This window comes from Bufo bufo, chromosome 7, assembly GCF_905171765.1.
Source record: "Bufo bufo chromosome 7, aBufBuf1.1, whole genome shotgun sequence".
Classification (NCBI taxonomy): Eukaryota; Metazoa; Chordata; class Amphibia; order Anura; family Bufonidae; genus Bufo; species Bufo bufo.
In genome coordinates, this window is record NC_053395.1 from 9,557,138 (window position 1) to 9,701,316 (window position 144,179).

General features: G+C 45.3%; 2 protein-coding genes and 3 long non-coding RNA genes across 5 annotated transcripts in view; all 5 read right to left on the reverse strand.

The window, feature by feature from the left end:
- Positions 1-42,671: 42,671 nt before the first annotated feature.
- LOC121007980 lies at positions 42,672-65,162 on the reverse strand. The gene is made up of 8 exons (XM_040440254.1): positions 65,117-65,162; positions 63,181-63,288; positions 46,891-46,962; positions 46,209-46,487; positions 46,075-46,128; positions 45,157-45,447; positions 44,542-44,584; positions 42,672-43,735 (listed from the first exon to the last, which is right to left on the reverse strand). Exons 1-8 carry the CDS (start codon positions 65,160-65,162, stop codon positions 42,892-42,894), a joined length of 1,737 nt encoding a protein of 578 aa, XP_040296188.1. The 3' UTR covers positions 42,672-42,891.
- A 2,991-nt stretch (positions 65,163-68,153) lies between these two features.
- Positions 68,154-70,689, reverse strand: LOC121007901. Its single transcript, XR_005780483.1, has 3 exons — positions 70,629-70,689; positions 70,270-70,329; positions 68,154-68,377 (listed from the first exon to the last, which is right to left on the reverse strand). It is a non-coding gene; the product is annotated as an uncharacterized LOC121007901 (long non-coding RNA).
- Positions 70,690-74,524: 3,835 nt separating this feature from the next.
- On the reverse strand, positions 74,525-93,154 carry LOC121007903. Its single transcript, XR_005780485.1, has 3 exons — positions 92,707-93,154; positions 74,652-74,699; positions 74,525-74,566 (listed from the first exon to the last, which is right to left on the reverse strand). It is a non-coding gene; the product is annotated as an uncharacterized LOC121007903 (long non-coding RNA).
- Positions 78,358-79,057, reverse strand: LOC121007902. The gene is made up of 3 exons (XR_005780484.1): positions 79,015-79,057; positions 78,795-78,857; positions 78,358-78,408 (listed from the first exon to the last, which is right to left on the reverse strand). It is a non-coding gene; the product is annotated as an uncharacterized LOC121007902 (long non-coding RNA).
- A 42,758-nt stretch (positions 93,155-135,912) lies between the features above and the next one.
- The window catches only part of LOC121007899 (NACHT, LRR and PYD domains-containing protein 1b allele 3-like), a 32,151-nt gene continuing 23,884 nt past the window's right edge, over positions 135,913-144,179 (reverse strand). Inside the window, exons 5-9 of the mRNA XM_040440173.1 lie at positions 144,000-144,179; positions 143,396-143,521; positions 140,595-140,742; positions 138,699-138,737; positions 135,913-136,275 (exon numbers count right to left, since the gene is read on the reverse strand). The exon at positions 144,000-144,179 is cut by the window's right edge and continues 110 nt beyond it. Coding sequence (XP_040296107.1) covers positions 136,004-136,275; positions 138,699-138,737; positions 140,595-140,742; positions 143,396-143,521; positions 144,000-144,179 — 765 coding nt within the window. The 3' untranslated portion in view covers positions 135,913-136,003. The remainder of the gene's footprint in view (positions 136,276-138,698; positions 138,738-140,594; positions 140,743-143,395; positions 143,522-143,999) is intronic.

Genomic DNA, 144,179 nt, shown 5'->3' on the forward strand with positions numbered 1-144,179 from the left:
GGCTTGCCAAGGAAGTTCCAGTGTGTTTTTTTTGGGGTTCATCCCTTTAGAGCCTCAGTTTGTTAGAAGGTATTAGTTTTGTGAGACTGTTCCAATATGTTAGTACTTAAGGTTCAACCCTCACAGCGGGTAACATATCCAGACCAGCAAACTCGGAGGTTTCCGCACGCCAAGATGGAACCACACTGCGCGCTACAGGAGATCAGGTGCTGTAGGTGTTAATTTAGGGAAAATCCCACTGATTTATATGCCCTTCAGGTGTTACACAGACTAGGGAAAGATTAGTTCAGCGGGCAATAGTATTTGTCATTTCAATTCAATTTCCCCCCTCATCAGACTTCCATGGTGTTAGAGCTCAACACATTAATTTGCTCCTTATAGTTGAGGCAGACACCGCGGTCCAAACTTCATAAGCTCTATTAAATTCAGCAGTGCTCCCTCTAAACACACCAATATCTGTGAATATATATATATATATATATGAATAAAAGGGAAAGAAAACGCTCACTCCCAGAGGGCAATCGCTGTCCCTCTCCTGGGCGCGTACGGGACAAGGTGCAGGACGATGTACAAAAGTCCATATAACTGCACCACTCCTAGGTCCAGACACGGATGCCTATCCATCCATTTCGCCATCCCCATCCACACATTTCCCAAACATTACGACCTTCCGTCCAACCGCTCGAAAAAGGCAAGGCAGGGGCAGACCCCGGAATCTCTTCTCACCGATCCACCTCCACCGTCCGCTGACTAAAAAGATGAGACCAGGACCGGAGTCGAGAGAGCAGGAACTATCAGGAGGCCAAGGGAGAAAACCAGCACAGGACCAGGGATGGAACAACAGGCAGGGAGGGAACGCCGGCACAGGGTCGAAGGTGAGGCAGCGAGATCGAGTCAGCGTTCACATCGCCGAGATCCGGGAGCCGGGCAGGAGGAGGGTGGTGGGAGGGGCCGTGGCACGCCTACGCGATTACGTCATGCCGGATGCCGTTTTCTGTCCAGGTAGCTGTTGCCATCAACTTTTTTAAATAAGTTTTTGGTTTTGACAGATTTGTCTTTGAAAAAAAGAAATAAATCTAGGTGTTCGATGGCTGTGGTAAAATGATTGGCTGTAAACGTGAGGTTGAACGTGTTATTGTTTAGATATGAAGTGAATTCCATGGCTTCATTCACGTTTCCATTCCAGATAAATAGTAGGTCATCGATGTAACGTTTGCACAGTATTATCTTATTGGTCCAGGGGTGGTTGTTGTAGATATATTGTTCTTCAATAGTGGCCCATATATAAATTTGGCGTGAAACGCGTACCCATTGCGGTACCCTTAATTTGTTTGTATATTTTGTTTTCAAAGGTGAAAGTATAGTAGGTTAGAATGAAGTTTATTGCCTCTAGTACGAACTGGCTCTTTGAGATAGGTATTGTTGTATCTTGTTGAATGAAGTGTCTAATTGCTTCTCTGCCTGCTATGTGTGGAATATTGGAATAGAGGGTGGAGACGTCCAACGTCATCCAGGTGTATGATTCCTGCCACTCGACGTCTCTGAGTAGAGATATTAAACTTGGTGAGTCTTTCAAATATGATGGTAGTCCGATTACATACTTTTGTAATAGGATGTCTACATAATGTGACAAATTGCAGGTTAGAGAGGAGATGCCGGATATGATCGGTCTCCCCGGGGAGTTGAAGGTGGATTTGTGTACTTTCGAAAGGTGGTAGAACAGAGCTACATTCGGATGATTAAAAGTTATATAATCTCTTTCTTTTTTTTTGTCAAGATATCAAGGTATAGGTTCATCTGATGAGGGCATGTCCATCACAGGAATCTGTATCATGTACCTTATTGGAATTTATTTTGTGGATGTTATTATATGCGTTTTGACTCTATATTATTTAATTGATGTTAATTAAGCTTCACTTATATATACTTGATTGTTTTCCACGTTTGGATGCTTATAAATGGCTGCATTGAGCAGCTGAAACGTTGCTGATGTTGGGTGAATAAACTTTACCTTCTTCGAAATGCTGCCTTCCCCGCGTTTGTCTGGATATTGGTGAGGACTTGGGTTTTGTAGGCGCGCACCCTTTGTTTTCTCTTTTTTGCTTTTTTTGCTTTTTTCTTTTGCCTGCGGTGCTGCTCCAAGTGTGTGGTTTTGTTGTACAAAAAAGCAGCCGGTCGAAGCTATTTTCTCTATAGGGAATAAAATATCAGAAAACAAAACAAAAAAGGCCATAAAAATTGTATGCGGTACAAAACCCCCCGCATAAAACACACATTTGAAGGGGCAGTGTTATTCCTCATAAGGGGTTCAATCCAAACCCCAAATGGGCAATTACATATATAATTACTATGTAAAATATAATGTAAGCGGCAGCGCCAGACACCATTATATAACATCACAGAAAAGAAAATATTCTCGCTGACCAGAGCAACAGAGCAGAGATCATAGTTCAGTTTTCCTGCAGTCCTATGTAACACCACATATAACACAGTGATAACTCTCTGAGTACAGACTATGTAGTAGATATCACCTGCAGTCCTATGTAACACCACAGATAACACAGTGATAACTCTCTGAGTACAGATAATGTAGTAGATGTCACCTGCAGTCCTATGTAATGTAAGCCGTGTACTGGGGTGGGCTCCCCAGGATACAGTGAAGTTCCGAACGAGGAAAGCAACACTGACACCAGCTTTTGCCAAAACAGAATTTTACTTAAAGGGATTCTGTCACCAGGTTTCACCCCTGTCAGCTAAAAATATGCTGATGTTCAGGGCGTCTTCACGATTCCTAATGTGGGCTTATAAATGTCATCTGTAGCCTTATTTTGCTAAAAAACAGCTTTTACTAACCTGTCACTCAAATAAATAAGGTGCCCAAGGGGATGTTAATGAATGCAAGGTGCCGGCCGCACCCGCCGCTGTTCGTGCCCAGCGCCGCCTTTCCGGACTTCTGCGCCGCCTCCTAATCCTCTGTGCCGCCTCTCGCTCTACCTCCCTCCCCCCTCCTTCTGCTGTAAGATCTCGCGTGTGCGCACAGGGCTCTGCCTGATGCGCCCGTGCGGACTTCTCCATTTGGTTTCTTACAGCGAAGTGCGCATGCGCCGGCACTTCGCTCAACGCGAGATCTTACAGCAGGAGGAGGGGGAGGGAGAGCGAGAGGCGGCACAGAGGATTAGGAGGTGGCGCAGAAGTATGGAAAGGCGGCGCTGGGCACGAACGGCGGCGGGTGCGGCCGGCACCTGGCATCGCTTCACATCCCCTTGGGCACTTTATTTATTTTAAAGACAGGTTAGTAAAAGCAGTTTTTTTAGCAAAATAAGGCTACAGATCGCATTTATAAGCCCACATTAGAAATCGTGAAGACGCCCTGAACATCAGCATATGTTTAGCTGACAGGGGTGAAACCTGGTGACAGAATCCCTTTAAATGTCACAATAAACACAACCACAAATGCTGAGTGCAAAAGGAAATATTAATTATTAATATTTTGGGTTAATATCAATAATTAATAATCAGAAATAGGCGTAGATCACCTATTGCTGACTCCGCCTATTTATTCTTTATTCTAGTTGTTGCGCTATCTTTTCCTGAAATGTGTACACTGAATTACGGTGGCGACAAAAGACTATAAACTGTGCTAGAACAATAAAGTATTTATTAAACAATAACACGTTTATCGTCAATTCTTTCTGCTATATCTATATATATTTATATTAATGGTTATATAAATATATATAAATATAGACGCACACAGTACTACACTAACAGCACACTAATAAACCTAACTACACTAACACTATATAATCCCAACTACAATTCCACCCCAAAATCTAGCTAAATATACACTTACACACACACACGTAATAGCAACACCCACCCACCTGGCTATAAACTGTCCCTACGGGATAAAAGGGGTTAATTCAATACAGGCAATGCAGAGGTTAACCGGATGGCAGGGGTTAAAGGGATATGGTGTTGGTGGTAGTAAATATTGAATGCAGGGCAGGGGTACGGGCAAGGAAGCACTGAAGGGGTCGTCATCTAGGGTATGGTTCCCGCTTCAGTGGGGCTGCTGGGCTCCATTGAAGAGCGCTCTGCCGCCGGACTTTTTAAATCCAGCGGCGCTTGCTCCCAAGGAGCCCGTGCTGCAGGCATGCGTGCACGCCTGCAGGCAAGTACACATGGGCTGGCACGGTGATATGACATCACCGCACCAGCCCGCGCATCCTGGCGCTTCCAGGCAGAGGATCGCTTTGATCCTCCAGCCTTTGAAGTGACCACACACCTCTGGTGCTGTGATTACAGCGCTGGAGGTACGCGGCATACAGGGGCAGGGGAGCTCTTTGTTCCCCTGTCCTGGTTATACGAAACATCTCCGGCCCTGCCGGAGGTGTTTATCAAAAGGCAGAGGATCTTTTGATGATGCCCACAACCGGACATATTTATCCAGTTTTCCGGGCGGCATCTCCCCCCTGCAGGCGCGCCGGCATGCGCTTGTGTAAGGTATGTCAAAAATAGGCACCCCATAAAAATAAACTAATATATATTACCTTTCCAGCTTCAACAATCCCAGAAGTATGGCTGTAATAATAGGAAAGTTAAACTCATGGCAATTCTATTAAGTCACCAGTAGATGGCAGCAGAGTGTTTAAAGCCTGAATGACATAGTACTACCATTAGCAGGTAGGAACTTAACACACAGATCTTTGGTTCCTGGAGGACCGAATATCTTGTTACTATTCTGTCTCTCAGACTGAAGGTCATGTATTTGTCATTGCAGAAAAATGTTCAATAAAAGCACTTCTGGTTTCACCCAGCCCGCTCCCTTCGCACATTGGAATTATTGACCATACTTTCAGCATATGTGAGAATTAAGTAGCTGGGGGGGCACCCGCAATTTGAGGGGAATATTTAATATATATAGACATGCACATAATACAGGAGCATATATGTGTATATACAGTCCTGATCAAAAGTTTAAGACCACTTGAAAAATGGCAAAAAATCCTATTTAGAATGGCTGGATCTTAACAAGGTTCCAAGTAGAGCTTCAACATGCAACAAGAAGAAATGGGAGGGAGACAAAACATTGTTTGAGCATTCAATTTAATGAAAACAACGAATAAACTGAAACAGGCAGTTTTTCAGCTGATCAAAAGTTTAGGATCACACCTCCAAAAAAAAACTAAACTCCCCCAAAACAGAAATCCAACTTCCAAACATGAGCTCAGTAATGAGTAGCTCCGCCGTTATTGTTTCGGCATGTGCTTGATGCAAGCGTTTCCATGAGGTGAGGGGTGTTAGCGCAATTCATGCGCTTCTCCTTCTTCTTTGTGTGGTGCCAAATCAATTAGAAGTATAAGTATGTGCATGCCATACAGCTTTATAATGAGACCAGACATGCTAGGTGGTTTCATGAAAGCATCTTCTCATCTTCCCTGAGCCATCATGGAAGAGGCAGGCGAGCCTTTTATTCACAGTACATTCACTTAAATAGCAGACATGACATCACAAAAGGGGTGTTCCTTAAGAAGAGACTATTGGCTCCTTAACCTGATAGGAGTGGTTTCACTGAGTCTATAGGTGTATTTGAAGACTGTAATGTAATCCCCTCTTCCCCCTTCCTTATTGACCTTCTCATACATATGGTTTGCGGCCATCTAGTGGAGACAAATGTGTACTACATGGAGAAATCAAATCTTGTCTCTCACAAATCCCTCCTTTTTGCGGTAAATAGATACAAGATGAATAAGCAATGTGAGGTACTCTCCCAACGCCCTAAACGGCGAAGAGCTGGACTTTCCTTATTGCTTCACCAGGTCCCCCCAACTCCCTTTCGGGTTTGCCTTCATCTGGTTCTATTTATTCCGCAACTATCAACAAGATTTAATTTGTTTAAGGATGGAATAATCTGTGTCTTTGACAGGGGCACAGCACATATACATAGTGTGGGCATGGATGTATTATACATTTTCAAAAACAATTTTCCTAAAATGTAGAACTATATGACAGCCCATTAAAACCAAATTCTAATAACATTGTAGTCGCTGAACCAGTTCCCAAAACATTATTCTGGCCATGATATTAATTTCAGAATTTTTCCCATCAGTTCATTTGATAAAGTTCATCAGTTTCTTCAGATCCTTGGTGATCCTTCCATCAGGTTCTTCAGATCCTTGGTGATCCTTCCATCAGTTTCTTCAGATCCTTGGTGATCCTTCCATCAGGGGCAGTGTTGTCCGGGATGTAGATGCAGCAGTTCCTGTTGACCCCTCCTTTTTCTGCTGTCAAGGACCAGTCGGTTCTGTAGAGTCATCACTGGAAAAGAGCTCAGTTGTTCCACCATTCCTTCAACAGCATCACATATATAATTCACAAATCTCTGTTGATGACAATAGATATGTTAATCCAATCAAAAAAATAATAATTTTTTTTTATACTACTAATTATGGGAGTTAATGACTCAAATCCTGCAACTATCTGACTTTTTGCTTTAAATTCATCAGAAACTCTTCTACAGATTCTATGGCATCCATGTATAAACGTGAGTCAAAAGATGTAGGCAGTGACCTCCTTAGTCGTGACCGGACATTGTTTTCTGATTTGATCCCACTCAGGAGGTGAGAATAGAACAAATGGCATCAGTACCCGATCAGGACTTGATCAGGGTACATTGACCACTTCATTCCACCTGCATCCTGGGTTGGAGTTTCAAATCTCCACACAATCACCAGATATCTGTGTTTTGATAATTTTGGTTGATAAACCAACTTTCAGAGTAAACGTTAGAGTCACTACTTGTCTTCTTCAGCTGAATTATGTAAGAACAATATCCTGGAGGGAAAACACCAAAGGGCTTTCCTGTATAAATCCTGTCTCTAAGGTCAGTTTGTCATTATATTTTAAATTTGGCCAAATATTTAATGCCAACTATAGGTAAGGATGTAGGAGCCACAGATGCAACTGAACTTTGAGGTATCTCCCTTACCAACATTCTAGATTCACCTAGGGGATCTTTGACACTTACACATGCTCCTAAAACATATATCCCCGAATCCTGTTGTATAGGATTTCTAATGGAGAGGAACAGAGGATTACATTCATCATGTTTACAACTGTTTGGTGGGGTTCCCTTCAGGATAGTCATCCTTTGCGACAAACCTTCAGCTTTACTGACTCTAGAGGTAGTTTCCACTAGTTTATATTCACAACACTTCAGATTAGTACTCCATTCTGTTAATTTCCAATATCCACAGTTGGTATGGTCATATTTAAACACAATTACCATAGACTGGGTCAGTCCCCGTCACACAGATGTACTTATCAGACCAAAACCAAGTGTCCTATTTGTCATCTGTCTTACAGTCCACTATACTGCAAAAGTCAACTTAGTTGTTCCTGACTCATCTTGATAATATAACACTGTTGGAATTTGATTTGACTGTGATTTCCCCTTTGTACAATATGGAACAAACAATAAGGCATGAAACGACATTATGGCTCTTATAGTCCTGACACTTGATTGCAATACGATCAGTTTCTCCTTGCAATTCGACAGCAGTGGCGGCGGTTATCAGGACTTGATGTAGGTCTTCAAACCGTAGCTCTAGGACTTTCCGCCCATCTCTTGTTTCACCACTATCCAATCTCCTGATTGTGAAGAATGAATCGCTTCTATACAGTCTGGATTCTAGGAAACAACTAAAACTTGGAAATACACATTAGACAATAAATTGTGCAACAGACAACATCTGGAACTATTGGGGAAATAGACACCTAATCCAGGAGCATTCCCAAAGAGTACTTCATGAGGACTTAGGCCTATCTTCCGGTTAGATGTATATCGGAGGAAGAAAAACCCCAGGGATAGGTACTCTCACCTCAGTCAGTATCTTTTAGCTCAGTCAGTATCTTTTAACAGGCCAAATCTCCGAATATCCTGGAAAGAGATCAATACAGACACAGACATATTCACACTGTTCCACCTTTGTTCTGAATGTAGTCAATCCGCAGTCTCTGAAATGGGTAAGATGACCTTGGCATATGCCTTCCTGGAACTCCCATAGTTCTCCCATCATTATTACAGCATTCACCTAGTGGCAGCATTGTTGACCCCAGGAGCCATCCACCACAGAACCCAATCACACCTTCTCTCTCTCGATTTGCCCATGTTCTAAATCCATCCTCTTTAGGTAGAGTGCCCTCTGAAGGAAGAGTTTATTACCAACTCTCCAGAGTCCTATTATCACTTCTACCTTTATCCTTTGATGTTTCCTTTCAGCCTCTGTAACCTGTATCTGAAAAAGGCAAACTTTTTGGAAGTCCACTGGCCTTAAGCCATCCTATATCACACAGATTTCCACTTAGGGTAGACTTCAGGTAATAGGTTAGCCTCTACCTTCTCAGGCAGCATCAGGGCATCAAACATCTTTCATACACTCAGCATTCATTATTGATGGGCTTAGCCATGGATCCAACAAAATCTCTGCTTCACTAGATTAGACCATAATAATGAGTGATACCGAAGGCATACCTGGATGTTAGCAGTCTTACCCTCAGCCATCTTACCAACCTCAGCGAGTGTCTTCAGCTCTGTCTCCTGCACTACCATTGCTGGACGGAGTGGTTCTTTCTTGACAACATCAGATTAAGTAGGAACAGCATATCCTGTCCGAGGTGATCCATCTTCCAGGAACCTGAAATGATCTACCAGAAACTCAAAAATGTGGTTATTAATTGGACATTAAATTTGAATTTTTATATTTTTATTTACTACTCCCAGAAAGCACTTTTTATTTTTATTTACAGAGGTGGGAAAAAGTATTTGTATTTACTACTCCCAGCCTCCCCCCTTCCAGATGCAGCAGAGTGATCGGATCTAATTTTGCACACCCTTAAGACAGTGATTAATTGGTGAGAGGAGTAGGAATTGCATTACTAGATGCTCCTACACATGTGATACTACCCTCAGTCATGAGAGATCATGGCACATGTTTGCTATGAGGCAATGTAATTAGATCCCAAGGATTATATAAATAATAGGGATCCAGTATTTGATTCAGGGTTGTTAATTTCCTATGGGTGTTTCATTTGAAGGGGCTGAAAATTTGTCTTCCTCCCACAGGCGAGGAAGTGGGCAAGTACATACAAAGTCTTCCCCCCCCCCCCCTTGTGGGGAGGACTGATATGCAGCCACGCCCGCCTTAGGTCTTTGTTCGATTTAACTTTAACAATATGACGAAATAGGGACAAAATTAACTTCTCTCAAGCCTAGCCAACACTAGACCTTTCTAGATGATTCTCAAGATCATACACAAAGGCAGCACTTAGGATTTTCTCATGCATAGCTAAGGTAATCTCAAAAATCCAAATCCACCCAACTTTCCTGGAGTCTAGTGAAAACTTTCTCCACACACTCTGTCCTGAGGACAATGTGACTGACTGATGATCTAGACACTTCCTCACAGACTCAATGATCTTCACTATGCATTAAATCCCCAGCTCTACATTGGACTCAATTTTCCAAATCTCATAAATAATATGAGAAAACTCTCCATATTTTAACTAATTTTCTATAAAGCAGCATAAGTAAGTCCTCTGAATTGGGAATTCTATTCATCATGGCAAAATTGATGTTACTACTGGGTGTGGTAGATGTCATACATCATATAATGATGCAGATATCCCTACACTTTCACTCATACCTGAATAAGGACTTAGAATGGGTGCAATCTAGATTGAGTAGACTGGACACTTCCAACTAGCATCATGGGAATATTTCTAGTAGTCATCATAGGGGCAATTACTGCAGGTACATTTTTAACTGATGGGACATACAATTGGGAAGGGTTATTTTCAGACATCACTGGATATAATGCAGTGTTGGAACTATGATAGGATTGTATCCTGTCTCTGAGATCCACAAACAAACAACATGTTACTTGCACACACACTCATCCCCCATAAGGCCTAAGGAAAGAGTTTTTGGGGGGTGGGGAAGGGCTAGAGGGAGCAGAAGGCACAGTGCGTGGTGCTGATTAGCACATTCCAGTACATGGTGTAGAGGAGGGGCTGACAGAAAAAGCAATAGGTAGTCTTTGATGGACCACAAGACCCAGGATTACTTAGTTACAACACATGTGGTGGGGGGAAGGGAATGCCGCATGGCCAACTCTCTTTGTTCCCTTACCACACCCAAATCCTCCATTTTACTATAGCAATATTGTCCATTCTTCTCAATTACTTTCAACTTTCCATCTACAGTTTTCCACAAACTTTAATTTAATCTATCTCCTACTGCATTTGCAACATCTAGGGGGAACTTTTACACAAAACTGCATATTTACGGATAATACCGGAAATCGCTGCTACTTAGTATGACAGAATGCTTTCAACTTTTATTTCTAACTGAAACTTTTCCTTTCTTTTCTCGCATCAACTGAGCCACCGTTAATATCTTTTTACTCTGTCCTGCAACATTCGAATTTCCCATTATTGTAGTTGCACAAAGCTCTAACAATGGCTACTTATCAAACCCGCAAACTTAAGCGTAGTTGCACAAAGCTCAAACGGAATCCAATTACTATAAGTAATCGCCACCGAACCCACAAACTTAAGCGCGGTTGCACACAGCTCAAATGAAATAATAGTATTGAGCCCACAATCTCTCAAAGTGAAGACCCCTAGTCAATTCACCGGGATACAAAATCTTAATAACTTCCTATTGCCTATGGCAATTGGTATTAACCCTTTTCCCAAAGTTCTCGTCAGAACCTTGACTGGGAAACAATTCTACGTCACAGGATATCCGGCTCAGCTATCTAACAACTTCCTTTTAGTTTCAGCATGTTCTACCACACAAAGAAGGAATATTTCAACAGGTTCTTTCTAACGGACAGATCAGCTATAACTTGAACCCTTTTATCGCGATAACACCATTTCAACTCTTGAGAACCCACAAAAGTGAAGTTACAGAGGAGATTTGTAAGAAATAAAGCTTTCTTACCTTGCCGGCATGTGATCTCGCCTGATGGTTCAGTTTAAGTCGCTCTCGTGGCGTTTGAATCGGAAGTTACGCAAGCTATCTGTCCCACGTTGGGCGCCATTTTGTTAGCGCAATTCATGCGCTTCTCCTTCTTCTTTGTGTGGTGCCAAATCAATTAGAAGAATAAGTATGTGTACACCATACTGCTTTATAATGAGACCAGACATGCTAGGTGGTTTAATGAAAGCATCTTCTCATCTTCCCTGAGCCATCATGGAAGAGGCAGGCGAGCCTTTTATTCACAGTACATTCACTTAAATAGCAGACATGACATCACAAAAGGGGTGTTCCTTAAGAAGAGACTATTGGCTCCTTAACCTGATAGGAGTGGTTTCACTGAGTCTATAGGTGTATTTGAAGACTGTAATGTAATCCCCTCTTCCCCCTCCCTTATTGACCTTCTCATACATATGGTTTGCGGCCATCTAGTGGAGACAAATGTGTACTACATGGAGAAATCAAATCTTGTCTCTCACAGTGGGAACATTTCTCCAAGTGGTGAAGACGGCCGCACGAAGGCCATCTACTGTCTGGAACTGTTGGCCATTTTTGTAAACTTCCCTTGCCATCCTTCCCCAAAGGTTCTCAATTAGATTTAGATCAGGGGAACACGCAGGATGGGCCAAAAGAGTGATGTTATTCTCCTGGAAGAAGTCCCTTGTCCTGCGGGCATTGTGTACTGTAGCGTTGAAAAACCCAGTTGTTACCACACAGACGAGGGCCCTCAGTCATGAGGAATGCTCTCTGCAACATCTGGACATAGCCAGCGGCTGTTTGACGCCCCTGCACTTCCTGAAGCTCCATTGTTCCACTGAAAGAAAAAGCCCCCCAGACCATTATGGCGCCCCCTCCACTGTGGCGCGTAGAAAACATCTCAGGTGGGATCTGCTTGTCATGGCAGTAACGTTGGAAACCATCAGGACCATCAAGGTTACATTTTTTCTCATCAGAGAATAAAATTTTCTTCCACCTTTGAATGTCCCATGTTTGGTGCTCTCTTGCAAAGTCCAAACGAGCAGTTCTGTGGCGTTCAAGGAGACGAGGTCTTTGAAGACGTTTTTTGTCTTTGAAGCCCTTCAGTCTCAGATGCCGTCTGATGGTTATGGGGCTGCAGTCAGCACCAGTAAGGGCCTTAATTTGGGTCAAGGATCGTTCAGTGTCTTGACGGACAGCCAATTGGATCCTCCGGCTCAGTGCTGGTGACATTTTTTTGGGTCTTCCACTTGATTTTTTTGTTCCATAGCCCTCAGAATCATTTAAGAAATTCCAAATGACTGTCTTCCTGCGTCCCACCTCAGCAGCGATGTCGTGCTGTGAGAGACCCTGCTTATGCAGTTCAACAACCCGACCACGTTCAAAAAGGGAGAGTTTTTTTTCCTTTACCATCACAACGTGTGACTACCTGACAGAACATGACAATGAATCCACATCTTTGCACAGATTTGGCCTTTTAAAGGCATGTGGTCCTAAAATTTGGATCAGCTGAAAAACAGCCTGTTTCAGTTTATTCGTTATTTTCAATTAATTGAATGCTCAAAAAATGTTTTGTCTCACTCCCATTTCTTCTTGTTGCATGTTGAAGCTCTACCTGGAACCTTGTTAAGATCCAACAATGTAAAATAGGATTTTTTGCCATTTTTCAAGTGGTCTTAGACTTTTGATCAGGACTGTATATATCTCTTATATATAAAAATGAATTTCTGTCTGTCTGTCTAGACGTCTGTCTGAACGTTCTTTATGCGCGACCAAATGACTAGACCGATCTTCACCAAATTTGTCACACAGGTAAAACAGGTGTCCGGGAAGGTTTTAGACCGGGTCGCAGCTCTCTAGGACGTACCGTTCCTGAGATATTCCCAACAAATGACCCACATTCAAGCCTGCAAGTCTTTCTCTTCAAATCCAAACTGCGGTCACTGTGAAAGTCACAGTTAAAGGGGTGGTCACTGTGAAAGTCACAGTTAAAGGGGCGGTCACTGGGAAAGTCACTGTTAAAGGGGTGGTCACTGTGAAAGTCACTGTTAAAGGGGCGGTCACTGTGAAAGTCACTGTTAAAGGGGCGGTCACTGTTAAAGGGTGGTAATTGTAAAAGTCCCTGTTAAAGGGGCGGTCACTGTGAAAGTCACTTTTAAAGGGGTGGGCACTGTGGAGGTCTATGTTAAAGGGGCGGGCACTGTGGAAGTCACTGTTAAAGGGGCGGGCACTGTAAAGGGCACTGTAAAAGGGGTGGCCACTATGAAGGTCACTGTTAAAGGGGTGGTCACTGTTAAAGGGGCGGGCACTGTGGAGGTCACTGTTAAAGGGGCAGACACTGTTAAAGGGGCGGGCACTGTGAAGGTCATTGTTAAAGGGGTGGGCACTGGAGGTCATTGTTAAAAGGGCGGGTACTGTAGAGGTCACTGTTATGGGGGAAACTGTCAATATCTTTTTACGACACACGGAAACATAAAATGAAATAGATAAAATATACCTGTGTGAAGGCGGGTCCTTCTACTAGTATATATATATATATATATACACCCCTACTAGCTATTCAGGGCCAATATATATGTATATTAATGAAGACATATATACATATATATATTTAAATCTCCCCATTCCTTCTACACTGAAAACATACAATAAATTTACATACACCCAGCCCAAAGGCTGAGACCCTTGTGCTGCACAGCGCGGCGCCCTCCGATGGATGCAGGAGGAAAGTGCAGTAATTTATCTATTGGCGGGCACCAGGGGCGTAACTAGAAGTGACTGGGCCCCACAGCAAATATTTGTAAGGGCCCCTCCAGCGCGCTTCGCACCTCCCTCCTCCTGTGTAAACCCCACTCCTTTGGCACAGTGTAGCGGTATACTGTATATTGTGTGGCACGGTGTATGCTATATGTGTATAACATAAACATATTTCATTGGAAAACTTACAGTTACTTGGCCCTTGGGGATCTCGGACACCACTAACACTTGGCCGGGGGCTCGGCGAAGCTGATGTGCTTTATCCTAATGAGAAAGATTTCATAATAAGGATTTGGAGAAGGGGCAGAGGGATAGCAGAGCAGGGAGAGGCTGGTGCTGCTACTAGGGGGTCATACCATGGGGGAGTAATAAAGCCCACCATAATGCCCCACCAGTAGTAATAATTCTCCTTATAATGTGACAGTGCAAAAATACCCCCTTGTAATGCCCCCAGTTGAGCTAATGTCCCCATAGTGCCCCCATAATGTGCCAGTATAAAATACCCCTATATAATGCCCCCAGTAAATTCCCCCATAGTGCTCCTCTCCCCCCTTCCTGCTAGTGCCCCTCATAATGTACCAGTATAAAATGCCCCATATATAGTGCCCCAGTAGATGCCCCTCAGTGTCCGGCCTCTGATAGGCTGCCGGCCTAGTGTCCCCCATAATGCCCCCCAATAATGTGCCAGTAAGTGTCCCCATAGATGCCCCCCCATCATGTGCCAGTATCAAGTGCCTCTCTCCCCCCCCCCACATGTCCCAGTATCATAGTGCCATCTCCCCCCCCCCTCAATGTGCCAGTATCAAGTGCCTCTCTCCTTCCCACCCCCCATGTGCCAGTATCATAGTGCCAAACCCCCCCATATGCCAGTATCAAGTGCCTCTCTCTTCCCCCCCATGTCCCAGTATCATAGTGCCATCTCCCCCCCCAAAAAAGTGGCAGTATCAAGTGCCTCTCCCCCCCATGTGCCAGTATGATAGTGCCAAACCCACCCATGTGCCAGTATCAAGTGCCAACCCCCCCCCCACATGCTAGTATCAAGTGCATCTCTCTTCCCCCCCATGTCCCAGTATCATAGTGCCATCTCCCCCCCAAAAAGTGCCAGTATCAAGTGCCTCTCTCCCCCCATGTGCCAGTATCAAGTGCCAACCCCCCCACATGCCAGTATCAAGTGCCTCTCTCCTCCCCCCATGTCCCAGTATCATGTGCCAACCCCTCCCCCCCCATGTGCCAGTATCAGGTGCCTCTCTCCCCCCTCATGTGCCAGTATCAGGTGCCAACCCCCCGTCCCCCCCAGGTGCCAGTATCAGGTGCCTCTCTCCCCCCATGTGCCAGTATCAGGTGCCAACCCCCCCTCCCCCCCAGGTGCCAGTATCAAGTGGCTCTCTCCTTACCCCCCATGTCCCAGTATCATAGTGCCACCCCCCCCCACAAAAAAAGTGCCAGTATCAAGTGCTCTATCCCCCCCATGTGCCAGTATCAGGTGCCTCTCTCCTTCCATGTGCCAGTATCAGGTGCCAACCCCCCCTGCCCCCCCAGGTGCCAGTATCAGGTGCCAACCCCTCTCCCCCCCAGGTGCCAGTATCAGGTGCCAACCCCCCTCCCCCATGTGCCAGTATCAAGTGCCTCCCGCTCCCCCCATGGCAGTAACAGTCGGACAAGAATCGATATTTAACTAACTTGAAAATAAACTGTCACACACGGCGCTGGGCCACGAAGCAGCTGCTTCCCCGGTAGTTATGCCACTGGCGGGCACAACTAAACTGCCACACCTTACCTGTTATTACCTTAAAAAAACAAGAACCACTGTTTGGGTGTGTGGTATGGGCTAGCCTGCGCTGCAGCACAACAGCTTACAATCTTACAAAGCTCTACAGGATTCCCCCTCCCATAACTGGTCCTGTAGCACGTGCCTGAGTATTCCTTCTGAGCAAAAACGCCAGCCTGGCTTGAGTTTGTGGGAATTTTATCAGCTCTCAAATGTGAAATGTCCCTTTAAGTTATGGAGTCCTTGCAATGAACAGTGGTAACACTTGTGGACTGACACAAACAGAGAGCCTAACTAACTACAGGCCTGGCACTATTACGGACTATTAATACAAAATGGATACTTGCTTGTTGAGGACTATGTTTAGCTAAGATGGCGGTCAGGCATTCAGCCACTACCTATAAACTAGAATCTTATTTTGTGTTTTATCATGTGTTTCTTTGTGGTTTCCATTCAGCTCAAGCAAGCAGTTACAAAGAGGTTTCCGTTCAGCTCAAGCAAGCAGTTACAAAGAATAAGAAGTAACGGTATCTCCCACGAGCAAGGGGGGAGGGTGGAGGAATTTCTTCTTCTGGCCGTCAAGGTTACAGAGAAGCATAGAGTGTTCGTAGCCAATAGAAAAGATATACTTTATCTTTTCACCCCCCCCCCCTCCCTGTCGTAAAACCTATGTATTGTGTGTTGTTTTCAGAAAAATAAACCAGAGATCCTGTTTAACTCCTTGCTGTGAGTTGTCTCAGTCTGATCTCTCCGTGCATGTACATTAATCAATTTGGAGCAGTACATCAACCGAACTGGCAGCTTGGCCAGAACCAGAACAATTTTGGCGCCCAACGTGGGGCTCGAGGATTGGACCCTCTGTTCCCGTACCCCCGGAGACCAGACGAGGAGAGGCGCACTAACGGACACCGGGATCGCAACCCGTGATATGAGGTGAGAAAATTGAGTCATCTTGCCTATAAAGTGTCCCCTGGTGTAGCCTCTTGGAGTTCGTCTGAGGGAGGGGTGCGGAAGCAGTCTGGGACGTCCTCGAGGGCATGAAAGTAAGAACCCCATATGTTTTTTAAAGTCTTGATGTACTGTGTTGTGCCTATAAGTTGTGAAGACCCTGTTGACAAGTATCACTGACTGAGACACGGAGTTCTCCTGTGTGCCTGTATCGGAGTTCAGCTCGGCGTCTGACTCAAATCTCCATAAAGGGGGATGATCACAGATGGGTGGAGAGCGGTTCGGGGTAGCCCAGAGTGTGCTGCCGGGACTCAAAGGTCTTCACGTCCAGTGATTACTTTATACAGAGGTCTTTAGGCGGCTCCAGTAGGTGCGAGAGACGATTAGACAGTACGCAAGGGTTCTTCCTTGATGTATTGTGGTTTATTGTTTTTAATGTGCGACCCTTTGTAACGGAAACACAGACTGATAGAAACCCAAAGGTCTCCTAAAGTGCCTGTGTCAATCGGTCACCCTGGTGTTGTGACCGAGAGGCGACAGAAGGGAGGAGACCGGCCAGTGTCTACCCAGAGTGTGTGGGACATTAGGCTCAACGTGTTATATCGGGTTTCTGTGTTGTCCAGAACAAGGTGAAGGATCCAGAAGATGGGAAATGAGGAAAGTGTCCCGAAGGGTTACTGTTCTCCTGAACAGTACGTGGCGGACAGGAGAGGCAAACGTTTCATAAAAGGATTAACTAAGTTGGAGAAGAGTTATAGTGTTTGTAAAGGAGGCATCCTTTGTAGTGCCACCTGGCAAGTGTTGTTAAACGAGAAGAGGGGGAAGTTAGAAGATGATAAATTGACAGACATGGTCCGTGTGTGGTTGGACTGTAGTAAAGAATTTGAACAGACGGGGGGGAGAACAAAATTTTGATGAGAAAAGACAGAGATATTTCTGTAAACCTGGTGTTGCATTGATACATGACTTGCCAACACCCTATAATGGCGCCGGGAAGAAAGCAGGTGGGTGGACCTGCAAAACATGTGGTCAACAGAATCCCTCCTCCCGAAATACGTGCCTTGCCTGTGGGGCTCCCCACCCACAAAACCACACCTTGGTAACTACTCCCCGGCACGTCCCATCACTTCCCGTGTTAGCTACAGCGCCATCTTGTCCCCAGGCAACGCCCATGAACGGACCTTTAATATCATCCGGTCCGGACCCCCCCGTCACTCCTATGTCACCCTTGCCCCTTCCTACTACCTTGTACCCCATGGTTAACCCGGATGGTACATTCATGCTACCACACTCACCTGCCACCCTTACTCCTATAATGGTAGGAGGGCAACCTGATGAAGCAGAACAGGGGGATGCAGACGGGGCTGCAGAATCCACAATGGGCATACAAAATGACCGGGTAATATGCAGACTCCTCCGCGGGGTACCCCGACAGACTACGGTGATCCGCCAACTTTATCCCTGGCACCACAGTGGACTGTGCCCATGGTCGTGCGCCCATCACGACGTTCACAAGATCAAATACTGCAGGGTCAGATTACAGAGTTACAAAAGAACTTACAGAAAATTGAGCAGGGAAACCTTGAGACACTGAAAGAAGCCCTAGCACTTAACCGGCCACAGGGACCACCAAAATATGTGTCTTTCACCCCACAACAGTTATTCACCATAGTGAATTTACTGCCTGACCCTGAGACCCATCCCATGCCCTTTTTCAGGAAACTGTCCCAAGTGCATCAAACCTATGGGTGCACATGGTCGGACCTGCAAAGTATACTCCACACTGATAATGGATCAAATCCACATCCCTGAACTTAAAGGTGCTAACTTTGACCCCCGGGATCATGAGTCTGGAGAATTCTTTATAGAACAATTACAGACAAATGGACAAAAGCTAAATTAGCAGATCATTCCACCACATTGCAGAACAGCTACGGGGGATCAGTTGACCCCCACCTTTTTTCTTTTCACAGAAATGTTAGTTTCTTCTGTGTTAGTTTAAGATCCTCTTTCTAATAAGAAACTGTCTTGCTTCCTGGTCTTTGTGGTTTTCACTCAAATTATGTGACACCCACAGCTGCCGGATGTCTGACAATAAAATTCTGCACTGATTCATATGAGCAAGGGGATTCGCTGCAAACCATTTTGCACCTCATCCCCGATACTCTCTGGGCCAGAGGACCCCAGGATATCGGATGCCTCAATGTCCCACCGGTCACTGTGACCCTGAAGGATCCCAAGGTTCTGCCATACAAAGCGCAATATCCGCTTTCTATCTCACAACAGGATGCTATTACCCTCCAGGTGCAGGCCCTCCTGCAGAATGGGGCAATCAAGATCACTACTTCTCCCTGTAACTCACCCCTTTACCCAGTACGGAAGAAAAGGGAGAAAGGACAGCCTCCAACGTACCGCATGGTGCAGGACCTCCGAGCTGTCAATGAGGCTACTGTTCTTGAGACACCTATTGTCCCCAATCCGCACACACTCCTTGCTGGCATTCCACCCACTGCCACTACTTTCACTGTCATTGATCTGGCCAATGCATTCTTTTCTGTTCCCTTACATGAGAAATGTCAGTTTCTTTTTGCTTTCACACATGCAGGCAAACAGTACACCTGGACTGTTATGCCTCAAGGGGCTCAAAACAGCCCTTCCTGCTTCAGCAAGGCTATGTCCTCTGTTCTGCAACCCTGGCAAGCAGATCACCCGGATGTGGAACTCCTCCAGTATGTGGATGACCTTCTCCTCTGTGCGGTCTCTCCCCAAATCTGCATGACAAAATCTGTCTCACTTCTCCAGTTTTTAGCCTCTGCTGGATGTCGAGTCTCACAAGCCAAACTACAACTGTGTCTCCCCAAAGTTGTCTTCCTAGGTCATTGCATCTCTCAAGGTCACAAGCACCTAACTGAGGCGAGGAAGAAGGCTATCTCTGACATCCAACTCCCGGACACTCCTCATCAGCTGCAAACCTTTCTGGGACTCATCTCCTACTGCAGGCCTTGGATATCAGATGCTTCTGTCCTCATGCAGCCCTTATATGACTGTATACCTCGCAATGCTGCTACTCCTTTCCAGATGACAATGGAGGCCGGAGAAGCTTTTCAGTCATTGAAGGCCGCCATTGCATCTGCCCCTGCGCTTGGCATCCCCAACTACAACCTTCCTTTCCGGCTGTAAGTCATGGAACGCCAAGGTCACGCCACTGGAGTCCTCACTCAAACTCATGGTGGCCGCAATCGACCCTTGGGTTACTATTCTAAGCGTCTTGACCCGGTAGCCAGAGCTGCCCCTTCCTGTGTCAGAGCTATCCATGCTGCCAGCTCTCTTCTAAACATCACATTTGACGTTGTGCTGGGTCATCCCCTCACTATTCTGGCTCCCCATGACATTTCTGCCATCCTCCAGCAGACTCAACCTAAACACCTCACTGCACAGCGCCACCTCCGGCTTCAGTGTAGTTTGCTTCTGCCAGATAATGTCACCATTCAGAGGTGCCACATCCTCAATCCTGCTGCACTCCTTCCTCTTCCAAGGGGGGAGTGTAATGGAGATTCTGAAGATTTTATTGATCTACATGCTGAAGAGGATCTTCAGGAAGAAGAACTATGGGCCTCAACCGACTCTCTTTACAAGGAACAAGAACATGATTGCATCACAATGATGGAAGCTGAAGTAGGGACACCACCATCAGTCCAAGACACTCCTCTGACAAACCCTCATTGGATTCTCTTTGTGGACGGCTCAAGGTACGCCGATGACAAGGGGAAGTTCCATACAGGCATGGCAGTCACAAGTGAACATGAAGTGCTGTGTGCAAGACAATTGCGCCCAGACCAGTCAGCACAAGAAGCTGAACTCATTGCCCTCACTGAAGCCTGCCTCATGGCAAAAGACTCTACCGCCAATATCTACACAGATTCTAGATATGCCTTTGGAGTGGTTCATGACTTTGGACTAATATGGAAGGCCCGGGATTACATCACAGCTGCAGGAACCCCGATTAAGAATGCTGCAGCAGTAGCAGCCCTAATGGCAGCAGTACTCCTGCCCAACCAAGTGGCAGTGATCAAAGTAAAGGCCCATACTCGAGCTGACACCCCTGAGGCCAGAGGAAACGCCCTAGCTGACCAAGCGGCCAAGGAAGCAGCAGTGAAAGAGGAAAGAGTCCAGTCAGACCAGATTATGATAACACAGGAGGACCTGGAACAAGAAGAAATCACATGGGACCTCCTGAAACAAATGCAGAAACAGGCCACTCCCAGGGAAAAGGAAATCTGGCTGAAAGAATCAGCCCTCGAAGAAGAATCTGGACTCTGGACACAAGGAAAGAGAGTCTGCCTACCCAGAGCTCTTTATCCCCTAATAGCCTCAGTGGCCCATGGGCCCACCCACCAATCCAAAACCATCATGAAAGAACTAATTGACAAAATATGGGTGGCCCCAGGGATAACCTCTGTCCTGGTGAGACATACTCAAGCGTGTCTCATCTGTGCAGAGTGTAACCCCGGCAGAACCGAGCCCACTCCCAGAAAATGTCTCCCGAAAGCCTTATATCCCTTTCAGAGGATACAAATCGATCATATCCAGATGCCAATGTGCCAAGGGTTTCAATATGTGCTAGTAGTAATAGACTTGTTCTCTGGGTGGCCAGAAGCCTACCCCGTCCGAAACCAGACAGCAACCACTACTGCAAAAAAACTGATGCAGGAGCTTGTCTGTAGGTTCGGAGTACCTGAGGTCATTGAGAGTGATCAGGGCCCAGCATTCACTGCTAGTCTAACCCAAGAGGTCTGGAAGATGGTAGGGTCACACCTGGCGTATCATACCCCATACAGGCCCCAAAGCAGCGGCAAAGTCGAAAGATTGAACGGGGTGTTAAAATCTAAAATGCTGAAGATGACCAGGGAGACAGGGCTTAATTGGGTTCAGTGTTTGCCTATAACCCTCTTTTCAGTTAGGCATACACCAAGGCCCCCACACAAACTAACCCCATATGAGATCTTATTTGGAACAGGGCCAAGAATGGGACAGTATTTCCCACAACAGTTACAAATGCATTATGAATCTGTTGCAAAATATGTGATAGCCTTGAGCAAGCAATTGTCTAATATACATGCACAAGTTTTCTCTTCCATTCCAGATCCTAACTCCCTGGAGGGAAGCCACACTCTCAAACCTGGAGAGTGGGTGGTGGTCAAGAAACACGTCAGAAGCACCCTCGAACCACGATACGAGGGACCTTACCAGGTGTTGCTGACCACCCCAACCTCTGTGAAACTCGAAGGGAGACCCACCTGGATCCACGCTTCACATTGTAAAAGAGTGAAGGCTGTCCCACCGTCCCAGGAACCATAAGCCATGAGGATTCACATACTGATCATGACTTTGACAGTGGGCATATCTGCAGTATTCACGCCACTGGGTGATGAATGGGACAATTCACTGATACGGCACCATCAAATTTTAGTCCAGGGGTTGAAGGAGACTGAAACTCTGAGAGATTGTTGGATCTGTACCCACAGTCCCGTGAGTTCAACCAGTATGCCTTATTTTGCAATACCCCTGGACCTTTCTGAACTGATTGACCTGTCTAATTCTACCATCTTTCTCACTAGCATAAACCAAGTTAAATCCAGTACAAACAAGGACAAGGAAGTAGCCTTACCTGTCGCAGGGCGGGCAGATGCCCCATGGCTCATGATAAACAGATCAGGACCCTCGGTAGATCATAGCTCTACTCCTTGGCAAGAGGGACACTGGGCTAATGTCACATGTTTTCCTAGCTGGACACACTGTTATTGTCTCCAAGTACAAACCAAAGGTATGACATTTAGTCCACACATACACTCAGGTTGCAATGATTCAAAAACAGACAGCCACGTGCAGTGTATTGGTGTAGATGCTGTGAACGGAAAGGATCTGCCCTGTAACAACCGTACTGTACAGGATCTCCGGACAGGTATATTAGCTAACGACACCGAAAGTCAGTCAAAAGGTATTGGGGGTTGGTTCATGGGAATTGTCCAAGTAATATTGCAGGTAGCCCTAATAATATTGGTGATATATGTAGTGATTAAGCTCGTTCTTATTTGTGTGACCCGCTTTTCAAAAAGAATGAAGAAAACTGATGAACGACCTATTATGCTCCTCTACGATGAGGAAGGACAGAAGGAAACATCGTTCAACACAGCTCCCCCTCCTCACAATGATGCCTGGCTGAGATAGGGTGAGATGAATCCCAGGGTATTACCACAAGTCCGAGCAACCGGGAGCCTACCTATAAGGGGTAGGTTGTCGCCACTGCGGGTGAAGAGGATACGAATGGTATGCCCAGGGGATTCGCTAGGCGAAGGGAAAGTCTACAATCAAGTTTCCAAGGGGGGACTGTTATGGACTATTAATACAAAATAGATACTTGCTTGTTGAGGACTATGTTTAGCTAAGATGGCGGCCAGGCATTCAGCCAACACCTATAAACTAGAATCTTATTTTGTGTTTTATCATGTGTTTCTTTGTGGTTTCCGTTCAGCTCAAGCAAGCAGTTACAAAGAGGTTTCCGTTCAGCTCAAGCAAGCAGTTACAAAGAATAAGAAGTAACGGTATCTCCCACGAGCAAGGGGGGAGGGTGGAGGAATTTCTTCTTCTGGCCGTCAAGGTTACAGAGAAGCATAGAGTGTTCGTAGCCAATAGAAAAGATATACTTTATCTTTTCACCCCCCCCCCCTCCCTGTCGTAAAACCTATGTATTGTGTGTTGTTTTCAGAAAAATAAACCAGAGATCCTGTTTAACTCCTGGCTGTGAGTTGTCTCAGTCTGATCTCTCCGTGCATGTACACTAATCAATTTGGAGCAGTACATCAACCGAACTGGCAGCTTGGCCAGAACCAGAACAGCACCAACACTGTAATGAGGTGCGTGCACAATCTTACCAACCTGGGTCTGCTCTGCCTCCGCTGGTGACTCTGAACAGAACAAATGCCTCTCCAACAAGCATGCGGTACCGCAGTGTATGTTGCTTTGCTCCTTAGCTCTCATCAGTGTTCCTGGCAGCAATCCTCATTCCTCTGGACAGGATCAGGGTCTTGGACACGATCAGCTTTACTTAGTTGCAGTTCTGGTCACTGAGGGATGATCTCACACCTGGATGTCGGTCGGATTCTTTGCTCACACAGTTCCTCAGTCTCTGCTCCCTCTAAGATGGCTGCTTCCTTTTCTTCTCCAGGCTTTGAAACCCCACCTCTCATGAATATGAAAATATATGTAGTCTGTTAGATGTGTTTTGGAAACAGCGGCATCTTGTGGCCAAACAGCAGAATGTCAGTCCGAATCATTTAATTTAAAGGGTAACTGTCATGTTTTCATCAAAACAATACATTTTAGCATATGTTACTGCTGCAGCAGCATTATGCATAAAGCAATCTTTAGTTTCTTCACATACCACTGTTTTCCTTGAGTTTTCCCCTTAGTTACAGCTGTTTAAACATTTACAATATGAGGACCTTCTCAAGATGGCTCCTCTGCCAGTTCTCTGAGGCCAAAACTGCTTTCCCTCACTTCCCATGCACACTTGCTGTAGCCAGCAGCTCTCTGCCAGCCAATCAGAATGGATTACTGAGAGACACGCCTCCTCACTCTGAAGCCTGCAGTGTGAAGGACCCCCTCCATCTTCTTTTTACACTAAAGGGAAGACAGACAAGCCCTAGCAATGGTCCTTTAAGGGAGCAGTGGAAAGGGACAGAGAACATTAATGAAAGCTGTTATTATAAGGTAATTACAGATCTTTTGACAATCATTGACAGACTAACTCAGGTATACATGCCGAGCTCTAATAGACTAGCAAATAAAATAAAAATATGACAGTTTCCCTTTAATCTATACAAACAGTGTTTACACAAGGCGAGCTGTTTTCCCATCTCACAGTAACACCACAGATAACACATTGATGATTCTCTGAGTACAGATAATGTAGTAGATGTCACCTGCAGTCCTATGTAACACCACAGATATCACAGTGATATCTCTCTGAGTACAGATAATGCAGTAGATGTCACCTGCAGTCCTATGTAACACCACAGATAGCACAGTGATAACTCCCTGAGTACAGATAATGTAGTAGATGTCACCTGCAGTCCTATGTAACACCACAGATATCACAGTGATATCTCTCTGAGTACAGATAATGCAGTAGATGTCACCTGCAGTCCTATGTAACACCACAGATAACACAGTGATAACTCTCTGAGTACAGATAATGTAGTAGATGTCACCTACAGTCCTATGTAAAACCACCGATAACACAGTGATAACTCTCTGAGTACAGATAATGTAGTAGGTGTCACCTGCAGTCCTATGTAATGTCACAGTAACGCCACAGATAACACAGTGATAACTCTCTGAGTACAGATAATGTGGTAGATGTCCCCTGCAGTCCTATGTAACACCATAGATAACACAGTGATGACTCTCTGAGTATAAATAATGTACTAGATTTTACCTGCAGTCCTATGTAACACCACAGATAACACAGTGATAATTCTCTGAGTACAGATAATGTAGTAGATGTCACCCGCAGTCCTATGTAACACCATAGATAACACAGTGATGACTCTGAGTACAGATAATGCAATAGATGTCACCTGCAGTCCTATGTAACGCCACATATAACACAATGATAACTCTGAGTACAGATAATGTAGTAGATGTCACCTGCAGTCCTATGTAACACCACAGATAACACAGTGATAACTCTCTGAGTACAGATAATGTAGTAGATGTCACCTGCAGTCCTATGTAACACCACAGATAACACAGTGATCACTCTCTGAGTACAGATAATGTAGTAGATGTCACCTGCAGTCCTATGTAACACCACAGATAACACAGTGATAACTCTCTGAGTACAGATAATGTAGTAGATGTCACCTGCAGTCCTATGTAACACCAGAGATAACACAGTGATAACTCTCTGAGTACAGATAATGCAGTAGATGTCACCTGCAGTCCTATGTAACACCAGAGATAGCTGTTTCTGAGCTCTGCACGTGTCTCCTCTGATGGGCTCCTGTGGTGTATAAGTCCTTGTGCTTTCTTTTTCATTACTTGCTTTATATTTCCCGTTCTTGTTTCCGCACCGTTTTCCTGCCTCTGATGCCTCCACAAGAAGAAGAATTAGGAGTGTTTTTTTGTCTCTTTAATAGTAAAACTGATAGATGTTACCTTCCCTGCTTCACAGACACTATATCTCCCAGCAGGGCAAGACAGGGGGTGTTGCAGTCTCAGACTGGATCCTAAACCAGTAGTGTCCAGTGTGAGTTGGTATCCCTAACCAGTGGACATTGTCTGGACCGAATGGGAAAGACGGGTAAAGGTGGAGTCTAACGTCTGATCATCCATCCAAGGACACCAACTGACACCTCTGATAACGTGCACTTCATTCCCCCATGGTCCTGTGACAACACAACACTATGTAGATTTGAAGACCACTGCAATGGAAGATCTCCACCTGGCAGGGACACATCAGATTTTTTGTGTCCTGCTCTCAATAAAGAACTGGATTTTACCTGCTGTGCTGGACTTTACTGCCATCTCAAGCAGATTGTATTCTCCTGTGGTCAGCCCAGGAGCAGATTACGCTGGCTCAAAAGCCGTCAGAGCTAGGGCAAGCTCAGGCGGTGGTGATGGCAGAAATGTTATGAGCACTGCTGGTGGTGGCTATGTGTGGGCATCTCCTATATGGTAATTTTTCTCTACACTGACACCCAACAAACCCCTCACAGTGTTCAGGCACAAATGTACAGTAGGAAGTACAGATCTCCATCTGCAAGTGGCATTATATGTTCATGTGGGAAAATCGATCTGGCCAGGCTGGAAGCATGTGTTGTTTTGAGGTTGTAATCATGCTTTCAAAGAGGCCATTAGATTTGTCAGTAGGGACAACTGTGACATAAACAATGTCATCCCCCAGATATTTATCTCACAGCTCACGCTGATGTAAGAAGAGATTGTGGTGCAGGGAACGGATTTGAGGTAGCCCCAACAAAACACTGGGGCCACTGTTGAGGTGTCACCACGTGTTGCTGCTCTCCGGAAGCGATGGTAAGGCCTGGTGCACCCCAATAGGAAATAAGTCCAGAGAGTCGGGGTCTGCAGTAACCAGGGGGCTTCTTTACTGGATGGATTCAGGTGCCAAACAATACAGGCGAGGCACTGGGCTGGCGTCTCCAGTCTCGTCCATTAGATGAGGTATAGGGCTGGCGTCTCCAGTCTCGTCCATTAGATGAGGTATAGGGCTGGCTTCTCCAGTCTCCTCCCTGAGACGAGGCATAGGGCTGGCGTCTCCAGTCTCCTCCCTGAGACGAGGCATAGGGCTGGCTTCTCCAGTCTCCTCCCTGAGACGAGGCATAGGGCTGGCGTCTCCAGTCTCCTCCCTGAGACGAGGCATAGGGCTGGCGTCTCCAGTCTCCTCCCTGAGACGAAGCATAGGGCTGGCGTCTCCAGTCTCCTCCCTGAGACGAGGCATAGGGCTGGCGTCTCCAGTCTCCTCCCTGAGACGAGGCATAGGGCTGGCTTCTCCAGTCTCCTCCCTGAGACGAGGCATAGGGCTGGCGTCTCCAGTCTCCTCCCTGAGACGAGGCATAGGGCTGGCTTCTCCAGTCTCCTCCCTGAGACGAGGCATAGGGTTGGCGTCTCCAGTCTCCTCCCTGAGACGAGGCATAGGGCTGGCGTCTCCAGTCTCCTCCCTGAGACGAAGCATAGGGCTGGCGTCTCCAGTCTCCTCCCTGAGACGAGGCATAGGGCTGGCGTCTCCAGTCTCCTCCCTGAGACGAGGCATAGGGCTGGCTTCTCCAGTCTCCTCCCTGAGACGAGGCATAGGGATGGCGTCTCCAGTCTCCTCCCTGAGACGAGGCATAGGGCTGGCGTCTCCAGTCTCCTCCCTGAGACGAGGCATAGGGCTGGCGTCTCCAGTCTCCTCCCTGAGATGAGGCATAGGGCTGGCGTCTCCAGTCTCCTCCCTGAGACGAGGCATAGGGCTGGCTTCTCCAGTCTCCTCCCGGGCAGAAGAAGGGTTTTTTGCTGAGGAAAGGCATGAGCTAGCTGTCCCTCTCTCTCTTTCTCTCTCTCAGAAGGCTGGCTTTCTGGTCAAAGGGTTGGTGGTCCAGGTGTATGGCTCAATTGTACAGCTAGATCACTGATCATATCATCCCCAATTCCGTGTCTTCTTCAGTTCTCTTTTACTAAACACTGGTCCCTTTCTGCAGACAGGTATAGTCTCTCCTACTAAACACTTTTCCCTATTTGCAGACAACTAGGGGCTCTTCTCTCCTTTTTTTTTATTTTTTATATTTAATCTTTATTGTTTTTTACAATTATAATACGAATAGACAATCTAATTTGCACAATCTAATTTATCCACAATTATACATAAATATATATTCCCACCCCTCCCCACTGCTTGTTCCAAAAAAATTATTTAAAAAAATGGGAATCTCTCCCTCCTCCCCGCCTTCGCCCCCCCCCCCCCATCCCAAGTCATTTTAGCCATTTCTGCCAGAGCCCATCAAATCTAGCTTTTTTTTTCTGGATACCAGATGGAATTTCTCTCTGGCGAGCGAGACTCTAGCCTGGTTCTCCCACTCTATGACCTCAGGGACCACACTATCTCCCCAATGTGCTACGATGCACCTCCTGGCTTGGAATAAAATTTTGGATGCTATCTCTCGATACTTAGCAGACTCTATCTCATCCATCCTCCCCAAAATACATGTTTCAAACTCCCAAGGGACTCTAAACCCATGATATTCTTGTATTCTTTCATGCACCTTCCACCAAAATTCTCTGATCTTCGTGCACGTCCATAGTATATGCACATCATCCACCCCTAACTGCCCACATTTTTTACAGCTAAATTCCTTGGTTTTATAATATTTCATCAACCTTTTAGGGGAGTAATATAGCCGATATATTATGTTAAATTGAGTAATCCTATGGGAGAAATTATTTGAGACCCCATTTTTGGCCCTTATCACCTTCTCCCAGAATTCCTCCCGTTGAGGCTCCAAGACATCCTGCCATTTATACATTAGGCAGTTAACTGCACTTTTTTAGATTTTTTTATATAACAAACTTTCATTTATCCTGGACACCAGTTTCTTTCCTGTTGTTAGTTTAGAAATATTGGCGAGGAGGGTGGGAGGGTATCAATTTGTGTTCCCCTACCTAACGACGCTCCTAGAGCTTGTTTCAGTTGTAAGTAGAAGAGACTCAAGTCCTTATTCCCAAACCCGCCTTCATTTTTAAGATCTAAATATATGACTATATCTCCCTCCTTCCATACCTGTCCCAGTCTGAAAATTCCGTATTTCCACCAGATTTTCTGTTCGATTGACTTCAATTCTGTAAGATGTATGTTATCCCACAATAAGGTGTCTGTGTGTAGTCTAGTCTGGGGCCACAGTTCTCCTGCTTCTTTATAGACTTTAGTCCACAGCCCAAATAGGAGTATTTTACTAATTTGCTGCTGCGACAAAATGTCAGCTTCCACCACTTGAAAAATACTACATTTATCCAGTTTTTTATTAATACCTGCCACCATGTTCTTATATCTTTGTGAATTGCTCCATATTATCAACTTTCTAATGTGGCCAGAAAGGAAATATAGTTCCACATCCGGGGCCGATAATCCACCCTCCTTCTCCCGGGTCTGCAATATTTGTGCTCTTATTCGCGTTTTTTTGCCACTCCATATTAAATCCGCCAGTAAGGAAGTTATTTTTAAAAAAACCTTTTTAGGGATTATTACCGGCGCATTCCATAAGATATAATTCATGGAGGGTAGAATACACATTTTCAAATTTCAAATTCGACCTGCCATTGAAACGTATAGTTTTTTCCATACTTCTACTTTCTTCCTAATTTCTTGTATTTTAGGCAGTACATTTAGCTGGACATAGACTTTAGGATTAGGCGTTATTTGAATTCCTAGATATTTTACGGGTTCGTCTATTCTCTTGATTTCCAGTTGGCCCAGTATTAAACCATTCAGGGGATCAATCGGGATGCATGCCGACTTAGACCAGTTTATATTGAGTCCAGTATATTTGCTGTACTTTTCAAATATCTCAAAAATCCTAGTAAGTGATCCATAGGAGCCCACAAACAGCATAATGTCGTCTGCGTATAGAGCAGTTTTTTCTTCTTGAGGTCCATACCTAAAGCCTTCAATGTCTTTATCTTGCCTGATCAAGTCCGCCAAGGGTTCCATAGCTATAGCAAATAGCAGGGCGGAGAGGGGGCAACCCTGTCTAACCCCCCTGCCAATAGGTATGCCTTCAGAATGTTCTCCATTCAGGATCACCCTCGATGATATATCAGTATATAATAGCTTAACCCAAGAGACAAATATTTCACCAAATCCCATTTTCTTCAGGGTTGCCAATAAAAAGGGCCATTCTATAGTATAGGCTTTTGAGGCGTCTATAGTTAGGATCATTCTCTCACCACTATTTGTGGGCTCCATTTGGGTATTCACAAATCCCGCTTGGTCCTCATGCACAAGCCCTAGCATTACCCCCCCAATCCTAGCTGCCAGGATCTTTGCCAGTATTTTATTATCTGTATTGATCAGTGAGATAGGGCGATATGAATCTAATAACATTGGATCTTTCCCGGAGTTTAAGATGAGTGTGATTAAGGCTTCCCTCAGTGAGTCCGGCAATTTACCTGATTCTCTCGATGCTGTCCACATATTTAGTAGTTTCAGAATAATTATTTCTCTGTATTAGGCGTACACTTCAAACGGGATACCATCTATGCCTGGCGTCTTATTCTTAGTTATCATTGATAATATTTTATCCACTTCTTCGGGGTCTATTGGGGGATCCAAACTTTCCCTTTGTTCTGGAGTTATAGTAGTAATAGTAATTTTATCCAAAAAATATTGTATTTGCTAAATATTTTTCTTTATTTTACTGCTATATATATATCCTCAAAATATTCCTTAAATAGTTCTATTTTGGCCATTTGTTCAGTAATTTTATGTCCTAATTTGTCTACTAAACAGTGAATATAGTTATATTTTTTTGTCTGTGCTGCCACCAGGGCCGCTAACTTTTTACCCGGTATATGTGCGTAGATGTAATTATCCCTCACATAATTTTCCTTTTGTTGTTCAGCCTGCAGAAACATTTCATCTTCCATTTTAGTGTCTCTATCCATCCATTCTTTGTAGTTTGCTTCTACGGGATTTTCAACATATTTTTTTTTTCATGCCTTTCAGCCTCTTGTTCTAATGCTAATAGTTTCTTCCTCAGGCTTTTCTTATATAATAACGTGTATTTTGTGATAATCCCCCTAATAAAGGCCTTTGCAGCCTCCCAGACCGTGTTATTTGCTGCTGAACCCTCATTTATATCAAAATATTCCCTAATCTATTCCAAAACCTTATTGTGTATACCCATTATATTTATCCACCCTACATTTATATTCATACCCCTTTTTTTTTGCCTCCCTTTTTATATTTATATTTATGGGGTTGTGATCCAAAATCCCGCGTTGGCTGTACCTAACTCGTTCAATATCCAGTGTACCTTTATTGTTAGTGAAAACAAAATCAATCCGTGATAGGCTCCGATGTGTTTTTGAAAAATATGAATATTTCTTTAACTTCGGGTGCATTACGCTCCAAATATCAGTCCAACCCAACTCTTCTGTGATAGTTTTTAACTTAGTGTCCGTACCACTTCCCTGTGTATTACCTATTCTACATCTATCTATATTACCATCCATTACATTATTAAAATCTCCCATTACCAAAAGTGGTTTATCCCCCGCATTAATCGCAAGATCGTGAATTTTTAGCAGAATGTCTGTTTTAAAGGGCGGCGGTATATAGACATTTGCTATCAGCCATGCTTTTCCTTATAGTATGCAGTCCATAAAAACGTAACAACCTTCTCTATCTATCACAGTTTTAATCACCTTGATATTTATGTCACGATGTATTAGTATGCTCACCCCTCTCGCATATGATGAATAAACTGAATGGAAGGCACACTGGATCCATGGTCTATTTACTCCGCCTTTCGTCTCATCTGTCAGATGTGTTTCTTGTAGACAAATTATAGCTGGTAGTGCCCTTTGGATTGCATCAAACACAGCAACTGTCTTTACACCCCTGCTCAAGCCCCTAATATTCCATGAGATTATTCTCATAAAGGCTAGTTAATACTGACTATCTTTTACCCGAAGCTTAGCTGGAAACATCATTGAATACTTGACGTTATGTAAGCGCAACTTTTTTTTTTATATCAATAAACTGACTCCTTTCCCTTACCGTTTCCCTAGCATAATCAGGAAATAGCATCACTGCTGCACCCTCACACTCCAGACTCCCTTTCTTCCTGGACCTACGTGCTATCTCCTCCTTGTCCCTTACTGATAATAAATGTATAATTATTGATCTCGGTCTTGTTCCGGGAGGGGGTAGTTTCGCCGTCACTCTATTTTTGTGGTCTGAAATATCTTGGCCCAATTGTGCCCTCAGCCAAGTTTGTATATAATCGCGAAGATCTTGTCCTTCTACCCCCTCTTGGATCCCTAGGCATCTCAGATTGGCCCTTCTGGACCTATTTTCTAAATCTAGTAATTTATTTTTTAGTCCTCTATTCTCTTCCTTTAGGATATTTTTCTCCTTAGCCGTAATTTGTAAGAGATCCTCTGAATCCGATATTCTTTTCTCTGCCTATCTTTATATTTTTGTAAGTCAGTTCTTAAAAGCCCAACCACCTCCTTAATATTTCCAGTCTGAAGAGAGAGGTCTTCTATTGCCAGACTACAGTTCTTTATTTCTTGGAATATATCTTGCAGACTAGGCGCCTGCTCCCCTTTATTAGAGTTGCATTCATCCGCCTCCTTTGTCTGATTAGTACCTCTCTCTCCAGTCTGGGGACCCTCATCCCAGGTTTTCAGGTTAATGTTTTCCACCGACCCAAAGAATTCCCCCTCCCCCTCCAGGTCTTGGGATGTGTCCTCTTTTTTTTTTTCTTGGGGGGGGACGGACCTCTGAATTCTCATATTGGTCAAGAGTTGTTGCTTAGTCCTTTCTGTTTTTTTGAGCCCTGAAGAAATTGAGGTGTTTAGTTCCAGTTGCCCCCGCCCTTTTTTCCCAACCCCCTGTCTGGCCATCCTATCCCCACGTAACTGCCCAGATCAAGAGCTATCCAACAATGAGACGACCAAGCATTAAATTCCTCCTGGCGTCCCACCAATTAGTGTCCAAATAGCCTAACTTACAGTAAAAGTATTCAGCATTTTACATTGGCACCATTTTTTTGTGTGTTTGCGTCCTCCTACCCACATACAGGTGCCCCTCACTCTAGCCGGCTGTCCACAACCTTGATACAATTAAGTATTAGAAGATATATTGGTCGGTTAGAAGCAGGCCACTCTCTCTTCATCTATTGGGCTACCCATGTAAGCGGGAGGCTACATTTATATGTATATAACGTCCTGCTCACAGTCTGTTCAATACATACAACGCACTTCAACAAACAGACCAGTTATCAGTATTTCAAGTTAGTGTAGTAGGTCAATTGGCTGAACTCAAAATTCAAGCGTGTCTATTAGTAGCCTCTGTATCGCGGCTCTACAATATTGCGCCAATTAGTCCGTAAGTTAATTCATGCCGCGCTGTTAGTATAGTAAATATAGTTAGCTCAAGTAGATTCAGGTTCCAATTCATATAATGGTATTCTGATATCGCTAGCCCATTAATATGGTTAGCTTTATTAACCTGCAGCGAAAAATGTCATCAGAGGCTCCAGAGGCAATAGGACGCAGCAGCTTTTACACCTATATAATGAGCGGCCAGTTAACCCAAACAGTTCGTTCAATGCGGTGGTGTAATTAGTGCAATTCAATCGCACAGTTAATATAGCATGCACCACTGTGCTCCAGACCAGTTACTATGGTTAGTTGCGTTAAGCAGTTCGTAGTGTCTCCGCCGATCATATAACATGTCACATCAATGTATGCTGTTTTTTTTTTTTTTAAAACACGAAGTTAGGCCTCTTTCACATTTGCGTTGTCCGGATCCGTTGTGTACTCCATTTGCCGGAATTACACGCCGGATCCGGAAAAATGCAAGTGAACTGAAAGCATTTGAAGACGGAGCCGTCTTCAAAATGCGTTCAGTGTTACTATGGCACCCAGGATGCTATTAAAGTCCTGGTTGCCATAGTAGTAGTGGGGAGCGGGGGAGCAGTATACTTACAGTCCGTGCGGCTCCCGGGGCGCTTCAGAATGACGTCAGAGCGCCCCATGCGCATGGATGACGTGTCCATGCGATCACGTCATCCATGCGTGTGGGGCGCCCTGGCGTCATTCTGGAGCGCCCCAGGAGCCGCACGGACTGTAAGTATACTGCTCCCCCGCTCCCCACTACTACTATGGCAGCCAGGACTTTAATAGCGTCCTGGGTGCCATAGTAACCATTCAGAAAAAGCTAAATGTCGGATCCGGTAATGCACCGAAACGACGTTTAGCTTAAGGCCGGATCCGGATTAATGCCTTTCAATGGGCATTAATTCCGGATCCGGCCTTGCGGCAAGTCTTCAGGATTTTTGGCGGGAGCAAAAAGCGCAGCATGCTGCGGTATTTTCTCCGGCCCAAAAACTTTCCGTTCCGGAACTGAAGACATCCTGATGCATCCTGAACGGATTTCTCTCCATTCAGAATGCATGGGGATAATCCTGATCAGCATTCTTCCGGCATAGAGCCCCGACGACGGAACTCTATGCCGGAAGAAAAGAACGCAAGTGTGAAAGTGCCCTAAGTTGGGTTAATACATTCCCCGCATTTCATTCTTCAGCCCATCCCATCTCAATCTTTTTATAGGCCAATACCACCATGTCAGTTCTCCTCTTATCAATGTGACTCACTCGCTCCGCCAGGCCTCCCTTCAATTAGCACAGTCCGCTCTGTTGAATGTGTTTAAACCTTGGTTTTATACGCCATAAAAAGCTGATTCTTTCGTTTATGCACCGGCGGCCATCCCCTGCAGCTTCAAGGCCTTAGTCCAACTATTCAGGGCAGGAGAGGGGGGGGGCAACTCGGAGGGCTATACACAATCCGGAAGCTGGCTTTTCCTCTTAACCCCTGTTATTTCCCCCTCTTCCCGTCAACCACAGCATCAGGATCAATTCCTCCCTCTCACAGGCTTTGAAGAGTTTGTATTGCCGTGCGCTCTTTCCATCAGCAAACAGTGGCCCTCCCCCTCTACTACCATAGTCCGAGTCTTGTCTTCTAGGTGTAGGCTATCAGGGGGGGGCACCACCCGGTTCCCATACATATACTTTAGGACCGGTTTTATGGCAACCTCAATTGCCCTCAGCTGCCAGCCACACTTAAACCATCTTGCCTCACCTCGATGCTGTATCGGCCTATTTAACAGCCAGGGCTTAAGTCAGGCACCAGAATCTGTACATCTCACCTCAGCTCCGGTTTTCGTCGAGAGGGGGGGGGGGGAGTGGGGGAAGAACAGGCGCTCGCACAGCCACAGCGGTCCTCCTCCTATCGCTTCCGATCTTCTGTCTGTGCTCGGCGCCCACTCTCTCTCCGGAGTCAGAGGTCAGCTAGGCAGCGTCTCACGCGTAAGGAGGCAGGGCGGCCAGGTGGCAGAGCAGTGGGTGAAGCGGCGTCTACTTCATCTCACATCGGGCTGGGAGCTCGGCGGCCGGAAGGGAGGTGCGCACATCACCTCCTTACATAGTTTCTAGCTAAACTAGAACCTTCTACTAGGAGGGGTGGAGTGGAGACGCATAGCCTAAACAGAATCATTGTTACAATTTCTGTCTTTCATAGCCTTGTATACAGCATTAATGCAAGTCTATGGGAATGGCTAAGCAGTTTTTTTGACGACTGACACTCAGTGTGCCAGAAAGATGACAACACACGCTGGCCATGACAAACCATCACAGTGAGGATGGAGTACAGAATACCTGGGTCCAGCACCAGCCAATAGAGTTTGCTGAACATGATGAAACAACTCTTTCATCTGCACTGCCAACCGCATGCACGTCATCAGATATGCCCCTCATGAACAACCAGGTTCAGTCGTACCTGGATTGTGCCCTTTCTGTGGCAGATGCACCAAGCCCTGACTTCATGAACTTCTGAGAAAGTCAGCAAACTGGACCAGTGGCAGGAACTGGCCCAATTTCCAATGGGTGGAGTGTCTTGACCACCCTTCTCCATAAGTATGGAAAATATTACATTTGTGAAAATGAATCAGGCATGGATCCATGAGGAATTTTACACATCTCTGCCTAATGCCGATGACTATACAGTGGCGCACCTACAGGGGGGGTCCAGCGGGTCTGGACCCCCCCTAGAACAACCAGCCAAATTTTTTATTTTTTTATCCTTCAGGGCCGCACCGCCGATCACCACAGGCGGCGCGGCCCTGGATGTAATTGCGGCGGCCGCGGCGGTGGTGGTGGGGGGGGTCGGGGGGGCAGTGGGAGTACTAGGAGATAAGCGCTTCCATTGTGGAAGCGCTCATCTCCATATCTAATCCATCTGTATCGCTGTCCTCAGGACAGCGATACAGATGCCTGTGCTGTGCTGCGGCAGGGGAGGGAGAGGTGTGTCCCTCCCCTGTTCTTCTGATAGGCCGCAGGCACTAATGCCTGCAGCCTATCAGAGGCCGGCTCAGACGGCGCGATGACGTCATCATCACGCGCCTGAGCCGGGCAGCACACAGCAGGGACACAGGCCGGAAGAGCCTGCATCGCATCGCTGCTGATAGAGGTAAGTATCAGTGTATTTTTTTTTTTTGTTTTGTTTTTTTGGAGGGGGGGAGCTGGCACTATGGGGCACTAAAGGGGAGAACGGCACTATGGGGCATCTGGTGGTACTTCTTTTTTAGGTGGCACTTCTTACTGGCACATTATGGGGGGGGGGGCACCATGGGGGAGAGGAGCACTATGGGGGCTCTAAAGGGGCTTTTTTTTACACATTATGGGGGGCACTATACGGGAGAACGGCACTAGGGGGCATCTGGTGGCACTATAGGGGCATTATTTGGGGGGCACCATGGGGGAGAGGAGCACTATGGGGGCTTTAAAGGGGCTTTTTTTTTTACACATTATGGGGGGCACTATAGGGGAGAACGGCACTAGGGGGCATCTGGTGGCACTATAGGGGCATTATTTGGGGGGCACCATGGGGGAGAGGAGCACTATGGGGGCTCTAAAGGGGCTTTTTTTTTTTTTTTACACATTATGGGGGGCACTATAGGGGAGAACGGCACTATGGGGCATCTGGTGGCACTATAGGGGCATTATTTGGGGGCACTATGGGGAAGTGGGTGTTCTCCTTTTTTTCTTATTGGCACATGGGGGCATTATGGCACCTGGTGGCACTAAGGGGGCATTTTTTACTGGCACATTATGGGAGGCACTATAGGGGAGGGCGGCACTATGGAGGAGTGGAGCACTATTGGGGCATATGGTGGCACTTTGAAGGGGCATTTTTTACTGGCACATTATGGGGCGACACCATGGGGGAGAGGAGCACTATGCGGGCATCTGGGGGGTCTAAAGGGGCTTTTTTTTTATTGACATATTATGGGGGCACTATAGGGGAGAATGGCACTATGGGGCATCTGGTGGCACTATAGGGGCATTATTTGGGGGCACTTAGGGGAAGTGGGGGCTCTAAAGGGGCCTTTATTCTTATTGGCACATTATGGGGGCATTATGGCATTTGGTGGCACTAAGGGGGCATTTTTTTACTGGCACATTATGGTAGGCACTATAGGGGAGAGCGGCACTATGGGGGAGTGGAGCACTATTGGGGCATATGGTGGCACTTAGAAGGGGCATTTTTTACTGGCATATTATGGGGGACACTATGGGGAAGGGGGAGAGGAGCACTATGAGGGCATTTACTGGGGCACTATATAGGGGTATTTTATACTGGCATACATTATGGGGACACTAGCTCAACAGCGGGCACTAAGCGGGGGTATTTCATGTACTGTCATATTGTAGGGAGAATTATTAGTACTAGGATGTATTATGCGGAGCTTTGCTAATACTGGGGGGCTATGAGGAACATGATTACTAGTATGGGCACTATAGGGGCATTATTACTACTAAGTGTGCTCTGGCAGAGAATTATTTCTATTTTGGGGAGCACTGTTACTTTGGGGGGCACCCTGCCACAGTATCAGCTTCGGACAATAATTTTTGGGGGACATTATCTTTATACTATTAGTGTCTGGGCGCAGTTATTTTTTTAGAGCACTGTGTGCAAATAATTGTTGAAGGGGGCACTATCTGTGTGGTAGCAGTATTTCCAGGGGGGCTGTTTCTGCAGTATAGTATTGGGGGCACAGCGGGCGCAGTATTGGGGGCACTATCTGTGTGGTAGTATTTCCAGGGGGACTGTATCTGCAGTATAGTATTGGGGGCACAGCGGGCACAGTATTGGGGGCACAGCGGGCACAGTATTGGGGACACTATCTGTGTGGTAGTAGTATTTCCAGGGGGACTGTTTCTGCAGTATAGTATTGGGGGCACAGCGGGCACAGTATTGGGGGTGGCAGGAAAGGGTGTTCAGAAGATGTGAAGATGATGGAAATGTGGGAAACTAATGTCTGTTTCTCAATCTCTGCAGAGACGGGAGATGGCTGAAGAATCATCATGGCGGTCTGGTCTGAATGGAGAAGATGAGGAAAGAGAGAGTCTACAACAAAGGTGACATCACTGGATGTAAGAGGTAGGGGGCGCTATGTAGGAGAGGAGATGCTCCGGCTCCCCCCCCCCCCCCTGCCATTTGCAGAAGGAGGATTCAGAGCTGGGTGAGGACGGTCAAGGGGGGCAGCAGGCCACGGGCGGGTGGCAGATGGTGGGGGGGAACCACAGGCCTCGAGCAGGATCTGAGGAGGGAGGAGAGCGGAGGAGCTTCCTGGCTGTAGCTTGTTGTATAAGCAGGCAGTGCAGCCAGGACGGGCCTCCCCCCCTCTCCGTATGATGTGTAGACAGGCCTCAACTATAGAATGTCAGCTGTACAGTGTTTGTTGGGCGTGGCCTATTATATGTAGGTGGGGCTTTTAATAATGGGCGGGGCCAAAAAATTGCGGCCCGCCCATTATTTTCCTGCAGGGCTTTTAGAATCGCCAAGTAAAAGAATCAGCGCAACACACTACACCCCTTCCCTGCATTTTTAAATATAAAGGGGGCTTTGAAAAATTTAATTAGCACAGCGCACTACACATGCCACATTTTTTTGCCTTTTGGACCCCCCCTAGACAAAATTCCTGGGTGCTCCCCTGTGACTATACATGACCTTAGTATGTGTGAAGGAGAGACCGGCACTCACACTCTTGATATATTGTCGGCTTCAAAAGAACAGACAATATACGCGACAAAATAGTCAGAGCGGACATAGGTAGTAATAAAACTGGCCATGTTTGAATTGTGTCAATTGCTCAAGTGTTATTAAAGGTAGCCATTTTTCTCATCCGCATTCTGATGAACAAATTCCAATAAAGGGGGGTCTTCACCTGCGATGTAGATTTGTAATATACATTCTTAAATGTCCCTGCGGTCTGCTGTATGTGGGGGAGACCTCCAGGAGAATTAAAGATCGATTAAGCAAACACAAATCGACTATTAGAAAGGAGAATCTATTACTCTCAATACCGTATCACTTTCACCAAAAGGGACATACAATATCACAATTACGCTATCAGGTCACTGTTCCATTACCTCGACGCGGTGATGATAGAAATAAATTGTTGCTGAAAAGAGAAGCATATTGGATCCATCGATTGCAAACGATGGATCCAAAAGGTCTAAATCGAGATTATAATGTATGTGGTTTTATATGACACGTTATCTGAAATTTTGTTCCCCTCTTTTTCTTCATAGCGGAATTAGTCTTCCAGAACATGTATAACATCCCAGAGTTATGTTACTACACTCTGTTTCCCTGCTACAACATGCTAGGTGTATATTTATTGTCATCTTGTATAGTCTAACATTGCATTTCCCTGTATATGCATTTTCTAGGCCTGTTTTATGTATATTTTGCTGTCATTTCCATGTACACCAGCAGGTGGCAGCAATGTGTTCAGCAGACCTTAGCCAGTTTAGTATATCTAGACTGGAATAGTTCATTCCAGTCTAGTCTCCCCTCTGTGAGCAGAAGTGGGCTGGTCCCATGTCCTGTCTCATGAAAAGGAGAGGAAGTTCTAGTTAGTGTACCAGCCCCCCCTGCTTGGGGAAGGCTGCGTTGGTAGGAGCTCCCAGAAACGGGGATCCCAACCTAGGATCCAGCCTCGGCTGAGGCCAAGGATCACTCTTCCCAGTCTGAGTCCTTCAACCTCGACTGTGGACAAGCAAGCAGCACCTCCAGAACTACAGAACTCCAGGAAGAACCATACCCTGCGAGCAGTCCTGTGAGTACTTATCCAGAGACCAGGAGAAGCCAAATTCCTCCTCAGCTAGTCAGGCCCAAACTAAGCAGACTACAGACAGAGCAGAAGATAGATACCTGCCAGATTCTCCAGGCATATAGTATAGGAGCAGAAGAGATATTAATCCCTGCCATACATTGCCAATACCTGCTGGGACCTAAAGACTAATGCTGTAACTCGTATGGATTTAAGCTGCCATTCAGTAAAGACAAGTTGGATTATATCACCAGTCTGGATCTCATTTACTGCTACCCAAATTCCTCAGTTACTCCTACTAACAGCACTCATTTTATTGCAAGTGAGCCAGGATCCAGGAGTCCAGCCGTACCCAGGTAGGAGACACCGTTGACATTACACACTATCCCCACTCTGGCATTTCTCACCTGGTACATGAGCTATAACATCTTAAAGGGCCCTGCTACAGTACCTGCGCAAGCTGCAATTGGTGTCACAAACAAACCATAGACTTATATATACATATCCTGACCCACTGCATCGTTGGCCACCGTACCACAGTCCGGCTCACTGCACATGTATATTACATTTGGGACACAGGTAGGATGTATGTATATAGTCTGATGAAAGCACTTATGTGCTGAAACGCGTCACTATGTTGTAATATGTGACAGAATAACTTTGCATCCAATATATCAACAGTGCGAGTGCCGATCTCTCCTTCACACATTGTCTATTGGGATTCCTGCCCGCTGACGCGTGCAGCGCCAAACCGCCAGGCGCAGTGCCTACCTTTTGGATATACATTGCTGAAAGTGGGGACTGGCTATTTATCACTGTCGACAATGATGCCACTGCTACTGTCTTCCTGTCCATCCATCATGTTCCATACTGTACTCCTACCCCTGATGGCACTACTACCACCCCTACACATCTCCTGCCTTCTCCGTTATATTCCATACTGCACAGCATAACAAACCTGAAACTCCTCCAAAAAAGGGAGACTTTTTGACAGCTTTTGTAAAAAGTCATTGCTTCTTCCCTTTCCAGGACAAACAGGAACATGTATTCATGGCGGTAAAATTGGTGGAGCTAGAATATGGATTTTTTTTTTAACATAAAACCCAACTTGTTGCTACTCTCCAAAAAGGGATAATTTTTAGACTCTTCTTCTGATACTACTGTGTGAGTATAAATACCGGAAACCATCTGCCCCCAATAAGGGACAACTTATGGAACATTTTAATTTAAAATAAGCCTAACAAATGTGATGGGGCAGTGTGCTATTAACCACGCTGTTTATACCAACGTCAACCGTGCGTTTACCCATAGCTATGTATGTCAGTGTCACTCTGACATTACTAATGTGGTCCTCCTGTTAAAGAGCTTGGGTACTGTCCTAGGAGACCTCAGAGTCCATATGAGCAGCTTCAACTCAGACCAAATTTATTCGGACAAATTCAAAGCTGACGGCCAATTCAATCGAACTGGACACAAAGAAAACTTCGGCAAATGTGCTCATTGTTTGGTACAGCATGAACAATAGCATGAACATGGCCAAATTATAACATCAGCTCTGCTACATTTGTAGATGACAATGTCTTACACTAAACTTTCCATATTCCTTCTGCAAAACAACACATAGGGCTGAGGTAATTGTGCCTGTGTTGTCCACTGAGGGTTGTCAGCAGCAGGTGAGGTGGAGCAGGAAGGAAGGTTCACAAATAAACCTCAGCGCTTCTTCTGTTTAGAGGAAATGAAAGCTACTTATGATAAATCTCTTTCGTTTCTTCTGCTCACCACATACAGTACAGACCAAAAGTTTGGACACACCTTTTCATTCAAAGAGTTTTCTTTATTTTCATGACTATGAAGGCATCAAAACTATGAATTAACACATGTGGAATTATATACATAACAAACAAGTGTGAAACAACTGAAAATATGTCATATTCTAGGTTCTTCAAAGTAGCCACCTTTTGCTTTGATTACTGCTTTGCACACTCTTGGCATTCTCTTGATGAGCTTCAAGAGGTAGTCCCCTGAAATGGTCTTCACTTCACAGGTGTGCCCTGTCAGGTTTAATAAGTGGGATTTCTTGCCTTATAAATGGGGTTGGGACCATCAGTGGCGTTGAGGAGAAGTCAGGAGGATACACAGCTGATAGTCCTACTGAATAGACTGTTAGAATTTGTATTATGGCAAGAAAAAAGCAGCTAAGTAAAGAAAAACGAGTGGCCATCATTACTTTAAGAAATGAAGGTCAGTCAGTCAGCTGAAAAATTGGGAAAACGTTGAAAGTAAGGGCTATTTGACCATGAAGGAGAGTGATGGGGTGCTGCGCCAGATGACCTGGCCTCCACAGTCACCGGACCTCAACCCAATCGAGATGGTTTGGGGTAAGCTGGACCGCAGAGTGAAGGCAAAAGGGCCAACAAGTGCTAAGCATCTCTGGGAACTCCTTCAAGACTGTTGGAAGACCATTTCAGGGGACTACCTCTTGAAGCTCATCAAGAGAATGCCAAGAGTGTGCAAAGCAGTAATCAAAGCAAAAGGTGGCTACTTTGAAGAACCTAGAATTTGACATATTTTCAGTTGTTTCACACTTGTTTGTTATGTATATAATTCCACATGTGTTAATTCATAGTTTTGATGCCTTCATAGTCATGAAAATAAAGAAAACTCTTTGAATGAGAAGGTGTGTCCTAAAAAAAATATATCACATCTGACATGTGATCCTGGGGCGCTGGTTTGCTGCTACGGTGAAGAAGATCCCACAGGCAGCACCTTGCACCCCGACATCTACACACAACAAGTTACCAGCAGATTGCTTTATTATACATTATATCAGCTCCTACACCCGACATCTACACATCTAAAATTATGATTAGAACTTTAAAACCAATATCGACAATATAGACCACCTTAAAATCATTGTACGTCAGGCTTCAGCTGGTCTCATAAGAGCAGTATTGGGTCGGTCACATAGCACAGCTCTTCCATGGACTCTATATCAAGGAGCAATTCATCGCGTCTTGCTTCCAGATGTTTAATGAGCTCAGAGGCTGAAGCTTGTCCTTCCTGCATGTCCCCCAGGACTTCTGCACCCAGACTGTCCCTTATCTCTTGGACCACGACATCACCGGCTCCTCTGGCTGCAGATACGTTCCTTTGTTCTGCTTTCCTGCAAACCTTTATACTTTTCACTATTTTTTCTTTTTTCAGGGTCAGATTCTCTAGGATATCCCTCAGCTGGATTTTTTTCCTTTCCATGGCGTCTTTCGCCAGTTCCACCGGGTGTTCTTTGTGCTCCCCCATTATACAGCAGAAGGCACAGATACAGAGTGAGTCCTGGACGCAGTAAAACTCGAGGACCCTGTTATGGATGAAGCATCTTCTAATCTCTAGAGATGGGGAGGGCTCTAAGAGGACGTGTTCTCCATTCTTACTATGGACAGTCAGATGGTCTCCACACAGCAGAGCTTGACACAGCAGACAGCTCTTAGCCACAGGCACATTATCGTGAAGACAATACGTACAGAAGCCATCAGACTTCTTGCTGGACTTCGATGATTGACAGAGCTCTTCGATTTGGGATAGGATGATGTTCCTCTTCAGTTCAGGTCTCTTCTTGAATCTTTGCTTGCAGAGAGGACATGAGATATCATCTTTATCCTGGTTGTCCCAAGTATTCTCAATACAATCCAAGCAGAAGTTGTGGCCGCATGACAGTGTTACTGGGTTGTGACACATCTCCATACAGATGACGCAAGTGATTATAAATCTAATAAATCCAGGAAACCTGCAAATAGAAACAGTGAAAAGGAGGAAGATTATGGTATATGATATAAGTGTCCATAGGGGCATATGAGAAGAGGGAGAAACCCATACAACTACTAGCATCATTGAGGGTGGACTAGGAACTTAAGGTGGCTCTGGAAAAAAATCTAAAAGTGGCCCCATATTGTAGGCGGGTCCAAGTTGACGGAAGGTGGGACAACAGAAGTGGACGGGCCAGCAATACCGTAGAACAGAAGACCACCCCAGCATAAGCAAACACCACAGTGCAGCACAAAATACTGCCTACATTAATTAATGCTGAGAGCATCAGATATTTATGTATCTCGGTGAGTGGCAGCTGAAAGGAGAGCTGAGGCATCCCGCTGGGAATCGTTCCCCCGGGAAATTTCCCTGTAGGGTCTATGGCCAGTCCGCCCATGAGCATCATCCATACAATGTGCACCTAAAGCAAACTATAGTCACTCAGATCAGCAGGCTGTTGAAGGAGACGTCCAGTTTGGACATCCCTTGTTTCTTTGGTGGGCCCCTCTGACAGCTGCAAATTGTAATGAGACTACTCAGACAATAATTACATGGTGCCCATTGAAATCAACCTGCCAACCATACAATGGCCGGACCTCTATGGCTATCCAGAGAGGTAGCTTCACTTTGTATTGGCAAAAACAGCAGCGTCCCAGTGCAGGAGGCCAACTCTAATACATCAATGTACTCTTAACCAAATGTACTGAGGTCTGTAGATAACCCCTCTACCAAGAGCAGTAGTGCAACCTATGAATAATCCTAGCATTAGAGTATTGTGCCCCTTACCAGGCATCTTCTTGCCTTCCGGATTCTGTTGCTTGCACAGTATCTGTAATGAGAAAGAGCACAAAGAGCAATGTTGTCATTAAATTACCATCTTCTAGACCAACGTACAGCTGACGTTAACCTACAACTCCCTGCAACTTCAGGAGTCAATGGAGCATGCTGTAAGTTGTAGTTTCACAACAGCTGCCATGCCACCGGTTTCTGACCCATGTTATCTAATAGAGATACCGGTAGGCCAAACACTCAAAATTCCTCTGTCATCTTCTGACACCCCTAGAGGTAGTTTATGTTCCTTAAGAACAATGGATCATGGTGGACCCTAACACATCTGCCATCAGGGGAAAAATTGTACCGCCCCAGACATATTAGATGGTCAGATGATCCCACCAAAATCATCTCCATCACATATCTGTCTAATGTGTATGGGCATATCTGGTGATGGTCTAAATGAAACTAGAGCTGACTGGGTTCATAGAATCTTGTCGAATGAGCCGTTGGCCTTGGTCAACTGTACTGATGATAAACAAGAAGCATCTATGTACTCTCTCCAAGGTCGCCTCTAACCAATCTACCTCCTGTCCAGGTCATTAGGGCTTTATAGCTAAAATAACCTACCAGATACACGCTCAGAACGTGTCTGTCTGTCAACTCTCTCCAGGTTTCTGATGAAAGAGTAGTTGTGTCTTCTTAGAGACAAGTAGAACTTATCCTTCATTGTGTTATCGTAGTGGTTGGTGATACCAGAGATCTCCGTCATCTTCTCCACGGGAGTTTCTTTATGGAGAACCTGATCATACTGTTCTGGTGTCAGCAGTCCTTCTTCCCTGAGCTCCTCCAGAACTGGGATGACTGTGCTCACATTGTCTATCAGTTCACATCTGTGTTTATCCAAAAAATGTTTTCCAACTGTGAAGAGAATCACAAAGGAACATCTTGTGAACCTGTGACCATATACTAGAGATTCTGGTCAACCAAAATGTTTTATTTAGGCCATTTTGTGCCAACCGTTAATGCACATTCAGAACACAACTGAACAGACGTTGACAGGAGGCAGATATCCGTGGAAAAGTTGATCTGCCAGGTGGGATTATTTCAGTGGTACTCGGTCGCAGTCCTTGGAAAGTCGTTAATGCCAAACAACTGATCTAAATACCATCAATAGAAGCCCAGATCAGGCCACACAACAAGGCAGAGACCATGTATCAATTTGTCATTTTACCTTATGGTGTCGTCATTCAAAACGACCTTCACAGACCAACCATGACCAACAAGTAATGCATGATCAGCTTAAAGTGTGGCCAAACTGGCATGTCATTGGCTTTGATCAATGGGAGTACACGTACTGGGACCCCCACCAATTGCAAAATGAAGGGGCAGAATTACCCATACACCAGTCACAGCAGAAGGGGCACAGTGCTCAGCTTGAACACTTTTTGTGGAGGTCTCGGCACCAAGAATAGCCATCAAGATTTTTTTTTAAATTTCTCTACACTTTAACTCATACAAACCAAAATTGGAGAATGTAAGACTCACCAGAACTCCCTGCCTCCAAATCCAAGGTGATTTTCTGAAACTGTGATCCCCACTCTGTGGAGACAATCAGATGTTATACATCTCCATATATACACATACACAAGAAAGAACTGAAGCAGATGTAGTAAACCTACTTTGTCTCATTATTAGATCAGTTTTCTCTAAGACTCTAATATATGGCAAATTGTGCTGTCTCAGGGCAAGATAAACTTGGTCCTTCATCGAGGAGTCCCAGGCCCTGACAATGTCACATAGCTCTATCATCTTCTTTTGGGAGGTTGGAATTCCCTGTAAGTAATCGTACTCTTCCTCCTTTAGTAGATTCTCTTCAAAGAGATCATCTAGAACTGGATCCACCAAGATTATCCTCCTTATCAGGTCCCAGCAGTGCTCGTCCACAAAGTGCTTCCTGGCTGCAGAACGTAAGGTTTTCATATTAATGATATGACATCACAGGTTGCCAAATTTCAAAACATCAAATTGAACAGAAGTAAAATCCCAAAACTGATGGACTGAGATGGTAAATTCATGGTCAGTTGTCCCCAGCTCCAGATGGTTTTCTTGGGACATTCTCAGAAAAGGTGTATGTGTCAGAACATGAAGCTGGTACATAAGGTTGTAGGACATCCCTGTAATAAGTAGGGGTCCAGGTTGGGTGACATTCATACATAAAGCTGAAGCACCAGGATATCAGTCATTCCTAGAGGTAAACTGTGTCATGGCTATAGGACACAGATAAACCTGGTGAACCAGGGAACATAACAAGAAGAAGAAGATGAAACACGTGAAGCTTATATTTGGAGTCTCTTGGCTTACCTTCATCAGATTCTCTAGTTTTACGAAATGTGAGTTGGCTGGAAAATGAAGACACTGAACTTCTATCACAATCTGCAGATGAAGGAGATAAGAAATGTCTTCATTGTATAAAGAATAATGCATCTTGTAGAATCATGAGAACAATAATTTCCAAAATATCAGCATCTTATATCCTGTTCTGTTCTGATAGTGTACATCCACCTTTACACCTCCACTGATTACATATAGAGCACATCCTGTATTATACTCCAGAGCTGCACTCACTATTCTGCTGGTGCAGTCACTGTGTACATACATTACTTATCCTGTACTGATCCTGAGTTACATCCTGTATTATACTCCAGAGCTGCACTCACTATTCTGCTGGTGCAGTCACTGTGTACATACATTACTTATCCTGTACTGATCCTGAGTTACATCCTGTATTATACACCAGAGCTGCACTCACTATTCTGCTGGTGCAGTCACTGTGTATATATATTACTTATCCTGTACTGACCCTGAGTTACATCCTGTATTATACTCCAGAGCTGCACTCACTATTCTGCTGGTGCAGTCACTGTGTACATACATTACTTATCCTGTACTGATCCTGAGTTACATCCTGTATTATACTCCAGAGCTGCACTCACTATTCTGCTGGTGCAGTCACTGTGTACATACATTACTTATCCTGTACTGATCCTGAGTTACATCCTGTATTATACTCCAGAGCTGCACTCACTATTCTGCTGGTGCAGTCACTGTGTACATACATTACTTATCCTGTACTGATCCTGAGTTATATCCTGTATTATACTCCAGAGCTACACTCACTATTCTGCTGGTGCAGTCACTGTGTACATACATTACTTATCCTGTACTGATCCTGAGTTACATCCTGTATTGTACTCCAGAGCTGCACTCACTATTCTGCTGGTGCAGTCACTGTGTACATACATTACTTATCCTGTACTGATCCTGAGTTACATCCTGTATTATACTCCAGAGCTGCACTCACTATTCTGCTGGTGCAGTCACTGTGTACATACATTACTTATCCTGTACTGATCCTGAGTTACATCCTGTATTGTACTCCAGAGCTGCACTCACTATTCTGCTGGTGCAGTCACTGTGTACATACATTACTTATCCTGTACTGATCCTGAGTTACATCCTGTATTATACTCCAGAGCTGCACTCACTATTCTGCTGGTGGAGACACTGTGTACATACATTACTTATCCTGTACTGATCCTGAGTTACATCCTGTATTATACTCCAGAGCTGCACTCACTATTCTGCTGGTGCAGTCACTGTGTACATACATTACTTATCCTGTACTGATCCTGAGTTACATCCTGTATTGTACTCCAGAGCTGCACTCACTATTCTGCTGGTACAGTCACTGTGTACAGACATTACTTATCCTGTACTGATCCTGAGTTACATCCTGTATTATACTCCAGAGCTGCACTCACTATTCTGCTGGCGCAGTCACTGTGTACATACATTACTTATCCTGTACTGATTCTGAGTTACATCCTGTATTATTCTCCAGAGCTGCACTCACTATTCTGCTGGTACAGTCACTGTGTACATACATTACTTATCCTGTACTGATCCTGAGTTATATCCTGTATTATACTCCAGAGCTGCACTCACTATTCTGCTGGTGCAGTCACTGTGTACATTACATTACTTATCCTGTACTGATCCTGAGTTACATCCTGTATTATACTCCAGAGCTGCACTCACTATTCTGCTGGTGCAGTCACTGTGTACATACATTACTTATCCTGTACTGATCCTGAGTTACATCCTGTATTATACTCCAGAGCTGCACTCACTATTCTGCTGGTGGAGTCACTGTGTACATACATTACATTACTTATCCTGTACTGATCCTGAGTTACATCCTGTATTATACTCCAGAGCTGCACTCACTATTCTGCTGGTACAGTCACTGTGTACATACATTACTTATCCTGTACTGATCCTGAGTTATATCCTGTATTATACTCCAGAGCTGCACTCACTATTCTGCTGGTGCAGTCACTGTGTACATTACATTACTTATCCTGTACTGATCCTGAGTTACATCCTGTATTATACTCCAGAGCTGCACTCACTATTCTGCTGGTGCAGTCACTGTGTACATACATTACTTATCCTGTACTGATCCTGAGTTATATCCTGTATTATACTCCAGAGCTGCACTCACTATTCTGCTGGTGCAGTCACTGTGTACATACATTACTTATCCTGTACTGATCCTGAGTTACATCCTGTATTATACTCCAGAGCTGCACTCACTATTCTGCTGGTGGAGTCACTGTGTACATACATTACTTATCCTGTACTGATCCTGAGTTACATCCTGTATTATACTCCAGAGCTGCACTCACTATTCTGCTGGTGCAGTAACTGTGTACATATATTACTTATCCTGTACTGATCCTGAGTTACATCCTGTATTATACTCCAGAGCTGCACTCACTATTCTGCTGGTGCAGTCACTGTGTACATACATTACTTATCCTGTACTGATCCTGAGTTACATCCTGTATTATACTCCAGAGCTGCACTCACTATTCTGCTGGTGCAGTCACTGTGTACAGACATTACTTATCCTGTACTGATCCTGAGTTACATCCTGTATTATACTCCAGAGCTGCACTCACTATTCTGCTGGTGGAGTCACTGTGTACATACATTACATTACTTATCCTGTACTGATCCTGAGTTACATCCTGTATTATACTCCAGAGCTGCACTCACTATTCTGCTGGTACAGTCACTGTGTACATACATTACTTATCCTGTACTGATCCTGAGTTATATCCTGTATTATACTCCAGAGCTGCACTCACTATTCTGCTGGTGCAGTCACTGTGTACATTACATTACTTATCCTGTACTGATCCTGAGTTACATCCTGTATTATACTCCAGAGCTGCACTCACTATTCTGCTGGTGAAGTCACTGTGTACATACATTACTTATCCTGTACTGATCCTGAGTTACATTCTGTATTATACTCCAGAGCTGCACTCACTATTCTGCTGGTGCAGTCACTGTGTACATACATTACTTATCCTGTACTGATCCTGAGTTACATCCTGTATTATACTCCAGAGCTGCACTCACTATTCTGCTGGTGGAGTCACTGTGTACATACATTACTTATCCTGTACTGATCCTGAGTTACATCCTGTATTATACTTCAGAGCTGCACTCACTATTCTGCTGGTGCAGTCACTGTGTACATACATTACTTATCCTGTACTGATCCTGAGTTACATCCTGTATTATACTCCAGAGCTGCACTCACTATTCTGCTGGTGCAGTAACTGTGTACATATATTACTTATCCTGTACTGATCCTGAGTTACATCCTGTATTATACTCCAGAGCTGCACTCACTATTCTGCTGGTGCAGTCACTGTGTACATTACATTACTTATCCTGTACTGATCCTGAGTTACATCCTGTATTATACTCCAGAGCTGCACTCACTATTCTGCTGGTGCAGTCACTGTGTACAGACATTACTTATCCTGTACTGATCCTGAGTTACATCCTGTATTATACTGCAGAGCTGCACTCACTATTCTGCTGGTGCAGTCACTGTGTACATTACATTACTTATCCTGTACTGATCCTGAGTTACATCCTGTATTATACTCCAGAGCTGCACTCACTATTCTGCTGGTGCAGTCACTGTGTACATACATTACTTATCCTGTACTGATCCTGAGTTACATCCTGTATTATACTGCAGAGCTGCACTCACTATTCTGCTGGTGCAGTCACTGTGTACATTACATTACTTATCCTGTACTGATCCTGAGTTACAGCCTGTATTATACTCCAGAGCTGCACTCACTATTCTGCTGGTGCAGTCACTGTGTACATACATTACTTATCCTGTACTGATCCTAAATTACATCCTGTATTATACTCCAGAGCTGCACTCACTATTCTGCTGGTGCAGTAACTGTGTACATATATTACTTATCCTGTACTGATCCTGAGTTACATCCTGTATTATACTCCAGAGCTGCACTCACTATTCTGCTGGTGCAGTCACTGTGTACATTACATTACTTATCCTGTACTGATCCTGAGTTACATCCTGTATTATACTCCAGAGCTGCACTCACTATTCTGCTGGTGCAGTCACTGTGTACAGACATTACTTATCCTGTACTGATCCTGAGTTACATCCTGTATTATACTGCAGAGCTGCACTCACTATTCTGCTGGTGCAGTCACTGTGTACATTACATTACTTATCCTGTACTGATCCTGAGTTACATCCTGTATTATACTCCAGAGCTGCACTCACTATTCTGCTGGTGCAGTCACTGTGTACATACATTACTTATCCTGTACTGATCCTGAGTTACATCCTGTATTATACTGCAGAGCTGCACTCACTATTCTGCTGGTGCAGTCACTGTGTACATACATTACTTATCCTGTACTGATCCTGAGTTACATCCTGTATTATACTCCAGAGCTGCACTCACTATTCTGCTGGTGCAGTCACTGTGTACATACATTACTTATACTGTACTGATCCTGAGTTACATCCTGTATTATACTCCAGAGCTGCACTCACTATTCTGCTGGTGCAGTCACTGTGTACATTACATTACTTATCCTGTACTGATCCTGAGTTACAGCCTGTATTATACTCCAGAGCTGCACTCACTATTCTGCTGGTGCAGTCACTGTGTACATACATTACTTATCATGTACTGATCCTGAGTTACATCCTGTATTATACTTCAGAGCTGCACTCACTATTCTGCTGGTGGAGTCACTGTGTACATTACATTACTTATCCTGTACTGATCCTGAGTTACATCCTGTATTATACTCCAGAGCTGCACTCACTATTCTGCTGGTGCAGTCACTGTGTACATACATTACTTATCCTGTACTGATCCTGAGTTATATCCTGTATTATACTCCAGAGCTGCACTCACTATTCTGCTGGTGCAGTCACTGTGTACATACATTACTTATCCTGTACTGATCCTGAGTTACATCCTGTATTATACTCCAGAGCTGCACTCACTATTCTGCTGGTGGAGTCACTGTGTACATACATTACTTATCCTGTACTGATCCTGAGTTACATCCTGTATTATACTCCAGAGCTGCACTCACTATTCTGCTGGTGCAGTAACTGTGTACATATATTACTTATCCTGTACTGATCCTGAGTTACATCCTGTATTATACTCCAGAGCTGCACTCACTATTCTGCTGGTGCAGTCACTGTGTACATACATTACTTATCCTGTACTGATCCTGAGTTACATCCTGTATTATACTCCAGAGCTGCACTCACTATTCTGCTGGTGCAGTCACTGTGTACAGACATTACTTATCCTGTACTGATCCTGAGTTACATCCTGTATTATACTCCAGAGCTGCACTCACTATTCTGCTGGTGGAGTCACTGTGTACATACATTACATTACTTATCCTGTACTGATCCTGAGTTACATCCTGTATTATACTCCAGAGCTGCACTCACTATTCTGCTGGTACAGTCACTGTGTACATACATTACTTATCCTGTACTGATCCTGAGTTATATCCTGTATTATACTCCAGAGCTGCACTCACTATTCTGCTGGTGCAGTCACTGTGTACATTACATTACTTATCCTGTACTGATCCTGAGTTACATCCTGTATTATACTCCAGAGCTGCACTCACTATTCTGCTGGTGAAGTCACTGTGTACATACATTACTTATCCTGTACTGATCCTGAGTTACATTCTGTATTATACTCCAGAGCTGCACTCACTATTCTGCTGGTGCAGTCACTGTGTACATACATTACTTATCCTGTACTGATCCTGAGTTACATCCTGTATTATACTCCAGAGCTGCACTCACTATTCTGCTGGTGGAGTCACTGTGTACATACATTACTTATCCTGTACTGATCCTGAGTTACATCCTGTATTATACTTCAGAGCTGCACTCACTATTCTGCTGGTGCAGTCACTGTGTACATACATTACTTATCCTGTACTGATCCTGAGTTACATCCTGTATTATACTCCAGAGCTGCACTCACTATTCTGCTGGTGCAGTAACTGTGTACATATATTACTTATCCTGTACTGATCCTGAGTTACATCCTGTATTATACTCCAGAGCTGCACTCACTATTCTGCTGGTGCAGTCACTGTGTACATTACATTACTTATCCTGTACTGATCCTGAGTTACATCCTGTATTATACTGCAGAGCTGCACTCACTATTCTGCTGGTGCAGTCACTGTGTACATTACATTACTTATCCTGTACTGATCCTGAGTTACATCCTGTATTATACTCCAGAGCTGCACTCACTATTCTGCTGGTGCAGTCACTGTGTACATACATTACTTATCCTGTACTGATCCTGAGTTACATCCTGTATTATACTCCAGAGCTGCACTCACTATTCTGCTTGTGCAGTCACTGTGTACATACATTACTTATCCTGTACTGATCCTGAGTTACATCCTGTATTATACTCCAGAGCTGCACTCACTATTCTGCTGGTGCAGTAACTGTGTACATATATTACTTATCCTGTACTGATCCTGAGTTACATCCTGTATTATACTCCAGAGCTGCACTCACTATTCTGCTGGTGCAGTCACTGTGTACATTACATTACTTATCCTGTACTGATCCTGAGTTACATCCTGTATTATACTGCAGAGCTGCACTCACTATTCTGCTGGTGCAGTCACTGTGTACATTACATTACTTATCCTGTACTGATCCTGAGTTACATCCTGTATTATACTCCAGAGCTGCACTCACTATTCTGCTGGTGCAGTCACTGTGTACATACATTACTTATCCTGTACTGATCCTGAGTTACATCCTGTATTATACTCCAGAGCTGCACTCACTATTCTGCTGGTGCAGTCACTGTGTACATACATTACTTATCCTGTACTGATCCTGAGTTACATCCTGTATTATACTCCAGAGCTGCACTCACTATTCTGCTGGTGCAGTAACTGTGTACATATATTACTTATCCTGTACTGATCCTGAGTTACATCCTGTATTATACTCCAGAGCTGCACTCACTATTCTGCTGGTGCAGTCACTGTGTACATTACATTACTTATCCTGTACTGATCCTGAGTTACATCCTGTATTATACTCCAGAGCTGCACTCACTATTCTGCTGGTGCAGTCACTGTGTACAGACATTACTTATCCTGTACTGATCCTGAGTTACATCCTGTATTATACTGCAGAGCTGCACTCACTATTCTGCTGGTGCAGTCACTGTGTACATTACATTACTTATCCTGTACTGATCCTGAGTTATATCCTGTATTATACTCCAGAGCTGCACTCACTATTCTGCTGGTGCAGTCACTGTGTACATACATTACTTATCCTGTACTGATCCTGAGTTACATCCTGTATTATACTGCAGAGCTGCACTCACTATTCTGCTGGTGCAGTCACTGTGTACATACATTACTTATCCTGTACTGATCCTGAGTTACATCCTGTATTATACTCCAGAGCTGCACTCACTATTCTGCTGGTGCAGTCACTGTGTACATACATTACTTATACTGTACTGATCCTGAGTTACATCCTGTATTATACTCCAGAGCTGCACTCACTATTCTGCTGGTGCAGTCACTGTGTACATTACATTACTTATCCTGTACTGATCCTGAGTTACAGCCTGTATTATACTCCAGAGCTGCACTCACTATTCTGCTGGTGCAGTCACTGTGTACATACATTACTTATCCTGTACTGATCCTGAGTTACATCCTGTATTATACTTCAGAGCTGCACTCACTATTCTGCTGGTGGAGTCACTGTGTACATTACATTACTTATCCTGTACTGATCCTGAGTTACATCCTGTATTATACTCCAGAGCTGCACTCACTATTCTGCTGGTACAGTCACTGTGTACATACATTACTTATCCTGTACTGATCCTGAGTTACATCCTGTATTATACTCCAGAGCTGCACTCACTATTCTGCTGGTGCAGTCACTGTGTACATACATTACTTATCCTGTACTGATCCTGAGTTACATCCTGTATTATACTGCAGAGCTGCACTCACTATTCTGCTGGTGCAGTCACTGTGTACATTACATTACTTATCCTGTACTGATCCTGAGTTACATCCTGTATTATACTCCAGAGCTGCACTCACTATTCTGCTGGTGCAGTCACTGTGTACATACATTACTTATCCTGTACTGATCCTGAGTTACATCCTGTATTATACTTCAGAGCTGCACTCACTATTCTGCTGGTGGAGTCACTGTGTACATTACATTACTTATCCTGTACTGATCCTGAGTTACATCCTGTATTATACTCCAGAGCTGCACTCACTATTCTGCTGGTACAGTCACTGTGTACATACATTACTTATCCTGTACTGATCCTGAGTTACATCCTGTATTATACTCCAGAGCTGCACTCACTATTCTGCTGGTGCAGTCACTGTGTACATACATTACTTATCCTGTACTGATCCTGAGTTACATCCTGTATTATACTGCAGAGCTGCACTCACTATTCTGCTGGTGCAGTCACTGTGTACATTACATTACTTATCCTGTACTGATCCTGAGTTACAGCCTGTATTATACTCCAGAGCTGCACTCACTATTCTGCTGGTGCAGTCACTGTGTACATACATTACTTATCCTGTACTGGTCCTGAGTTACATCCTGTATTATACTCCAGAGCTGCACTCACTATTCTGCTGGTGCAGTCACTGTGTACATTACATTACTTATCCTGTACTGATCCTGAGTTACAGCCTGTATTATATTCCAGAGCTGCACTCACTATTCTGCTGGTGCAGTCACTGTGTACATACATTACTTATCCTGTACTGATCCTGAGTTACATCCTGTATTATACTCCAGAGCTGCACTCACTATTCTGCTGGTGCAGTCACTGTGTACATACATTACTTATCCTGTACTGATCCTGAGTTACATCCTGTATTATACTCCAGAGCTGCACTCACTATTCTGCTGGTGCAGTCACTGTGTACATACATTACTTATCCTGTACTGATCCTGAGTTACATCCTGTATTGTACTCCAGAGCTGCACTCACTATTCTGCTGGTGCAGTCACTGTGTACATACATTACTTATCCTGTACTGATCCTGAGTTACATCCTGTATTATACTCCAGAGCTGCACTCACTATTCTGCTGGTGGAGACACTGTGTACATACATTACTTATCCTGTACTGATCCTGAGTTACATCCTGTATTATACTCCAGAGCTGCACTCACTATTCTGCTGGTGCAGTCACTGTGTACATACATTACTTATCCTGTACTGATCCTGAGTTACATCCTGTATTGTACTCCAGAGCTGCACTCACTATTCTGCTGGTACAGTCACTGTGTACAGACATTACTTATCCTGTACTGATCCTGAGTTACATCCTGTATTATACTCCAGAGCTGCACTCACTATTCTGCTGGCGCAGTCACTGTGTACATACATTACTTATCCTGTACTGATTCTGAGTTACATCCTGTATTATTCTCCAGAGCTGCACTCACTATTCTGCTGGTACAGTCACTGTGTACATACATTACTTATCCTGTACTGATCCTGAGTTATATCCTGTATTATACTCCAGAGCTGCACTCACTATTCTGCTGGTGCAGTCACTGTGTACATTACATTACTTATCCTGTACTGATCCTGAGTTACATCCTGTATTATACTCCAGAGCTGCACTCACTATTCTGCTGGTGCAGTCACTGTGTACATACATTACTTATCCTGTACTGATCCTGAGTTACATCCTGTATTATACTCCAGAGCTGCACTCACTATTCTGCTGGTGGAGTCACTGTGTACATACATTACATTACTTATCCTGTACTGATCCTGAGTTACATCCTGTATTATACTCCAGAGCTGCACTCACTATTCTGCTGGTACAGTCACTGTGTACATACATTACTTATCCTGTACTGATCCTGAGTTATATCCTGTATTATACTCCAGAGCTGCACTCACTATTCTGCTGGTGCAGTCACTGTGTACATTACATTACTTATCCTGTACTGATCCTGAGTTACATCCTGTATTATACTCCAGAGCTGCACTCACTATTCTGCTGGTGCAGTCACTGTGTACATACATTACTTATCCTGTACTGATCCTGAGTTATATCCTGTATTATACTCCAGAGCTGCACTCACTATTCTGCTGGTGCAGTCACTGTGTACATACATTACTTATCCTGTACTGATCCTGAGTTACATCCTGTATTATACTCCAGAGCTGCACTCACTATTCTGCTGGTGGAGTCACTGTGTACATACATTACTTATCCTGTACTGATCCTGAGTTACATCCTGTATTATACTCCAGAGCTGCACTCACTATTCTGCTGGTGCAGTAACTGTGTACATATATTACTTATCCTGTACTGATCCTGAGTTACATCCTGTATTATACTCCAGAGCTGCACTCACTATTCTGCTGGTGCAGTCACTGTGTACATACATTACTTATCCTGTACTGATCCTGAGTTACATCCTGTATTATACTCCAGAGCTGCACTCACTATTCTGCTGGTGCAGTCACTGTGTACAGACATTACTTATCCTGTACTGATCCTGAGTTACATCCTGTATTATACTCCAGAGCTGCACTCACTATTCTGCTGGTGCAGTCACTGTGTACATTACATTACTTATCCTGTACTGATCCTGAGTTACATCCTGTATTATACTCCAGAGCTGCACTCACTATTCTGCTGGTGCAGTCACTGTGTACAGACATTACTTATCCTGTACTGATCCTGAGTTACATCCTGTATTATACTGCAGAGCTGCACTCACTATTCTGCTGGTGCAGTCACTGTGTACATTACATTACTTATCCTGTACTGATCCTGAGTTACATCCTGTATTATACTCCAGAGCTGCACTCACTATTCTGCTGGTGCAGTCACTGTGTACATACATTACTTATCCTGTACTGATCCTGAGTTACATCCTGTATTATACTGCAGAGCTGCACTCACTATTCTGCTGGTGCAGTCACTGTGTACATTACATTACTTATCCTGTACTGATCCTGAGTTACAGCCTGTATTATACTCCAGAGCTGCACTCACTATTCTGCTGGTGCAGTCACTGTGTACATACATTACTTATCCTGTACTGATCCTGAGTTACATCCTGTATTATACTCCAGAGCTGCACTCACTATTCTGCTGGTGCAGTAACTGTGTACATATATTACTTATCCTGTACTGATCCTGAGTTACATCCTGTATTATACTCCAGAGCTGCACTCACTATTCTGCTGGTGCAGTCACTGTGTACATTACATTACTTATCCTGTACTGATCCTGAGTTACATCCTGTATTATACTCCAGAGCTGCACTCACTATTCTGCTGGTGCAGTCACTGTGTACAGACATTACTTATCCTGTACTGATCCTGAGTTACATCCTGTATTATACTGCAGAGCTGCACTCACTATTCTGCTGGTGCAGTCACTGTGTACATTACATTACTTATCCTGTACTGATCCTGAGTTACATCCTGTATTATACTCCAGAGCTGCACTCACTATTCTGCTGGTGCAGTCACTGTGTACATACATTACTTATCCTGTACTGATCCTGAGTTACATCCTGTATTATACTGCAGAGCTGCACTCACTATTCTGCTGGTGCAGTCACTGTGTACATACATTACTTATCCTGTACTGATCCTGAGTTACATCCTGTATTATACTCCAGAGCTGCACTCACTATTCTGCTGGTGCAGTCACTGTGTACATACATTACTTATACTGTACTGATCCTGAGTTACATCCTGTATTATACTCCAGAGCTGCACTCACTATTCTGCTGGTGCAGTCACTGTGTACATTACATTACTTATCCTGTACTGATCCTGAGTTACAGCCTGTATTATACTCCAGAGCTGCACTCACTATTCTGCTGGTGCAGTCACTGTGTACATACATTACTTATCCTGTACTGATCCTGAGTTACATCCTGTATTATACTTCAGAGCTGCACTCACTATTCTGCTGGTGGAGTCACTGTGTACATTACATTACTTATCCTGTACTGATCCTGAGTTACATCCTGTATTATACTCCAGAGCTGCACTCACTATTCTGCTTGTGCAGTCACTGTGTACATACATTACTTATCCTGTACTGATCCTGAGTTATATCCTGTATTATACTCCAGAGCTGCACTCACTATTCTGCTGGTGCAGTCACTGTGTACATACATTACTTATCCTGTACTGATCCTGAGTTACATCCTGTATTATACTCCAGAGCTGCACTCACTATTCTGCTGGTGGAGTCACTGTGTACATACATTACTTATCCTGTACTGATCCTGAGTTACATCCTGTATTATACTCCAGAGCTGCACTCACTATTCTGCTGGTGCAGTAACTGTGTACATATATTACTTATCCTGTACTGATCCTGAGTTACATCCTGTATTATACTCCAGAGCTGCACTCACTATTCTGCTGGTGCAGTCACTGTGTACATACATTACTTATCCTGTACTGATCCTGAGTTACATCCTGTATTATACTCCAGAGCTGCACTCACTATTCTGCTGGTGCAGTCACTGTGTACAGACATTACTTATCCTGTACTGATCCTGAGTTACATCCTGTATTATACTCCAGAGCTGCACTCACTATTCTGCTGGTGGAGTCACTGTGTACATACATTACATTACTTATCCTGTACTGATCCTGAGTTACATCCTGTATTATACTCCAGAGCTGCACTCACTATTCTGCTGGTACAGTCACTGTGTACATACATTACTTATCCTGTACTGATCCTGAGTTATATCCTGTATTATACTCCAGAGCTGCACTCACTATTCTGCTGGTGCAGTCACTGTGTACATTACATTACTTATCCTGTACTGATCCTGAGTTACATCCTGTATTATACTCCAGAGCTGCACTCACTATTCTGCTGGTGAAGTCACTGTGTACATACATTACTTATCCTGTACTGATCCTGAGTTACATTCTGTATTATACTCCAGAGCTGCACTCACTATTCTGCTGGTGCAGTCACTGTGTACATACATTACTTATCCTGTACTGATCCTGAGTTACATCCTGTATTATACTCCAGAGCTGCACTCACTATTCTGCTGGTGGAGTCACTGTGTACATACATTACTTATCCTGTACTGATCCTGAGTTACATCCTGTATTATACTCCAGAGCTGCACTCACTATTCTGCTGGTGCAGTCACTGTGTACATACATTACTTATCCTGTACTGATCCTGAGTTACATCCTGTATTATACTCCAGAGCTGCACTCACTATTCTGCTGGTGCAGTAACTGTGTACATATATTACTTATCCTGTACTGATCCTGAGTTACATCCTGTATTATACTCCAGAGCTGCACTCACTATTCTGCTGGTGCAGTCACTGTGTACATTACATTACTTATCCTGTACTGATCCTGAGTTACATCCTGTATTATACTGCAGAGCTGCACTCACTATTCTGCTGGTGCAGTCACTGTGTACATTACATTACTTATCCTGTACTGATCCTGAGTTACATCCTGTATTATACTCCAGAGCTGCACTCACTATTCTGCTGGTGCAGTCACTGTGTACATACATTACTTATCCTGTACTGATCCTGAGTTACATCCTGTATTATACTGCAGAGCTGCACTCACTATTCTGCTGGTGCAGTCACTGTGTACATTACATTACTTATCCTGTACTGATCCTGAGTTACAGCCTGTATTATACTCCAGAGCTGCACTCACTATTCTGCTGGTGCAGTCACTGTGTACATACATTACTTATCCTGTACTGATCCTGAGTTACATCCTGTATTATACTCCAGAGCTGCACTCACTATTCTGCTGGTGCAGTAACTGTGTACATATATTACTTATCCTGTACTGATCCTGAGTTACATCCTGTATTATACTCCAGAGCTGCACTCACTATTCTGCTGGTGCAGTCACTGTGTACATTACATTACTTATCCTGTACTGATCCTGAGTTACATCCTGTATTATACTCCAGAGCTGCACTCACTATTCTGCTGGTGCAGTCACTGTGTACAGACATTACTTATCCTGTACTGATCCTGAGTTACATCCTGTATTATACTCCAGAGCTGCACTCACTATTCTGCTGGTGCAGTCACTGTGTACATACATTACTTATCCTGTACTGATCCTGAGTTATATCCTGTATTATACTCCAGAGCTGCACTCACTATTCTGCTGGTGCAGTCACTGTGTACATACATTACTTATCCTGTACTGATCCTGAGTTACATCCTGTATTATACTGCAGAGCTGCACTCACTATTCTGCTGGTGCAGTCACTGTGTACATACATTACTTATCCTGTACTGATCCTGAGTTACATCCTGTATTATACTCCAGAGCTGCACTCACTATTCTGCTGGTGCAGTCACTGTGTACATACATTACTTATACTGTACTGATCCTGAGTTACATCCTGTATTATACTCCAGAGCTGCACTCACTATTCTGCTGGTGCAGTCACTGTGTACATTACATTACTTATCCTGTACTGATCCTGAGTTACAGCCTGTATTATACTCCAGAGCTGCACTCACTATTCTGCTGGTGCAGTCACTGTGTACATACATTACTTATCCTGTACTGATCCTGAGTTACATCCTGTATTATACTTCAGAGCTGCACTCACTATTCTGCTGGTGGAGTCACTGTGTACATTACATTACTTATCCTGTACTGATCCTGAGTTACATCCTGTATTATACTCCAGAGCTGCACTCACTATTCTGCTGGTACAGTCACTGTGTACATACATTACTTATCCTGTACTGATCCTGAGTTACATCCTGTATTATACTCCAGAGCTGCACTCACTATTCTGCTGGTGCAGTCACTGTGTACATACATTACTTATCCTGTACTGATCCTGAGTTACATCCTGTATTATACTGCAGAGCTGCACTCACTATTCTGCTGGTGCAGTCACTGTGTACATTACATTACTTATCCTGTACTGATCCTGAGTTACATCCTGTATTATACTCCAGAGCTGCACTCACTATTCTGCTGGTGCAGTCACTGTGTACATACATTACTTATCCTGTACTGATCCTGAGTTACATCCTGTATTATACTTCAGAGCTGCACTCACTATTCTGCTGGTGGAGTCACTGTGTACATTACATTACTTATCCTGTACTGATCCTGAGTTACATCCTGTATTATACTCCAGAGCTGCACTCACTATTCTGCTGGTACAGTCACTGTGTACATACATTACTTATCCTGTACTGATCCTGAGTTACATCCTGTATTATACTCCAGAGCTGCACTCACTATTCTGCTGGTGCAGTCACTGTGTACATACATTACTTATCCTGTACTGATCCTGAGTTACATCCTGTATTATACTGCAGAGCTGCACTCACTATTCTGCTGGTGCAGTCACTGTGTACATTACATTACTTATCCTGTACTGATCCTGAGTTACAGCCTGTATTATACTCCAGAGCTGCACTCACTATTCTGCTGGTGCAGTCACTGTGTACATACATTACTTATCCTGTACTGGTCCTGAGTTACATCCTGTATTATACTCCAGAGCTGCACTCACTATTCTGCTGGTGCAGTCACTGTGTACATTACATTACTTATCCTGTACTGATCCTGAGTTACATCCTGTATTATACTCCAGAGCTGCACTCACTATTCTGCTGGTGCAGTCACTGTGTACATACATTACTAATCCTGTACTGATCCTGAGTTACATCCTGTATTATACTCCAGAGCTGCACTCACTATTCTGCTGGTGCAGTCACTGTGTACATACAATACTTATCCTGTACTGATCCTGAGTTATATCCTGTATTATACTCCAGAGCTGTATTTATTATTGTGCCGCCTTCCTTGCTGAAATCTCCCAGTGTCCTCTGCTTGTTCAGCGTCTGCATACAGCTTGGTCTGTTGATCTGTATTCTACTGTAGAAGAAAAAATCTGCCCTCTGCATTGTCTTAGCTTTGCTAAGCTGTTAGGGTTGTATTTGATAATAAACTTGCTGACTGTTTCCTATAATCACCATCAGAATTGTTAATGTTGTTGCAGTGTGGTTCCACCCCTATAATGACTTGTTCACTTATTAATGCTTTTCTCTGAGCTCACACCATTCAGCCATCAGTGCGTGTCACCGCCTGAAGGGTCACTTACTTACCTGTATGAGAGTGGATGTCTCTCGTATAAGGATACTGGAGCTGGGAATGAAATCCTTTTTTGTACGGCTGGGACTGTGAATTAGGTCCAGTTCCAGGTCCTACGACTACTGTAGGTTTTAAACAGAAAATGTGTTACTGCACATGGACTGAGGTAATGATATTCTACAGTACGTGATGGTTCTTTCCGCCATCTGTGTTATAAATGCTCCGCCCTCTGACGACACATTGCAGTCCCCAAGAACAAGGGGCTATCTGCAGATTGTTTATTTCCTAATGTAAAGTTATGTTATACAATGTATTGCATCCAGCATAACTATATATAGATGGCACATTCGGGGTTAACAATCCTGGCTCAGCCCCTGTAGGTGATTTGGTGCGGGCTGGTCCCACCCTTAAATAGAAATGAAGATGAGTCGGCCAGCACTCGCCAGATGCACGCCGCGCGGGATAGGACCGGTTCCATGTGCAGTTTAAAGAAAAATCCCAGCAGACGTGACTTGAATGCTCATAGGAATTTTATTGCCATATAACAATATGTCCCATATCTAGGACGCGTTTCGGCTAGACAGCCTTTTTCAACAGGTAGATGTACATTGTGAGAAGCAGATATATATACATGCATCAATGATTGAGGGCAGAAGACCTCCCCGTGACGTCAGACGCCCACAAGGGGGCGGTACATTCAAAGTAACATAGTAACATAAACTATCCAAGATCAATCCAAGATCAAAGGTCAAGAAACAGCACAGGTATCAGAACATATATTGTAAATTATAAATGGTAAATACCAGCACTGCAGAGAAAATCCTTCATTAGGTGGTAGTTGTCTAAAAAATAATAATATATAAATAAATTAATATTGGATGGTAAACAGAGGAGGTACACAGATTAACAGAATCAGACCTCAGACATGCATAATTTTGTAATCTCTGTTGAGACCCCTTGGATGAAGGGTATCCAGGGTATGGATCCAGTAAGCCTCCCGGCGCAGTAATAGTTTCTTAATGTCACCTCCCCGTCTGGGTCTGGTGACCCGCTCTATGACCTGAAACTATACGGTCTCTGATGCTCTGCATTGTTTCCCCAATATATAGCAACCCACATGGACATTTTATCAGGTATATAACATTGGCTGATTCACAAGTGAAGAAGCCATCCACTGGGTATGTACGTCCAGTGTGTGGGTGATAGATATTGGGTCCTTTAATTATATTAGAGCACTGGAAGCAGTGCAGACACGGAAAAGTGCCCTTCCGCTGTGTAGCCAGTACACTCTGTTTGAGGGTACCTCGAGTGCTCCCCATATCCGCGCATACTAACTTGTCCCTGTAACTTTTTTTTTTTTTTATTACAGATGAGAGGTGGACTTTTGAATTCATTAATCTGGGATATGCTTTTTCCAACAAATGCCTTTCCTTACAGTATTGTCCAATTTCTGGTTAAAGGGATGGTATTTGTGGATCAATGCCACTCTTGGGGTTTTATCTTGTTCTTTTTCCAGACTACATGGAGTATTTAATTCACTTAGGGTCTTTGTTAGGATTGATGGCGGGTACCCTCTTTCTTCAAACCTCTTGGTCATTTCCTCAATTCTGAGTTCCTGTATTGAGGGATTAGAGACAATCCGTCTGACCCTCTGATACTGGGACTTAGGAATTGCTCTTTTCAAAGAGGGTGGGTGGGCACTGGTGAAGTGGAGGATACTATTCCTGTCTGTCTATTTGCGGAATAAGTCAGTAGAGAGGTTACCATTTGGATCCTTAATTACCCTTGTATCCAGGAAACTGACCGTATGATTGTCACACGTGACTGTGAACTGTAAACCAATGCACGCCTGGTTCAGATGTGAGAGGAAAGACACGAGGGTCTCGTGTGACCCCGCCCATATGCAAAAAATGTCATCAATGAATCTTTTCCACAGTAAAATGTGGTTACGGTGCCACTCAGTGTTGTATACGAACTCATCCTCGAATTTCGACATATACGCATTTGCATAGGGCGGGGCCACATTCGACCCCATCGCGGTCCCCCGTTTCTGCAGATAGTAAGAGTCTTCAAACATAAAGTAATTTTCATGTAAGACAAGATGGAGAAGCTGTATAAAAAATTCACGTTCAATGATGGAATAATTACTTTTATCTAAGAATGACTTGACTGCCTGTATACCTCCATGTGACACATCAAACTTATTGAGAATTTCACAAGAAAAACAATGGTGTGCTTGGTATTAACGTAACTTTATTCTTTCATGAGTTATTTACACATTTCTGACCACTTATAAAATGTGTTCAATGTGCTGCCCATTGTGTTGGATTGTTAATGCAACCCTCTTCTCCCACTCTTCACACACTGATAGCAACACCGCAGGAGAAATGCTAGCACAGGCTTCCAGTATCCGTAGTTTCAGGTGCTGCACATCTCGTATCTTCACAGCATAGACGATTGCCTTCAGATGATACGAGATGTGCAGCACCTGAAATTACGGATACTGGAAGCCTGTGCTAGCATTTCTCCTGCGGTGTTGCTATCAGTGTGTGAAGAGTGGGAGAAGAGGGTTGCATTGACAATCCAACACAATGGGCAGCACATTGAACACATTTTGTAAGTGGTCAGAAACTTGTAAATAACTCATGAAAGAATAAAGTTACGTTAATACCCAATAAGTTTGATGTGTCACATGACCCTCTTCCTATTGAAAAAACAAAAGTTGGATTCAAAACGGCCGACCTCAAAATGGCCACCATGGTCACCACCCATCTTGAAAAGTTTCCCCCCTCACATATACTAATGTGCCACAAACAGGAAGTTAATATCACCAACCATTCCCATTTTATTAAGGTGTATCCATATAAATGGCCCACCCTGTACAACTCCCATTTTCAACTAAAGTAAAGAAGGATGATTATTCTGTTAAATGTGGAACGTTACTAACTCCTACATCATAAATCAGCCATTGCACTCTACGTGTCCTGTCATTGCACCCATACAAACACTCAACATCACGGGCACCCCAGCTACCATCAAGCAGGAGCCCCAGAAGCATGATGTGCCCGGAGAGAAGAGAGGGTGCCCCCTCCTTCCACTGCACTGGTCCTATGGAGTGTGAGGGAAGCCACTGTGATTGAATGCAACAGCCAGGGCCACTACCACTCCCATCCTCCACTCCTGCCGCTTAGGGGTTTGCTGCATGAAAATTGGCGTCATGAACAGGATCCAAATCCTATGTGTCCTACCAAGCAATGGGGTTAATCAGTCATCTTGGATTAACACTAAAGCTCCACCCACTCCCTAGCGGGAAACAAGAGTATACGCCCAGCGCAGGTGCGGTACCCGAGACCTAGGGGGAATCTGCAATGATTTTGCACATGGTTATGTATTATTATCTATTGTTGCATTTTATATTGTTCATCTTTGGAGTGGATGGCAATGGTTGGCAATGAACAGGACAAAATGCCCTGGTCCTCCCTCTTGGTAGGACTTCCTGCCAGGAGGGGAGTTCCTGTCCAGAGACAGAAAGAAGAGGAAGCACACTTCAAAGCTCCTGCTCCTGTTAGAGATTCTCCAGAGAGATCAACTTGATTGTGCCTCAAGTAAATCCTTGATAAGTCAGACAGCAGAGTGAGCAGCTACAACCAGCATTAAAGACACCACTATGAGGTGAGGGACTACAGCTAAGACACCCATCACCCAGAATACTACTAGGCCAGAACACAACACTAGTGCTAAATTGCAGCCATCCAACCTGCCTCCATATTCCTTACTGGTGCCAGGGAATTACTGCTACTGATTGTACCTGAAGTTACATTTTGCACTTAGTAAAAAGATTGTTCTATGTTTCTATGTTCTTCTGGCCTCATTCTTCACGCCTACCTTTCCACTGCACCGATACCCAGGGAGCAGCAGCCTGAGGAAGTATACCGTGACACAACACTTCATCAGGGCAACTACCACTCCCATCCTCTGCACTGTCTCCTCAGGGTATCACTAGACAGGAAGGATGTGTCTGTCCTGAGTTCCTTGCTCTTGGGGTGTACAACACCTTCAGCTGTTCCCCCACTTCTGAAAAAACTGCTTCAGTATCAACAAGAAGCATCTGCCTGGGGCAGGACTGCCTCACCTGCTGCCAGAAACCCTACTCCGGGGGACCAGGAGTCGGAGAACATGGCCTGGGCTCTTGGAACCCTCAGCCAACGCTCTTTTCAGCCAACAGTCAACTTAACGGGCATCCCAGCTACCATTATGCAGGTGACACAGAACCAGGGTTTGCCCTGACAAATAAAGGGCGTGCCCTCCTTTCACTGCACGGCCCTAAAGAGCAACGGTGTGAGGAAAGCCACTGTTATTGACTCAGTCACCCAGTCACTCTGACCCAGAGTCACTACCACTCCTATCTTCTGCTCCGACTCCTCGGGGACTTGCTGAGTAAGAGTAAATATAAATTGGTCCAATCCAATCCCCTTATGAAGCTTCAGTTCTGCTCATTAAAGGGGTTGTCAGCCCCCTGTCCGTCTTTACTCTCTGTTCTCTCTGGACACATGGCACATGACTGGCTGAGGCGGGTTACTGCTGCCCACCAGTGATTGGCTGAGCAACCATTTCCGGTGTGTAGAGAGGGACCAGGAAGTAGAACCCGCTGAGCAGCGGGAGTGGAGGGGGCTTGATGAGTAGCATTCATTTTATTTTTTTTCACCATTATTTTCACCACTAAAATCGTCCAGAAACCACATTAAAATACTTCCATGTGTGACCGGTTATGCTTGGACTTCCCCCAACTCCAGTCTTTTACCTCCTAGTCCTATGACTTCCAGCGGTAAAGCAGTCACCATAGCGCCACCTCTAGGTGATTATTGTGCAGTGTCCAAAAGAAGGTTGTGAACATGAATCGGGTAGTGTCCCTCAGTGACCAACAAACCATGTACCTACCTGGCTTCACCTCAGCTTTCTTCAGGTCGTCTATGATGGGGAAGTTGTATAAATATAAAGACGTATAGAACAGGTTCTTGGAATGTTCCGCCCAGTCAGTTACAATATTGAAGAGCGCTGTCATTTTCCTGCTGATGGACGTCTCTCTTCTTAGGCGGTCATATTGCTGTTGTTCCAGGACACCTTGGTCCTGGAGGTTATCAAGGACAGGATCTACCATGAGCACTCTGTTTATCAGATCCAAGCGATGCTTTTCTAGAAACCTGTCCCGCTCTAGAGGAAGAGGAATATATTTCAGTCTCTTCGTATAATATTGGACACGAGGACATGCAGTTCAGAGATGGGTGGGGAAACGTAACCGAAGCACCCACTGTTGAACTTGAGTGACCCTCACTTTTATCATTAACTACTTGGCCCCAGGAAGCACCAGAGCGAAGATCGACACTGTGAACTGTGAGTGGTACTACCACCAGCATATGTAATACCCCAGAGTTGTGTTACTACACGCCTCTACCCCGCTACTATCTGTTAAGAGCCTGTATATTGTCATCTGATATAATTTATATTATGTCTTCACAAATGTGCATCTAAAACCATGTTAAATGTAATTGTTCCTGTAATGGTTACCAGTAGATGGCAGCAACACTTTGGCAAGGTACAAGTCCCAGTTTAGTGTATCTAGGCTAGAATGGATTATTCCAGCATGGGTGGAGAAGGAAGTTAGAGGTAGTGTAGCCCACCCCCTGCTAGGGGTAGGGTGTGTGTGTGAGGAGTTCCCCTGCATAGGGAAGACAGCAAGGATCTTGTCTCGGCTGAGACTTGATCATATACCCAGTCTGAGCACCTTCAGTCTCAGCTGGATGAAGAAGCAGAAAACTACAGACAACCTCCAGAGTTCCAGGAAGAAAGCATCCAGGAGAATCCATCTGTGAGTTAAGTCCAGAGACCTAGGAGAAGCCATTCCTCCTCAGCTAGTCTGTCCCCATACAGCAGAAGTTACAGAAAAGTGCAGAAGATTAATTCCTGTCACAATTACAGAGCTACCAAGCAGACGTCTTATCCTGCAAGCTCCACATTTAAAGCAGAAGTATTTATTCTTGCCAATGATTGCTAAAACCTCCTGGGACCAGAGACCAAAGCTGTATACTGCTTGGATACAAGTTATCTTCAGTAAAGAAACGTTTGAACTTCATCTAAAGGTCTGGACATCATTTCTGCCGCAAAATTCCTCTATTACTCCTACTATCACTACATTCAAATTAATTGCAATTGAGCCAGGAGCCAGGAGTCCAGCCGTACCCAGGTAGGAGACACCGTTGACACAATTGCCACTACTCTACAGAGACACTATAGGCCATTACACCACTCTGGCATTCCTAATGTGGGACGTGTGTTATAACACCTTGGAAGGGCCCTGGGGTAGTACCCTGCGCATGCTGCAATTGGCGTCACGAACAAATACAGAATACTATCCACCTGACCCGGCCACTGCATTAAAGTGGCGTCAGCGTACCCGTATCCTGGCCATTGCACATAGCCACAGCTACCACTTCCATCCTCCCTACATCACTCCCCGGTGGGGATATCTCTGGGAGCTAGCGGTCAGGTGTGGAATAATGATACAAGCAAGACAGACCTCACCGATCTGCTGCCGTCCTGACGCTCCCCGGTCCCCACTGGTCTTTACTTCCTGGTGCCTCCTGACACAAGGTAGATAACCACTAAACCAATCACTGGCCCAGTAGACACCAGCGAGGGACCGGGGGACCGCCAGGACGGAAGCAGATCGGTGATGTGAGCTTAGCTTTATTTTTTAGTCCAATCTGCATCTTTTCTGAGAATTTTTTATCTGCCGAACCACCCCTTTAAAGGGATCATCTCAGGACAACAACCCCTCTCCATATGCCTTATTAGGGGGTCCTCCGCTCATTTTATAGAGGGGCTATCTTCATGACAATACACTGTTCATCCAGGGCCTAACCTATCCGATCAAATAAATAAAGTAGAAAAATCAGTATATGAGCTGCGGGAGTGGAGGGGGCTTGATGACTATTGCTGAATGGACCATATCTGATTTACACGTCTTCGGAGGATCTCTGCCCTTTGTCTTCACAGACGGAGCGGTGTTGGGAAGGAGGATGGCGTCAGCCATATTACTGCCTTACCTAAGGACTCCGCTGTGCTGAATTCTCTGGTCCCTCGAGTGCTTACTGAGCTGTTACCATCTACAAATAATAAATCCCGGACAGTGAGACATCAGACACACCCGACAGCATCAAATCTATAAGAGCTTTACTCTATCAGAAGCAGCGCCACACCTGCCAACGGGTAGTGACTGGTAATACAGCTCCGCTCCATTAAAGTGAACCTGTGGACAAGTGTGGTGCCATTTCTGTCCAGTTATGGACTACCACTTGTATTCCCTAGTATTGTTAAAGGGTTTTCCAAGACTTTTTAACTAATGACCTATCCTCTGTATAGGTCCAGGGTGTCAGACCCCCACCGATCACATCCATGTTCTCACCTAAGGAGTCTGCTGCTTTTGGTTCTTCTTTTCCTGATGGATCTCCTGCCCTGATGTCAGCTCTTTCAAGAAATCAGCACATTTAACACAAGCTCCACAGGTCATCTGGAGCATGTGGTAGAACCCTTACCTCCTCCAGATGTCTTGTCGCAGGCTCCTCCAGATGTCTTACCGCAGGCTCCTCCAGATGTCTTACCGCAGGCTCCTCCAGATGTCTTACCGCAGGCTCCTCCAGATGTCTTGTCGCAGGCTCCTCCCAATGTCTTATCGCAGGCTCCTCCAGATGTCAGTGAATTCACGCTCTTCTCACTATTGTCTGCACAAAATAATTGTGAAATTAAAGGTCAAGTTCTGTTTGTAGAGATCACAAGCTGTAAACCAGATACACGTGTGCACCTACAACATGGAGCGACACATGGAAGCCCACCGGTGCGATCTACAACACATACTTGTCACGGCCAGTGGTTTGTTTTGTGACACTTTCCTTCACTTGGTTGCCCGTGGCAACGCGTGGTGTTGTGTGCATGTGGTGGCAGTGTCTCAGCCCTATGGCTGATCCCCAGGACATGATTGCCACGCATGCTGTTGCCCGCGGCAACAGGTGAAGTGTCTTTGTTTATGTGTGTATTCCCCTTTAAGAGTCCGTCTTCCCTTGCCTGGTGTTGGAAGGGTTAACCTCCTTCCTAGTGTGTGTGTGCACTGGGTGTGTCTGACTGTGGGTGTGGCTACTTGGCCCTATAAAGCCTCAGTGAATATCACTTGTCTGAGGGGTACTTTAGCCATGGTTAGCTGGAGCAGCCTCCTGTGTATTCCATCTGCCAGTGGGGGCCACCCTTGTGGTCATAAGTTCATGTATGGTGTTTAGAAGATGTTTGTTTGGTCTTTTGTTATTGCAGCATATGGTTTCCTGGGTTCCCGTGTGATGTCTGTTGTGTGCTGTGTCCTTTGTGTGGTTGTGGACAGCAGCACTTTGTACTTGGGTTCCAGGTTGTGTGTCTGTGGCAGGTAAGTGTGGTACTAGTCTCACTTACCTGTCATTGCCATATGTCTGTTTATGTTCCCCTGTCTTTGTAGCTTGGCCAGTAAGACTCCTGTTCCTCCGCATCTAGCAGGAACAGGTCGTCTTACCCTGCTCCTAGTCTAGGGCCACCCGGAGGGCTAGAAGGGACTCCAAGGTTCCGGAGTATGAGCCCTCCCACCATCAGGGTCGGCTCATACGGCTAGGAGACAGGGTCAGAATTAGGGATTGATAGGAGGTGACCTGCTCCCTGATTCCTGTCCTGGCCTTGCACTGACCATCCATCTGCTGATACCGCACGGCTGAGGGTTTTCCCCATCCTCAGCCGTGACAATACTGGAGCGAGACATGGAGACCCACCAGTGAAGTCAACAACACATTCACTGGGGTAACTGCTGTCAGGATAACAGATCTTCTCTTACAGAGCACCTGTCAGTCGGAGCAACCTAATCGAACCAAACATATTGTGTGACAGGGTTGATCCTGTTGATTAAATTGATACCTGTCTTGTGAAAATCAGCCGGGGCGTTCCATGAGAAGAAAGACTTTAAAGGTTATGTACACCTTTGGGGACATTTTTTTATTATTGTATTTTACTCATTTTGAGCTAAAAATCATATTTTTAATTTATCGTTATTAAAAATTTGGAGCCCCTTTCTCTGTACAGCCTTGAGACTCTCTAGTAGCAGGATCTGTATTTTTACATTTTCCATCAGGCATCTCAGCTGACGGCTCCTTATCTCTGCTCTCTGACATTATAAACACTCGTTATAGCTCAGCTCTTACCTTACTGGGTAAGAATGTGGCTTAAATAAGTGTTTATGAGCTCTTAGTAGTTTAGAGATAAGGGTTAAACTTATTAGATGACCGGCACAAAGTGAAAGTACCAGTCACACTGCTAGAAAAACGGTTAACCCTTTGTGACAGAACGGTTGAATATTTTTAATATCTAACTTATTAGTTCAGCATTTGCAATTATGATGCAATTCTGTACTTTATTTGGTTTGCAGTGAGCTGTTGCATTGCTTGTTTTGTTTAACAGTCTTGTTCTCAGCCATAGCAACGTGCCCCTGTGCTTTGGGATGTGCTGACTGACCCCCTTTTTTTTCTCTGCAGTTCGTGCTGGAGGTGTGGCTGCCTCCCCAGTCGTGCACTCCTGACCAGCTCGTCTGTCCCACAGGTTGATTTTAATTAGTGTTAGTATATAGCTTGGCCCGCTCCCCCTCACTCACTGAAGCCATCTGGCACCAGGAGAGAGATAGTGTGTGGACTCTCATTGCAGTCCTTGATGACCATGTGGCACCAGGGGTGGTGTGGAGTGGGCCCGGCGTGCATGCTGGTAACTGCTTTCCCTGGATATAATGGAGGCCATTTTGGCACCGAAAATGACAGAAATTCAGGCGGATCCAGCATGTAAGTGGAACCTGCACTCTCTGAATTATATGATAGCCACTATGGCACATAACAGGTATATTTAGTGTTAGGAACCCGTCTAACTAGAGATTGCCTTGACATGCGGCAGACGGGCTCAAATAATTTTGTACAAAACGATTTGCCAAGTATCTCTAACTTATTAGTTCAGCATTTGCAATTATGATGCAATTTTGTACTTTATTTGGTTTGCAGTGAGCTGTTGCATTGCTTGTTTTGTTTAATATTTTTAATAAAGACCAATTGAAAAAATTATTTTTAGCCCAAAATGAGTAAAGGGCAATCAGAAAAAACAATTGCCCCCAAAGGTATACATAGCCTTTAATTCTTTATGCAACTGAGGGCATCAGTACACTGAGGAACGGGGCTTAGCTCTACAGTTCACCTCAACTCCTCAGTTTTCCAGTGCTGGCCCCACCACCTCAGCGCACTAAAGCCCTAATTTTCTCTGGAATTTTCACATGAAGTCACCACAAAGACATGTATCATGTTAATCAGCAGTATCAACCCTACCAGGTAGTATACTGGGTTTTATAGGATGGATCCTGTTGGCAGGTGCTCTTTAAATTTATATACAGTGCAATAAGGTGGTGGTGGGTCCAGCACAACCAGGACTAACATACAGTGAGCAAAATGGTTCTAGCTTCTCCACTAACTGGTCTGCCAACTTCCACTGTGGCTCAAGACAGGCCATACTTCGGGCACTATCTCCTCAGAGACTAGGCCCCCTCAAGTGTCCCTCCTTCCCAATATGGCGATCAAGGACCTACCATGGTGTGTGTGGTGACTTCACCATTCTCCTCAGAACTCCACCACCCTCCCCAGAATTCCACTATCCGTCCCAGAACTCCACCACCCCTCCCGAGAACTTCATCATCCCTCCCCAGAACTTCACCACCCCTGTCCAGAACTTCACCACCCCTGTCCAAAACTTCACTACCCCTGTTCAGAACTTCACCACCCCTCCCCAGAACTCCACCACCCCTCCCCAGAACAATATACCACCCCTCCCCATAACTATACCACCCTCCCCAGAACTCCACCAAACCTCCTCAAAACCTGTCCACCACCCTCACCCGAAGTCAACCACCCTTCCCAGAACTTTGCCACTCTTCCCAAAACTGTACCCTCCCAAGAAATCCACCAGTCCTCTACAGAACTCCACCACCCTCCCCAGAACTCCACTACCCCTCCATAGAGCTCCACCACCCCAGAACCCCTCCACCCCCCTACCCAGAATATCAACATGCTCCCTAGAACTCCACCACTTCTCTCTAGGACTCCATCACTCGTCCCCACAACTCCACTTTCGTTGCACACAAAATAAAACCACAGCGAGTACAGCAAACACACATACAATACACGGATCATAAATAGGTATTGGAGCGATCTTCTCCACACCCACAGGATTACAGAGGCGACCATGTCATGTCTTTACCCAAGGAGTCTGCAGTATTTGGTTCTTCCTCTCCTGCCCTGATGTCAGCACCTATAAATAATCATCACATATAACACAAGCTCCACAGGTCGTCCAGTGAATGGGGTAAATCTGTGTTTCTTAGCAGATGTCTTACCACAGACGCCGCCAGTTTTTGAGGAATTTGCGCTCCTCTTGTCGTCTCCTACAAGCAGAATAATTGCAAAATGAAAACTGAAGGTCTGTCTGATGGCGATAAACATGGTTAAGGAGATATATGGACAGTGGCTACAACACTGGCCTCTCTGAGCTTGTAATGTGAAATAATTGCATATAATATACAGAAATATCCATAAAATACACAGCAGCAAATGACAGCAAGGGCCATGTCCCCTCCTGTAAATGCAGAGAATTCTACAGGCTTTTACCATGTGTCTCCAGGATTGGGAAGTTCTCATCCTTTGCATGTCTAGGAGAGGACTGGGCTAAGTCAAATACCTATTCTGTAGGTTCATCTCCCCTCACTTGTAGATTTTGGGTCATGAGTAGGTGACTGGACAAGAGCTCATGTAACACCCCAGAGTTGTGTTACTACACGCCTCTTCCCCACTACTATCGTCTAAGTGCCTTCATACTGCCATCTGATGTTATTTATACACTGCGTGCAGAATTATTAGGCAAATGAGTATTTTGACCACATCATCCTCTTTATGCATGTTGTCTTACTCCAAGCTGTATAGGCTCGAAAGCCTACTACCAATTAAGCATATTAGGTGATGTGCATCTCTGTAATGAGAAGGGGTGTGGTCTAATGACATCAACACCCTATATTAGGTGTGCATAATTATTAGGCAACTTCCTTTCCTTTGGCAAAATGGGTCAAAAGAAGGACTTGACAGGCTCAGAAAAGTCAAAAATAGTGAGATATCTTGCAGAGGGATGCAGCACTCTTAAAATTGCAAAGCTTCTGAAGCGTGATCATCGAACAATCAAGCGTTTCATTCAAAATAGTCAACAGGGTCGCAAGAAGCGTGTGGAAAAACCAAGGCGCAAAATAACTGCCCATAAACTGAGAAAAGTCAAGCGTGCAGCTGCCAAGATGCCACTTGCCACCAGTTTGGCCATATTTCAGAGCTGCAACATCACTGGAGTGCCCAAAAGCACAAGGTGTGCAATACTCAGAGACATGGCCAAGGTAAGAAAGGCTGAAAGACGACCACCACTGAACAAGACACACAAGCTGAAACGTCAAGACTGGGCTAAGAAATATCTCAAGACTGATTTTTCTAAGGTTTTATGGACTGATGAAATGAGAGTGAGTCTTGATGGGCCAGATGGATGGGCCCGTGGCTGGATTGGTAAAGGGCAGAGAGCTCCAGTCCGACTCAGACGCCAGCAAGGTGGAGGTGGAGTACTAGTTTGGGCTGGTATCATCAAAGATGAGCTTGTGGGGCCTTTTCGGGTTGAGGATGGAGTCAAGCTCAACTCCCAGTCCTACTGCCAGTTTCTGGAAGACACCTTCTTCAAGCAGTGGTACAGGAAGAAGTCTGCATCCTTCAAGAAAAACATGATTTTCATGCAGGACAATGCTCCATCACACGCGTCCAAGTACTCCACAGCGTGGCTGGCAAGAAAGGGTATAAAAGAAGAAAATCTAATGACATGGCCTCCTTGTTCACCTGATCTGAACCCCATTGAGAACCTGTGGTCCATCATCAAATGTGAGATTTACAAGGAGGGAAAACAGTACACCTCTCTGAACAGTGCTGGGAGGCTGTGGTTGCTGCTGCACGCAATGTTGATGGTGAACAGATCAAAACACTGACAGAATCCATGGATGGCAGGCTTTTGAGTGTCCTTGCAAAGAAAGGTGGCTATATTGGTCACTGATTTGTTTTTGTTTTGTTTTTGAATGTCAGAAATGTATATTTGTGAATGTTGAGATGTTATATTGGTTTCACTGGTAAAAATAAATAATTGAAATGGGTATATATTTGTTTTTTGTTAAGTTGCCTAATAAATATGCACAGTAATAGTCACCTGCACACACAGATATCCCCCTAAAATAGCTAAAACTAAAAACAAACTAAAAACTACTTCCAAAAATATTCAGCTTTGATATTATTGAGTTTTTTGGGTTTATTGAGAACATGGTTGTTGTTCAATAATAAAATTAATCCTCAAAAATACAACTTGCCTAATAATTCTGCACTCCCTGTATTATGTCTTCACATATGTGCATCTAAAACCATGTTTAATACAATTGTTTCCTTGTAATTTTCCAGGTTTACCAGCAGGTGGCAGCAAGGCATTGGCTAGGTACTAGTCCTAGTTTAGTATATCTAAACTGGAATGGATTATTCCATCTTAGCTCCCCCTCTGTGGAGGTGTGGACTGTTCCCACATCCTGCAGCTTGGGTGGAGAAGGAAGTTAGATTCAGTGTGCCAACCACCCCTGTTGGGGAAGGCTGTGTGATAGCCTTCAGGAGAACCCCTGCATAGGGAAGACAGCCAGGATCTTGTCTCAGCTGAGACATTGATCATATTCCCAGTCTGGGACCTGCAGCCTCAGCTGGATGAGAAGAAAGCAATCTCCAGAGTTCCAGGAAGAAAGCTTCCCCTGAGAAACCATCTGTGAGTTAAGTCCAGAGACCTGGGAGAAGCCATTCCTCCTCAGCTAGTCTGTCCCCAAAAAGCAGAAGTTATAGAGAAGTGCAGAAGATTATTTCCTGCCACAGTTACAGAGCTATCAAGCAGACATCTTATCCTGCAAGCTCACATTAAAGCAGAAGCATTTATTCTTGCCAATGATTGCTAAAACCTGCTGGGACCAGAGACCAAAGCTGTATACTGCTTGGATACAAGTTATCTTCAGTAAAGAAACGGTGGAACTTCATCTAAAGGTCTGGACATCATTTCTGCTGCAAAATTCCTCTATTACTCCTACTATCACTACACTCAAATTTATTGCAAGTGAGCCAGGAGTCCAGCCGTACCCAGGTAGGAGACACCATTGACACAATTACCACTACTCTACAGAGACATTATAGGCCATTACACCAATCTGGCATTCCTAATCTGGGACGTGTGTTATAACACCTTGGAAGGGCCCTGGGGTAGTACCCTGCGCACGCTGCAATTGGCGTCACGACAAATACAGACTATTATCCACCTGACCCGGCCACTGCATTAAAGTGGCGTCAGCGTACCCGTATCCTGGCCATTGCACATAGCCACAGCTACCACTCCCATCCTCCCTACATCACTCCTCGGTGGGGATATCTCTGGGAGCTAGCGGTCAGGTGAGGAATAATAATACAAGCAAGACAGACCTCACCGATCTGTTGCCGTCCTGACGCTCCCCGGTCCCCACTGGTCTTTACTTCCTGGTGCCTCCTGACATAAGGGAGATAACCACTGAACCAATCACTGGCCCAGTAGACACCAGCGGGGGACCGGGGGACCGCCAGGACGGAAGCAGATCGGTGAGCTTAGCTTTATTTTTTAGTCCAATCTGCTCCTTTCTAAGAATTTTTTATCTGCCGAACCACCCCTTTAAAGGGATCATCTCAGGACAACAACCCCTCTCCATATGCCTTATTAGGGGTCCTCCGCTCATTTTATAGAGGGGCTATCTTCATGACAATACACTGTTCATCCAGGGCCTAACCTATCCGATCAAATAAATAAAGTAGAAAAATCAGTATATGAGCTGCGGGAGTGGAGGGGGCTTGATGACTATTGCTGAATGGACCATATCTGATTTACACGTCTTCGGAGGATCTCTGCCCTTTGTCTTCACAGACGGAGCGGTGTTGGGAAGGAGGATGGCGTCAGCCATATTACTGCCTTACCTAAGGACTCCGCTGTGCTGAATTCTCTGGTCCCTCGAGTGCTTACTGAGCTGTTACCATCTACAAATAATAAATCCCGGACAGTGAGACATCAGACACACCCGACAGCATCAAATCTATAAGAGCTTTACTCTATCAGAAGCAGCGCCACACCTGCCAACGGGTAGTGACTGGTAATACAGCTCCGCTCCATTAAAGTGAACCTGTGGACAAGTGTGGGGCCATTTATGTCCAGTCATGGACTACCACTTGTATTCCCTAGTATTGTTAAAGGGTTTTCCAAGACTTTTTAACTAATGACCTATCCTCTGTATAGGTCCAGGGTGTCAGACCCCCACCGATCACATCCAGAGGAAAGGTTATCAGTTAAAAAGTCTCGGAAATCCCCTTTAATATTCAGGGTTAATATCAAAATCCTCAGTGATTTGGCCGTGTTATGTTCTCACCTAAGGAGTCTGCTGCTTTTGGTTCTTCTTTTCCTGATGGATCTCCTGCCCTAATGTCACCACCTACAAGAAATCAGCACATATAACACAAGCTCCACAGGTCATCTGGAGCATGAGGTAAAACCCTTACCTCCTCCGAATGTCTTATCGCAGGCTCCTCCAGATGTCTTACCGCAGGCTCCTCCAGATGTCTTACCGCAGGCTCCTCCAGATGTCTTACCGCAGGCTCCTCCAGATGTCTTATCGCAGGCTCCTCCAGATGTCAGTGAATTCACGCTCTTCTCACTATTGTCTATACAAAATAATTGTGAAATTAAAGGTCAAGTTCTGTTTGTAGAGATCACAAGCTGTAAACCAGATACACGTGTGCACCTACAACATGGAGCGACACATGGAAGCCCACCGGTGCGATCTACAACACATTCACTGGGGTAACTGCTGTTAGGATAACAGATCTTCTCTTACAGAGCACCTAATCGAACCAAACATATTGTGTGACAGGGTTGATCCTGTTGATTAAAATGATACCTGTCTTGTGAAAATCAGCTGGGGCGTTCCATGAGAAGAAAGACTTTAAAGGTTATGTACATCTTTGGGGACATTTTTTTATTATTGTATTTTTACTCATTTTGAGCTAAAAATCATATTTTTAATTTGTTGTTATTAAAAATTTGGAGCCCCTTTCTCTGTACAGCCTTGAGACTCTCTAGTAGCAGGATCTGTATTTTTACATTTTCCATCAGGCATCTCAGCTGACGGCTCCTTATCTCTGCTCTCTGACATTATAAACACTCGTTATAGCTCAGCTTCTTACCGTGTAAGAATGTGGCTTAAATAAGTGTTTATGAGCTCTTAGTAGTTTAGAGATAAGGGTTAAACTTATTAGATGACCGGCACAAAGTGAAAGTACCAGTCACACTGCTAGAAAAACGGTTAACCCTTTGTGACAGAATGGTTGAATATTTTTAATAAAGACCAATTGAAAAAATTATTTTTAGCCCAAAATGAGTAAAGGGCAATCAGAAAAAACAATTGCCCCCAAAGGTATACATAGCCTTTAATTCTTTATGCAACTGAGGGCTTCAGTACACTGAGGAACGGGGCTTAGCTCCACAGTTCACCTCAACTCCTCAGTTTTCCAGTGCTGGCCCCACCACCTCAGCGCACTAAAGCCCTAATTTTCTCTGGAATTTTCACATGAAGTCACCACAAAGACATGTATCATGTAAATCAGCAGTATCAACCCTACCAGGTAGTATACTGGGTTTGATAGGATGGATCCTGTTGGCAGGTGCTCTTTAAATTTACATACAGTGCAATAAGGTGGTGGTGGGTCCAGCACAACCAGGACTAACATACAATTAGCAAAATGGTTCTAGCTTCTCCACTAACTGGTCTGCCAACTTCCACCGTGGCTCAAGACAGGTCATACTTCGGGCACTATCTCCTCAGAGACTAGGCACACTCAAATGTCCCTCCTTCTCAATATGGCGATCAAGGACCTACCATGGTGTGCGTGGTGACTTCACCATTCTCCTCAGAACTCCACCACCCTCCCCAGAATTCCACTATCCGTCCCAGAACTCCACCACCCCTCCCGAGAACTCCATCATCCCTCTCCAGAACTTCCCCACCCCTGTCCAGAACTTCACCACCCCTGTCCAAAACTTCACCACCCCTGTCCAAAACTTCACCACTCTCCCCAGAACTCCACCACCCCTCCCCAGAACTATATACCACCCCTCCCCAAAACTATACCACCCTCCCCCAAACCTCCTCAAAACCTGTCCACCACCCTCACCCGAAGTCCACCACCCTTCCCAGAACTTTACCACTCTTCCCAAAACTGTACCCTCCCAAGAAATCCACTAGTCCTCTACAGAACTCCACCACCCTCCCCAGAACTCCACTACCCCTCCATAGAGCTCCACCACCCCAGAACCCCTCCACCCCCTACCCAGAATATCAACATGCTCCCTAGAACTCCACCACTCCTCTCTAGGTCTCCATCACTTCTCCCCACAACTCCACTTTCGTTGCACACAGAATAAAACCACAGCGAGTACAGCAAACACACATACAATACACGGATCATAATTAGGTATTGGAGCGATCTTCTCCACACCCACAGGATTACAGAGGCGACCATGTCATGTCTTTACCCAAGGAGTCTGCTGTATTTGGTTCTTCCTCTCCTGCCCTGATGTCAGCACCTATAAATAATCATCACATATAACAAATATCCATAAAATACACAGCAGCAAATGACAGCAAGGGCCATGTCCCCTCCTGTAAATGCAGAGAATTCTACAGGCTTTTACCATGTGTCTCCAGGATTGGGAAGTTCTCATCCTTTGCATGTCTAGGAGAGGACTGGGCTAAGTCAAATACCTATTCTGTAGGTTCATCTCCCCTCACTTGTAGATTTTGGGTCATGAGTAGGTGACTGGACCAGAGCTCATGTAACACCCCAGAGTTGTGTTACTACACGCCTCTTCCCCACTACTATCTTCTAAGTGCCTTCATACTGCCATCTGATGTTATTTATATTATGTCTTCACATATGTGCATCTAAAACCATGTTTAATACAATTGTTTCCTTGTTATTTTCCAGGTTTACCAGCAGGTGGCAGCAATGCATTGGCTAGGTACTAGTCCTAGTTTAGTATATCTAAGCTGGAATGTATTATTCCAGCTTAGGGTACTTTCACACTTGCGGCAGGACGGATCCGACAGGCTGTTCACCATGTCGGATCCGTCCTGCGGCTATTTCGCCGTGCCGCCGGACCGCCGCTCTGTCCCCATTGACTATAATGGGGACGGGGGCGGAGCTCCGGCGCAGCACGGCGGTGCACGGCGAAAGCCGCCGGACAAAAAGCCTGACATGCAGTAATTTTAGTCCGGCGGCCTTTCGCCGTGCACCGCCGTGCTGCGCCGGACCTCCGCCCCCGTCCCCATTATAGTCAATGGGGACGGAGCGGCGGTCCGGCGGCACGGCGAAATAGCCGCAGGACGGATCCGACATGGTGAACAGCCTGTCGGATCCGTCCTGCCGCAAGTGTGAAAGTAGCCTTAGTGTCATGGTCTTACCTTCTTGCTGTTCTCCTTCGTTTGACATGTGCTGGCGGCCATCTTGGTTTCTGGGTTTCTTGTAGCCTTCCACCCTGCGGCTCCTCCTTCCCACTGGGAGGAGCTGGATGCCTAGCTCATATATATAGGAGGTCTGTGGCTTCAGTTCCTTGCTTGGTCCTCCTGTGTTCACATGCTTCTAAGATTGCTGCTGCTTCTGGTTCCTGATCCTGGCTTCGTCTGACTACCCTTCTGGTTCCTGATCCTGGCTTCGTCTGACTACCCTGCTGGTTCCTGATCCTGGCTTCGTCTGACTACCCTGCTGGTTCCTGATCCTGGCTTCGTCTGACTACCCTTCTGGTTCCTGACCCCTGGCCTCTCAAAGACTCTGCTTCGGTTTCACCATCCGTTTGGACTTTTGCTTTACAGCTTTATTTTCAATAAAGCCTTCTTATTTTCACTTATCTCTTGTTGTACGTCTGGTTCATGGTTCCGTGACATTAGGACCAAGCCATGAATTCTGACGGTACAGGGCCATCCTCGCTACCCATGCTGGTTGCCAGACTTGATCAGCAGGATCACCTGTTGGGTCGGTTCGCTGTGGCGTTGCTAACCCTGCTTGAACGCACGGCTCATTTCGCTCCCGTTGCCGATGGGTCGGTTGTCGCTCCTACTGCCGCTCCGGTTGTTGCGCCAGAGTCTACCCCGACACCTGTTGTTGCGCCTGCGGTGTTTCGGGGTATGACCGGTTCTGCCCCTCTTCCACAGCGCTTTGGGGGAGAGCCAACTCAGTGCCGAGGTTTCCTTAACCAGGTGGGCATTTATTTCGAGTTGCTGCCACATGCCTTTCCTACTGAGAGATCAAAGGTGGGCTTCTTGATCTCGCTGCTCTCGGACAAGGCCTTGGCCTGGGCCAGCCCTTTATGGGAGAACAACAATCCGGTGGTTGCCGAGTTTTCCGGTTTTGTTGCTTCTCTTCGGAAGGTATTCGATGTGCCGGCTCGTGCTGCCTCTGCTGCGAAGCTCCTTATGTCCATCAGACAGGGTTCACGATCCGTAGCTGAATACGCCATTGAGTTTCGTACCCTGGCAGCAGAGGTGGGCTGGAATAATGAGGCTCTGGTCGCTGCTTTCTCTCACGGTCTCTCGGATGCCTTGAAGGATGTGGTTGCAGCTAAGGACCTACCAGTGGAGCTCGAGTCTCTTATTTCTTTCCTGATTTTGATTGACACCAGACTCAGGGAGAGACCTTCCTTTAAGGAGAGCCTGCGGAGGTCTTCTAACAGATTGGCGCCTACGTTTGCTGTCCCACCCGTGCCTCCCTCTCCTCCCACGCCTCCTGGGGATGACTTGTCTGGGGGTGAACCCATGCAGCTGGGGTTTGCTCGCCTGTCCGAGGGGGAGAGGGTACTCCGGAGACGCGAGGGCCGATGCATGTACTGTGGTCTCGGTGGGCATTTTCGGTTGGCATGTCCGAACCGTCCGGGAAAACGCTCGCACCTGAGATCCTGTCGGGGGCAGATCTTGGGTGGAGTCTCCTCGTCCCCGGTTTCCCGTGTTGACAAACCACTGATCACTGTTGTCCTCTCCTGGGTCGGGGGCTCGGTGACGACCCAGGCGTTGGTGGACTCTGGTGCTGGTGGTTTGTTCATTGATAGTGTGTTCGCTGCCGCCAATTCCATTCCTCTGCAGGCTCGAGGTTCCCCACTGGCTCTTGAGGCGATAGACGGCAGACCCCTTCTGCCGCCACACGTGACTCATGAGACCCTTCCAGTGGGGATAGCCATTGGTGCCGTTCACAGAGAGTCGGTCTGCCTCCAGGTTATTTCGTCTCCACACTACTCGGTGGTCTTGGGGTACCCCTGGCTCCAGAAGCATAATCCGACTTTCGATTGGAGATCGGCCGAGATCCTCTCGTGGTCACCGCAGTGTGGGGCTAGTTGCATCCATGGGTCTGTCAAGTTGCTGTGTACTTCCTCGGACTCTCTGTTGCCTCCTGAATACGAGGAGTACCGGGATGTATTCGATAAGGTGCGCGCGGTTGCTCTACCTCCGCACCGCCCATACGATTGTGCCATAGACTTACAACCTGGTGCCGTTCCTCCTCGTGGCAAAGTCTATCCACTGTCGGTAGCGGAGAATGAGGCCATGGAGGAGTACGTGAGGGAGGCGCTTTCACGCGGACACATTCGCAAATCCTCGTCCCCGGCAGGGGCTGGATTTTTCTTTGTGAAAAAGAAGGGCGGTGAGTTGAGGCCTTGCATCGATTACAGGGGTCTCAATCGCATCACGATCAAGAACGCTTACCCGATACCCTTGATTTCCGAGCTGTTCGATCGCCTTAAAGGGGCCACGGTCTTTACCAAACTCGACCTGAGGGCGGCATATAACCTGGTAAGGATCAAGGCGGGCGATGAGTGGAAGACCGCGTTTAACACCAGGACCGGTCATTATGAATCCTTGGTTATGCCCTTTGGGTTGTGCAATGCGCCCGCAGTCTTTCAGGAATTCATCAACGATGTTTTCCGTGACCTGTTGCAGCAGTGTGTGGTGGTCTATTTGGATGACATCTTGGTATATTCTGAATCCATGGAGGCCCACATTCTGGATGTCAGACAAGTGTTGCAACGGTTACGAGAGAACAAGCTGTTCGGTAAGCTTGAGAAATGCGAATTTCACCGATCCCAGGTAACCTTCTTAGGTTACATCATTTCCGCTGAGGGGTTCTCCATGGATCCTGAGAAGGTTTCGGCTGTCTTACAGTGGCCTCAGCCCAGTGGTCTTCGTTCCCTGCAGCGCTTTTTGGGCTTCGCCAATTATTATCGGAAGTTCATCAGGGACTTTTCCATGCTGGCCAAGCCTCTCACGGATCTGACCAGGAAAGACAGTAATTCCCAGGTCTGGCCGCTCGAGGCCATCCGAGCTTTTGAGGCCCTAAAGTCCGCTTTTGTGTCGGCTCCGATTCTGTCGCATCCCAACCCTGGGTTGCCCTTTGTCCTCGAGGTGGACGCGTCTGAGACGGGAGTAGGCGCCCTTCTGTCTCAGCGTAGAACACCAGAGGGTCCTCTGCTTCCTTGTGGGTTTTACTCCCGGAAACTGTCTTCCGCGGAGTGCAACTATCAGATTGGTGACAGGGAGTTATTGGCCATCGTGCAGGCCCTTAAAGAATGGAGGCACTTGCTCGAGGGTTCGGTGGTTCCGGTTCTCATCCTGACGGACCATAAGAATCTGACCTACCTTTCTGAGGCCAAGAGATTGACACCACGTCAGGCCAGATGGGCTCTGTTCTTGTCACGTTTTAATTACGTGGTCTCCTACCTACCCGGTTCCAAGAACATCAGGGCGGATGCCCTATCACGGCAGTACTCCGAGCTGTCCAGGGAGGAGTCGATTCCGACTTCGGTCATACCTCCGAATCAGATCCTGGCCGCCATTCGCACCAGCCTGACCTCTCCCCTGGGTTAGCAGATTTTGGCGGCTCAATCTGGTGCTCCCTCTGGGAGACCCAACGGCAGATGTTTTGTGCCTGAGGAGTTGCGCACTCGGTTGTTGCGAACCTACCATAACTCCAAGACCGCGGGGCATCCTGGAAAGAATCAGCTGTCCTGGGCTGTTTCACGTCTGTTCTGGTGGCCTTCCCTACGTTCCGACATCGCCGCATATGTAGCGGCATGCTCCGTTTGTGCCCAGAGTAAGTCCCCTCGGCACCTTCCGTTGGGCCTTCTGCAACCCATAGCCACCGGGGAGCGCCCATGGTCACACCTGGGGATGGATTTCATTGTGGACCTCCCTGCATCCCGAGGCCATACGGTCATTCTCATGATTGTGGATCGGTTTTCCAAAATGTGCCACTGTGTTCCTCTCAAGAAGTTACCCTCTGCACAAGAGTTGGCCACGATTTTTGCCAGGGAGGTCTTCCGGTTGCACGGTTTGCCCAAGGAGATTGTGTCGGATCGGGGGAGTCAGTTTGTGTCCAGGTTCTGGCGCGCCTTTTGCTCCCAGTTGGGGATTCATCTCTCCTTCTCCTCGGCCTACCACCCTCAGTCCAATGGGGCCGCAGAACGATCCAATCAGGCCTTGGAGCAATTCCTTCGTTGCTATGTCTCCGATCACCAAGACAATTGGGTTGACCTCCTGCCTTGGGCTGAGTTTGCCAGGAACACGGCGGTGAACTCTTCCTCTGGGACGTCTCCCTTCATGGCCAATTATGGGTTCCAACCTGCCGTGTTACCGGAGGTATTCTCTCCCCAGGATATTCCGGCTGTGGAGGATCACCTTTCCGTCCTACGTGCTTCTTGGGTACAGATCCAGAAGTCCCTTGAGGCCTCTGCGCAGCGCCAGAGACTCCAGGCTGATCGCAGACGAGCGCCTGCTCCTTCCTACCAGGTCGGAGACCGTGTATGGTTGTCCACCCGCAACCTCAACCTTCGAGTGCCCACTCCCAAGCTGGCGCCTCGCTTTGTTGGTCCCTTCCGAGTGCTTCGCAGGGTAAACCCGGTAGCCTATGCCCTTGCGCTTCCTCCTGGCATGCGGATCTCTAATGTGTTTCATGTCTCCCTGTTGAAGCCACTGGTGTGTAATCGTTTCACTTCCTCGGTTCCTCGGCCTCGTCCGGTCCGAGTGGGCAATCGTGAGGAGTATGAGGTGAGCAATATCCTGGACTCACGCCTGGTCCGCGGTCGGGTGCAGTTTTTGGTCCATTGGCGTGGTTATGGTCCAGAGGAGCGTTCCTGGGTTCCCTCCGCAGATGTCCATGCTCCTGCCTTGCTCCGAGCCTTCCACGCACGCTTCCCTCAGAAACCGTTTTTTGCTCCGCGGAGGAGGGGCCCTTGAGGGGGAGGTACTGTCATGGTCTTACCTTCTTGCTGTTCTCCTTCGTTTGACATGTGCTGGCGGCCATCTTGGTTTCTGGGTTTCTTGTAGCCTTCCACCCTGCGGCTCCTCCTTCCCACTGGGAGGAGCTGGATGCCTAGCTCATATATATAGGAGGTCTGTGGCTTCAGTTCCTTGCTTGGTCCTCCTGTGTTCACATGCTTCTAAGATTGCTGCTGCTTCTGGTTCCTGATCCTGGCTTCGTCTGACTACCCTTCTGGTTCCTGATCCTGGCTTCGTCTGACTACCCTGCTGGTTCCTGATCCTGGCTTCGTCTGACTACCCTGCTGGTTCCTGATCCTGGCTTCGTCTGACTACCCTTCTGGTTCCTGACCCCTGGCCTCTCAAAGACTCTGCTTCGGTTTCACCATCCGTTTGGACTTTTGCTTTACAGCTTTATTTTCAATAAAGCCTTCTTATTTTCACTTATCTCTTGTTGTAGGTCTGGTTCATGGTTCCGTGACATTTAGCTCCCCCTCTGTGGAGGTGTGGACTGTTCCCACATCCTGCAGCTTGGGTGGAGAAGGAAGTTAGAGTCAGTGTGCCAGCCACCCCTGTTGGGGAAGGCTGTGTGATAGCCTTCAGGAGAACCCCTGCATAGGGAAGACAGCCAGGATCTTGTCTCAGCTGAGACATTGATCATATTCCCAGTCTGAGACCTGCAGCCTCAGCTGGATGAGAAGAAAGCAGACAATCTCCAAAGTTCCAGGAAGAAGGCTTCCCCTGAGAAACCATCTGTGAGTTAAGTCCAGAGACCTAGGAGAAGCCATTCCTCCTCAGCTAGTCTGTCAACACAAAGCAGAAGTTATAGAGAAGTTCAGAAGATTAATTCCTGCCACAGTTACAGAGCTATCAAGCAGACGTCTTATCCTGCAAGCTCACATTAAAGAAGAAGCATTTATTCCTGCCAATGATTGCTAAAACCTGCTGGGACCAGAGACCAAAGCTGTATACTGCTTGGATACAAGTTATCTTCAATAAAGAAACGTTTGAACTTCATCTAAAGGTCTGGACATCATTTCTGCTGCAAAATTCCTCTATTACTCCTACTATCACTACACTCAAATTTATTGCAAGTGAGCCAGGAGTCCAGCTGTACCCAGGTAGGAGACACCGTTGACACAATTACCACTACTCTACAGAGACATTATAGGCCATTACACCACTCTGGCATTCCTAATCTTGGACGTGCGTTATAACACCTTGGGAGGACCCTGTGATAGTACCCTGTGCATGCTGCAATTGGCGTCACGACAAATATAGACTATTGTCAACCTGTACCTGCCCACTGCATAAGTGGCGTCAGCGTACCCGTTCCTGGTCACTGCACTCACACTACCTGCTCTCAGATGGGTCATTTCCCTCTCATCTCCAAATTAACTAAAACGTAAGCTCAATCTGGAATTGAACCTGAACGCCCTTCTATTTATTGCACTGGTTGTCCTGATGGTTCCTGGACATTGGCCGGTATTGTCTTTGTCCTCAACAGTAATATTTGGGATCAAAAATACTCAGCAGGACTTGGAGCATTTATTTTACTGTAGAAGTGATGTGCAGCGGGCCTAGGAGAGGAGAGGAGAAATAGTAGCAATAATGGAGGTTGTAGTAGTTCACTCTGGTGCTCCCCTGGGCAGTGCAGTGATATTTTTAAAAAATATATATATTTTTTAATTATAATCAGTGTGGCATCAACAAGTGACAGCGCTTGAGCTTTCGATATGGTGGCCGCACTGGTACGGAATAGTGCATTTTCAGACTGAGTGCGCACGCAGGCGCATTTAGATCAGCAACGTGTAAATATTCCCAAGTCCCTGCGCAGCCAATAGATCGGCGCTTGTAATTGGTAAGTCCGGTCGCAGCCAGGCTTCCGCACTAAGTGCTTACGCAGGCGCACTGAAGATCCTGCGTAGGCGCATGTGTACATATTGACACTTGGAATAGGTAAGTTCAGGCGTATACAAGGGTTGCGTACTAGCACACCCATAATACACCCACCTAGATGATGTTGGTGGGTGGATGTCATAGTGTTGTTTGGACTCCCTATTGGCAGATTGCTAATTGTTGTTACCACCCTGTTCCGCCCCGCAAACCCATTGGCTCTCTAATAGGTGGTTAAGGTGGAGATACCCTTTATAAAGTCCAGCAGCAGCGTCTCTGTTCAATGCTGTCCGGAACCCCTGATGAAGCCAGATTAGCTGGCGAAACACACATGTTTAGTGTTTAGTGTTTTTTAGCTTCTGAAACCTGTCTGTTCCAAGTAAAAAAGTGCAGTCTAGCGTCAGTACAGTTCCACAATTTAATAGTGGCTGAATTATACTAACACACACAGGACACTGAGCGCTATATAGGTAGCAAGTGTGTGACCTGGGGCGTGCACCCCCATCGGTCATAGCAACTACAGGGAGTGCAGAATTATTAGGCAAGTTGTATTTTTGAGGATTCATTTTATTATTGAACAACAACCATGTTCTCAATGAACCCAAAAAAACTCATTAATATCAAAGCTGAATATTTTTGGAAGTAGTTTTTGGTTTGTTTTTAGTTTTAGCTATTTTAGGGGGATATCTGTGTGTGCAGGTGACTATTACTGTGCATAATTATTAGGCAACTTAACAAAAAACAAATATATACCCATTTCAATTATTTATTTTTACCAGTGAAACCAATATAACATCTCAACATTCACAAATATACATTTCTGACATTCAAAAACAAAACAAAAACAAATCAGTGACCAATATAGCCACCTTTCTTTGCAAGGACACTCAAAAGCCTGCCATCCATGGATTCTGTCAGTGTTTTGATCTGTTCACCATCAACATTGCGTGCAGCAGCAACCACAGCCTCCCAGACACTGTTCAGAGAGGTGTACTGTTTTCCCTCCTTGTAAATCTCACATTTGATGATGGACCACAGGTTCTCAATGGGGTTCAGATCAGGTGAACAAGGAGGCCATGTCATTAGATTTTCTTCTTTTATACCCTTTCTTGCCAGCCACGCTGTGGAGTACTTGGACGCGTGTGATGGAGCATTGTCCTGCATGAAAATCATGTTTTTCTTGAAGGATGCAGACTTCTTCCTGTACCACTGCTTGAAGAAGGTGTCTTCCAGAAACTGGCAGTAGGACTGGGAGTTGAGCTTGACTCCATCCTCAACCCGAAAAGGCCCCACAAGCTCATCTTTGATGATACCAGCCCAAACCAGTACTCCACCTCCACCTTGCTGGCGTCTGAGTCGGACTGGAGCTCTCTGCCCTTTACCAATCCAGCCACGGGCCCATCCATCTGGCCCATCAAGACTCACTCTCATTTCATCAGTCCATAAAACCTTAGAAAAATCAGTCTTGAGATATTTCTTGGCCCAGGCTTGACGTTTCAGCTTGTGTGTCTTGTTCAGTGGTGGTCGTCTTTCAGCCTTTCTTACCTTGGCCATGTCTCTGAGTATTGCACACCTTGTGCTTTTGGGCACTCCAGTGATGTTGCAGCTCTGAAATATGGCCAAACTGGTGGCAAGTGGCATCTTGGCAGCTGCACGCTTGACTTTTCTCAGTTCATGGGCAGTTATTTTGCGCCTTGGTTTTTCCACACGCTTCTTGCGACCCTGTTGACTATTTTGAATGAAACGCTTGATTGTTCGATGATTACGCTTCAGAAGCTTTGCAATTTTAAGAGTGCTGCATCCCTCTGCAAGATATCTCACTATTTTTGACTTTTCTGAGCCTGTCAAGTCCTTCTTTTGACCCATTTTGCCAAAGGAAAGGAAGTTGCCTAATAATTATGCACACCTGATATAGGGTGTTGATGTCATTAGACCACACCCCTTCTCATTACAGAGATGCACATCACCTAATATGCTTAATTGGTAGTAGGCTTTCGAGCCTATACAGCTTGGAGTAAGACAACATGCATAAAGAGGATGATGTGGTCAAAATACTCATTTGCCTAATAATTCTGCACGTAGTGTATAGCACATCAAGCTCACTACAGACTGGGCTTCAGATAGTTTTAATCCTCTTTAGCTCACAGTTATTTAAGTATTTCTTAAACACTTTATTAAAAGTTAAGTTTTATCATCTGGGACAAGTGAGGTTATTGGCCGAATTAGGCTTTAGTTGTTGATTTATGAAACCCTTCCCAGGTAGGGTCGTAATTGTTCATTATAGTGATAAGAAGGGAGCACATTTTCCTCCCTTTGGGGCAGAACCTTGGTTCTGGGGTTCTCCTGCCTGGTGTCGGTTTGATGTGACCTTGATGAATTATGAGGTGCCAGGCCGGGTCCCTCAAAGCGTGGAGGCAATGACAAGGCTGGAGTTTATACAACAAGTCCACTGTGCTTTACTGAGGAGTTCAATAGATGGTTAGCACAGGCACTGTACACATCAAATGGGTTTACCAACAGTTTTGTACTGATGACCAATCCCCAGGATTGGATAGGTGGGGGTCCCCTGCTGATCAACTGTTTAAGGAGGCAGAGGCCTCCTCAGAGGTCAGCTCCACACATTGTATAGCGGCTGTGCTTGGTATCGTAGCTTAGCCCCATTCACTTGAACTCCACAATTCATGTCCTTTGGAAATGATGGGGATCCTGAAGCTTATTTACTCCTACCAGTATGCAAAGAAGTCTGTAGCCTCAGTGTAGGTGCATTACTTTTCTCTGACAAATGCTCTGAAATCCTCCTTGTACAGCCGCTGAACTTTCTGTTTCATTCTGTAACTCGAGTTCTGGAGTATATACTGTCACTGAGCTGCTTGTAATCCACAGAGTTGACCCATTCCCTGTTAAAGGGGTTGTCTCACTTCAGCAAATGGTATTTATCATGTAGATGCAGTTAATACAAGGCACTTACTAATGTATTGTGATTATCCATGTTGCCTCCTTTGCTGGCTGGATTCTTTTCTTCCATCACATTATACACTGCTTGTTTCCATGGTTACGACCACCCTGTAATCCAGCAGTGGTGGTCATGCTGGCACGTTATAGGTAAAATTGGCGGGCTACTGGCCATCTTGCATCTGCGCTGCAGCAGTGTCTGTAACCTCTGGAAACAAGCCGTGTATAATAACATAGTAACATAGTAACATAGTACATAAGGCCGAAAAAAGACATTTGTCCATCCAGTTCGGCCTGTTATCCTGCAAGTTGATCCAGAGGAAGGCAAAAAAACCCTGGGAGGTAGAAGCCAATTTTCTCCACTCTAGGGGAATAAAAAATTCCTTCCCGACTCCAATCAGGCAATCAGAATAACTCCCTGGATCAGCGACCCCTCTAGTAGCTATAGCCTGTAATATTATTACGCTCCAGAAATACATCCAGGCCCCTCCTGAATTCCTTTATTGTACTCACCATCACCACCTCCTCAGGCAGAGAGCTCCATAGTCTCACTGCTCTTACCGTAAAGAATCCTCTTCTATGTTTGTGTACAAACCTTCTTTCCTCCAGACGCAGAGGATGTCCCCTCGTCACAGTCACAGTCCTGGGGATAAATAGATGATGGGAGAGATCTCTGTACTGACCCCTGATATATTTATACATAGTAATTAGATCTCCCCTCAGTCGTCTTTTTTCTAAAGTGAATAACCCTAATTTTGATAATCTTTCAGGGTACTGTAGTTGCCCCATTCCAGTTATTACTTTAGTTGCCCTCCTCTGAACCCTCTCCAGCTCTGCTATGTCTGCCTTGTTTACAGGAGCCCAGAACTGTACACAGTCCTCCATGTGTGGTCTGACTAGCGATTTGTAAAGTGGTAGGACTATGTTCTTATCACGGGAATCTATGCCCCTTCTGATGCAACCCATATTGTGATGAAAAAATGAATGAAGCCAGCAAAGGAGGCAATATGGACAATAACAATACATTAGGAAGGGCCTTATAGTAGCTGCATCTGCATGATAAATGCCATTTGCTGAAGTGACACAACCCCTTTAAGCTCTGCTCTTTAGCTGTTTACTGGCGGCTGTGTTATGTCCTTACCTAAGGAATCTGCTGCTTTTGGTTCTTCTGTCCCTGATGGATCTCCTGCCCTGATGTCAGCACCTACAAGTAATCAGAACATATAACACAAGCTCCACAGGTCATCCAGCGCACAAGGTAAATGCTTGTTTCTCAGACATGTCAGTATCAGGCCTACCACAGGCTCCTCCAGATGTCTTACCACAGGCTCCTCCAGATGTCTTACCACAGGCTCCTCCAGATGTCTTACCACACCACAGGCTCCTCCAGATGTCTTACAATGGGCTCCTCCACATGTCTTACCACAGGCTCCTCCAGATATTTTATTGCAGGCTCCTCGCGAAGTCTTACCACAGGCTCCTCCAGATATCTTACCACAGGCTCCTCCAGATGTTTTACTGCAGGCTCCTCGCGAAGTCTTACCACAGACTCCTCCAGATGTCTTACCACAGGATTCTCCAGATGTCTTACTGCAGGCTCCTCGCGAAGTCTTACCACAGGCTCCTCGCGAAGTCTTACCACAGGCTCCTCCAGATATCTTACCAAAGGATTCTCCAGATGTCTTACTGCAGGCTCCTAGAGATGTCGTACTGCAGGCTCCTCCCAATGTCTTACCACAGGCTCCTCCAGATGTCTTACCACAGGCTCCTCCAAATGTCTTACCACAGGCTCCTCCAGATGTCTTACCACAGGCTCCTCTGGATGTCTTACCACAGGCTCCTCTGGATGTCTTAATGCAGGCTCTTCCAGATGTCTTACCACAGGCTCCTGCAGATGTCTTACTGCAGGCTCCTCCAGATGTCTTACCACAGGTTCCTCCAGATATCTTACCACAGGCTTCTCCAGATGTCTTACTGCAGGCTCCTCCCAATGTCTTACCAAAAGCTCCTGCAGATGTCTTACCACAGGCTCCTCCGGATGTCTTAATGCAGGATCCTCCAGATGTCTTACCACAGGCTCCCAAAAATATAGATTGACACAGTACTGCGACTTGATGTTTCGGCTTCCTCAGACATGATCAAGCATCAAGTTGGAGCGCTGCCTCAATCTATATTTTTTGGACGCTTATTCCAGGGTGAGTTGGACCAAAGCCCTCCTCTGGCGGGAACCCACAACCCTATGGCTTCTTCATATATTATATATGGTGTGCTGTTTTTGCATATAGTGATGCCTTACCACAGGCTCCTCCAGGTTCCGATGAATTGTCGCCATCGTCTGCAAATAATTTTAAAATACAAATTAGCCTTCTTCTTAGGGGTGTTGCTAGGGTCTGAAAACATCCGGGGCACAAGCCCACTCTGTCACACCCCCGTGAAACGCCCCCACCCCATGAAGCCACGCCACCATCGCCTGGGGGCCCTTCACAGTAGATATTAACCCCTTTCAGCAGTCCCCCCCTTCACAGTAGTTATTAACCCCTTTCAGCAGTCCCCTCTTCAGTGAATGGGGGACTGCTGAAAGGCGTTAATAACTACTGTGAAGGGCCGTCTGGGCAACCCCACAGATCATCCCCTCAGTAATCCGTATCCTGCAGTAACTTAACTTTAAATCAGCGCTCATCTCATTACTATCTTGACTTACACACTCAGCTCCAGTAACAGGCAGTGCGGGCGGCGCTCACTCACTGACGTCATGTGCCCATCCAGGCTGTGAGCTGTGCGCTGCGATTGCCCAGCGCTACAGCCTAGGAGAAGGAGATGCCCACAAGACAAGGGCAGACACCGCCTACTATAACTTAGTGAGCGAAGATACCGGAGGACATAGCAGGAGAACGGAGCGGCGCCTGGGGATAATAGTAAGTGCAGGGAGATCCCCGGGCGCCGCTCTCCATGGCAGCATACTTAGTTCACAATGTTTTTCAAGGTGAAAGGTCCTCTTTAAGCCAAAAACATCTATGATAGTGTACCTATTTACCAGGGTTGCTGATTGTTGAGGTTGACACCTTTACCTTTATATTTTGAAATTGAGAGCTCCAGTGTTTCCAAGTCCTCGATGACCTTGTAGTTGAAGTGATACACTGTACACAGCACCTCGTCCTTGTGCTCGTCGTCCCAGTCTCTCATGATATCAAACAGATGCCTCATCATGTCCTCGGATGACGGTGCTTGCATCAGGTTACTGTACTGTTGTGTTGTCAGCTGCCGGATATTCCACAGATAAAATATAACTGGGCACACTGTCTGTATTCTTTCTGTCAGAACATCTTTGTGTCTGTCCATAAAGTGCTCTCCAGCTGAAATACAGGAATCGTACAAAGACCAAAAAATAATCACACAAATCAGCCCCATCAAACCCTCATCATCAGGACGAGCCCAAGGATTCTTCCTTTATATACAGCTTAGCGTATAGGTCCACCAGGGTACACAGACGATGGCAGGAAGATCCATCACGGTACAGATGATGGCATGAAGGTCCAACACTGTACAGATGATGGCAGGAAGGTCCAACACTGTACAGATGATGGTGGAAAGGTTTACCACGGGTACAGATGATGGTGGAAAGGTCCACCACGGTACAGATGATGGTGGAAAGGTTTACCACGGGTACAGATGATGGTAGGAAGGTCCACTACCATACAGATGATGGCAGGAAGGTCCACCACAGTAAAGATAATGGCAGGAAGGTCTACCATGGTACAGATCATGGCAGAAAGGTCCACCACGTTACAGATGATGGCAGGAAGGTCCACCACGGTAAAGATGATGGCAAGAAGGTCCACCACGGTACAGGTGATGGCAGGAAGGTCCACCATGGTACAGATGATGATAGGAAGGGCCACCATGGTAAAGATGATGGCAAGAAGGTCCACCAGGGTACAAATGATGGCAGTAAGGTCCACCACAGTACAGATGGCAGGATGGGACCTTATTGGCTAGCAGGGGTGTTGCTAGGTTAAAACATTCGGGGCTTGGGCCCCAGATGTTTTTCCCCAGACCCCGAATGTACTGTCTGCCAGATAGATAGAACTGTATTGCTGTCCTCAGGACGGCAATACAATTGAATCTAATGCACTGCAAGAGCTGAAGCACCTGTGGTGACATCACAGGTCATGTGATCAGTTCTAAATGCAGTAGTTGAAAAGGACCTGTGATGATGTCACCATCATGTGACCAGTGCAGGAGAGGATGGCAGTGAATGAGGAGAAGTCCTGGGAAGAAGCTGTGGTGAGGTCTGAGGAGAGGTAAGTGAAGGAAGAGGCAGAGCAATGCTGGGAGTTGTAGTTATTTAACTGGGACTGTATGTTAGGGCTGAAGGGAGGGAAGTTATTTACATCGGACTGAATGTTGAGGGGGTGATGTTATCTACATGGGACTATATGTTCAGGGGTAATGTTATTTACATGGGATTGCATGTTGGAGGTGGCTGGGGAGGGGGTGATGTTATTTACATGGGACTGTATATTGGAGTGGGCAGGAGAGATGGTATGATGGTATTTACATGGGACTCTATGGCGGAGGGAGGAAAATAATGTTATTTACATAGGACTGTATGATGGAGGGGCTGAGGAATTATAATTTCTGAGGACACTTAAGGGAGGAATATAACTGCAGGGGGCATTATAAATACTGTGGGCACTGTAGGGGTATTATAAATCCAGGGGACATTAGGCGTCTTATTACTACTGGGGGCTCTATAGGAGGGACTTATAGATCTTCCTTATTTCTACTAAGAGCACTATGGGGGCCTTATTACTACTGAGGGGTCTGTAGAGAGCTTTATCACCACCGGGGGAAAAATAGGGGGGCTTATTACTACCGAGGGGTCTGTAAGGGTTTCATTAATACCGGAGGGCTCTTCTACTAATGGGGACACTCTTGGGGAGCATTATCACTGTTGGGGGAACTGTAGGGGGCAGTATTACTAATGAGGGCATTCTAGAAGGGAATTACTATTGGTGGGACTTGGAGGAGCACTATAACTATGGGGGGGGGCTATCTTTATGGCACTCATTGTTCTTCAGGATAGTATTAGGGGGTATTGGGGGGCACAGAGAGCAGCAGGATAACACTGTGGGGGCTCCAGGTTGGGGGATGATGATAGAAAAGTGAGGAAGCTAAGGCTACTTTCACACTCTTGTTTGGTGCGGATCCGCCATGGATCTGCACAGACAGATCCGCACCGATAATACAACCGCATGCATCCGTTCAGAACGGATCCGTTTGTATTATCTGTAACATAGCCAAGACGGATCCGTCTTGAACACCATTGAAAGTCAATGGAGGACGGATCAGTTTTCTATTGTGCCAGATTGTGTCAGTGAAAACTGATCCGTCCCCATTGACTTACATTGTGTGTCAGAACAGGTCCGTTTGGCTCAGTTTTGTCAGACGGACAAGCAGCGTTTTAGTGTCGGCCTCCAGAGCGGAATGGAGACTGAACGGAGGCAAACTGATGCTTTCTGAGCGATCCTTATCCATTCAGAATGCATTAAGGGCAAAGCTGATCCGCTTTGGACCGCTGAGCCCTGAACGGATCTCACAAACGGAAACCAAAACGCCAGTGTGAAAGTAGCCTAAGATGTCCGTGTGTCACACTCTGCAGAGACGAGGCGGCTGAAAGAAGTTGTCCGGACCAAATGGAGAAGATCTACATCAGAGGAGACGTCACCTGGAGGCACCGGATGTGAGAGGTACATGCTGCTGTATAGAGAGTACAGGAAAATGTCTTCAGTGCCAATTTATAAAAAAAAATTACAAACATTTTTTTTTGGGGTGGGGGTGGGTGGGGCTGGTAATCAGTCAACTTAGAGAATTGGGCCATATACATTGGGGCTTGGGCTTTGGATCATTTGAGACCCTAGCAACGCCCCTGATGGTGAGATCACTCAGCTATTTTGGGAACTCCCATTGAAGGGATGCATGTGTAGCTACTTCTCCATTCACAAGGCCAGAGGTGGGAATCACACCTATCGGACATTTATGCTGTATGCTGTGGATATACCATAAATGTCCAGCTAGGAATACCATCCTCTTACTGCTTTAGATTTCTTCTCACTTTTTTCTGGTGCTTTCAGCATCTGGTCTGATTTTTCCAGGTTCCTGATGACTGTGTAATTGTATCTCCAGTAAGAAATGTAGAAGCCATCCTTCATTGTGTAGTTACAGAACCGTAACCAGAGACAGAGAAGTCTGATCTTTCCTTCAGGTGTGCTCTGTGCTCGGAAGTCTTCATAGCCTTGAGAATGCAGCAGATTCTTAGAATAGAGATTTTCTATGACTGGATCTATTTCCTTCACATGTTTAATCAGATGGTGTCTATGTCTGTCCATAAAGTGTCCTTTAACTGCACAACCTGAAGGATCACAAGAAACAGAGAATGGCTCATCAGTGTCCACGAAAGACCTGTGCCAGGACATATACTACAAAAGTCAACCTCAGGAACCATAGAGCTACAGTGCATGAAAACCTGCGGCTATTTGTGAACATGAAGGCTGCGGATAAACCTTTACCATGAAGTAGGCCCTGGAGAGACAAGTCAGCAGCCACAACCCAGAGAAGAAAAAGACGGTGAAATCAGCCTGACCGTAATTATGGGACGCCATTTGTTCACAGTGCATTTTATGACACAAAATTCATTTTGTAGTAGTCTATGTCACAAAACAAAAAGATTTCTGTAAAGAGAAAATTAATTCTGTGATTACCTCATTCCTTTTGTGTCACAAAATACATTCCGCACAAACGCAATCACTTTGTTCCATATTCTGTAGGCGCCTCCAAACAGCACCAAACGCCTGCAATTTCTACCTCACAAAACAAGACCTCACACAGCCAGGTCAATCAAAAAATAAGGATAAAGCTGTTGAAATGTGGAGAAGCAAGTACGAAAAAACAATGTTGGTCACTAAATGGGTTTTCCAGGACTATATTGATGGAGTATCCTCAGGATTGGTCATCAACATCCAACCGGTGGGGGTTTGACTCCTGGAACCTTCGCCAATCGGCTGTTTGAAGACTGATTGGTTCTCCATTGAGCACTGCAGCCTCTTCCTAGGCCAGTGATGTCACCGTACATTGGTCACATTACCCAGGTGCAGCTAAGTCCCATTCAAGTAAATGTGGTTCACCTGCAATACCAAGTATAGCCACTATGCAATGTACGGCGCTGTGCTTGGTATGCTGTGAAAAGGCTGCAGCACTCACCGAGGCCAAGGCTACTTTAAACAGTTGATTGTGCGAGTGCCAGGTGGTGGACAGTCTGACAGTGATGACCTATCCTGAGGATAGGCCATCAATTTTGAACACCCAGAGAACCCCTTTAAAGGGCTATTCCCATCTCAACATTTATGCCATAAATGTCCAACTCTGTAACCCACCTTGTCTCTACTGTGGATGGTAGGTGGTCAAGAATGCATGACTCTTAATTTCACTTCTACGTCAGCTGTTTTCAGATCCTCCATTGAAGAGGACAGAAAGTGCTGCATATACGGCCCCAATCCTGAGATAGGAGCAGGTCCCAGAGGTGGAACCTGCAACTATTGGAACATTTATGGCATATCCTGTGGATGAGGGGTGGCTGTCTCCATTTTGGTCATGCTCTACTTACTAACCCATCTTTCTCACAGGTTAATTTTAATTAATGTAGCATAAAGCTGAAGCCTGCTCTCCCTGTATTCATCGGAGGCCAGTTGGCACCAGGTAAGGTAGCATACAGAGTGGGCCCAGTATATATGTGGAGCCTGCTGTTCCTAAACTCATTGAAGGCGTTTTAGCACCAAATGAGGTCACCTTGCCGTGGTGGATAGGCACAAATGATTTTGATCGAAATATACACGTTTATTGAGTACAGCATTAGTTCATATATTCTGTTTGCAGTGCTGTTGCATTGTGTATGATTTTGTACTCTTCATGCATCACACTCTATTATCGGCGCTGTTCTTTACACTGCAGCCCTTCTCTTACCATAATTTTTCAGGAAGCTTGTAATGAACAGCTTGTTGTGTCTGTGCACAGATCTGTAGAACGTATACTTCTTTGAACATGACCAATTTTCTATGATATTAGAGAGACGCTGCATCTTGTCTTCATTCCCACCATCACTGATCTCCTGATATTGCCGCTGTGTCAGAAGACTGCCCTCCCAGAGATCGTCGATGACGGGATCCATCACGATGGTGCTTTCTGTGGTGTTTGACTTGAGATGTCGTCCAATGTTGCCTTAAATTTTTTTTGTAAGAAATGAGACGTGAACAGTAAGTGGTGTCAAAGCAGCACTTTATAACTGTCAGGTGATCCACGATTTTTGATGGGGGCCCCTTAGTTGTTGGTGCAGTGTAATTCGTGACTCCCAGGAGGGAGGGGGACTGCGTCACCCAATTTCCCAGTGACATGATGGAGCACTGGAGGATCCCTGTGCAATCAACAATTACATCGTAATATGCTAGTATATCATAAGCATAAAATAAAAATGTAGAATAGTAATCTCTTAACCCCTTCCCACCATGCGCTGTAATAGTACATAGCAGCAAGAAAGTAGTCAGTGTGAACCACCATGCCATTATGGCAAAGTGATGGCAAGAGTGTACGGCCCTGGAGCAGGGGTAGTTTGAAGTCTGGACATTTGTTGACATTAGCCTATGTTTCCCCTATGCAAAGTTATAAACTTCTTACTTTATTTCACTTGAAAGGGTTAACTTGCACTGTTTAATATCATGTAACTGCATTTTATATATATATGTTGTGATATATATCCTGTTCATTTGCACTGCATTTATGAGGCTCCATGGAAAGGGTTAATGAATACTGAAAGACTTTTGGGACTTTGAATGAGAAGCTGGTAATTTTCCACAGCTGTCATAGGGTTTAAAGAAGAGCATGTTTTGGAGGGAAAAACCCAGACTTGTTTACCACCAAAACCAGACAGTCTGACCTTTTGATTGTTTAGTGTTAGCTCTGTTGTTATGTCTGGAAACTTGTTTTTGTCTAAAAACACTGCTGTGTCATTGCCATTGAGTATCATTGAAGCTCTAATGTAAGTCTATGAGAGACGGAAAGAGTTACAATGTATCTGTCTGTGCTGAGTTTCTCCACTCCACCCTTCCCACTAGAAGGTTCTAGTCTAGGAAGAAACTGTATAAAAAGAGAGCAGTCAGAGCCCCTAGTGTTCTGCAGAGGGACCAGTGCTTGGAGGGGAAGACTCTGCCAGTCTGCATCAGTGACCAGAAGAAGAAGCTGGGATGGGGACGCTAAGCCACAGACCATGGGTCACCAGCCCTGTGACCAAGAAGCCACCCAGACTACTGAGCTACAGACCGTGGGCCCTTGACCAGGATACCAACCTTCTGAGAGAGAGGGACAGCTAGCTTAGGCCTTTCCTCAGCATCAAACCCTTCTTCTGCCAGGGAGGAGACTGGAGAAGCCAGCCCTATGCCTCGCCTGTATTGTTTTGGACCAGAATTCTTCCAGTAAAGAAGCCCCCTGGTTACTGCAGATCCTGACTCTCTGGACTTATTCCCTATTGGGGGGCACCATGCCACACCATCCCTTCCGGAGAGCAGCAACATGTGGCGACATCTCGAAAGTGTCCAGCGTAACGTTGGTGTCACCCCAAACCCGGCCACTGCACAAGCTCATGTGCTGTGATTGCACCATCACTTGTAGGGTGTCGTTCTCACTTCTGTGATCAGAGATAACTCTGACCCTTGTAGTTTAACCCCTTAGATGCCAATGCTAACAATCAGTAGTAGTCTAACTTCACCAGCCACCCTGTGATGCAATTTCAGAGTGTTGAAGAGTTGCCAGTGCAGCCAGAGGCTTGACATTGACCTCCAGGCCTGCTCTATAGAGAAGCCTAGAAGGCCCTGCCAGAGACGTGGTGCAAGAGGAATAGGCTGCGTGCCTGATTATCAGCAAAAAACTTAAAGGGCTTCTGTCACCCCCAAAACACAATTATTTTTTTTAGGCTTGTTAAAATCCTTATTTAACGACTATTCCCTATATAGGGCTCTTACCTTTGTCTGTGGCTTTGTTTCCTTAAAAATTGATCTTTTAAAATATGCAAATCTCTTCACTACCAGCAAGTAGGGCGTCTACTTGCTGGTAGCCGCCGCAAAAAACCGCCCCCTCCTCCTGTTGATTGACAGGACCAGCGATCGCTCTCCTCCTCCGGCTGGCCCTGTCATCATTTCAAATCCCGCGCCTGTCTTCATTCGGCGCAGGCGCTCTGAGAGAAGGAGGCTCGCCTCCTCAGCAGTCCCTCAGTGCGCCTGCGCCGATGACGTCTTCTCTTTCGGTGACGTCATCGGCGTAGCCGCACTGAGGGAGTGCTGAGGAGGCGAGCCTCCTTCTCTCAGAGCGCCTGCGCCAAATGAAGACAGGCGCGGGATTTGAAATGCTGACAGGGCCAGCTGGAGGAGTAGAGCGATCGCTGGCCCTGTCAATCAACAGGAGGAGGGGGCGGTTTTTTGCAGCGGCTACCAGCAAGTAGACGCCCTACTTGCTGGTAGTGAAGTGATTTTCATATTTTAAAAGATCGATTTTTAAGGAAACAAAGCCACAGACAAAAGTAAGAGCCCTATTTATGGAATAGTCGTTCAATAAGGATTTTAACAAGCCCAAAATTTTTTTTTGTGTTTTGGGGGTGACAGAAGCCCTTTAATACAATGCAATGATTTTGCTGGGTGTTGCCCACATACTGGCGGGTCATAGTGTAAACTTACTAAAATGCGGGAATAAAATTCTTTCCACTTTGCGATCGCTCGTCTCCATGTACCTCCATTGCCAGGCATTATATTTCCTCAGAGACATAATGATGAACTTCTTTAACAGCTCAGACCAGGACCTCACAATCTGGTACAGGTGGAACATCTTCTGCGGGGCGGTCAGCTCATTACAAATCTTTTCATGCACTTCCTTTTTTAATAATTGTAGATCCAAGAGATCATTTAGAACTGGATCCACTATGTTAATCCTCTGGGCCAGATCCGATAGCATGTCCATATGACCTCCATTGTCTCCAACTGCAGATGAAAAAGGTTCAGGATTGTATTGTTTTTCCTCTGATTTCAATAATGATCTACTTTTAAGTCAAATTAGGAAGTTTGGGGTAAATTGGGGTAAGAACACTTACTGGTGTCTTGCTCTAGCCATACTGTCATCCTTCTTGCCAGGTCTGATAGCACGTCCCTACGGTCTTCATGATCTCCTGTTGTGGAGACAAGACATTTCTCATTAGATGCTTCTTCTTTCCGTAGAGATATCTAATATAAACATGACCTACAAGTGTAGACAGCAGCGAAACAGACACTAAAATAAGACATTCTGTTATATGTGAGACACTTACTCTTGACGACCCTGTTGTCTTGTTCTGACCAGGTTATGCTCTTCTCCAGATCTCTAATAACTGAGAAGTTGTGTTTCCTCAAGATCAGGTAGAACGAGTCCCTACCGGGGTAAAGCCAAGAACTCATCATCCACCCACACAGCTCACTCATCTTCTCCTCAGTTGTCTTTCTCATGAGGACATCGAATGTTTCCCGGGACAACAGCTTGTCTTCTAGGAGGTCATCTAGTACTGGATCTATGACTTTAATCCTTCCTATCAGATCTGATTGGAATATATCCATAAGGTGATCCTCAGCTAAGTGGAAGATGAGGAACAGTAATATACGTGTTATGTTGGTATATATATTGGTATATAAGGAAGAATAAGGAAGACTCAATAAAAGCCTATTAATGGTTTATAGGAAAAGGGCAATCTGGTGGCCATAACATTCGTCAAAGGTTGATCAAAACAGACAATAAATGTTTAAAATTTAATAACGATCATTTTAGCCGAATGATGACAACCATTAACGCTTGAAAAGAATTTGGCTGCGTTTAATATTTTTGTGCTTTAATTGGACCAAAGATCTTTCTGTGAAAGAATATTCCCAGAAAGATCTTTTGTCCATCTCCCGGCTTCATTGAATGTACCATCCAATAATGAGAAAAATGTGTATGGCCGAACATTCACCAGATGTTTGTTTGTTCAACCATCTACAAACTGCTATCTAATGTGTATGGCCAGGTTGAGATTTCTCCTGTTAGTTTTATTAATGAACAATGTCAAGCAGGGTCCTTCAGTTTCTTTGTATATGTTGCAAAATAATATAGCTTACTTGTACTATATAATAAAGGCATGTTCATCATGAAATGTCTGACAATCGTGAGACTTACTCCACCCTCGCTCCAGTTGTCTGATGGTTGAGTAGTTGTGTTTTCTCACAATTAGATAGAAGGAGTCCATCTCAGATCTCTCCCAGGAGCTCGAAATCTCTAGGAGCTCCTTCATAGTGTCCTGGGATGTTGTGCTGTTTCTCAATTGGTCACACTGTTCCTGTGTGAGAAGCTTCTGATCCAGTAGATCATCTACAACCGGATCCACATGGATGACTTCTACCAGATCATAGCAGTACTCCTCTATAAAGTGCTTCCCGGCTGTGAAGAGAGAAAATATACTGTATGCCATCTCCTGGCACAGAACAGAACTAGGGACATCCAGGCTTCTTCTGGTCCATGATCTCTCAGACATAATCTGAAATCCCATCTCATAGTCAAATGTGGTATTTAAGGGGGTTAGGTCCAGGAAATGACCCCAGGAACCTGCATTATGACTGAACTTTCTAAGCTGATTCACCACAATGACAACCAGGTTCAGTATTTTCGTGGCACTGGGGCTCCACTACCCTACCCACCCCATACAGATGTGTCTACCCCTTAAAATTGTATCCACCACCGACCCCATACAGATATGTCCAGCACCCTACTCACCCCATATAGATGTGTCCACCCTTAACACATCTAGAATTTTGATTTATATTTTTCAGGATAAAAGATCAATACAATTTTCTTCTATCAATAAAAATGTATGTGTGAAATGAAGAGGGTTTGTATGTACATAATAGTAGAATGGACACATATTGCGTGGAGTGGATGTCCACATTTTTTCACATTACACAAACAATCTTAAATGTAATTTATTTGGATTTTATGTGATAGCCCAACACAAAGTACAAGTCTGTGTGAAGTGAAAAGAAAATGATTTATGGTTTTCAAAAATTTTAATAACTAAAAATCTGGAAAGTGTGATGTGCATTAATATTCAGCCCCCTGTACTCTGATACCCCTAAATATAATCCGTTGTGACCAATTGCCTTCAGAAGTCACCTAATTAGTAAATAGAGTCCACCTGTGTGTAATGTCTACTCAGTATAAACTCCAGCTGTTGTGTGAAGGCCTCAGAGGTTTGTTAGAGAACATTATTGATGAAACAGCGTCATGAAAACCAAGGAACACACCAGACAGGTCAGGGAGAAAGTTGTGGAGAAGTGTAAAGCAGGGTTAGGTTCTAAAAAATATTCCAAGCTCTGAACATCTCGCATAGCACTGTTCAATCTACCAAGACATGGCCATCCACCTAAACTGACCGCCCAGGAAAGGAGAGCACTAATTAGAGAAGCAACCAAGAGGCCCATGGTCACTCTGGAGGAGCTGCAGAGATGCACAGCTCAGGTGGGAGAATCAATCCACAGGGCAACTATTAGTCGTGGACTCCACAAATCTGAGAGCAGCCATAAGAAGTCCTGTTTGTAGTTTGTTATAAGGCATGTAGGGGACACAGCAAACGTATGGAAGAAGGTGCTCTGGTCAGATGAGACCAAACTGGAACTTTTTGGCCTAAATGCAAACTTAGAATTGAGACTGAGGTGGAGGTTCACTTTCCAGCAGAACAACGACCCCAAACATTCATCCAGAACTACAATGGAAGGGTATAGATCAAAGCATAGTGTATGTACATTGGAATAGCCTGAGGCTGTGGTGTGACTAGAAGGGTTCTTTAACCCAGTCAATATTCAAGAAAAGGTTCAGTGCGCACGCAGAAAGCAGGTTTTTTGGTTTATTACTTTGTCCAGTGTTTACACATAATTCTCCATTACCCCAGCAGTGTGAAATTATAAGTTATTTCTCAGATGAGTGGCAACGTTTTGGTAATTTTTGTCAAGTCTCATCTGTTTGGAAAAAAGGAAAAATAGCAAAGCTGGTGGAATGATAAAGAAAACAGAATAAAGGACAATAATGGAAGACATAGGTGTAAAAGAAAGAGAAGAGGAATAATAAAATAGTAGCAGTTATATTTCTATGAGGAAGAAAAGAGGTATGAAAGAAGAAAAAAAAGGGGGGTGGTCCCTAGGGGGAGATGATGCACAGGCACTCTCCCAGGATATACTGCTCTGTGACAGAAAATGTGAAAAAATAAGGGGCAGTAACGTTTTTAAAACCTAGAGTTTATTAGGATTATTAAGATCCCTGATGGGGAAAGGAGGCCCCTACCAGACAAACTAAACAGACAACAAAATGGAACCCGCGTGGGTGAGTCACCAAAGGTCAGGTCCACTAGCGTACCGAATAGGGAAGCGGAACTGACTAACAAATAAACACTAAATTAAGTCTTTGGCAGCGTGCCATAGACCTAAGGTTATGCCAAAAGGCGGAAAAAAAGGTAGATCTTACCGGTGGTGCCAGTCAGGACAAGTTAGTCCAATACACAGGAGGTGGAGGAGCTTCTCGTGTCTGAAAAACGTCCTCTGAGGAGTTGTACCTTGGTTCCAAGGGGCTGCAGGGAAAAACTATCCCTGTTAATGCCCTACTTGGCCTATGAGTCCCTAAGGTGACCTCCTAACACGGGGTCCTGTCCCCGCAAGGGGTGGCCCCGTCCGGAACCTGGCCCTAATAAATGAACCCTAAATAGCCCTATAGGGACACGGGGATTGGCCCTATTGGTGATAAAGGCTACCAGGGTAAAGGGAAGCTAGTATGATGGATATATTCAAGGTCCCTACGCGTTTCGTTTTTTTTGGGAATATATCAAACTATGAGGGATACCTCCACTTCACAAAAGGGGACCCCCTAACTCTTCAGGGGACAGGGGTCATTAGTGGAGGAAAATATCTCCACTCCTAACACAATATGTTAATTATCTAGGTTAGAGGGAGGGATGGAAAGGGAAAACCCTGAGGGTTGCGCAGACCTGACTAGACCAGTGTGGTCCAAATCAGCCCAGATACCTGTAGATAGAAAAATTACAGAAAGAAATCCATTCAGATACCGAGCCTAACAGCAAACTTTACAAATATGGCATATAGTTATTTGGTTTACTTACTATTTCGATCATGGAGCGCGTGTGGCATATACCATGAGAAGCGGCAGTGCGGTTTAGCTTGCCGCCTATGTATCGGCGTCTGTCAGCGCTGCTGTGGGCGCCAATCAGTTTAAATGGATGGAGCAAGCTGATGGTGCGCCTGCGTGAGGAGTGTGGCCGGTGTCATGTGACTATGCATATATCAGCTGACGCGGCGGTCCGCCTCCTTCCCGTCGCATGCGCACTCGTCCAGTGTGCAGCCCAACTACCGCGCGTCATAGCTTGGAAACATAATCCAAAAAGGGGCGCTGCGTCGGCTGTGTGGTGAGAATAGCGGCGGTGGGAGGAGTCGCTGAGAAAGTACAGGCAACTCCTACTACTTCACCTATGCTTATGTTGGCGGCGATAGGGAATATCACCCACAACATGGGACCTCAAAGAAGGGGTATTAAATGGCAGGCAGCCCCCTTGGACCCAAGCAGGGTATAGTGGCCAAAGAGAGGCATTTAGACAATATAAAACATTAAAGGGTGTTATCATCTGGATGGTACGGTCATACAGTCAACATATGAATAGTACGGTCGTGAAGCCAGGTAGCCCTTGCTACTAGGAGACAGGAGCAGAGCCCTAAGACCGGGTAGATCACAGACAAATGCAAGGACGACAAGACAAGACGTAAATGACAAAAGACAAAAGACAGAGGCGGCCAGGAAGGCTAAAGTTAGTGGCCTGTGACGGTGCTAGATGAATAAATATATATGTTTTGGAGACTAGACTCAGTCACAAGAAGCAACCAAATTGTAACTGGTCGTTCAAACCATGGGGGTTGGTGGTTTTCAGCCTGAATATCCACCAACACTCCCTCTGGAGAATCCTCTTGTCCCAGTCCCCTCCACGTGGTGACTTCCTAATCACCTCTAGCCCTACAAACTTGATCCCTGACGACCGCCCATCATGGGCAGAGTGAATGTGTCTCGCTACTGGAGTATCCCTATTGTTGCGGATGTCACCCAAATGCTCACCTATGCGTACCCGTAGCTCCCTACGGGTCTTACCAACATACCTAATGCCGCACTCACAGGTGAGGAGGTAAACCACTCCTGCGGTGCGGCAATTGATGAAATCCCGTATACGGTGGTCGGGATCCGTAGGGCCAACTGCAACCACTTTGCCTTGGGTGACATACTTGCAAAAACTGCACCGGCCACATTTGAAGCATCCATTTATCGGTTTATCCAGCCACGTCCTCCTTTTGGGAGGATTATAGTGTCTGTGCACAAATTGGTCCCTCAAATTGGTCCCTCTCCTAAAGGTCACTGATGGGTAGGGGCTTACAACCGCAGTCAGATCCGGATCCATCAGGAGAGTATCCCAGTTGTGTGCTAGGATCTCCTTAATTTGTCTAGCCGCCGAATCAAATGTGCCCATGATGCGTAACTTTTTTTGTTGTGGATCGGTTTTGGGACCCCCCGTGGGATGTAGGAGTGTAGTACGTGTCTCCTGTCGAGCCCTTTGGTAGGCCTTTCTCAGCGTGTTGTCCGGATAACCACGTGCACGGAAACGCTGTCTTAGCTCGTTTGCCTGTCGTGTAAATTCTCATGGTTCCGAGAAGTTACGCCTGAGTCTCAAATATTGGCCAACCGGAATCCCACGTTTCAATGGGGCAGGATGACAACTGTCCCACCGAAGGAGTGAGTTTGTGGATGTCTCCTTGCGAAAAATGGTGGTCTGTAGTCCCCCCTTGGTGTCTCTCGAGATGCGGATGTCTAAGAAGGGCAAGTTGTTATGTACGATCACTGACGTAAATCTGAGATTAATGGTATTGATGTTAAGTTCATCCACCAACCTTTTAAACTCGTCCTCTGACCCGCTCCACAGAATGAAGATGTCATCTATGTAGCGGGCCCAGAGGACGATGTACTCCGTGTACCAATTGGGTATATCACCGAATACCATGGTCTCCTCCCACCAGCCCAGGAGCAGATTGGCGTAAGATGGTGCGCAAGAACTGCCCATCGCGGTGCCCCTGAGCTGGTGGTATATACGGCCGTCAAAGAGAAAACAGTTGCTGGTTAAAACAAAGTTCAAAAGTTGAAGAACTAGGTCATTATGAGCAGCAAACTGAAGTCCTCTTGCTTTCAAAAAGTATGCTGTGGCTGCGAGACCTTTATCATGGGGGATTGAGGAGTACAATGCCTCGACATCAATCGATGCCAAGAACCAGTTGGGTTCGAGATTAATGTTTTCTAATTTGGAGAGAAGGTCCCCCGTATCTCTCACATAGGATGGGAGAGATTGTACAAATGGACCTAGTATACGGTCAACATATACCCCGCTGTTCTGTGGCAAACTGCCTACCCCTGATACAATTGGCCGGCCCTTAAGAGGCACTGTGCCCTTATGTACCTTGGGTAGGCAGTAGAAGGTTGCCATGACCGGGTGTGTTGGAAGGAGGAACTCAAGCTCGTTGGTACTAATGAGGCCATCCGTCTTGGCTTTGGTCAAGATATCTATCAATTCTTGCTGGAGCCTAGGTGTAGGATCAGATGGTAGTGTCTCATAACTATGTTTGTCACCTAGTAATGTGAGACACATAACGCGATACGCGGAGGTATCCAGGATGACCACATTACCCCCCTTATCGGAGGGCTTGATCATAATGTTGGCATCTGCGGATAGCTCCCTTATCGCCTGTCTCTCCTTACTGTTGCAATTAGGCCTAGTCGTAGTGGGGATTATCTTGGCAATTTCAGAAGTGGTCTGTTTAAGGAAGACATCGATACAAGAGATGTCTCCTACTGGTGGCATTTTACTACTCCTGTTCTTGAGATCCGTGAAGGGACCTCTGCCATCTGGGTTATCTGGTGTACTGTCAAGATTAAACAGGAGGTGTACATCCCCGAGGATCTCCACCGGTATGCCCAACTCACGACTTTCTTTTTTGTCCCTAAGTCTAAAGTGTTTGTGCCACTTTAGCTTTTTGGGCAAACAGGTGGAGATCCCTAGTCCACCGAAATAAATCAAATGGGGTAGTGGGGACGAAGGATAGGCCGCGTCTCAAAACCCTGGTCTCCACTTCTGTGAGGGTACGGGATGACAAGTTAATTACTAACCTATCCTCCGTGCATCCTATCGGTTGTGTGAGGGTATCGTATTTCAGTTCCGTAGGGGGTAATGCGTTTGTTGTTCTAAAAAAGAGGATGCTGAGGGTAACTGTGAAGTAGATGGCGGTGGAGCAGGGGGTGCACATTGTGTCTGATAATTTGACTGATTGGTGTTGTATCGGCCACCCCGGCGTCTTGGTCTGTAACCACCGCGTCCCCGTCCCCTATTCTTAGGGTATCTATCCCTCTCGTTGTCAGAGGCGTCTGTTTCAGAAGTAGAGACGTCCGTTCTCAGTGGATTATCGGGGTTAGTCAGAAACAGGTACGCTCTATTCTCCTTGAAATCTTGGGAGTCCCTAGCGAACTGTCGATGCTTACGCTCCTTGAGATAATACTGATATTTTTCTATAGTGTTCTGGAGATGACTTTCTTTGACACTCTGTTTCCTGGTGAAATTTTTTGGTTATGTCGATTTGATCCGCAAGGTTACTCTCCACTCTTGCTAATAACCCCTTTTCCTCCTCCAATAAAATCTGCATAAACCTGAGGGAGCTGCTAGTGGCCTCCCTTTCCCACTTTTGTAATAATTCCGGGTTCCTAATGCGGCTGGATGGGGTAAGGGAAATGCGTAGACCTCTGGGTACAATTCCCTGTTTTATGTAGTTTTCTAGGCCCTGAACCTCCCACCAGGAACTGATGTGTTCTTTGTAGATGCGAGTTAATTCGGCAAATGCCTCATTAAGGGTAGGGGTAAATTTCTTTTGTGTAAAGATTTGTTCTGAAAATACTGTCTTTGCTTCAGTAAGCCAAACGTCCCTGTCTAGGCCCGTGGAAAGGAAACCTGCCATGTCCCTATATAAGACTAATGAAAGAAGAAAAAAAAGGGGGGTGGTCCCTAGGGGGAGATGATGCACAGGCACTCTCCCGGGATATACTGCTCTGTGACAGAAAATGTGAAAAAATAAGGGGCAGTGACGTTTTTAAAACCTAGAGTTTATTAGGATTATTAAGATACCTGATGGGGAAAGGAGGCCCCTACCAGACAAACTAAACAGACAACAAAATGGGACCCGCGTGGGTGAGTCACCAAGGGAGGGATGGAAAGGGAAAACCCTGAGGGTTGCGCAGACCTGACTAGACCAGTGTGGTCAAAATCAGCCCAGATACCTGTAGATAGCAAAATTACAGAAAGAAATCCGTTCAGATACCGAGCCTAACAGCAACCTTTACAAATATGGCATATAGTTATTTGGTTTATGCCAAATGCCTCTCTTTGGCCACTATACCCTGCTTGGGTCCAAGGGGGCTGCCTGCCATTTAATGCCCCTTTTTTGAGGTCCCATGTTGTGGGAGATATTCCCTATCGCCGCCAACATAAGCATAGGTGAAGTAGTAGGAGTTGCCTGTACTTTCTCAGCGACTCCTCCCACCGCCGCTATTCTCACCACACAGCCGACGCAGCGCCCCTTTTTGGATTATGTTTCCAAGCTATGACGCCTATTACCACGTCACTGATGCCGCGCGGTAGTTGGGCTGCACACTGGACGAGTGCGCATGCGTCGGGAAGGAGGCGGACTGCCGCGTCAGCTGACATATGCATAGTCACATGACGCCGGCCGCACTCCTCACGCAGCCGCACCATCAGCTTGCTCCATCCATTTAAACTGATTGGCGCCCACAGCAGCGCTGACAGACGCCGATACATAGGCGGCAAGCTAAACCGCACTGCCGCTTCTCATGGTATATGCCACACGCGCTCCATGATCGAAATAGTAAGTAAACCAAATAACTATATGCCATATTTGTAAAGTTTGCTGTTAGGCTCGGTATCTGAACGGATTTCTTTCTGTCATTTTGCTATCTACAGGTATCTGGGCTGATTTGGACCACACTGGTCTAGTCAGGTCTGCGCAACCCTCAGGGTTTTCCCTTTCCATCCCTCCCTCTAACCTAGATAATTAACATATTGTGTTAGGAGTGGAGATATTTTCCTCCACTTATGACCCCTGTCCCCTGAAGAGTTAGGGGGTCCCCTTTTGTGAAGTGGAGGTATCCCTCATAGTTTGATATATTCCCAAAAAAAACGAAACGCGTAGGGACCTTGAATATATCCATCATACTAGCTTCCCTTTACCCTGGTAGCCTTTATCACCAATAGGGCCAATCCCCGTGTCCCTATAGGGCTATTTAGGGTTCATTTATTAGGGCCAGGTTCCGGACGGGGCCACCCCTTGCGGGGACAGGACCCCGTGTTAGGAGGTCACCTTAGGGACTCATAGGCCAAGTAGGGCATTAACAGGGATAGTTTTTCCCTGCAGCCCCTTGGAACCAAGGTACAACTCCTCAGAGGACGTTTTTCAGACACGAGAAGCTCCTCCACCTCCTGTGTATTGGACTAACTTGTCCTGACTGGCACCACCGGTAAGATCTACCCTTTTTTCCGCCTTTTGGCATAACCTTAGGTCTATGGCACGCTGCCAAAGACTTAATTTAGTGTTTATTTGTTGGTCAGTTCCGCTTCCCTATTCGGTACGCTAGTGGACCTGACCTTTGGTGACTCACCCACGCGGGTCCCATATTGTTGTCTGTTTAGTTTGTCTGGTAGGGGCCTCCTTTTCCCATCAGGGATCTTAATAATCCTAATAAACTCTAGGTTTTAAAAACGTTACTCCCCCTTATTTTTTCACGAAGAAAAGAGGTATTAGTGAAGTTGAAGAAGGTGCAAGTGAAAATAGGACATGTATCTCCATAAAAAGTAGTTATTATGTATATGTGGCGTACAATAGAAGGATAGTAAGTGGTGTTGTATGTGTATGGAATAATACTATGTGTATATGTAGACAGACACTTCACCATATTCCCATACACATACAGATAACAATGCTGCTCCATACATTCCTATGGGAGTTCCGGAGATGCACAGCACTTGGCTTTCTCCAGAACTCCCACAGACCTGCCACTTTCTGACCACCGCTCCGTCCATTTCAGTGGGAATCCAAGGTGCACAGGGTCCCCATTCCCAGCAGTAGGACCCCCACTGATCTAATACTTATCCCCTCTCCTGCGTATAGGGTATAACTTTCTCTAACCAGAATACCCCTTTAGGATCCGCAGCCTGCTGAGAATCGCCTTGAATTTTTCACTGACAAGATTGGCGCCATTGAATTACAATCCGCAACTGAAGGCCGAGTTTCAGGTATGGATTTCTATTAATGGTTTTCTAAAAAATCTGCAGCGGATTTAGCTATGGCAAACCTGTGGTTTGTGAACAAGGTCTAACAAGGGGAATGCTATAGACACCTGTTTCTACGGAATATGTGTTAACATACATCCCCGCACATAGAAGCTTCACTACCTCACTTTATAGATTTAGATTATACTTTTCATATATATAATAATTGTGGCCTAGACCATTTATCATATCGAGTGTACTGTGGGCCATGGCTGGAGAAGACAGAGAAGGGGCTTTTACCTGTAGGCCTGGTCCTGGAAACTCCAAAAGATGGGCAAATGGCAGTCTTATTATGTCTCCTTTCGTATGCACTCCACCTTTTTCACAAGTTTGGACCTTGGAAGCTCTAAAGCATCCATAGCGTCTCCTGGACAGTTTTAGCCCTTAGGCTGCTGGAGAGCAGTATGTGTGTGGGGTACCTAATGGCAAAGACCTGGGTAGGTGGTGACAGCGCGTTCTGTATCTGGGGTGTGCAGACCGTTTTGGGGTCTGATTTCTTTCCAATTGTTAGCCTTAACTGAAAGTGAGAGCAAGATGTCACATCCTGGGATCCTGCGTTCATGACATTCAGGTTCCTTGTGTTTCATTCATTTAGTGTCCGTCACTTCCGATCATAACAATTGTCCGACCACACAAGTTATACTTACTGGTTCTGGGCAGCAGACGCTTCTTAGTCCAGATCCTGTCATCATGTTCCAAGTCTTGGATGAGAAAGTAGTTGTTGTTTTTGAGAGCAAAGTAAGCCAAGCACTTATGATTATCACTCCATTGTTGGATCAGGTCACAGAGATGTTTCATCTTCACCTGAGATGTTTCCTCATCGGATAAGGGAGTGAACTCTTCCGGTAGATTGTCCTTCCAAAGATTCCACAGAACCAGATCTACAGCTGTGACACCTCGTATGAGTTCTGAACGGTGTCGATCCACAAAGTTTACCCTGTCTGCAATAAAAGCACCATATTACATCTGTAAGGACTTTACTCTGAACCGTGACATCACATCAGACCCCTGCTTACCATTCCCTAGCTAAGTAATGTACCTACAATAGGGAAACTGCTATAAGGTATAGAGGGGCCCGAGACTAAATGACGTCTTCTGTATCCATCACTTAGGGAAGCTCACCGCATACAGATTTATAGTATATCCCACTGATATCAGGATTAATAAGTCACAGCAGCTGGACATGTTGTGTTTTTCTTGATCATGTTTCGCTAGTTATCCGACTGTCTTTCTCAATTAAATTGGTTTGTACAAGTAATCTCCGGCATTAAATACAAGTGACTTATGCTTCAGTGATGGCAGTAATATTTTGACTGCATTTGCGTGACTGAAGCCAATGTGTGATTAATCTGTCCTGGGAGAAGTGTTAGAACAGCATTGTAAGTGGCAGATAGAAGATGTTGCACTCCCCCATCTCTATCCAAGCTCGGTTTCTCCAATTTAACATAAATTGAACCAGTCCTTCTCTGTGTCTAAGACCTCACAGTCATCAAACATGTGTCCTTTGTCCTGCAATCACGACTCAGCTGTGTCCCCACATCTTAAGGACAAAGCATGCTCATTTGATGACAGCAAGGTTTGCATCTTTGACACAGAAGAGGACTGATTCAAAAGAGGTGGGAAAGGAGTTGTAAAACTGGAGAAACCGAGCTTGAATAGAGCTGGAGGGTGGGACATCTATTGTCTGCCGCTTACAATGCTGTTCAAACACCTCTCCTGAGGCAGTTTAATCACATATAATAGCATCAGCATTTAATGCTGATGATTTATTGTACAAGCCATTTAGCCAATTGAGAAAGCCAGTCAGATGACTGGCAAAACATCTACAAGAAACAAAAATACAAGTTCCTCGATTAATGAGAACCTTTCCAGACACATATTCCACTGAATTTAGTACTTGCTCTCTCTAGTGGCAGCCAGAATGATACCATCAGAAAATTAGAGCTCCGCTATGAAGATAGATTGTGAAATGAATCAGCCGGGACAGCTAATAATTAAGCAAACGTATCACAGCAAGCTCACATCGTGGCCTTATGCAACTGCAGAAAACTGGCCTGAACAAGAAAAATGTCTTCAGCGGCCAGTGGTCAGACATGAACCCGCTGTTACCCCAATCTCCATTTTATTCATCTGGTTTAAATATTATCCTTATTTTACCTGTAAAAAGAGCTGTTCCAAGGCCGTATCTGTAGATATCCACTGCAAGGAGAAAGGCATGAAAGGTAATTAGATATTAAACATGATCAGGAACAACCCTTGTGGCTCCATGTTTCTTAGCCGCACAATTTTTTAGGTAATGCCGCAGTTTTACCAACAGATCTTTTTACTTGAGTAAAACTGTGGTATTACTAGCAGGCAAAATCATAAAAAAAAAAAAGCTATTTCATGTGTGTGTGTGTGTGTGTGTGTGTGTGTGTGGGGTGATAGATCATCAAAATATATGGCCAGAAAACCCCTTTAATATCTGATAGGCTGTTTCAACTCTGTGCATTCCAGCATTCCCCGTTGCTAAAGCATCGCCATCCGGCACCATTAACTATAATGGGGAACAGCAGAGATCTGGCCACAACCCGGCAAATATGTTGAGAATCGGCCGGACGAAAACTGCTTTAGCTTCTGGCAGGGCTCTGCCTGTGGGATATTAAGAGCTAGTGTGAAACTAGCCTAAGGAGCATGCCAGAGGTGTAATAGGAAGTGTGAGTAGATGTTCTGTGGAGAGAAGCAGAGGACAAACTGTAGTCCACAGCAACCTATAAAAATAAAAAGGTGCAGAGCATAGTCTTACATTGAGGTCCATCCTGTGGTTGCATTGCATAAAGAGAAAGAAAAGTGTTTCACCCCCATTCCTGGATGCTTAAATCAGATCAGCTAGAGAAGTGCAGTGTAAAAAGAATTGCTCTAAAGAGACATGTGTGCCTGTTAATTCTACTGGATATAATAGCTGATTCTCCTGACACAGATTATAACTCTCACCTTCTATCAGGTCTTGCTGGAGCTCCTCTCGAATTGTCTTCTCATCTATATCCTCTAGGATGGCCAGGGTCATCTCAGCCCCATAGGCCTCTCTGTAGTAGGTTGTGATAAGACCTGCCACACAATCAGGATCTCCTCCAGTCACCTCATCTTCAGGAATGTTCTTATAGCGGTCTCTGACTTCCCATGAACTCAGCTTCTCTACAAACCTTTGGAAACTTAAGCCACTGAGCTTCTTCAGGTTACTTACCAGGGCGTCTGGTAATGTCAGCTCCATCCTTTTATCACACAGTGGTGGTCAGATGTCAATGCAGTCCAGGGATGGACTGGGACAATAAAGTGGCCCTGGACTTCAGCCAGACCGGCCCACTTTATTTTTCCCAAACACACTCAAAAAAAAACATAAGTAAAAACATTCCACTGTAAGTATAAACAGGTTTTTTATTTTTACTCTTAATTTAGAAAAAAAAAAAATGCATGCCAACATTACAGATGCCTTTAGAATGACATGTGTAAGTTACACTCCATTCAATTCACTCCATTCCATTCAATCCCCCCATAACAGTGTCATCCACAGATCCCCTCCATAACAGTGTCATCCACAGATCCCCCATAACAGTGTCATCCACAGATCCCCCCATAACAGTGTCATCCACAGATCCCCCCCATAACAGTGTCATCCACAGATCCCCCCCCATAATAGTGTCATCCACAGAACACTGTTATGGAGGGGGATCTGTGGATGACATTGTCATGGGGTGGATCTGTGGATGACACATATAGCATAAGATGTTATATACGGTATGTATCATCCACAGATTCCCCATAACGGTGCCATCCACAGATCCCCCTCCATAACGGTGCCATTCACAGATCCCCTTCCATAACGGTGCCATCCACAGATCCCCCTCCATAACAGTGTCATCCACAGATCCCCCTCCATAAGTGTCATCCACAGATCCCCCTCCATAACGGTGCCATCCACAGATCCCCTTCCATAATGGTGCCATCCACAGATCCCCCTCCATAACAGTGTCATCCACAGATCCCCCTCCATAAGTGTCATCCACAGATCCCCCTCCATAACAGTGTCATCCACAGATCCCCCTCCATAATGGTGCCATCCACAGATCCCCCCCATAAGTGTCATCCACAGACCCCCCCCCCCCCATAAGTGTCATCCACATGACAGACCCCCCCCATAACAGTGCCATCCACGGATCCCCCTCCCTATAACAGTGCCGTCATCCATAGATCCCCCTCCCCGCCACTCACAGTAGTATACATTAATAATCGGTATCCTGCAGGCTGCAGACAGTAACTTTAATTTTAACACAGCGCTCATCTCTTTACTACCATACATTCAGCTCCCGCCTCCAGCCTCCAGTAACAAGTGCGGGCGGCAGCGCTCACTCACTGACGTCACGCGCCTGCGCCGCCTAGTGGGAGGAGCAGGCGTGTGACGTCAGTGAGTGAGCGCCGCCCCCACACTGCCTGCTGTTACTGGAGCTGAGTCAGTTAACACACTGACAGCAAAAAAATTAAAATGGCTCGGGACCGGCCGGGCCCCCCCGGGGTCCGGGCCCCTTACTGGGGTATCGGCTTTACCCCCCTGATGGCGGCCCTGGCCGGCCCATAATTCGATCGGCCCACCGGGATTCTCCCGGTACTCCCGATGGCCAGTCCATCGCTGATGCAGTCACTTCTTGGTGGATCATTCCATCCTTATCTTCAGATGCAGATTGCCCACATACTTTCTTTCAGAAAAGAGTTGACTCTGCGGCACCTGGAGCAGAGTACACATGAATTGTTCCACAGTGATCTCTCAGGTTACAATATTTTCTACATATAATGGTCTTCCCTGAGCTCCTGTAACTGAGAACCACATTCTACATACACTTGTTCCATTATTTTCCATGTGGACTTGAAATCCACGGGGCTAGCATAGATATCAATACAGGCGCACTGACTGCCATATGTTGTGCCTACTTCATGATGATACATACCCCTCATCATAAATTGGAGCAGCATCCAGCAGCATGCCTGGTTATCATTAACCGACATATGCTGGTGGTCTATGATAAGTCTTCCCCTTTATCTGGTCATTGCACTTTTTTTTTCTGCAGCCTCTATCTACATATTATTATCAGCTTTCCCCAAGCTCGGCTCCACAGTGGTAGTGGAGTAGCTGCTATGATGTCTTCCATACACAGTATACTGAAAAAGAGAAACTGCCCCCATCTCTCTGTAGCCCCTTCAGAAGCATCAGAAGCCAGGAGGACATTATACAGCAGTACTGAGTAGTGTAGCTGTGGATCCAGCATTGGGGTAGACAGCATCTGTGTGTGTGTGTGTGTGTGTGTCTATCTTTTTCGTCAGCTACTCTTCTCTCCTCTCTCCATAGACTTCTATGAGCAGTATCTGTAACTAGATCCCTCAGTGAGCTGATAATCTGTCTTGTCTGTGCCTCTCTCTACACAGATTTTACCAGTGAATTGAGAGTAAATAATCACTGCAGGAGGAGAAGTGGCACAAATTCCAACAATAATTCCCATAATATAAGTGGTTTTCCCTGTAGCTAATCATTCCTGCTGTGGGCAATGCTACTCCTGGCATCATCCCATCTTGGATGGTGGAAAAGTAGACTATACCCCTGAAGACAGAGAAGATGGTTGATGCCTGAACGATAAATGTCACAGCTTTCAGACTGTGATCCAGAAACTTTCTTTCTATGACCAGACAGACAATTCACAGGTAAAGATGAAAAAAAAAATAAAATCAACCTGTAATCATTACAAAAGAGACAGATCCCTGCAGCAGCTCTGCACTCACGACCTTCACCCGCAGCTAACAGAAATGGACTTCATTTCATCATCGTCTTGCACTCACCTTCTTACTTCAAGCCTGGACCTTGTTCTTAAATGAAACTATCACCGGAATATCAATCAGTTATTATGTAGGGGGTTTTTCAGTCTTTTTTTTTTCTTTCAGATTTTTATGTTAAAAACGGGATGATTTAAAAAAAAATATGTATAGGCTGATACTTCCTATCACTTTTCATCTTGTGCTGTGTACAAAGGTCAGCTCAGCAGTCATTTCATTATCAGAGGGCAGGCTTACACATTGTATGTTTATGACAATGGAGGGAACTCAGGGTGACAAATAAATTCATTTATTAGATATTTAACTACATCTTGAGCTGTTTAGTCAATTTTTACAGCACATACTGGAGTGAGATTGCACCAAAATTGTTCAGTAGTCCTGACAAGAATGTCCCCACTCAGCTCCTTGGACCATTTTACACACATGAGAAGAAAGGGGCCCCAAATATAAACAATAACGTTATATTCAAATGATGCAGTGAACACAGGAAGTACTCGTGCTCGGTGCTAGAAAATCCTGCACGCTGCACTGCTGAATTATTAGTGCGGTGTGTGGGGTGTTATGATTACTTTTTTCTATATAAAATTATATTTTACAGGTAAATCTCACTCCAGATTCAGGGAATTGCTCAGTAATCTCACAATTATTATTATTTTTTTAGAATAATTCCATGATTTTTCTTTTAAAAGCATTAATGTTATTCTGACTCCGATTGTTGTAATAGCGATTTATCCCTAGTGAGACCTCTATGCCTGGCCTGTATAAGCAGATATAATCACTGCGGACAATCTTCATCAGATAGCTTGAACTCACCAACACCGAGTTTATCCGTGAAGTTGCTTTATTCTGTAAGCCAGATAACAGAGTACAGCAGAACAGATGGATTCCGGTATTGTGCGGTCAAAAGATGATGCTTTTGTAAGCTTACATGAGAATACATGTGTACCTGTTCAATGCCTGGAGCAGTATGAAGAAACAGGAAGTGAGGTACACAGGAGAAGGGGTGGAGCAATGAAATGAATGACAGATCACGAACAGAAAAAACAAGTGCATTACAAAAAACGGCCACTAGATGGGAGCATATAACCAAATATAGAATATATGAATGGTTTAATGAATTAAACAATATAGATTTAACTGCGTAGCAGCACACTCCCCATCTGGCATTGAAAATGTTACTATATAAACGATAACGGTAGTTATATAATTGCAAATAAACAACAGTGCAATTTGCTTGATGTCCGAGGACCTGAAAATCATAAAGAGAACAGGCATATAATGCAACAACTAAAATGTAAGGCTTCAAGTGTAACAAGTAAAGTCCAAACAGTTTTTGCTTGAAGTTTCAGGCAGGATTCAGCAGCCTAGGAAATAAGTTCATTCTCCAAAGGGCAAGAGCAGAATAAGTTCTGTGATAGGCCTGATGAAAGTCTTTACAGTCTCTTGTCCTGCAACTTTCTCCTCCACTTTGCTTACCTTACCGTCATCACTAGGAACGCTCTTCACAATAAGTCCCATAGGCCACTCGATTCTTTCGGCTTGCTGATCCTTGAGCAGAACGAGATCTCCAACTTGTGTGTTAGGGCACTGTCATTGCCATTTCCTGCGTCCTTGCAGAGTGGAAAGATACTCCAACTTCCAACGATTCCAGAAGCGGTTGGCAAGGTTTTGTACATACTTCCATTGATCAAAGCACAGATTTCCGTCTTTAAAGTTTCCAGGTGGAACAGGAACGAACCCAAGCTTCTGGGTAAGCAGGGTAGCTGGGGTAAGGATAGTTGGGTTCTCTGGATCTTTGTCAGGTTCTAGAAGACCGAAGACGTCAGCCGTGGTGTCTTCTGTGTGATCCAGCAGGAATTCAGGACCTGTTAACCAGGAAGAATTTGCAAATACACTTGCAGACACTGGCCTAGTAGCATGATCTGCAGGATTAATTTCAGATGGGACATAATGCCATTGTTCAGGTTTAGATGATTTCCTGATTCTTTCTACACGGTTGCTGACGTAGACATAGAAACGTTTAGTCTGGTTGTATATGTAGCCCAGAACAACCTTACTGTCTGTGTAGAATTTGGTGCCATCTATCTGAATGTCTAGCTCGCGTAATATGAAATCTGCGATTCCTACAGCTAGCACAGTCCCATAAAGTTCAAGTCTAGTTATTGTGTGCTCAGGCTTAGGTGCTAACTTAGCTTTCCCAAACAGAAACCCTATGTGGGTTTGATTAGAAGAGTCTCTCACCTTAAGGTAGGCAACAGCCGCTATGGCCTCAGTAGATGCGCCTGAGAAGATGTGAAGCTCTTTTCTCCGGCTCGTAGCAAGGGAAGCTGAGGTATAGCAGCGTGGTATATGGATTACATCTAAGGCGTGTAGAGATTGCTCCCAGGACTCCCACTTTGAAAGCTTGTCAGATGGCAGTGGAGCGTCCCAATCTTTAATAGACTCTGAGAGCTGTCTAAGTAAGGCTTTACCTTCTATGGTGATTGGAGCCACAAATCCCATTGGATTGTATAGGCTGTTTACCACTGACAGAACACCACGCTTGGTAAATGGCTTGTCTGTAGAGCTGACTTGAAAGCTGAAAGTGTCCTTTAATAGGTCCCACCGTAGGCCCAGACTTCTCTGTATAGGTGGCATGTACATTCTCAGATTTAAGTCCTTAAACCCTGTGGCATGATAGCCAGGTTGAAAGGCTTTCATAACAGCAACACTATTTGAGACAATTTTGTGTAGTCTGAGGTTAGCCTCAGAAAGCATACCTTGTGTCCTTTGGAGCAGGTCTATGGCTTCTTCGTCTGTCATTAAAGACTTAAGTCCATCGTCAACATAAAAGTCTCTCTCAACGAAGTGTCGAGCATCCGCGCCATACTCCTTTTCTCCATCAATGGCAGTCCTTTGTAAACTGTATGTTGCAACAGCAGGTAAGGGACTATTTCCGAAAACATGTACTTTCATGCGGTATTCAATAATCTCATTGTCCATGTTGTTGTCACGGTGCCACAGAAACCTTAGGAAGTTCCTATGGTCTTCGCGTACAATGAAGCAATGAAACATCTTTTCAATATCAGCAGTTATGGCAACTGGTTCTCTTCTAAATCTCATAAGTACGCCTACAAGGTTGTTGGTTAGATTCGGGCCAGTGAGAAGAACATCGTTTAGGGATACACCTTGATGCTTGGCACTGGAGTCAAATACTATCCTGATTTGTTTTCGCTTACGTGGTTGATACACTCCGAAGAAAGGCAGATACCAGCACTCATCGTGTCTTTGAAGTGGTGGCGCTGGTTCGGCGTGATCATTGTCAAAGATCCTTTTCATAAAGGCGATGAAATGGTCCTTCATTTCAGGCCTGTTCTTTAGTGTTCGTTGAAGTGAGTTGAATCTGGATAAAGCCTGTTCACAAATGGTTGGGAGTTTGGCCGTTGTAGCACGAAGAGGTAATGGTGCAACCCAGCTGTTAGACTCATCCAGAAAGAACTCCTTATCCATTATATTGATGAATTCTCTGTCTTCAACTGACAAGGCTATTTTGTTGTCCTCACTTGTAGTACAAAACACTGTGGTACCTAGGTTGTCATCACAAAGGACAAGAGTAACATCAGGTACTTGGATGATGTCAAGAAGCTTCTCCTTTACTTCATAATGGTGAAGGCACTGTTTGAAGTGGGATGCACGTCCGTTTCCCAACACGTACGTTTTTCAGGAGTAGATCTCAGATGGCGTACACATCCTGTCCAAGCATACATCGCCCACTATTACCCAGCCTAGGTCAATTCTTTGTGCATAAGGGGCGGTGTCAGGCCCATCGCACTGATCGCGTACTTTATGTACTCTGAGAATGTCCCTTCCTAACAGGACTAAGATTTCAGCACTCTTGTCCATTGCAGGAATCTCATCAACAAGGTGCCTTAAATGAGGATGGTGATATGCAGCTTCTGGAGTAGGAATCTCTTCTCTTTCGTCTGGTATCTGGTCGCACTCGACTAACGTTTGTAGGGGTATGCCCTCTTCCTCGTTGATATGAGAGACCATGAATCCATCAACCCTTCTGCTGAAGGTCTCTACACGACCAGAACAGGTTCTGAGAGTATATGGTGTTGCAGTACCCTCTATGCCAAAGATCTCAAAGAATTTAGGCTTAACCAGGGATCTGTTTCTCTGTTCATCTATTATGGCATACATCCTAGCAGCTTTCTCAGGATGACTCTTTGGGTATATCTTGACTAGGCATATTTTGGCACAGCATTTGTGGTCCTTGCCTTCTCCACAGACTTCAGTACATGAAGAAGAGACATTATCTTTGGTTGGAGCATGACCTTGTTGCTCCCCGCCATGATTTGAGCCAGGAGTGGAGGTAGGAAGCTGTTGTGGGTTGTCTGGAAGTGGAGTAGGATGCATGACTGTAACATGTCTGTCGCTACCACATTCTGTGCACTTGATGACAACTTTACAGTCTTTATCAAAATTGCTATATGAAGCACAGCACTTGTAGCATATGCCAAGTTTCTGGAGAATCTCCCTGCGCTCTTGTGAAGTCTTTGCCCTAAGCCCACAACATTTTTTAAGAGGGTGAGGCTTCTTGAGAATAGGACACTGACGATTAGGGTCTTTATCTCTGTCATCCACAACGCCCTGATCAGTAGGTGAGGTTGTGGAGGGTGAGATGTCTGTCCATTTAACAGATATAGCGCTATTTTAGTCTCTACGTTTAGCTGCTCTGTTATCATACCTTGATGATGGTGAGGATGAAGCAGGCAGGTTAGGTTCACTGAAGCTGGGATCGTTTCTCATCCAGGCTTGATCACTAATGAACCTGCAGAAGTATGAGAATGGAGGAAAGGATACATTATAGTCTCTTTTGTATCTTGAGCCCTGTTGTGCCCATTTTTCTTGTAGACCGTATGGCAGTTTAGACACCACTGGGTTGACACCATGAGCGGTGTCCAGGAAGCTTAGTCCAGGTAGACGTGGGTCAGTCTTTGCCAACTCTAGCTCCATGAGGAGGTCACTTACATCTTGGAGCTTGCGATAGTTTTTGTTCCCTATTTTTGGGAAGTTTTGCAGTCTCTTGAATAGATCGCTTTCTATGGCTTCAGAGCTACCATAGGTTTGCTCAAGCCTTGCCCATGCAGCAACAAGACCTGCATCTGGGTGGTCAACATGTACTGTTCTTAGTCTTTTAACACGACCTGCAGATTCTGGTCCCAGCCTCTTTATGAGCAAATCAAGTTCTTCCTTAGCAGTAAGGTGGAGATCGGCAATAGTAGCCTTGAAGGGTAATCTCAAGGCCCTGTAGCTCTCTGGACAGTCGTCAAACCTTGAGAAGCTGGTGTTAATGAGCTCACAGCGTACCATGTATCTGGCAAAGTCATTCATGTCTGGTCTCTCACTCCTTGGTGTCAAAGTAACTTGTGGAACCCCTTGGGTGTGAAAGTTCTCTGGTGATGTAGGGTGATGTTTACCAGGGTAAAATGATGTTGTATGAGCGTTTAACTGTGGTGTAGTCTCTAAGGCTTGTGCTGGCTTTGGTTTGAGCTGCGGCTTATTACCGGAAGTCACCTTGTTGTTGACATGAGTTGATCCAGTTTGCTGCATAGATGTACTTGTGTTGTAGACTTGAAGAGGCTCAGACATATAGAGCTGAGAGGTCTCTGCGTTGGGAGTCAGAACAGTGTTGTTAGTAGGAGGTACAGAAGATGACTCTGTATCTTTGCAGATGTTATGCTTTAGAACATATTCACTGGTGTGTTCAGCTGGATCTTCCAGTTCTACTGGGATAAGGCAGTCTGAATTAGTACTTTGTCCCATTGCTTGTTCAAGGACCTTCAGCCTTGCTAGGGAAGCTGCTTCCTCCCCTGCTTCCAACTCTGCTTGTTGAGCTGCCCTTTGAGCTGCCATCTCTGCTGGCTGAGCTGCCGTTTGAGCTTCCATCTCTTCTTGCTTTCTGGTAAAGGAGCTTTGCCCCTTTTTTGATTCTGCATTAGTGCGGGCCTCTATTAACTTTTCGCTTAATGTTGATCTTCTGGAACGAGAGGATCTGGAAGAAAGTGCAGTACGCTTGGTTGTGGTGGATCTGTGAGATCAGGTCTCCTGCAGTTTAGTAATGTTGAGTTCTGCCTTAAACTTAGCATTTTGCACTGCAAGATCCCTTTGTTGGTTCAGTGCATCAGTCCTGGTCAGTTCCGCTGAAGAATCCTCTATATTAGAGTCCTGCAAGAAGGCTGAGTATTTTGCAGACAGCCGCTGGTTGCGTACATACACAGCAAATAGGTGATTTATAGAGTCTATTATTTCAGCTGGTTGATCATTAGAGTGTGAAAAAACTGACATGCGGTGTGAGGTTCTGTCCCAGAGGTCTGACAGATTACTGGAGAACTCATCTCTAGTGGCTTGATAGTTTTCTCTGAGTTTCTGTGTTGGTTTTATTATACGTTTGGGTCTTACACTCTGTTCAGTAATATCTGCAGAATCTGCTCCCTGTACATCTGCCTGTTCAGACGCATGATGTATCTGCGTTGGTTCAGCCATAAAAGAGTGTTCAGAGCCTTGTCTAGAATGGTACTGTCTCTTTAAAAAGACGAACAGCAGCTTAGACAGGTGAGGTAACACAGTGCAATGTAGATAAATAGTTTTTAACATTCACTTGAAGTGCAGTAAGCTTGTGCGACCATGTGCTTTGACAAGATGGCGGATGGCACTGAGCTTGATTGCAGATTAGGCACAGACATATACACAGCAGGCTGTAGGAATTCTATGCATCTTTTGACTATTCTGACTCTGATTGTTGTAATAGCGATTTATCCCTAGTGAGACCTCTATGCCTGGCCTGTATAAGCAGATATAATCACTGCGGACAATCTTCATCAGATAGCTTGAACTCACCAACACCGAGTTTATCCGTGAAGTTGCTTTATTCTGTAAGCCAGATAACAGAGTACAGCAGAACAGATGGATTCCGGTATTGTGCGGTCAAAAGATGATGCTTTTGTAAGCGTACATGAGAATACATGTGTACCTGTGCAAATGCCTGGAGCAGTATGAAGAAACAGGAAGTGAGGTACACAGGAGAAGGGGTGGAGCAATGAAATGAGTTACAGATATCACAAACAGAAAAACAAGTGCAATACCAAAAACGGCCACTATATGGGAGCATATAATCAAATATAGAATATATGAATGGTTCAATAAATTAAACAATATAGATTTAACTGCGTAGCAGCACAACTGTGTAAGTTACTGAGCTCCACAAGAGTCACGATGTGAAAGAAAACGACTTCCTACCAACATTGGGGGAGATTTACTACACCACATTTATTATGTGTCTTAGACACTTTCTGTAATTCGCTCGACAAGGATGTAGCTTTGCGGGAAATTGCATTATGTGAACCCTGATAAGATCTAATATATACATTTATTGTAAATGTTTCTCACAAATCTTCTAATTACAGATGATCCCACTTCTCCTGAGGTTCACTTTGTGATAAGTTCTGTGCACCTGATCCATGTGGTCTCCATGGTGGATCTGTCTTCAGATCTACGATTCGATAAAGAGTATGAGATGAGGCAGATCTCCGTCCATCTTAGGAACAGATCCATTAGAGATTAGAGATGTCGCGAACATAAAATTTTCCGTTCGCGAACGGCGAACGCGAATTTCTGCAAATGTTCGCGAACGGGCGAACCGGGCGAACCGCCATAGACTTCAATAGGCAGGCGAATTTTAAAACCCACAGGGACTCTTTCTAGCCACAGTAGTGATGGAAAAGTTGTTTCAAGGGGACTAACACCTGGACTGTGGCATGCCGGAGGGGGATCCATGGCAAAACTCCCATGGAAAATTACATAGTTGACGCAGAGTTGGATTTTAATCCATAAAGGGCATAAATCACCTAACAATCCAATTTTTTTTTGAACAACGTGGTTTAAAACATCCAGTGTGTGTATACGATCAGGTATGATGTTGTATCGATCAGGTAGTGTAAGGGTTACGCCCGCTTCACAGACATTGACAGACCAAACTCCCCTTTTAATGCACCGCAAACAACCGCAAACAGTCCATTTGCCCAACCGCAAACTCCCCATTTGTTCAAGGTTGGATACCAATGTCATTGAAGGTTTCTTCCTCCACCCAGCCACGTACAACACCAAGGGTCCCGGAAAGGTGAATTGAATTGATTTTTCGAACGGGGAGATGGTTAAAAAAACGCTGGCTCCCTCCCCTTTGTTTGATTCCACGGTCACTGCGTCTGTGCCGTGCAATTTACTGTCCCACCCGATATGAGTGGTATTTTCTGTTATTCTCTCTTCTCATCAGTTTAATCCCTGTAACATCCCCAATCTGGGGTCCATTTATTAAATTGATTTTTCGAACGGGGAGAAGGTTAAAAAAACGCTGTCTCCCTCCCCTTTGTTTGAATCCACGCCACGGTCACTGCGTCTGCGCCGTGCAATTTACTGTCACACCCGTGAGTGGTATTTTCTGTAGTACTATTCTCATCAGTTTAATCCCTGTATGGTCCCCAATCTGGGGTCCATTTATTAAATTGATTTTTCGAACGGGGAGATGGTTAAAAAAACGCTGGCTCCCTCCCCTTTGTTTGAATCCACGCCACGGTCACTGCGTCTGCGCCGTGCAATTTACTGTCCCACCCGATATGAGTGCTATTTTCTGTAGTTCTCTCTTCCCATCAGTTTAATCCCTGTTACGTCCCCAATCTGGGGTCCATTTATTAAATTGATTTTTCGAACGGGGAGATGGTTAAAAAAAACGCTGGCTCCCTCCCCTTTGTTTGAATCCACGCCACGGTCACTGCGTCTGCGCCATGCAATTTACTGTCACACCCGATATGAGTGGTATTTTCTGTAGTTCTCTCTTCTCATCAGTTTAATCCCTGATACGTCCCCAATCTGGGGTCCATTTGTTAAATAGATTTTTCGAACGGGGAGATGGTTAAAAAAACGCTGGCTCCCTCCCCTTTGTTTGAATCCACGCCACGGTCACTGCGTCTGCGCCGTGCAATTTACTATCCCACCCGATATGAATGCTATTTTCTGTAGTTCTCTCTTCCCATCAGTTTAATCCCTGTTACGTCCCCAATCTGGGGTCCATTTATTAAATTGATTTTTCGAACGGGGAGATGGTTAAAAAAACCGCTGGCTCCCTCCCCTTTGTTTGAATCCACGCCACGGTCACTGCGTCTGCGCCGTGCAATTTACTGTCCCACCCGATATGAGTGCTATTTTTTGTAGTTCTCTCTTCTCATCAGTTTAATCCCTGTTACGTCCCCATTCTGGGGTCCATTTATTAAATAGATTTTTCGAACAGGGAGATGGTTAAAAAAACGCTGGCTCCCTCCCCTTTGTTTGAATCCACGCCACGGTCACTGCGTCTGCGCCGTGCAATTTACTGTCACACCCGATATGAGTGCTATTTTCTGTAGTACTATTCTCATCAGTTTAATCCCTATGTCCCATATCAGGGTGGGATTGCCTTTTGTGAAAAAAAATTTAGGCTGGGTACCTTCGACTGCCTTCACAGTGACAGACCAAACTCTGATACACCAAACTGAATTGATTTTAGGAACCGGGAGATGGAAAAAGCAGCTTGGTCGGTCCTCTTACTCCCAAGTTGGGGCACTGCGCGTGCATGGAGCAATGTGCTGTGACACCCTATATGAGTGGTGTCTTAACTAGTACTATTCCTATCAGTTTAATCCCTGTTACGTCCCCTATCCGGGGACGTGTCTAATTGATTAACCATTGTCGAATTAGCTAACCATTACGACATCCTGGAATAATTTAGTTCTGAGCTTTGTACTTGCTTTGTATTGGAATTGATGGGGATTTTTTAAATTGTCTGCATTATTTCTAATAAACTATTAAGAGACTTTATTATGATTTTTTTATTTTATGTATTAAAAACCCACCCATACAACTAAAAAAAAAAAAAAAAAAAAAAGTAAGTTTTTTCTATGAAAAATTATCCAGCCGATCGCTTTTGGTCTGATCATAATGAAGCAACGGCCTTATCATCTGGGGTGTGCCAACATTGCCAACACACTCATAGAGGTGATGATCGCTTCATTGTGATACGCAAGCCCCTTCACCACAACAAGGTAACGATCACGAAGGGGAATTGACACTTGTATGTGCCTTTTTTTTTTGTTTTGTTTTTGCAGCCACAGTGCAGCACCAGAGGCCAGAAAAATTAGGCATGTACACATGCCTGAAAAATAATGTTATTGTTGCAGCCGCTGTTGTAGCAGCGGCCGGAAAAATTGATGCTTTCAAGGCAGAAAGGTGACTAAAACATTGCGGCTTGAACCCTAGTTGGTGGCGGAGAATTCACGAAAGTCATCCGGTATGCAGACATTAAATACAGCAGCGTGGGGACCATTTTGAGGCCAAGGCATGTCATCAGGTCTTTTGTTAGTCAAACGTATCCCCCACTGTCAGTCCCATCGGGATCCATGCCTCATTCATCTTAATGAAGGTGAGGTAATCAACACTTTTTTGACCGAGGCGACTTCTTTTGTCAGTGACAATACCTCCTGCTGCGCTGAAGGTCCTTTCTGACAGGACACTTGAAGCGGGGCAGGCCAGAAGTTCTATCGCAAACTGGGATAGCTCAGGCCACAGGTCAAGCCTGCACAACCAGTAGTCAAGGGGTTCATCGCTCCTCAGAGTGTCGATATCTGCAGTTAGGGCGAGGTAGTCTGCCTGTCGGTCGAGTCGTTCTCTAAGGCTGGATCCCGAAGGGCTGTGGCGATGTGTAGGACTGAAAAAGCTCTGCATGTCCTCCATCAACAACACATCTGTAAAGCGTCCTGTCCTTGCCGCCGTGGTTGTGGTAGGAGGAGGATTACTTTCACCTCTTCCCCTGTTAGATTCCCGTTGTGCTGTGACATCCCCCTTATAAGCTGTGTAAAGCATATTTTTTAGTTTTGTTTTGAACTGCTGCATCCTTTCTGACTTTCGGTAAGTTGGTAAAATTTCCGCCATTTTCTGCTTATACCGGGGGTCTAGTAGCGTGGCCACGCAATACAGGTCGCTCTCCTTCAGCCTTTCTATATGAGGGTCCCTCAACAGACATGACAGCATGAAAGACCCCATTTGCACAAGGTTGGATGCCGAGCTACTCATTTCCCGTTCCTCGTCCTCACTGATGTCATTGACGGTCTGTTCTTCACCCTAGCCACGTACAACACCACGGGTCCCAGATAGGTGACAACAACGAGCACCCTGGGATGCCTGCTGTGGTTGGTCTTCCTCCTCCTCAAAGCCACATTCCTCCTCTGACTCCTCTTCCTCAGACTCCTCTTCCAGCGTTGCCGCAGGTCCGGCAAGCGATGCTGATAAGGCTGTTTCTGGTGGTGATGGTGACCACAACTCTTCCTCTTCACGCTCATCTACAGCCTGATCCAGCACTCTTCGCAGGGCACGCTCCAGGAAGAAAACAAATGGGATGATGTCACTGATGGTGCCTTCGGTGCGACTGACTAGGTTTGTCACCTCCTCAAAAGGACGCATGAGCCTACAGGCATTGCGCATGAGCGTCCAGTAACGTGGCAAAAAAATTCCCAGCTCCGCAGAGGCTGTCCTAGCACCCTTGTCATACAAATATTCGTTGACGGCTTTTTCTTGTTGGAGCAGGCGGTCGAACATTAGGAGTGTTGAGTTCCAACGTGTCGGGCTGTCGCAAATCAAGCGCCTCACTGGCATGTTGTTTCGCCGCTGAATGTCTGAAAAGTGCGCCATGGCCGTGTAGGAATGCCTGAAATGGCCACACACCTTCCTGGCCTGCTTGAGGACGTCCTGTAAGCCTGGGTACTTAGACACAAAGCGTTGTACGATGAGATTCAACACATGTGCCATGCACGGCACATGTGTCAACTTGCCCAAATTCAATGCCGCCAACAAATTGCTTCCATTGTCACACACCACTTTGCCGATCTCCAGTTGGTGCGGGGTCAGCCACTGATCCACCTGTGCGTTCAGGGCGGACAGGAGTGCTGGTTCGGTGTGACTCTCTGCTTTCAGGCAAGTCAACCCCAAGACAGAGTGACACTGTCGTATCCGGGATGTGGAATAGCCCCTGGGGAGCTGGGGGGATTCAGTTGATGTACAGCCAGACACCGCAGCAGAAGAGGACTCAGCCGAGGAGGTTAAGAGGATGGAGTAGGAGGAGGTGGCAGTAGGCCTGCCTGCAAGTCGTGGCGGTGTCACCAACTCCGCTGCAGAGCCACGCATTCCATGCTTGTCAGCCGTCAGCAGGTTGACCCAATGCGCAGTGTAGGTGATATACCTGCCCTGACCGTGCTTTGCAGACCAGGTATCAGTGGTCAGATGGACCCTTGCCCCAACACTGTATGCCAGAGATGCCATGACTTCCTTTTCAATCACTGTGTAGAGGTTTGGGATTGCCTTTTTTGAAAAAAAAATTGTACAGGTACCTTCCACTGTGGTGTCCCAATAGCGACAAATTTTTTGAAGGCCTCAGACTCCACCAGCTGGTATGGTAAAAGCTGGCGGGCTAAGAGTTCCGTCAAGCCAGCTGTCAGATGCCGGGCAAGGGGGTGACTCTGTGACATTGGCTTCCTACGCTCAAACATTTCCTTTACTGACACATGACTGTGGGCAGATGAGATGGAACTGCTAAAGGTGAGAGGCGGAGTGGCGGGTGGTTGAGAGGGGGCAAGGAGGACAGCAGTGGTTGACGTGGCTGAAGATGCTGGACCAGGAGGAGGATGGTGGCTTTGAGCTTGTGTGCTGCTTCTACTCGTCATCATGTGTTGATCTCATAGGCGTTTGTGATGTGAGATCATGTGCCTTCGCAAAGCAGTTGTACCTAGGTGGGTGTTGGATTTCCCACGACTCCGTTTCTTTTGGCACAGGTTGCAAATGGCATCGCTGTTGTCAGAGGTAGACACACAAAAAAAATGCCACACTGCTGAGCTTTGCAATGATGGCATTCTGGTGGTGGCAACATCATCATCATCATCATCAGACTGTACGTCCATGTGTGTAATGCTGCCTGACTGAGACATATCCCTGTTATCTACATCCTCTGGCAATAATGGTTGTGCATCACTAATTTCATCCAACTGATGTGTAAATAACTCCTCTGACAGATCAAGTGAAGCGGCTGTGGTGGCTGTGGTGGTAGTGGTGGTGGTGGCGGCGGGCGGGAGAGTGGTGACCAAAGCTGAGCTGGAGGAGGATGGTGCGTCAAGGTTCTTAGCGGAAGCTGTTGAAGATTGGGTGTCCTGTGTAAGCCAGTCAACAATTTTCTCAGAATTTTTGGGGTTCAGGGTACGTGGCCTCTGAACACTGGGCATTATTCCAGGGCCAGTGGAAATCACAGCACCACGACCACGACGGCCCCTGCGGCGTGGCCTGCCTCTGCCTGTCATTTTTTATTAGATAAGTGTTACTATGAGTGCAAGGTACTGTGCCACCCTATATAAGTGGTGGGCAGTGGGCACAGTACAGTCTGTGTGGGCCTGACACACACGGGCTTGCAACTGTGAATATATCACAGAAAAATATTAAATAGAATTTTTTTTATCTGAAAGGTATTTGTGAGTAAATGACACCCTGTAACGGTATAAGTGGAGGCCTAGCCACTAGCCAGTGGCCACAATACAGTCTGTGTGGGCCTGACACACACGGGCTTGCAAATAAGATTAGATCACAGAAAAAAATTAAATATAATTTTTTTTATCTGCGAGGTATTTTATGTCACCCCCTGTATGAATGGTGTGCGCACAGTGCTGTCTGTGACTGAGCCTGCAGCCTCTCACACACGGGCAGGCAACTGCAATGTATATTTAAAAAAAGGAAAAAAAAGCAGACTGATGTACTAGCCCTGAAAAGGGCTTTTTGGGGTGCTGTCTGGATGCTGTCCTTACAGCAGATGAGTCTGTGGACACAGAACACTGCCCTAGATAACGCTTTCCCTATTGAATCAGCAGCAGCAGCAGCACTGTCCCTCCTCTCACTGTGAATGCAGATTCCCAATGAATCTAAAATGGATGCTGTCCAGGAGGTGGGAGGGTCTGGGAGGGAGGGTCTGCTGCTGATTGGCTGGAAAGTGTCTGCTGACTGTGAGGTACAGGGTCAAAGTTTACTCAATGATGATGTATAGGGGGCGGACCGAACATCGCATATGTTCGCCCGCCGCGACGAACGCGAACAAGCTATGTTCACCGGGAACTATTCGTCGGCGAACTATTCGGGCCATCTCTATTAGAGATAAGTGGGATATGGGAAAACTTCATAATCTCACCTGTTTTCCGTTCTTTGCCCCCTGGTAATGGCGCGGTTTCCACGGTTTTCTTTGAGTAGTTTAATCATGGCCTAAAGCTCCGATTCAGGATGCGTTCACACGACCGTATGTATTTTGCGGTCAGCAATTTAGGTAACTGCAATGCCACGACACATTGCCACTTCCAGACCCAAGCAAACATATTATTCACACCTCCACTGCCACTCACCCCCAGGCTCATAGAAGACAATAAATACTGTTTCCAACCTAATATTACCACCAGGTATAATGGGGGGTAAAACAGAGGCACCGTCCAAAGACACTACCTGCAATCACTCAGAGGGCCGCTGTCCGTAGCCGATGTGACGCTCTTCCTTTTTACGTGTTGTGTCTATATCGGGGTGACCACCGGGTAAACCTTCAGGTGTCCTGTTCCTTCCTCACACCTACAGAAGCTCCGGCCCGAGGCTTTTCTCTAAAGTGAAAGTGTAAGTGCCCCTTGTCAGTCCTGTTTGACGGCATCCACAGTACGGAGACCAAAACTCCACCTCAACATGCTTCATTAATTTTTCTGAATGGATTTTTGTGCTTTTATTCCCGGGCATTAGCGCAGCCGCCCTTCAGTGGTTCATATTTCAGTCCAATTTTCATTTATTAAATACTCGCCCCTGCTCCATATCTTCCACCTTACCTTATTGACATTCACTTTTTAGGACTACAAGTCCCAGCCGTGCTTCACATATTCTCCGCAATCATCAAGGTTTCACCAATCGATCTATTAAATGCTAAGTCGTCTGAATTTGTAGCCCACTTACTCTCAGAGCCTTCATATAGGACCACAAGTCCCAGCAGTACTTCAAGATTCCCTCTTGCTTAGTTACACTGCTATTTCCCGACCTGATTCATAGAAGGCGCGGCCATAGGGCCCATTCAGACGGCCGTATGAACGGGTCTGCACCCATTCTGCAGTTTTCAATGGGGCCGCAAATGATGTGGACAGCACACGTTCCGGTTCTGCGGAAAAGATAGAGCATGTCCTATTCTTGTCCGCAAGAATAGGCATTTTCTATTATGGCTGCCATCATTGCGGTCCTCAAATTGCGGATCCGCAAAACACTACAACCGTCTAAATGAGGCCTTATCCGTGCACTCGCTCTTAGAACTGCAGGTTAAGAATCAGAAAGAATAATGAAAAAGCTGTAAAACACAATTGATTTATTGTAACCCACACGTCATACAGAGAACAGGGGCCACATAATAACGCACAGCGACAGTAAATCCCGCACCCGACACATTTTATCCTCATTTCCTAATGTTTTAGGTTAAATGCATCAGATTATAGAAGCAGACTATATACAATTTCCTCAGATCCAGATATACAGAGCGATAAGCAGATTAATGAGACCCTTTACTAGTTATCGTTAGATAGAACGTGTCACCTATAGGGACCACGTGTCCCCCCCCCCCAGCTGTGCCCTATACTGAGCCACCACCCTTTACTAGAAATCATTAGATACAAAGTGGCACCTATAGGGACCACGTGTCAACCCCAGCTGTGCCCTATACTGAGCCACCACCCTTTACTAGAAATCGTTAGATACAAAGTGTCACCTATAGAGACCACGTGTCCCCCCCCCAGCTGTGCCCTATACTGAGCCACCACCCTGTACTAGAAATCATTAGATACAAAGTGTCACCTATAGGGACCACGTGTCCCCCCCAGCTGTGCCCTATACTGAGCCACAACCCTGTACTAGAAATCATTAGATACAAAGTGGCACCTATAGGGACCACGTGTCCCCCCAGCTGTGCCCTATACTGAGCCACGACCCTGTACTAGAAATCATTAGATACAAAGTGGCACCTATAGGGACCACGTGTCCCCCTCAGCTGTGCCCTATACTGAGCCACCACTCTTTACTAGAAATCATTAGATACAAAGTGTCACCTATAGGGTCCACGTGTCCCCCCCAGCTGTGCCCTATACTGAGCCACCACCCTTTACTAGAAATCATTAGATACAAAGTGTCACCTATAGGGTCCACGTGTCCCCCCCAGCTGTGCCCTATACTGAGCCACCACCCTTTACTAGAAATCATTAGATACAAAGTGTCACCTATAGGGACCACGTGTCCCCCCCAGCTGTGCCCTATACTGAGCCACAACCCTTTACTAGAAATCATTAGATACAAAGTGTCACCTATAGGGACCACGTGTCCCCCCCAGCTGTGCCCTATACTGAGCCACAACCCTTTACTAGAAATCATTAGATACAAAGTGTCACCTATAGGGTCCACGTGTCCCCCCCAGCTGTGCCCTATACTGAGCCACCACCCTTTACTAGAAATCATTAGATACAAAGTGTCACCTATAGGGTCCACGTGTCCCCCCCAGCTGTGCCCTATACTGAGCCACCACCCTTTACTAGAAATCATTAGATACAAAGTGTCACCTATAGGGACCACGTGTCACCCTCAGCTGTGCCCTATACTGAGCCACCACCCTTTACTAGAAATCATTAGATACAAAGTGTCACCATAGGGTCCACGTGTCCCCCCCAGCTGTGCCCTATACTGAGCCACCGCCCTTTACTAGAATTATGAATCAGACGTTACTCCACAAAGCTCATTCCATAATTCATATGTTGGGATTCCGCTGAATGGATAAAAGTCAATCAAACGCCAGTCTACGGAGACAACATGTCCACTCATATCCATGGCTCATCGGTGGAATCTGGTGGTGGTCTCAGTTCCCTCTTTCTATCCTTTTGATGACTGATTTGTTGTAGGTCTTCAGAATCTTATAGACCTTATCTTTGTCTTCACGGCCGTAATTCTCCACAATTCTGAGGAACCTCCTCATCATTTCTTCAGTCGTTGGGTGACATGTGATGTGACTGTACTGCTGTCCTTCTAGAAGCTTCTGCTCCGTGAGTTTATCTAGAACAGGCTTGACATTATCCACGCTTTCTATAAGTTGTGAACGATATTTATCCAGGAAATGCTCGTGAGGATTTCCTACAGATAGCAGAATATATTGAACATAAATCATCTCCTCAGTCGTCTTCATGCACTGCCATAATGCTGCAATGTCTTCTTAAAGGGGATGTCCAGGATTTGACTATTGATGGCCTATCCTCAGGACAGCCGGACAGCCCTCCCCCTCACTACTGAACTACACAGCTCCATCTATTGTGTGGTGCATGGAGCTGGTTACCATTCACATCAGTGGGAGCCATGCTGCAGTAACCATCTCTGTCCACTGGATGGAGCTGTGTAGCTACTGCTAGTATGGGGAGAGCCGGTCCCCCGCTGACCAGAGACTGAGGGCCTATCCTGTGGAGAAGCCCTAATTAGCAAAATCCTGGAATACCCCTTAAAATAGGAGTGAACAACAAAGAGAAATATAAAAAAATACTAATAATACCTAATATTTTTATTGAATTTTATAGGATTTTTATGGATATGGACTTTAAAGGTTGTTAGTCTTTCCAAAGTCCCCGCTCTATTTCTGTTCCATCTCATGTTCTACACACTTCCTCTGAGCAGTCCAACATTACTTATAGCAAGACCCCATGGGTTCGGGATAAAACAGCCCATTTTTTAATTATTTCTGGTATATGCCCCCACATGTAATAAAGCAAAATGACTATGACTTTGGCGTACTACGATGGTATGCGAGACGCTCTGAGAGGCTAGTCATGGCTGCAGGGAGAAGCGCAGTTTCCCGGAGGGGGGTAAACACAAACTGTTTAATGCTTGTCATGTTATTTAATGTCCTTTTAGGCTCTGTATAGCCAGTATGGTAATGTATGGAAGTGACAGAGTTAATCAACTCTAGCACAGCCCCTAAAGGAAGCTTGGGTGTGGATCTTGGATCTGCTCAGGCTAGAGCGTTCTAGTTTGGAGTTAGCTGAGTGAGGGAGCACTACCACTCCCATCCTCAACTCTGGCTCCTCAGGGGCTGCAAAAGCAGCACTGGATGGTTCCCGTTGGGAGAGCGTGGCTGGTCTGCAAGTTTTACAATGAGCAGGATCTGCGTGAAGGAACCTTTTAGTGGGACCATCTGAAGATTTTATTGATACCATTTTGGAATGTCTATGACTATTGATCACTTTTTATTCAATTTATTTTTGGTAGGTAAGATAAATAATCTTTATTAATCCCTTGGTGGGAAATTGCAATAAAGAATGTTGAATCGGTCATTTTAATGTCTTTTCGTTACGCTGTTTGCTGTACTGGATAAATACATTTATATTTTAATAGCAAGGGTGTTTTAGGATGTGGCGATCCCCATGATCATTTTATTTTTTTTATGAGAAAATGGGTGATTTTAACTTTTATGCTTATTTTTTTGTATATTTTACAAACTTATTATGAATTTTTTTTCACGTTTTTAAAGTCCTCCTAGTGGATTTGAACATGTGATCATCTGACTGCCTCTCCCATAGAATCCCATTGCAGTCTATGGAAGAATCGCTATGATCCTATGAAGCCCTGTCAAAGGCAGGGCTCCATAGGAAATATCGCTGTGGAAGGCACGGTAGCCTCTAGCAGGCTCAAGGTTACCAGAGTGAAAGAACGGTTCTCCGCCATCTTCGTGCGCTCCCAGGGAAATTCGCTCAGATGCCATGTTCATACCTTACCAAGGCATCTTAAAGGTCTGCAATTGTCGTCATCGCCGATCGCAGACATTGCCTCCAGGTGTCTGCTGTGTAAAATGGAGCAGATACCATCTTTAAAGACCCTACCGCTGACAGTTTTTCATATTTTTATGTCCCCGTATTCTGAGACCCATAACTTTTTTTTATTTTTCCATCCACAGAGCTGTTTGAGGGATAGTTTTTTCTAGGGTGATCTGTAGTTTTTATTGGTACCATTATGGGGTGTTTGAAGACTTTTTTTTTTTTTTTATTGATTTAATTGTGTGGCATTGTTTTTATGTGTTTTTTATTCACCACTGGTACAGACATTGTGATACCAGTTATGTATAGTAGTTTTTAAAAAAATATATATATTAGAGGACTCCGGTAGAGGCTAATATGCAGCCACTTTAAACAGACCTGGGCCCATGGCCGCCATGGAAATCTATTAGCAATTTGTGATCACATTGGTGGGTGGGCATGGGGTGACAGGAAGAGCCCCTCTTCTATAGATTGCTTAGATTCTGCGGCTCCTGTAGCCAATCCCGGCCTTTGAAGCAGAGGTCAGGTGTATAATACCGCCACTGCAGATGGTGCAGGCTCAGCTCCTGAGCCCCACTTCATCCCTGTGTAGCTTCAACTAACTGCAGTCAGCCTCGTAAATGTACGGTGGATGGCGGCAAGGGGTTAAGTGCATTCATTGCACAGTGTTCTGGTCGCCACTTTCATTTGCATGGGATTGAGATCATATAATTGGATGCAACTAAACTGGACAACACCAGAATACAGCCGCGTTACCTCTCTCTGTGTCTTGTCCTGACAGCTCTTCAACATCTGCTAATAGAAATAATATATATTTATAGACCGGACTCACAAAAACAACATCATTTCATGTGAATTAGAGAAGCTCGAGGCTCGAGGTTTCGTAGCTTGGACATTTTGTGTGTAGTTTTCAAGGTCCCAAGTAATGAACACCTACACAGGGTCACCAGGAACAGTAATCTGCTTAAACTGACACTTCCATCACAAATCTCAGTTATCACTTATATGTGAATATTCAATTAAATTAGTTTTATATAAAACGAGTGGATGGTTTTCTGGATATATTTTTCTAGTTTACTGTCTCAATAGAAACTCTCTGTCAGACCATCAGTCAGACCAGGGAGGAGTAAGGGGAGGGGACAGAGCAGCACAGCTCCCCTACTCTGCATCAGCTATACTAAGCACTGCATGTTCATCAAGGTCTATCAAGTGGACAAGAGAGCTGTAATTCTGTTATCCCAAGCCTGTGCCTACAATTATATAGTGGATTACCTTGCAGATAACCCCCAACCCCGTGTGCAGTGTTGTAAACAGAGCTGTCCCATTCAAAACCTTTATCTCTCTGAGATTACTGCTACAGAAAGATGATATATCGTACAGTACAGACCAAAAGTTTGGACACACCTTCTCATTCAAAGAGTTTTCTTTATTTTCATGACTATGAAGGCATCAAAACTATGAATTAACACATGTGGAATTATATACATAACAAACAAGTGTGAAACAACTGAAAATATGTCATATTCTAGGTTCTTCAAAGTAGCCACCTTTTGCTTTGATTACTGCTTTGCACACTCTTGGCATTCTCTTGATGAGCTTCAAGAGGTAGTCCCCTGAAATGGTCTTCCAACAGTCTTGAAGGAGTTCCCAGAGATGCTTAGCACTTGTTGGCCCTTTTGCCTTCACTCTGCGGTCCAGCTCACCCCAAACCATCTCGATTGGGTTCAGGTCCGGTGACTGTGGAGGCCAGGTCATCTGGCGCAGCACCCCATCACTCTCCTTCATGGTCAAATAGCCCTTACTTTCAAAGTTTTCCCAATTTTTCTGCTGACTGACTGACCTTCATTTCTTAAAGTAATGATGGCCACTGGTTTTTCTTTACTTAGCTGCTTTTTTCTTGCCATAATACAAATTCTAACAGTCTTTTCAGTAGGACTATCAGCTGTGTATCCACCTGACTTCTCCTCAACGCCACTGATGGTCCCAACCCCAAGAAATCTTGACCTGACAGGGCACACCTGTGAAGTGAAAACCATTTCAGGTGACTACCTCTTGAAGCTCATCAAGAGAATGCCAAGAGTGTGCAAAGCAGTAATCAAAGCAAAAGGTGGCTACTTTGAAGAACCTAGAATATGACATATTTTCAGTTGTTTCACACTTGTTTGTTATGTATATAATTCCACATGTGTTAATTCATAGTTTTGATGCCTTCAGTGTGAATCTACAATTTTCATAGTCATGAAAATAAAGAAAACTCTTTGAATGAGAAGGTGTGTCCAAACTTTTGGTCTGTACTGTATATCATTTCCGAGAATAAAAAACAGGCAAAAATTATTTAAAAACATATTGGAAATTAATTTTTTTAAATAATCCTTTGTGAAGTAAGTGTCCCCAAACTACTAAGCACCAGAGGTAAACCACCCACTAATTTAGAATTAGCAAGTAGCTGTAGCCTCTTCCACTTGACACCAGGACTAATTGACTATACATTTCTGTAGTAATGCTGCCTGCAAAAACACTAATCTTCAAGCTTTTTAACATGATCTGTCCTATGATCACAACAGGTACATGGCTGGAGAAAAAAGGAAGAAAAGAACGCAATCTAAAAAAGAACGCCACGTGGCCCTCCTCCAAAAATGACCCACGTGATACCTCTTGTCAGCCGTCCCGTCCACACAGGTTCTGTCTCTGAGCTGCTTTTGGCCTTTACATGAAGTAAGATCTGCTCTGCACTGTTTGGGATGTTGATCTCTGTGAAAGGACAGTGTTCGATCTCTGTATGACTCATGAACTTCAGGCTCTACAAGAATTAATACAAGAAATCTTATCCTGAAGCCAAAGGGCATCTTTATTTACAAAAAGAGAGAGAGAAAGAAAAATCATTATTGTCATCCGTTTCCCTGGATTTTTTTTTTACAACTGTAAAATCTCTCTCTCCTTGGATTCTTTGGGGGACACAGAACCATGGGTGTAGCTCCTGCCACTAGAAGGCTGACACTAGGCATGGCAAAAGTGATGGCTCCGTGGGTAAATACCCTCTCCACAGACACTAGGCTAACCAGTTAGTGCCAAAATCAGTAAAAGAGAACAAAAGGAAAAAAAGGAAACATTTCCTGGAGCGGGGAAAAACAACTAAACTGAAGGAAACCCCTGAGGACTATAAACCAAGAGAAGGCAGGAGCTGTGTCCCCCAACGAATCAAACATGAACTGAATTTTATGGTAAGTACAAAAATCTAATTTTCTTACTAATAACATTGTGGGTAGGTACCATAGATGTTCAAAAGAAGTTCCAGAGGGAGGGAAACAATGCCATGTGACCTGCTCAACGAACAGCTTCCTGGACTACCTTGGCATTGGGAGATACCATGGTATGAATCTGGTAGAATTTAGCAGAGGTGTGAAACGAAGCCCAGATAGCAGCCTTGCAAACCCGAGCTGTGGGAGTCTGATGCTGGACAGCCAGGAGACCCTGACTGTTCAAGTGGATTGGGCATTCACCTGACAGGTGTGAACCTTACCCTTGGACTGGTACTGTAGCTTCCACAACCACAGACCTAATCCACTTGGAAATGGAAGCTCTCATAGCTTCCAGACCCTTGCACAGACCTTTTAGCACAATAGGGGTCAATCAGTTCATCATAAAGGGCTCTGTCAAGGCCAGATAGATCAGGACCGCCCTGACTACATAAAATATTTGAATGGAATGCTCCCTGGGATGAGAAGGGGTAGGAAAGAAAGAAAGGAGGACCACAGTATCTCAGCACCTTGTCTTCAACAGCCACTCTGTTAAATACAGCCAAGATAAAGTGGTGGACTTGGAAGTGGTGGGCTTAGTGTCCTTGAAACATGGCTGCCAAGAAGGCACTGGCTTAAAGGAAGGTTTCCTGGAGTATGAGGAACAGAAAAACTGCCTGTCAGTGCTCTTGGGATGCAAAATCACAATATGAGTGGAAGCGTTGAGAATGCCTGGAAGGAGGCTGGCATAGGGGTGCTTCTGGAGGGAGAAGGGGAGTTGTTCCACCTGTCACTTTGGGATGAGTTCTTCAAGATGTTTACCAAAAAGCTTGCCACCAAATAAGAGGAGAAAAGGTGACTTTTTGGAATCAGCCATCAAATACCTAAGCCAGATGGAACATTGAACGGCAATAATATTGGCCACTGCTTTGGCTGCAAAATGAGCCAACTCCAAAGAAGCCTAATAAAAGTATTTGGAGGCATGGAGAAACTGAACAGTTAGGCCTCTTACACACAAATGTTTTTCTTTTCCGTTTTATGTTCCGTTTTTTGCGTTCCGTATATGGTCCGTATACGGAACCCTTCATTTCAACGGGTCTGCAAAAAAAACGGAATCTACTCCGTATGCCTTCCATTTCCGTTTTCCTATTCCGTTTAAAGATAGAACATGTCCTATTATTTATTGTCCGCATAACGGACAAGGATAGGACTGTTCTATCAGGGGCCAGCTGTTCCGTTCTGCAAAAAACAGAATGCACACGGACGTCATCCGTATTTTTTGCAGATCCGTTTTATGTGGACCGCAAAATACTGAAAAAGCCATACGGTCGTGTGCAAGAGGCCTAAAGCAGATGTTCCTGTGGGGACTCAGGGTAAAGGCACTGCTGAAGCTGCTTGGCCCATATGGTGTAGGATTTGCTGACCTCAGAAGGTGAACACTGGATGGAAGGCTGATCCAGTGGCCATGAAAGCAGATTTGGTGAGCAAGTCCAACTTTTTTTTCTAGAGATCACTCAGGGAAACAGACAGAGGAAGAGTGGTAGCTCTGGAGAGAAAAGTCACCTGTAGGTTGCCTGACGGAGTAGCAAAGTGGTAAAATTCTCATGAAAGGGGAACATGATACTGTTTGGAAGTGGACAAATGTCTTTCAGGATCCTTCCATTCCTTAGAGAAGAAAATTTGTATCATTCTCATGGTTGGGGAACATCAGATATGAGTGCCCTTTATTGCAAAAGAAGACTTCCCTCTGTTAAGTAGCAAAGTCATCCTTAACAAGAATGGTTTCCCGGACCACTCAAGTTAAGTTCTGCATGCTTTAGGCCAGCATTTTGCTCTGCTTGGGCTCAGAGACAGAGGAGTTCCATGAGGACGTGAACTGATCTAGGAGGTGGGGGAAAGTACCACTTCAGTGGCGCTATGTAGGGAATGGCCAGAGGAAATTGAGGAGGCTCAGGGTCTTTTGTGGGACGTACCTCTGGACTGTAAATGAGGAAAACTAATTAGCATTGTGTCTGTGGATAGAGTATTGCCCACTGAGTCGAAGCCATCAGTTTTGCAATGCTTATTGTCAGCGTCCTAGTGGCAGGCAGGACCTATACCCATCGTTCTGTGTCCCCCAATGATACTAATGAGAAATGTCACCATGTTTACCAAAAGGTGTGCGCCAAAGATTCAAGAAAACTTGCGATGCGCTTTCAGTGCTGCTGATACTTTTACCTCGGGCCATATATTTGGACTCGGTTCTCCAGTGATGATGTAGTTTGTCTTGGTGTATACACTGCTGGTTAGGGAAGGTTTATCAACCCGATTAAACCCATGCGTTTTCTTCATGTCGTTGAGTTTCTAGTAAAAAGAAAAGAAAGCTCTGACTTCCAATCACTTATATCCGCATTAGAGCAGAATAAAAAACGGGGCAAATGTGAATCACAAGTCTGGTTGCCACCCAGCTCTCCTACAAAGGTGTGAGTAAAACCTGACCATACAAAACTCAAGGATTTATATTCAGGAGATTATTATTTTCAATTAGGAGGACAAGCTCTGAATCCGTGTAGTCGCCCCAGTGATACCGAAGATACTAAACTGTGGAAAGTACGGTAAATAGCACATAAAGATACGCCACCGTTGGGACCATCACGAATCAGCAGAGCAAAGGAGCATCAGTATGAAAGACTGAATTATGCAAAAATGAAGTGCCCTCTAATTGCTACTTGGGTTTTCCATGGTCAACAGTTATTATTGATGACGTCTAACAGCCTTGAAACAATGATTTAACCTCCGTGTGTTAGGTGCTTTTCACCAATGATGATCACATAAATGTTACCTCCAAATGTGGTCTGTTAGTAGGAACCAGGTAGAGGTGAATTCTGTACTCTTTAATTTTATTCTTGTCAGCACCAACTACCCGGAAGTATAAGAGAACCGACCCATTTAATGAAAATGTCTTCTTCCTTCTCCAAATAGAGGTAAAATTTTCCCCAACAGCAGCAACGCAGGAAAACTC

Bases quoted from the DNA above. Each gene is read 5' to 3' on its own strand.
- LOC121007980 (XM_040440254.1), bottom strand. From the start codon at position 65,162: ATGTCGAAATTCGAGGATGAGTTCGTATACAACACTGAGTGGCACC. The intron at 46,488-46,890 runs GTAAGCCAAGAG...TACGTTCTGCAG, and splicing joins AACTAGAGAATCTGATGAAG to CCAGGAAGCACTTTGTGGAC. The intron at 43,736-44,541 runs GTAAGGGGCACA...TTCTATTTGCAG, and splicing joins GGAAGGCAAGAAGATGCCTG to GTTTCCTGGATTTATTAGAT.